The sequence below is a fragment of the Sparus aurata genome, chromosome 1 (genome assembly GCF_900880675.1).
Source record: "Sparus aurata chromosome 1, fSpaAur1.1, whole genome shotgun sequence".
Classification (NCBI taxonomy): Eukaryota; Metazoa; Chordata; class Actinopteri; order Spariformes; family Sparidae; genus Sparus; species Sparus aurata.
Genome location: NC_044187.1, coordinates 6,478,410 through 6,621,836, shown reverse-complemented (window position 1 = coordinate 6,621,836; position 143,427 = coordinate 6,478,410). Strand labels below are relative to the sequence as shown.

Here is a 143,427-nt window from a genome sequence, read left to right as displayed (position 1 = left end):
ATGATACTTTATTGATCTCCAGGGTAAAATAAACATGTAACAAAAGCACAAGAGTCAGACTGAGAGGTCAGGAAAAACAACCCAATCGCACAAATATATACAAATAATGTCTGTACTGTTTGTCTCTTTAGGTACGATTTTCATTTGTATATTGTAGCAACACTGTGCTAATGGTCTGATTAGGTTAATGAAAGATGAACACTTGTTAGGGTTTGGAAAAGATCATATTTGGAAATGTACGGATGTTAATAAATGAAGTGGTTTCATGCTTACAAAAGCTCAAACACTACCACATTACCCTCCATTTCCGGATATGACACTCAGCTCATAAACAGGCGATATGAACATAACATGACACGTATTGTAGAGATGTCGATATACTACGTACAACATACATTTCAGGATTTGCAGAAACCCAACATGACAACATTTTATGCTAGTGACTGAGCTGCAGGGAAACAGATAAAGAATTTCGAACATTAAAAGTAATAATAATACAAAAAATAATGTGATGTAACATTACCTTGCTACTGAGAAATCAGTGATCTAGTAGTGATTGTTTAAAGCTGCATATAAAGAAAAGGACGGTAATACATGAGGAAACAGCAGAGAGTTCTGATAACACTCTGTTTGAAGTGTGCCTCTAAAAAAAGAACCTCAGTTTGCAGAGATCTTTGTCGTACTCCTCTGTCCCAACAAGTCTCAGGACACACTACTGTAGATGTGAACACACAAAACAGAGGCAGGGCTAAGTGGTCGAGGCAAAAGGGTGTATTGGGATCAGGACTGTCACAATATAAGATTTTAACAACACAATTATCGCGGCCAAAATAACAATGTTATCACAATATCTCTAGAGAATTTGGAAACAATAATGCTCAGTCAAATTCATCTTTAACTTTGTTTACTGTGTGTTTTGTCTGTATTCTGGCAAATTAATTACACTTACAATACGAGTGTAGGGAGGTGGAGAGAGAGAGCCTCTTACCATAACTGTCCTGATGTGTACAAAAACAACAATTACACTCAACCAGCAGGTGCATTATCATCACCTACCACGACAAAGTGGGAAAGGAAAAAAAGAGAAAGAGGCAATGTATTATTTACAAGCTGCTATCATATTGTAATATTAACACTAAAAGTATTTCATTTTTAAATATATCCTGATTTAGTCAATATCGTTATATCACAACTCTTCTAATTGGGGTTCGGTCTTAGACTCCTACAGTTTGGTCTGAGAGTAACTCACAAAGTATTTAATCCCTATCATGAGCTCCAACACCTGAGAGGCATCACATCACCTGTTGTACAACTACTTCAGGTGTGTTATGGAGGCTGCAGAAGAAGAACAGTTGTCAGAGACTAATTCAATGATAAAATATAAAAGTTCACTGAATATTGAACTTTCATTCATCAGGTTTCTGTAAAAAGCATGTTAGAAGTTATATTTACAATTAAACGGATAATAAAGTCATAAAATACTTCACACATTCTTCCACTAAGCTGAACACTGGTGTATGTTTAGTTCATAAATCTGAACGTCTCTAAGATATATAATTGTCTCTGTTGCATATTCCTGCTTTAATACAAATGTTATGAAGAAACAGAAATATCAGACTAAAAATGCAGGTCAGCAGGTTTTGTTGACGGTGCTGTACAACACAGCTGGATCCTCTGCAGCTCCCTGACCTCTGGCTCTGAGAAGGAGAAAAGAGATTGCATGAAATAAAACAATTCTCATCCCAACCGTGATAATAATGAAGACAGATCAGATGTATTTTTTAAAGTTGAGTCATTTTAATGTTGCACAGTGTTTCTGTATGAAGAGCCGCTCACCTCGGGGCGGTACTGGCACTGTTATATCTGACAGCAGCGTACTCGACTTCCTGTTGCTCCACGTGTCTTCCAGGCTGAGCTGGTCTGATGTTGGAGTACAGATTATCTGCCTGGTTGTTGGAGAAGTGGACGCTGGTGTAATGAACGTCCTCCTGCTCCTCCGGCTGTCCCTGCTCAGGTAGACATAAACAGAATTACTTTCAGCTACATATTTTATATGAGTCTTTCATTTGAACAGTGCATTCTTACAGAGGATTGAAACCAGGATGAAAACAGCTGAAGCAGAAGCAGCTGTGGTAATAATGGAACTAATATCCCTGTTGTCAAAAGTGCAACATGAAGTCATCCTCTGTCAGATGAGTTTTCTAGAAGCCCTTAAAGACACTGAGTGACTCAGCAGTATGAATAAACAGGAGCCAGACTGGGTTTTATGTCTTCTACAGTTAAATACAGAACTATCCTCACCTGTTCCCTGTCGTCTGGTCTCTCTTCAGCCTCAGTAGATTCCCTGGGAGCCCTCTTTTTCCTGGTTAGAAGAGTTAATTAAAACATAAACACCTGAATGTTTTAATTCCATTTTGCAGTAATTGAACATTCAGTGATTCAGTAGAACAGAACTGCTCACCTGATCCACAGGAAGACAGAGAGGGATATGATAGCCAGGAGAACGACAGTGATTGTTCCAGCAGCCACTGATTTCCCTGATACTAAGAAATGGTGATTAAAAGAAAACAGACAGTTAATCAGAGTGTTACAGCATGTTTTGTTCCGTTGGTCCAATAGAGTGATAAAATAAGATAAAACAAGGTAAAAACAAAGATATTCTGGATAACAGTGCATGTCTGCGTGTTAAATCAGTTAATGTCCTGCTCAGTATATGTGGACTATCTGTCAGGCTGTGGACACATGTAGTATAGTACATGACATAGAGATCAGGTTGAAACATAAACTCCACAGTGCTCTCTGCCAGACAAACAATGTAACGCATATATTTAAAAAGTTTGTGTGATTGTGTGTGTGTTAGGGCAACTTGTTCCTGTTCCATTTTTAAGAGTAAGCTGTGGTAAATGACATCACACAAATGTGTTTCAAATGTGTTCTAAATACTGGGGAACTGGAAAAGAAAATGATGTCAATTCCGATCTCCAGTGAATTCATAGCACCAACTGATGATGCTGGTTCTGTAATTTAACTGTGTGGGGAACGAAATGTTTCCTCTTCCAACAATTCTCAAAACATGGCCATGTAATGAAATGAAGACAGCAATTTTGTTTCCATCAAAATATTCGTGGCAACACAAACTAGTATATAAGTACTACAGATCATTTCTCAGAGACAGAGTTGATAACAGGACTCTGGACACATTACATGTTGGATGTGTATTTATGTGTGGCAGCATCTGAAACTTTAGAGGTGGTTTTCTGGATCAATGAACATCTGTGCAGATCTGGAAACAGTTTGTAAATCAAACATCATTTCATCATCTACTGTAGCTGCTCAGTGAACAACAGCAGCAGACTGTGAAGGTGAAACAGGCAGAGCTGGAGAAAGTGCACCATCAGCAAAACACCTGACTGGGTAATAAAGTTTTTAAACCTTGTCATAAGTTGATTTAAATCAGCTGCGTTTCACTCACATGTCACATCTATAGAGATGTATTCAGACGTCCTCCTCCCCAGCTCGTTCTCAGCTGTACAGTAATACTCTCCATAGTCAGAGGACTGGAAGGAGCTCAAGACAAGCTGTGGTTCTTTACTGAGAGGATGAGGGTCTGGATCTCCATTCTCCTTGTACCAGGTGTATTTAGCTGCTGGGTTAGCATCACTGCTACAGGTCAGAGTCACTGAACTGCCCTCCACTATCTCAGCAGAGGGACTCACTGACACAGAGGGAAGCTTTGGAGCATCTGGAGGAGAACAAATAAAAACATTTCATTAAATTTTAATATGTGTGTTGACAAAGGAGGTCCATGTTGGAAATAGACAGAAATCAGAAATACCAAACTAATTAATCTTACTTCAACCTAATCACCATAAATCCAAATGAACATAAAGATCACAGACAAAATGTTTCATAGTTCATCAGTGATCAAGGAAATTATCCTGGTTCAGTGTCTTTGGACACTTTCATGTTTACTGATGAACTCTAGTAGGTCAGTTAGATAAAGTTCTGCATACTAACATTCAAAACACAAGTAAGAATAATATCTTATAACTCCTCACATCTGAACAATCATGTGACTAGATTCTGTTTACTCTTGTGGACGGACCAGACTTAAAAAAAGTCCTTGAATAAATTGAAGATACAGACGGATCTGTGATCTGTTATTTTGTGGCTTAATTTGGAGTGAAGACACATAAAATGAATATTTATTCAACAAGTCTAGAATCTTAGTGCAGCTGTTTGGTTGTCAATCACTTCTGTACAACAAATCACCAAATACCACTGAGTTACATCAACATGTTAAAGTCTCCATTAGATGGAACAGAAAGTAAACTCACACACTGGAGGAGACTGGAACTTCTCATAACCTTTGACAGCACAGGTGTACTCGTCTGCGTGACCAACGACATCTGGATAGTAATACCTGTTATTTTCAGGTACTTTCTCTCCATTCTTGAACCAGATGAAGGAAGTTTGACCATCACAACTGCTGACACACGACAGGTAAGTATTTGAATGTTGTCGATGCACCTGCAGCTTGAGAGGCTCTGTAAATATGTGGTAATGAACAATGTTAATTATGTTAATAAATACATACATAAGATGTTTACAATCATTTACAGTGATTTCAAGAAATTAAACACTTTGAACTAAATTTAAAAATAATCAGTAAAAAAATATTACCTGTGACTGACAAAGTGACTCCAGGTAAACCAGTATATTTCCCACCTTCTTGTTCTATAATGAATCTGAACTTGTACTCAGCTGAGTCGCTCTCTCTCAGGTCTGTGATTCTCAGAGTGCAGTTGTTGTTAACACAGATATACTGCACACGACCTGAATACTGTGGGTCTGTTCTTAAATCCGTATAAACACCATTACTCTCTTTTGTGAACCAGAATCTATTTTCAACTCTTTTTACAGTGGATGGGTATGTGTAGGTGCAGCTCATGTCCACTGTTGATCCTTTTAAGGCACAGATCTCAGTAGAGCTGTAAGTCACTCCCCAGTCATCCTGACCCTGTATCACTGTAACACAGAGAACATCAGAAAACACAATGACACTGAATAACTTCAGTTAACAATCAGTTAATAAGACAGAAGTGATCAAATTACCAATATGATGTGGAGGAAAGGTAACATGGACGTGCTTCAAAATCCTCGATTATCAGACTAATTACTGTCATCAACAGTTCTTAATCATGCGTCAACAAAAAGTCCTCCAGACAGAAAATTAATAAAATATTTTACACACTTTTCTGAAATGTTGAAGAAAAGTTGTACAAAATACTCGTGTTACTCCACCCACATGTTAACATCCCTTTAATAGGCACTTTCTAACTAATGCTTTAAATAAATAACACTTTGTGACTTTTGTATGTTATTTCTGAATGACACCAGGATGAACACAAACAAAGGAAGAGTGGAAGATGTGAACATGCTTTCTACAGTTAAACTCAGTGTGCACCCAGTCTGAAGGTGCAGTGAAGTGAACAGGAATGTATTGAACCTGTGACCTTTAATGCAGTTTACTGACCAGGATAAGAGGAGAAATATTATTTATTAGAGTCTGTGCTGTTCTTGGTCAGTTCTCTCTGTTCACTCTGTGGTCAGGATGCTGCTGAGTGTGAAAACTACAAAAATAAAAGCAGAACACTGAGGTGTCAAACTGCTTCAAGCAGCTATGATGTAAAGATAAGCTGTCTGGCATTTTTACGGTTCTGAAACAGATTTCTGGTGAGATGCAAAGTCTGGGGGAGATACGCAAAGCGACGTCATCAATGGAGGAGAAATTGTCAACTATCGTGGCGAGAATCAGCGACGTGGAAGGGAGACTCGGGTTCCTGGAGGATGCAGAAACTGAGCGGAAGGCTAATCCGCCGGCCACTGGATCCGAACTTGAAGCTCTTCGTGACAGGATAGACGACATGGAAGACCGGAGCAGGAGTAATAATCTGTGTTTTGTCGGCTTTCCCGAAGGCTGTGAAGCTGGGGACACAATCGCATTCCTGGAGAAATCGTTGCCTGAAATGTTGGATATTACTACTCCGTCGCGGGGCTGGTTTGTTGAACGTGCTCACAGACTCGGTCCCCGGACCGCGGCTGCCCGGAGTAATCTTAATGGTCGGACTTTGATTGCAAAGTTTATGCGATCGGGGCACAGAGACCGCATCCTACGTACATCCCAAGCGAAATTCGGTGGGAAGGAAAACGAGTCATGATTTTCCCGGGACTTCTCCAGGGGAACCGTAACCAAATGCAATGCCTTCAGGGAGTGCAAAAAGATGCTTCACCAACACTAGTGATTAATTTTACACTCGTAGAGGGGCACCACCTCCATTGTTTGATTTACTGAAATAGGCTGGAGGGAACTATTCCAAACATCTAACTGTACAAGTTTGACTTGGACAGCTAGAGTATCAATTTCAAATCAATTTATTCAATCTCAATATTCTGAAGCAGTGAATTCTTTGCACGTATCCATTGGTTCTCCACATTAAAATTAAGTTCCAGACAAAGACAAATGATTATATATGTTTACTGACTAAATAATTCGGGGTAACATAAATTAACTGACAATTTTAGACGAACAACAGATAACAGAAAAGGTAAAGACTGTAATAAGAAATAAATAAATTATGTAAAATTATTAAAGGGTCGGGTTTTTATATATTAAATATTACGGGAGTAATCTTTTAACACTAACGAGACCCTAACCTCAGCTTTCTTAAGTTTATAAGATAGAAGTCAGAACTTTAGACAGAAGTCAGAACCTGAGACAGAAGTCAGGACTTTAGACACCACTCATTCTCACGTGTGTGGATATAGCTGTATGAAGACGTTCAGCCTGTTTTGTCTGGGCGTCAGGAGGCACTGAAGCTTGTTCTCTCTGAGAGTTCTGGGTTGGACAACGGCACGGCACGTCGGTCCAGTAGCCAGAGGGAAGGCCGGTACTCTGTTGAGGAACTCTTGGTCCGAAGGCCCAGCGGGGTTTCCCGCCTTGGGAGCGCTGGGGCAGAGTCAATCTCGGCTGGGAGCACACAAAGTCTTTTTTGTTGGAGACTCCTTGCACGGCTTCTGAGGCAGACGATGGACTGCAACGTTCTTCATCAGATGATCACAGTCTTGAAAAAGACTTCTTCCTGATGTCTCAAGGTGGTTCTCAAGTTCTGATCCTTTCACTAATTCAACTTCTTCTGGATCAGGCGGTGATACTTTAACGTTATATTAAAATCAAATCAAAAATCAAAAAGAAAAGAATTTGTTCTATTGAAACTTGGTTAAAGTAGAGCACTTAAAGTAGAGATTCAATTTGCTTGTCTTAGAGCTTGTTGCAAAAATAAAAGTAAAGATTACTTTAAAGATAGAAATAAAAATGAAAAGCAAAGAGGTGAAGAGAAGAGAAGAGAAGAGAGAAGAAGAAGAAGACAGAGAAGTGGCCCAAAGTCATGACCGAAGTCCGGACCCAAGGTCAGACCGAAGGATGAGAAACAGAGAGGAGAGAGACTCAGAGAAGAGGTGACTTAAAGTCCTGACCGAAGTCAGGACCCAAAAGGGAATATGAGCATGCGTGAGCGATATGCAGAGCATCTTCTCTGTTTTCATGAGCTTACAAAAAGGCAGATTGAACAGGGGTGGAGCTGGCTGACAATGCTCCTTCTGTGTTCGGAGCTTCGACCCACAACACTTTAATCTAACTAAACTATATTGCCTTAATGTTTCAAAATCGTGTTTTAACTTCCCAAAAACTTTATCATCTTAAAAGACGAATTTTTGTCTTCGTTAAAATATGTAACATGGTTATGATCCAAGATTGAAAGAATTAAAAACATGATTAAAGCATAAAACAATAGTATACAACATAAACAATAAAGCATACAATACACAGTAGGACCAAGGACTTATACATATTCCTTGTAGTTCTATCTTAACAAACATATCAGACATTTAACTGGTAAATAACACAAGCATTACACACAAAAAGGATCATGGTATGCAAGTCTGTGCCCATCGCAAAGGTGGGGACTGGTTTCTTTCAAACCCCAAATTCATTAAGTAATAAACTTCATTTGGGCTTGACAATAACATGGGAAAGATCTACTGTATGACTTTCGTGGCTATTTGGGAATCTGATAAAATTAAGAAGATGAAATTGTAGTTAATAGTATTCAGAACATATAAAAATGTGGATGAGTATAGGATTGGAATGCAGCAATGATTGAAATGTCACAGACAAGGTCGTAAAACGCTTGGCCTGTGGGGGGGGGGGGGGGAGAACTGGGTCATTTTTACCCCAACCAACATCTACCCCCACTTCCTGTCATCTGATGTGGAGAGAGAAAGGATTCTATTGTCCTTAGTCGTTAATTAGTAATAGAAAGTCTCCAATGATCTGTTTATAGCAAGAGAGCAACACATCGTCCTACACTGTAGGGTGAAGAGAATACGTGCTGGATATGGTTTGGCCTGAGGAAGAAGGAGTTCATCTTCTTTGTGAGGGGGGAGAAGAAGCAAATATTCAGTCAAACAGATAGGCTTTGTTTGTTAAGTTAATCTTGTCTTGTGGTTGAGAGGTGAGTGGTCAGAGGATGGGGAAAGGAAGCAGAGCCTCGTGATGGAGACTTAGGGCTGGTGTTCCTACACCAGCCATGCTCAGAATCGACACAAAAGAGGGACCGCGCCGCTTTGTGAACCCGACGACAGCCATGGATTTCATCAGGAACGTGCTACACTCATCATCCGGAGCCGCTGACTGATCATTCATTTCTGTACGGACGTGGCTTTTTTTTCTTTTCCAGCGTGAGGAACGGACAACTTTTGTTAAAGGGGTATGATCGAACTTTTTCTTTTCTTTACTTTCTCTTCTCCTGCCCACACACCTTACGCTCATCGGCTGATTAACTGACAACGAGGTAAAAATTCAGTCACACGTTAAAGGTGCCGCAGTTTTCATAAAGACGCTGCTGATGGGCTTGGTTGGTCAGAGTTACTTTACTGACAGATCACGGACCTGAAGGGTTTTAAGATGCGCTGTGTTCAGAGTTTTGCGCAGTTTTTATTTTGTAGTGTAAGAGTTATGTTCATAAAGTTTTGTTCTTACAGAGCTCACCCAAGGCATCGGGGAGACCGGGTATGGTTGAAACACGGGGATGGTTGTAACATCACCAATTCCACCAATCAGGGATAAGATACGAGTCATGTGACTGTTTCAGTCTCAGGTAGAAACATAAACTCCACAGTGCCTTCTGCCAGACAAACAGTGTAACGCATATATTTAAAAAGTTTGTGTGATTGTGTGTGTGTTAGGGCAACTTGTTCCTGTTCCATTTTTAAGAGTAAGCTGTGGTAAATGACATCACACAAATGTGTTTCAAATGTGTTCTAAATACTGGGGAACTGGAAAAGAAAATGATATCAATTCCGATCTCCAGTGAATTCATGGCACCAACTGATGACGCTGGTTCTGTAATTTAACTGTGTGGGGAACGAAACGTTTCCTCTTCCAACAATTCTAAAAACATGGCCATGTAATGAAATGAAGACAGCAATTTTGTTTCCATCAAAATGTTCATGGCAACACAAACTAGTATATAAGTACTACAGATCATTTCTCAGAGACAGAGTTGATAACAGGACTCTGGACACATTAGATGTTGGATGTGTATTTATGTGTGGGAGCATCTGAAACTTTAGAAGTGGTTTTCTGGATCAATGAACATCTGTGCAGATCTGGAAACAGTTTGTGAATCAAACATCATTTCATCATCTACTGTAGCTGCTCAGTGAACAACAGCAGCAGACTGTGAAGGTGAAACAGGCAGAGCTGGAGAAAGTGCACCATCAGCAAAACACCTGACTGGGTAATAACGTTTTTAAACCTTGTCATAAGTTGATTTAAATCAGCTGCGTTTCACTCACATGTCACATCTATAGAGATGTATTCAGACGTCCTCCCCAGCTCGTTCTCAGCTGTACAGTAATACTCTCCAGAGTCAGAGGACTGGATGGAGCTCAAGACAAGCTGTGGTTCTTTACTGAGAGGATGAAGATCTGGATCTCCATTCTTCTTGTACCAGGTGTATTTAGCTGCTGGGTTAGCATCACTGCTACAGGTCAGAGTCACTGAACTGCCCTCCACTATCTCAGCAGAGGGACTCACTGACACAGAGGGAAGCTTTGGAGCATCTGGAGGAGAACAAATAAAAACATTTCATTCAATTTTAATATGTGTGTTGACAAAGGAGGTCCATGTTGGAAATAGACAGAAATCAGAAATACCAAACTAATTAATCTTACTTCAACCTAATCACCATAAATCCAAATGAACATAAAGATCACAGACAAAATGTTTCATAGTTCATCAGTGAACAAGGAAATTATCCTGGTTCAGTGTCTTTGGACACTTTCATGTTTACTGATGAACTCCAGTAGGTCAGTTAGATAAAGTTCTGCATACTAACATTCAAAACACAAGTAAGAATAATATCTTATAACTCCTCACATCTGAACAATCATGTGACTAGATTCTGTTTACTCTTGTGGACGGACCAGACTTAAAAAAAGTCCTTGAATAAATTGAAGATACAGACGGATCTGTGATCTGTTATTTTGTGGCTTAATTTGGAGTGAAGACACATAAAATGAATATTTATTCAACAAGTCTAGAATCTTAGTGCAGCTGTTTGGTTGTCAATCACTTCTGTACAACAAATCACCAAATACCACTGAGTTACATCAACATGTTAAAGTCTCCATTAGATGGAACAGAAAGTAAACTCACACACTGGAGGAGACGGGAACTTCTCATAACCTTTGACAGCACAGGTGTACTCGTCTGCGTGACCAACGACATCTGGATAGTCATACCTGTTATTTTCAGGTACTTTCTCTCCATTCTTGAACCAGATGAAGGAAGTTTGACCATCACAACTGCTGACACACGACAGGTAAGTATTTGAATGTTGTCGATGCACCTGCAGCTTGAGAGGCTCTGTAAATATGTGGTAATGAACAATGTTAATTATGTTAATAAATACATACATAAGATGTTTACAATCATTTACAGTGATGTCAAGAAATTAAACACTTTGAACTAAATTTAAAAATAATCAGTGAAAAATATTACCTGTGACTGACAAAGTGACTCCAGGTAAACCAGTATATTTCCCACCTTCTTGTTCTATAATGAATCTGAACTTGTACTCAGCTGAGTCGCTCTCTCTCAGGTCTGTGATTCTCAGAGTGCAGTTGTTGTTAACACAGATATACTGCACACGACCTGAATACTGTGGGTCTGTTCTTAAATCCGTATAAACACCATTACTCTCTTTTGTGAACCAGAATCTATTTTCAACTCTCTTTACAGTGGATGGGTATGTGTAGGTGCAGCTCATGTCCACTGTTGATCCTTTTAAGGCACAGATCTCAGTAGAGCTGTAAGTCACTCCCCAGTCATCCTGACCCTGTATCACTGTAACACAGAGAACATCAGAAAACACAATGACACTGAATAACTTCAGTTAACAATCAGTTAATAAGACAGAAGTGATCAAACTACCAATATGATGTGGAGGAAAGGTAACATGGACGTGCTTCAAAATCCTCGATTATCAGACTAATTACTGTCATCAACAGTTCTTAATCATGCGTCAACAAAAAGTCCTCCAGACAGAAAATTAATAAAAATATTTTACACACTTTTCTGAAATGTTGAAGAAAAGTTGTACAAAATACTCGTGTTACTCCACCCACATGTTAACATCCCTTTAATAGGCACTTTCTAACCAATGCTTTAAATAAATAACACTTTGTGACTTTTGTATGTTATTTCTGAATGACACCAGGATGAACACAAACAAAGGAAGAGTGGAAGATGTGAACATGCTTTCTACAGTTAAACTCAGTGTGCACCCAGTCTGAAGGTGCAGTGAAGTGAACAGGAATGTATTGAACCTGTGACCTTTAATGCAGTTTACTGACCAGGATAAGAGGAGAAATATTATTGATTAGAGTCTGTGCTGTTCTTGGTCAGTTCTCTCTCTTCACTCTGTGATCAGGATGCTGCTGAGTGTGAAAACTACAAAAATAAAAGCAGAACACTGAGGTGTCAAACTGCTTCAAGCAGCTATGATGTAAAGATAAGCTGTCTGGCATTTTTACGGTTCTGAAACAGATTTCTGGTGAGATGCAAAGTCTGGGGGAGATACGCAAAGTGACGTCATCAATGGAGGAGAAATTGTCAACTATCGTGGCGAGAATCAGCGACGTGGAAGGGAGACTCGGGTTCCTGGAGGATGCAGAAACCGAGCTGAAGGCTAATCCGCCAGCCACTGGATCAGAACTTGAAGCTCTTCGTGACAGGATAGACGACATGGAAGACCGGAGCAGGCGTAATAATCTGCGTTTTGTCGGCTTTCCCGAAGGCTGTGAAGCTGGGGACACAATCGCATTCCTGGAGAAATCGTTGCCTGAAATGTTGGATATTACTACTCCGTCGCGGGGCTGGTTTGTTGAACGCGCTCACAGACTCGGTCCCCGGACCGCGGCTGCCCGGAGCAACGTAAATGGTCGGACTTTGATTGCAAAGTTTATGCGATCGGGCACAGAGACCGCATCCTACGTGCATCCCAAGAGAAAGGTGAAATTCAGTGGGAAGGAAAACGAGTCATGATTTTCCCGGACTTCTCCAGGGGAACCGTAACCAAACACGATGCCTTCAGGGAGTGCAAAAAGATGCTTCACCAACGTGGGGTGAAGTTTGGTCTACAGTACCCAGCCACGGTCAGAATCGACACAAAAGAGGGACTGCGCCGCTTTGTGAACCCGACGACAGCCATGGATTTCATCAGGAACGAGCTACACTCATCATCCAGAGCCGCTGACTGATCATTCATTTCTGTACGGACGTGGCTTTTATTTCTTTTCCAATGTGAGGAACGGACAACTTTTGTTAAAGGGGTATGATTGAACTTTTTCTTTTCTTTACTTTCTCTTCTCCTGCCCACACACCTTACGCTCATCGGCTGATTAACTGACAACAAGGTAAAAATTCAGTCACACGTTAAAGGTGCCGCAGTTTTCATAAAGACGCTGCTGATGGGCTTGGTTGGTCAGAGTTACTTTACTGACAGATCACGGACCTGAAGGGTTTTAAGATGCGCTATGTTCAGAGTTTTGTGCAGTTTTTATTTTGTAGTGTAAGAGTTATGTTCATAAAGTTTTGTTCTTACAGAGCTCACCCAAGGCATCGGGGAGACCGGGTATGGTTGAAACACGGGGATGGTTGTAACGTCACAAGTTCCACCAATCAGGGATAAGATACGAGTCATGTGACTGTTTCAGTCTCAGGTAGAAACATAAACTCCACAGTGCCTTCTGCCAGACAAACAGTGTAACGCATATATTTAAAAAGTTTGTGTGATTGTGTGTGTGTTAGGGCAACTTGTTCCTGTTCCATTTTTAAGAGTAAGCTGTGGTAAATGACATCACACAAATGTGTTTCAAATGTGTTCTAAATACTGGGGAACTGGAAAAGAAAATGATGTCAATTCCGATCTCCAGTGAATTCATGGCACCAACTGATGATGCTGGTTCTGTAATTTAACTGTGTGGGGAACGAAACGTTTTCTCTTCCAACAATTCTAAAAACATGGCCACGTAATGAAATGAAGACAGCAATTTTGTTTCCATCAAAATATTCGTGGCAATACAAACTAGTATATAAGTACTACAGATCATTTCTCAGAGACAGAGTTGATAACAGGACTCTGGACACATTAGATGTTGGATGTGTATTTATGTGTGGGAGCATCTGAAACTTTAGAAGTGGTTTTCTGGATCAATGAACATCTGTGCAGATCTGGAAACAGTTTGTGAATCAAACATCATTTCATCATCTACTGTAGCTGCTCAGTGAACAACAGCAGCAGACTGTGAAGGTGAAACAGGCAGAGCTGGAGAAAGTGCACCATCAGCAAAACACCTGACTGGGTAATAACGTTTTTAAACCTTGTCATAAGTTGATTTAAATCAGCTGCGTTTCACTCACATGTCACATCTATAGAGATGTATTCAGACGTCCTCCCCAGCTCGTTCTCAGCTGTACAGTAATACTCTCCAGAGTCAGAGGACTGGATGGAGCTCAAGACAAGCTGTGGTTCTTTACTGAGAGGATGAAGATCTGGATCTCCATTCTTCTTGTACCAGGTGTATTAGCTGCTGGGTTAGCATCACTGCTACAGGTCAGAGTCACTGAACTGCCCTCCACTATCTCAGCAGAGGGACTCACTGACACAGAGGGAAGCTTTGGAGCATCTGGAGGAGAACAAATAAAAACATTTCATTCAATTTTAATATGTGTGTTGACAAAGGAGGTCCATGTTGGAAATAGACAGAAATCAGAAATACCAAACTAATTAATCTTACTTCAACCTAATCACCATAAATCCAAATGAACATAAAGATCACAGACAAAATGTTTCATAGTTCATCAGTGAACAAGGAAATTATCCTGGTTCAGTGTCTTTGGACACTTTCACGTTTACTGATGAACTCCAGTAGGTCAGGAAGATAAAGTTCTGCATACTAACATTCAAAACACAAGTAAGAATAATATCTTATAACTCCTCACATCTGAACAATCATGTGACTAGATTCTGTTTACTCTTGTGGACGGACCAGACTTAAAAAAGTCCTTGAATAAATTGAAGATACAGACGGATCTGTGATCTGTTATTTTGTGGCTTAATTTGGAGTGAAGACACATAAAATGAATATTTATTCAACAAGTCTAGAATCTTAGTGCAGCTGTTTGGTTGTCAATCACTTCTGTACAACAAATCACCAAATACCACTGAGTTACATCAACATGTTAAAGTCTCCATTAGATGGAACAGAAAGTAAACTCACACACTGGAGGAGACGGGAACTTCTCATAACCTTTGACAGCACAGGTGTACTCGTCTGCGTGACCAACGACATCTGGATAGTAATACCTGTTATTTTCAGGTACTTTCTCTCCATTCTTGAACCAGATGAAGGAAGTTTGACCATCGCAACTGCTGACACACGACAGGTAAGTATTTGAATGTTGTCGATGCACCTGCAGCTTGAGAGGCTCTGTAAATATGTGGTAATGAACAATGTTAATTATGTTCATAAATACATACATAAGAAGTTTACAAACATTTACAGTGATTTCAAGAAATTAAACACTTTGAACTAAATTTAAAAATAATCAGTCAAAAATATTACCTGTGACTGACAAAGTGACTCCAGGTAAACCAGTATATTTCCCACCTTCTTGTTCTATAATGAATCTGAACTTGTACTCAGCTGAGTCGCTCTCTCTCAGGTCTGTGATTCTCAGAGTGCAGTTGTTGTTAACACAGTTAGACTGCACACGACCTGAATACTGTGGGTCTGTTCTTAAATCCGTATAAACACCATTACTCTCTTTTGTGAACCAGAATCTATTTTCAACTCTTTTTACAGTGGATGGGTATGTGTAGGTGCAGCTCATGTCCACTGTTGATCCTTTTAAGGCACAGATCTCAGTAGAGCTGTAAGTCACTCCCCAGTCATCCTGACCCTGTATCACTGTAACACAGAGAACATCAGAAAACACAATGACACTGAATAACTTCAGTTAACAATCAGTTAATAAGACAGAAGTGATCAAACTACCAATATGATGTGGAGGAAAGGTAACATGGACGTGCTTCAAAATCCTCGATTATCAGACTAATTACTGTCATCAACAGTTCTTAATCATGCGTCAACAAAAAGTCCTCCAGACAGAAAATTTATAAAAATATTTTACACACTTTTCTGAAATGTTGAAGAAAAGTTGTACAAAATACTCATGTTACTCCACCCACATGTTAACTTCCCTTTAATAGGCACTTTCTAACTAATGCTTTAAATAAATAACACTTTGTGACTTTTGTATGTTATTTCTGAATGACACCAGGATGAACACAAACAAAGGAAGAGTGGAAGATGTGAACATGCTTTCTACAGTTAAACTCAGTGTGCACCCAGTCTGAAGGTGCAGTGAAGTGAACAGGAATGTATTGAACCTGTGACCTTTAATGCAGTTTACTGACCAGGATAAGAGGAGAAATATTATTTATTAGAGTCTGTGCTGTTCTTGGTCAGTTCTCTCTGTTCACTCTGTGGTCAGGATGCTGCTGAGTGTGAAAACTACAAAAATAAAAGCAGAACACTGAGGTGTCAAACTGCTTCAAGCAGCTATGATGTAAAGATAAGCTGTCTGGCATTTTTACGGTTCTGAAACAGATTTCTGGTGAGATGCAAAGTCTGGGGGAGATACGCAAAGCAACGTCATCAATGGAGGAGAAATTGTCAACTATCGTGGCGAGAATCAGCGACGTGGAAGGGAGACTCGGGTTCCTGGAGGATGCAGAAACCGAGCGGAAGGCTAACCCGCCAGCCACTGGATCCGAACTTGAAGCTCTTCGTGACAGGATAGACGACATGGAAGACCGGAGCAGGCGTAATAATCTGCGTTTTGTCGGCTTTCCCGAAGGCTGTGAAGCTGGGGACACAATCGCATTCCTGGAGAAATCGTTGCCTGAAATGTTGGATATTACTACTCCGCCGCGAGGCTGGTTTGTTGAACGCGCTCACAGACTCGGTCCCCGGACCGCGGCTGCCCGGAGCAATGTTAATGGTCGGACTTTGATTGCAAAGTTTATGTGATCGGGGCACAGAGACCGCATCCTACGTGCATCCCAAGAGAAAGGCGAAATTCGGTGGGAAGGAAAACGAGTCATGATTTTCCCCGACTTCTCCAGGGGAACCGTAACCAAACGCGATGCCTTCAGGGAGTGCAAAAAGATGCTTCACCAACGTGGGGTGACGTTTGCTCTACAGTACCCAGCCACGCTCAGAATCGACACAAAAGAGGGAACGCGCTGCTTTGTGAACCCGACGACAGCCATGGATTTCATCAGGAACGAGCTACACTCATCATCCGGAGCCGCTGACTGATCATTCATTTCTGTACGGACGTGGCTTTTTTTTCTTTTCCAGCGTGAGGAACGGACAACTTTTGTTAAAGGGGTATGATCGAACTTTTTCTTTTCTTTACTTTCTCTTCTCCTGCCCACACACCTTACGCTCATCGGCTGATTAACTGACAACGAGGTAAAAATTCAGTCACACGTTAAAGGTGCCGCAGTTTTCATAAAGACGCTGCTGATGGGCTTGGTTGGTCAGAGTTACTTTACTGACAGATCACGGACCTGAAGGGTTTTAAGATGCGCTGTGTTCAGAGTTTTGCGCAGTTTTTATTTTGTAGTGTAAGAGTTATGTTCATAAAGTTTTGTTCTTACAGAGCTCACGCAAGGTATCGGGGAGACCGGGTATGGTTGAAACACGGGGATGGTTGTAACATCACCAATTCCACAAATCAGGGATAAGAAAGATACGAGTCATGTGACTGTTTCAGTCTCAGGTAGAAACATAAACTCCACAGTGCCTTCTGCCAGACAAACAGTGTAACGCATATATTTAAAAAGTTTGTGTGATTGTGTGTGTGTTAGGGCAACTTGTTCCTGTTCCATTTTTAAGAGTAAGCTGTGGTAAATGACATCACACAAATGTGTTTCAAATGTGTTCTAAATACTGGGGAACTGGAAAAGAAAATGATATCAATTCCGATCTCCAGTGAATTCATGGCACCAACTGATGATGCTGGTTCTGTAATTTAACTGTGTGGGGAACGAAACGTTTTCTCTTCCAACAATTCTAAAAACATGGCCATGTAATGAAATGAAGACAGCAATTTGGTTTCCATCAAAATATTCGTGGCAACACAAACTAGTATATAAGTACTACAGATCATTTCTCAGAGACAGAGTTGATAACAGGACTCTGGACACATTACATGTTGGATGTGTATTTATGTGTGGCAGCATCTGAAACTTTAGAGGTGGTTTTCTGGATCAATAAACATCTGTGCAGATCTGGAAACAGTTTGTGAATCAAACATCATTTCATCATCTACTGTAGCTGCTCAGTGAACAACAGCAGCAGACTGTGAAGGTGAAACAGGCAGAGCTGGAGAAAGTGCACCATCAGCAAAACACATGACTGGGTGATAAAGTTTTAAAAAGTCATTAGTTGATTTAAATCAGCTGAGTTTTACTCACATGTCACATCTATAGAGATGTATTCAGACGTCCTCCCCAGCTCGTTCTCAGCTGTACAGTAATACTCTCCAGAGTCAGAGGACTGGATGGAGCTGAAGACAAGCTGTGGTTCTTTACTGAGAGGATGAAGGTCTGGATCTCCATTCTTCTTGTACCAGGTGTAATTAGCTGCTGGGTTAGCATCACTGCTACAGGTCAGAGTCACTGAACTGCCCTCCACTATCTCAGCAGAGGGACTCACTGACACAGAGGGAAGCTTTGGAGCATCTGGAGGAGAACAAATAAAAACATTCCATTCAATTTTAATATGTGTGTTGACAAAGGAGGTCCATGTTGGAAATAGAGAGAAATCAGAAATACCAAACTAATTGATCTTACTTCAACCTAATCAACATAAATCCAAATGAACATAAAGATCACAGACAAAATGTTTCACAGTTCATCAGTGATCAAGGAAATTATCCGGGTTCAGTGTCTTTGGACACTTTCATGTTTACTGATGAACTCTAGTAGGTCAGTTAGATAAAGTTCTGCATACTAACATTCAAAACACAAGTAAGAATAATATCTTATAACTCCTCACATCTGAACAATCATGTGACTAAATTCTGTTTACTCTTGTGTACGGACCAGACTTAAAAAAAGTCCTTGAATAAATTGAAGATACAGACGGATCTGTGATCTGTTATTTTGTGGCTTAATTTGGAGTGAAGACACATAAAATGAATATTTATCTAACAAGTCTAGAATCTTAGTGCAGCTGTTTGGTTGTCAATCACTTCTGTACAACAAATCACCAAATACCACTGAGTTACATGAACATGTTAAAGTCTCCATTAGATAGAACAGAAAGTAAACTCACACACTGGAGGAGACGGGAACTTCTCATAACCTTTGACAGCACAGGTGTACTCGTCTGCATGACCACTGTCACCTGGATAGTAGCACCTGTTATTTTCATGTATTTTCTCTCCATTCTTGAACCAGATGAAGGAAGTTTGACCATCACAACTGCTGACACACGACAGGTGAGTGGTTGAATTTGGTCGATGCACCTGCAGCTTGAGAGGCTCTGTAAATATGTGGTAATGAACAACAATGTTAATTATGTTCATAAATACATACATAAGAAGTTTACAAACATTTACAGTGATTTCAAGAAATTAAACACTTTGAACTACATTTAAAAATAATCAGTCAAAAATATTACCTGTGACTGACAAAGTGACTCCAGGTAAACCAGTATATTTCCCACCTTCTTGTTCTATAACGAATCTGAACTTGTACTCAGCTGAGTCGCTCTCTCTCAGGTCTGTGATTCTCTGAGTGCAGTTGTTGTTAACACAGATATACTGCACACGACCTGAATACTGTGGGTCTGTTCTTAAATCCGTATAAACACCATTACTCTCTTTTGTGAACCAGAATCCGTTCTCAACTCTCTTTACAGTGGATGGGTATCTGTAGGTGCAGCTCATGTCCACTGTTGATCCTTGTAAGGCACAGATCTTAGTAGAGCTGTAAGTCACTCCCCAGCCATCCTGACCCTGAATCACTGTAACACAGAGAACATCAGAAAACACAATGACACTGAATAACTTCAGTTATTGAAGCTTAATTGGCGAAGTTTCAGGAGCAGGACCACACCTCAACAGCGCCAACTTCCGCATTTCTATAAATAACCACCTGACCCTCTCCTCTGCTTCGCTCTCGTATTCTGCACCCCTCCCCCCCCACCCCATTTCTCTCTGCCTGTTTCTTCTTTCTCTCCTCTCCTTCGTAGATCCATGAGGGGGTCCGTCGCTGCCCGGGAGCGGCGGCGGATTCTCTACAAGAATCCCCACAACGCACTCGAAGAACTCAAAAGAACCAAGATCTTCGACACTTCGTTTTCCTTTGTCACTAATAAATCCTTAAACGCATCTCGTTGACGGTGTGGTCCTTGCTAGTGAAACAATCAGTTAATAAGACAAAAGGTGATCAAACTACCAATATGATGTGGAGGAAAGGTAACATGGACGTGCTTCCAAATCCTCGATTATCAGACTAATTACTGTCATCAACAGTTCTTATTCATGCGTCAACAAAAAGTCGTCCACACAGAAAATTAATTAAAATATTTTACACACTTTTCTGAAATGTTGAAGAAAAGTTGTACAAAATACTCGTGTTACTCCACCCACATGTTAACTTCCCTTTGATAGGCATTCTAACTAATGCTTTAAATAAATAACACTTTGTGACTTTTATATGTTATTTCTGAATGACACCAGGATGAACAATCGCATTCCTGGAGAAATCGTTAAACGCGCTCACAGACTCGGTCCCCGGACCGCGGCTGCCCGGAGCAACGTTAATGGTCGGACTTTGATTGCAAAGACGCTGCTGACGGGCTTGGTTGGTCAGAGTTACTTTACTGACAGATCACGGGTTTTTAACCAGAAGGGTTTTAAGATGCGCTATGTTCAGAGTTTTGCGCAGTTTTTATTTTGTAGTGTAAGAGTTATGTTCATAAAGTTTTGTTCTTACAAAGCTCACCCAAGGCATCGGGGAGACCGGGTATGGTTGAAACACGGGGATGGTTGTAACATCACCAATTCCACCAATCAGGGATAAGATACGACTCATGTGACTGTTTCAGTCTCCTCAGACGTCCTTTACGATCACACATGGTGATTTTCAACACGTTTGCACCATTTTCCCCAGACTTAGGAAAAAAAATCAAGTTCTGAGGTTAGAAAGTAACTTTTTTGGGGGGGTTATTTTTTTTTTCCAGTGCTTTTCCCGTTGTAGATCACCTTGTATGAGTTATATCAGGTCAAACTACACTTTCTCTAGTAAAGAATGGTGTAGCTCCATGCTAATACAGCTAGCTAAACAATGGATGAGAGGGGTGGGGTAGGTTGTAACAAGTGTTTTGAACGTGTTACAACCGTCCCCTTACATACAAATATGATTTTTTTGTGATTTTAATAATTCTGCAGAATAGAGATTAAGATAGAAGAGAATAGAATATAATACCTTAAATTGTAGTACAATGACATTAAAGCAATGAGATTATAAGCATCTCCTTTCAGTGCATGCACAAATAGTAAATTTAAATAGCTAATATAAAAATACACAGAGGTCTCAGGTAAGGTGTTCACAGTTCTGCAGCATGATGAATAAATACATATCCATGATTGGATGATCAGGAATTGATATAAGGATGGATTAACTTTGTTCCGTGTTACCAAACGCCATGTTCTCAAAAATTCTTCTGTGGTACACTGCAATCCTGGTTTGTCCAATTTTATTCGTCACAATTGTGAATTGTTTTAAAAACATTATGTTTATGTTTGAAACATCATATTTATGTTATGTTTATGCAATAAATTGTCATATCAAATGGAGTTCCATTGTTTTTTCTGCATTTTGTCTACCTGTTACAACCTACCCCGATAGGTGTTACAACCTACCCCACTACTGGGGTAGGTTGTAACACCTATCGGGCATACCCGGTCTCCCCTATCACAGTCCTGGTATCAGTGACATATTTGTCATACTACTATGTCTACGGCTGATAGTAACTTGCGCCTAGCCACATGGAATGTGAATGGTCTGGGGAATGCCAAAAAGAGGAATAAGATACTTCATAGTCTGAAATCAGTCAGATATGATATTGTGTTTCTACATGAGTGCCACTTGTCTCTGAAAGATGCAAATAAATTGTGTAAAGGTTGGGTGGGGAAGGTTTTTTGTAGTGCTGGCACAAGTCAAAGTAGAGGTGTCATAACGATAGTAAATAAACATTTACAATTTAAATGCTTAAAAGAAATTAAGGACATAGAGGGGAGGATACTTATTATCCTGGCTGATATATAGGGGAGAACACTGATACTAGCAAACACCTACGCCCCTAATAATGATGCTCCTGGATTCTTTGCCAATCTGGAATGTAAATTGATGGATATGGGCAGCTACCCAATCATATGGGCAGGGGACATGAACATGGTAATGGACGCAGTCCTTGACAGGAGTAGCCCCAGCAAAGCTAAGCCACCTAAGTCGCTTAGTGTAGTTAAGAAATTGTGCTCTGCCCTGGGTCTTGTGGATGTATGGCGGCTGTTTAACCCTGCAGGAAGGGATTATACATTTTTCTCAGCAATGCACAGCGTGTTCACAAGGATTGATTATTTCTTTGTTTCTAAAGAAATGCTTCCATTTACAGTATCGTGCACTATTGGGAGCATATTAGTATCCGACCATGCTATGGTATCGCTTAATTTGGTTCCTGTTGACAATGTAAAAAAATCTACTAGATGGAGATTCAACTCTTCTCTCCTGCAAGAGGATGCCTTCAAAGCAATGTTAAAAACTCAAATTGTACTTTTTATTCAAACAAATGTTCCTTCCTCCCCGTCAGCAGGTACAACCTGGGAAGCCTTCAAAGCATTCATAAGGGGCCATGTAATTCAGTTTTCATCCCATAAGAAGAGACAGAATATGAGAGCAATGGGCGATCTGGAGAAAAAAGTGGAAGAGGCTGAGCAACAATTGAAGCAGAACTTCCCCCCACAGAAATTGAGAGAGCTCACAAAACTGAAATATGAGTATAATCATATACTTTCACAAAAGGTGGAATTTGGACTCTTTAGAGTCAGGCAAAAATATTTTGAATCTGGGGATAAGGCAGGGAAGCTATTAGCACGTTATATTAAGCAACAAGAGTCCATGGCCACAATAACCGCTGTTCAGTCAGAGGGAGGAGCTCTCCTGACAAAGTCAGCTGATATAAATGAAACATTTAAAAAATTCTACATGAAACTGTATACATCATCAGCTTCCGATACACAAGATGAAATTATCAAATTCTTGGAGGGGCTGGACCTCCCTACACTGAATCCTGATCAGCGAGATGGTCTGGATGCCCCAGTTACAGCCAGTGAAATATTGGAGGTCATTAGGACTTTAAAAGTAGGCAAAGCACCAGGACCTGATGGTCTCACCGCTGAATTTTTCAAATGTTTTCCGGAGGAGGTCACTCCACTATTGCTGCAAATGTATAATGAAGCCTTTAGCCTGGGAACACTGCCCCCTACCTTGTGTCAGGCCCTGATAACCCTTATATTGAAAAAAGGCAAGGAACCTACTGACTGTAAAAGCTATCGGCCGATCTCTCTGATATCACTCGATATCAAAATACTTTCTAAAATCCTTACAAATCGCCTTAATAGAGTCATTTCCACCCTAATACACCCTGACCAAGTAGGATTTATTTGCAATAGATTCGCCTCTGACAATATTCGGCGTTTGATAAATGTAATGTGGACAGTCAGAAACAATAACTCACCAATAGCAGCTGTTTCCCTTGATGCAGAAAAAGCTTTCGATTGTGTAGAATGGCGCTATCTTTTTCAGATGCTGGAGACTTTGGGCTTTGGACAGACATTTCTGAAGTGGGTGAAACTATTATACAATGCACCTCAGGCTGCTGTTCAAACTAATGGGGTGGCCTCCTCTTAATTCAGACTCGACTGTGGGACCCAGCAGGGTTCACTGCTTTCCCCTCTATTATTTTGCCTAGCAATAGAACCCCTAGCTGCGGCAATTCGTAAGGACCCTGATATTCCTGGTATTACGATTAGAGGCTATACACATAAACTTTTGCTTTATGCTGATGATACTCTAGTCTTCATCACAAACCAAGAAAGAAATCTATAAAGTCATTCTCAGCTTTTCTGGCTATCAGGTGAATTGGACAGTCGGAGGCCCTCCCACTGACTTCATATTGCCCTAAATCGTTATTTCAAGCCGGCTCTTTCCAGTGGCCTCTCAAGGGAATTTAATATTTAGGAATACTTATTCCCAGACAACTTAGTTATATAGTGAAATGTAATTTGGACCCGCTCCTAGAAAAAATCAACACAGATATGCAAAGGTGGTCTCCGATTTATCTCTCTCTGTGGGGCAAGGTTAATATCATCAAGATGAACTGCGATCCCAAAATAAATTATACTCTTCAGTCTCTTCCCCTGGATATCCCTACCAAGTACTTTAAACAATTTGATGTACTTTGTAAAAAGTTTTTTTGGAATGGCAAAAAGCCTAGAATGAATCTGAGAAAACTACAAAAACCGATAGCAAAAGGTGGTTTGGGTCTCCCAAATATGCTGTTTTATTACTATGCCTTTAGCTTAAGACACCCGGCACATTGGGTGCTTCCCCCAGAAAGAGCTCCTCTATGGTACTTAATAGAACTGTCAATCTGCACATCGTTTCCCCCATTGTTGTTCTTGACTGCCAGAATGCCACCAAATGCTCGATCTCATCCCATCATAACACATTTACAGGAAATCTGGAGGAAGGTAGCCCGTATTATTAAAATAAACAGGTATTTAACTATGTCTTCTGGGATTTGGGACAATCCTAAACTCCTAATTGGCAAATCTTCGGTAATTTGGAAAGAGTGGGTGAATAAAGGGATTCTTACTCTGAGTCATTTATATGAAGGAGGCATACTTAAGTCCTTTGGCAACCTGGTTGAGCAGTTCGATCTGGCTAATAATCGATTTTGGAGGTACCTCCAATTAAGACATCTTCTGGTTAGCATCTTTGGCTCACCACAAGCCTCTCCCCAGGGCCTGGACCTTTTAAATTCAGTTTTACGCATTGCAGAGGCAGGGCATGAGGCTTCCCAATTTTATTCTATGCTTATAAACACTTCTGGCCATAATATCACCACAGCTCTAAAAGCAACGTGGGAAAAAGATTTGGGCATCTCTATTGGAGAACAGGACTGGGACAAAATTATTGTTATTACTAAACATGTCTCCAGAGACATCAGAATAAAACTAATACAGTTCAAAATTCTCCACCGATATTACTAGTACCCTAGCAGGTTATTTAGACTAAGGCTGAAGACTCCTCTGATTGCTGGAGATGTAATGGGCTGTTAGAGGACCTAGTTCATGCACTGTGATTATGCCCAAAGGTACAAGCTTTTTGGACCAAGATCCATAAGTATATCTCAGAAATAGCGGGGACAGACTACAAACTGTCCTGAACTCTACATACTAGGGAACCCTAAAGTTATCAACCACATGGTAAAACCTTTTATTTAGCTAACTGGGTCCAGACAAGCATCATGATTGGCAAACCGATAATAATGAGAAAGTGGAAAGATGCTGTAGGTCCATTATTTCAGGAATGGGTCTCAGAGCTGGGTAAGGTGGCGGCATTTGAGAAAATATCATACAGTCTGTTGAATGAGGTAGAGAAGTACAATGAAAAATGGGGAAAGTTTCTGCAATTTCATTCATTACATGCAATCTAATGGACTAATTCCCAGACTCTTTTCCTACCCTACTGTCGTTAAGTTATATTCCATCTATCTGGGCCAATTCTGTCTCAATAAATTATCTGTACTTGCGACGTATGTGTGTGTATATGTGATTGCACACACAGGTGTGTGTGTGTGTGTGTGTATGTATATTATTATTTTTTAATCTATTTTTCTTTCAAACCTGTCACATTTTTGGTTTCACTATATAGGTAGGATGAAGGTGGTGAGGGCCCTTCAGAAGTAATCATACAGACATTATATTATGGACACTATTCTATTATTTAATGATCGTGATTCCTCATGTGACAATGGTACAATGGACACTGGACATACTTCTATGCTGAAGTCTTACTTCAGATACACCAACGCTGACTTGGGCCTCTTGTTTTGTTTTGCTGTTGTTGTTGCTGTTGCTGTTGGGTCATCTGGCAGCCTCTTCAATTTGCTTCATACTTGGAAGCCATTTTTATTTGTATTGTATAACAAAATAATAAAATATAAGTCTCAAAAAAAGATAAGCTGTCTGCATATAGCATGGAAACATCACACTGAGGTCAGACAGCACTAACAGAACTAGCAGGGAGTGGTGCAGATGTACGATCATATACAAGAAGTACGGTCAGTTTTTGGTGTTTTACTGTGAGAACAATATCCCTCCAAAAACCTTCACTGTGATAAAAGTAGCTGCAGATACAAACTAATCGTCCTCCACATGAGCTGCTGCTTCTGCAGCCAGGGTCGACTTTAGAACACATTAAACAGGATGAGAAGGGAAAAGTTCTGAAAACCCAAAATATTCTCAGTTTACAGCGTGTAAAAGTGCTGAGCACACAGCTACTTCATGCAAAAGTCCAGATTCCCCCTTTAAATGCAGTAAATGTAACTGTACCTGACACAGAGAGAAGGAAGACGACAAATCCACTCACTGCTGCAGTAAAACTCATATCTGCTCCTCTGATCTCTCTGTGAGGTTTCAGAGACAATAAAACATGTCAGCAGATAAAATAATGATGCACACAGGAGGTTTACAGTATCAGTCACATCTACAAACAATTCTACTTACAATGAAGACGGACGTCGTCTTGAGAGAAGCCGTTCCTCAGTTGTCAGTGAGCAGAAGTGAGATATTACACTCTTAAACCACTAGATGTACTTCCTCTTTAGGTCATTAACATACGTGTGAAGTGTGAGCCAACACCCAAATTGTACTAAAGTTGTGTTGTCTTGCAAAGTATACATTCAATGCTAAATGCAGTATGGGATGCATTAACCCTTGTATTATGTTCGTCTCTCCCCCCTTACTTTGGTGTTCCCGGTCAAATTTGACCGGTCAGGTTTAACTGCTCTTACATTACCACAAAAAACATAATTAGAACATAATCATTTACCAAATGTTATTTAACACCCTTTAATGCTGTAAACAATGTTTCCAACTAGTTGTGAACATGTATAACTGCAGTGAATATACAAAGAATAGACACTGAAAATTATAATAATAATCAAAACGGAGACCAAATTCTCAGAACATCAGAAAAAATCAACATGAATAGTCATCTGTGTGTGTGTGTGTGTGTGTGTGTGTGTCATAAGGAGTGGCATTGTACAATCAGGTTGGAGTGTGCCTTGCAAACATAGGCATCACATTTGTAGCTAACTTGTTTTATTTATACTCTCTTGGAGGTCTACCTGGTCCAACTCTCTCCATGTGTCCCCAAACACACACTTCCCCCCCAGGTTTGTCATGTCCAGTATAATTCCCTCCATGGACTCTGGTAAAAAGAGTTGGAAGCTGGACTTGATGTCATCCACACGAGATTTTACGTATCGTGTTGGCCATGACGTCATCCTTACAATGTTTTCCACTCTTGCTCTGCCTCCTCTGTCCTGGGAGGAAGAATACCAGAGCAAGTTGCCACCCTTGGACTGGAATGTCACCTCAGGTGCCTCTTCTCCATGTGCCTCTTCCTCTGGAGCCTCTTCATCTGTTGACTGGTCAGTCTCATAAAGGTCTGGATCAAAATCAGGATGGATGTTGTCTTCCATTACTGACACATCTTCGTCTATCTCCAGTTAAACTTCGATCTCGTCTTCATCTGATTCAAAAAATCGGTCCAGAGCCTCTATGACAGTAAATTTCCTACTCAAAGTCACAAAGTCAAATCACAGAAAGGCACAAATAAAGTTTTATATAGGTTGTCTATGAGAAGATAGTCTATTCTGTAAAGTGTGGTTCACGTGTAGGGATGGGCGCATAAGCATGGGAAAGAGATCGGTTCCTATAACAAACACCTAACTGTTGAGTTTGAAATGTGTAAATCGGTATATATTGGGCCTTTAAACAGGTACGATACATTGTTAGGTCTGGAGAGTGTGTGTGGCTCCCAGGTGGGCATATAAGCACGAGAAGGAGACAGTTTCCCATAAATGATATCTAATTCTTCAGTCTGGAATGTGTGTGTGTGTGTGTGTGTGTGTGTGTGTTGTGTGGGTGTGTTGTGTGTGTGTGTGTGTGAGAGTGGGACGATGTTTGTGGTTGTGGATGTAGATGTGTGGGGGTACATGGGGATGTTTTCCATGCAAGGAATGAACATAATCTAATATTACCCATTCATTTCATATGCCGGGAACACCATGGGTGTTACAAAATTGATTAGATGACTCAAAATTTGTTGAAAGTGCTGATCAGAAATTTTATATGTTCAAATGCCTAGTGTGGAGGATATCATAAAGCCTTGAGACAATCAGAAGAAAAATAAAAGGTTTAGGATCTTATGAAGTTGTAAATTGGTCAGATTTGACCGGAACATCATAGGAGGGTTAAGCTACATTCTTAATTTTGATTGTAAATATTTACAGCTGCCCTCTACAGTTCATCTCTCTGTGCTCTGAGGCAGGATGTCACACAGTCTGCAGGTGTAGTGAAGGAACAGGAATGCATTGTACCTGTGAACCACGAGGCAGTTTGACTGAAGAGGATGAAGAGCAGAGGGTTCATTATAAGAGAGGATGGAGAATGACATGTTGTTGCTGTTTCCTGGTTTGTTTCTTCTCTGTTCACTCTGCAGTCAGGTTGCTGCTGTGTGCAGAGAAAAGCAGAACACTGAGCCGAGAGAAACTCCCACATCTGTTAGTGTTAACAAGACATGAACATGTGACACACATAGTTCAAGAAGACTGGTAGGATCTGATGAGGACACACGTGTTTTTATGTAAATTGGGTGAACTGACCCTTTAAAGCCGACAGAGGAGGAAGCACTCATAGTGATGAAGCCTGAATGTGCCACACTTAAACTTCCCCACTAGAGGGCAGTGAACCTTCAGAGATACTGAATCAGGAGCCTGAAACAACATTTTATCCTCCATCACTGAATGTTACATTACGTTCAGATTTACTTGGTTGTCACATTTTAGGACTAAGCAGTTCAGGAGTCCATAGTTTAATATATAACTACTAAATCAACTCTTTGAGGTCAGTAAAACCAGAAACTACTCAAATGTACTAAATACTGGACATCTTCGAATTGAAATGAAGAGTTGATCAGTTGAGCAGTTTTGGAGTTTTGGAATAAGAGAGGTACAGTTTGTGTGATGTTGAGAGCTGAGAACGGGTAGTTCGTTTTTGTGAGGCTAAATAAAACATCGACTTCAGAGTTATTCCTCGTCTCGGAAACTTCTGTGAAACATTATACTGGTGTCAGAAGTGACTTTGGATGGAAGAAGGCATCCTGTCAGGCTGGTTCAGCGTTGCTCTCAAGTTAGCCTGTTAGCTGACGCTAGCCATCACGAGTCATGGATGGCAGACAAGGAAAGAAAGTGAAGGACGAGGTGAGGACGGACGAGGGGGACGGCGGTTGCTTGCGGGTGGTCGGAGGACATGACCAGTGAGTTCAGACAGCGAAGGGATCGTTTGAGAGATGCCACGGTGAAAATGGCTAAGGAGGCCGGCCTGACCCCTTCATCGGTGATTCGCGCCACTCCTCGCAGCACCAGAAGTGATCAACGGGCAGAGGACGGAGGGAGACGTGATGGTGCTCTACACCCGGTTGTTGTCTCAGCTGTCAAGATCCCCAAGTACTCCAGTACGTCAGAGCTGCAAGGTCCGGGCATTTTGGAGTTAGAAAAATTCTCTGCTGCCTCTGCCAGAGTTTCTACTGTGGTCAGTTCAGGATTTTTGCAGCTGCTGTGACCTCTGCACAGCCTGAAAGGGTCCCTCTGGCTCTAGTTTCCAGTTTGGGGGCCGATGGAGAGAGTGACAGTGGATGTAGTGGGCTTTACCTCGCTCGGACAATGGTAACCGCTACGTTCTCTCTGCCATAGACTACTTCACAAAGTGGCTCGAGGCCTACGCTCTGCCAGATCAGGAGTCGAAGACCATGGTGGATGTCCTGGTGGAGGGCATGTTCAGCCGTTTTGAGCTGCCAGAGACCATAAACTCCGACCAGGGGAGAAATTTTTAGTCCCAGGTGTTTGCCACCATGTGTGAACATCTGAGAGCACACAAGACCTGCACCACTCCTTTGCAGCCCCAGAGTGACGGGTTAGTGGAAAGGTTTTACTGCACCTTGGGTCAGCAACTGGCTATTCTCACTGCACAACACCAGCGAGACTGGGATGACCATCTGCCACTGGTGCTCATGGCTTGTCATTCCACATCCTTCACCCCTGCTCTCCACATGCTGGGGAGAGAGCTCTGCAACCCAGCAATGGTGTCGTTTGGCTGGCCCCCAGATTTTGTGGACACACCCTCAGGTCCGGAGTATGCCAGGAAGCTTCAGGACCGCCTGGAGTCAGCACACAGTTTTGCGCGGGAGCAGCAGCAGTGTGCCGGTGTGAGACTAAAAATTGAACTATGATGTGAGGGCTCAAGGGAGACACTTTCTGCCTGGAGAGCTGGTTTGGGTCCACAGCCCTCGGCGTAGGAAGGGCCGGTGTCCTAAGGTGACACTTCATAGAGACAGACTGGCTCCCTATAGAGGGGGCTCTTCCTCACCTGCACAGAGGACATCAGGAGTCCCTGAGCAGACTGCTCCCACACGCTCACCCCAGTCTCCTTTACTTATTACATTTATTTATATAAAGATACTGTGTTGTTGACATGCCAAACATTTATAGAACCAGAGACTTTGGACATGCTGTATATCTGCAGTGTAATGTCAGGTATATATGATTCATACTAATATATATGATATTTTATTCAACCTATGTATACATTTGCACGTTATCAGCACATTGAGGTGCTGTATTGGAGAGGAACTTGCATGAGGTGATCTAGTTGTAGTTTCAAACTGCCGCCACTAGATTTTAGCCAAGAGACAGACACTGATAGATTGCTCTTTTTTTTTCTTTTTTTTTTTTTTTTACCAGTTTCAATATCATGATTGGTTTTATTTATCATCATCACATGACTTCCTGCAGCCCTTATTAATGTGGTACATCTTTTAAGTTATGATGTCATGGCAGTTTCGATGTCTCATCTTGCACTTCTGTCCTTCACTGTTGAGAGGAGTAAAAAAAACGTCCTTTTAGATACCGAATAGTGCCGACACCTCCAGCGAGAAAGACATGAAGTATAATCTTCTCTTTCAGTGGAGTTAGTGAGGTGTTGTAGTGTGGATGGAACCGGTTTGGAACCAGAACTGGTCTCTCACTCTACATCATGAAGTTGAGAAAGTCTGCATAGCAACAATCGAGCCATTTTTTTGGCATCTGATTCACAATGCTGACTAAAAGTGTGAAGAGGAAGGAAGTCTGTATCATAACCAGCTGCTTCTGGTCTTCTGCTCACAGTACTGACAACACAGGGAACGCTGCCGCTCAAGACAACTTCTTTCTACATTATCAGCAAAAGTGTTTGATTCGACGATATCTGGAGTAAATGACTTTTGGATCTGAAGCCACACAGAGACGAGAGGAGTGGTAATGAGTTCAACAGCAGCAGCAGGTGGATTTGTTGTCTTCCTTCTCTCTATGCCAGGTAACGTATATCTACATTTACCCTGCAGGACTGTTAGCCTTCAGTGGGTTTTAGAAAATGTTTAAAATATAATTAAAATAAATCTCAAGATGACCATTTTCCAAGTGTGTGTCTTTACTTAAGCCCTATTTTTCTAAAGCTTTGCATATTTAGCACTCGTAGTTTCATACTGGTGGTAACGAAAGACCTCCTCTTAATACAGGAAACATCTCTCGGTCTCCTTTAACATGGATTATGAAGATTAATTGTTGTTTCATCAAAGACAATACAGGCAGTAGATGCTGGTTGTTTGTCAGTACATTACACCATGTTCAACTCAGTGTTCTGGGTGGAGCTTTTCTCCCGATTGACACTGAGACGCAGTCAAACAACACCTGCTAATATTGTGTATGTGCATGAATAATAAACAAAAAATATAGATTTTCAAGGGGTGGCAACCCTCGGACACCATGGTGGACATCGGGGGACTCCTGAGGCAGTTTTGGGGTAGCAACGGGCCCAAAGGGCAGCAGCTGCAGCTGTGGCAGAGGCAAAGCTGCGGGTGTGGGAGGAGTTCGGCGAGGCCATGGAGAAGGACTTTCGGGCGGCGCCAAAGCGCTTTTGGAAAACTGTCCGCTACCTCAGGAGGGGGAAGCGGGGAACCATCCAAGCTGTGTACAGCAAGGATGGGGCCTTGTTGACCTCAACTGAGGAGGTCATAGGGCAGTGGAAGGAGTACTTTGGTGACCTCCTGAATCCCACTCAGCCACCCTCTGTAATGGAGACAGAGCTGTAGGATGATGTGGTATCATCGCCGATTTCCCTGGGTGAAGTCACTGTGGTAGTCAAACAACTCCACAGTGGCAAAGCCCCAGGGATCTATGAGATACCACCAGAAATGCTGAAGGCTCTGGGTGTTGAGGGGCTGTCTTGGCTGACACGCCTCTTCAACAAAGTGGCAAACAGGTGTGGTGGTCCCTCTCTTTAAGAAGGGGGACCAGAGGGTGTGTGCCAATTACAGAGGTATCACACTATACAGCCTGCCTGGGAAAGTCTACTCCATGTGCTGGAAAGGAGGGTCCGGCCGATTGTTGAACCTCAGATTGAAGAGGAACAATGCGGATTCCGTCCTGGTCGTGGAACAACGGACCAGCTCTTTACTCTGGCAGGGGTCTTGGAGGGGGCCTGGGAGTACAATCTCCCAGTCCACATGTGTTTTGTGGATCTGGAGAAGGCGTACGTCCAGGTCCCCTGGGATGTTCTGTGGGAGGTGCTGCAGGAGTATGGGGTGAGGGGGTCCCTTCTCAGGGCCATCCAATCCCTATATTCTCAAAGCGAGAGCTGCGTGCGCATACTCGGAAGTAAGTCGGACTTGTTCCAAGTGGGTGTTGGCCTCCGCCAGGGCAGTGCCTTTGTCCCCAATCCTGTTTGTGATTTACACGGACAGGATTACGAGGCGCAGTTGTGGTGTGGAGGGGTTACAGGTCGGTGACCTTAAGATCGCATCACTGCTTTTTGCAGATGATTTGGCTTTGATGGCATCATCAGTTGTAGATCTACAACGCTCACTGGATCAGTTCGCAGCTGAGTGTGAAGCGGCAGGGATGAGGATCAGCACCTCTAAATCTGAGGCCATGGTTCTCAGTAGGAAACTGGTGGATTGGCTACTCCAGGTGGGGAATGTGTCCTTGCCCCAAGTGAAGGAGTTCAAGTACCTCAGGGTTTTGTTCACGAGTGAAGGGATGATGGGGCGTGAGATTGACTGGAGAGTCGGAGCAGCGGGTGCGGTGTTGCATGCACCGCACTGTACAATTGTGACAAAAAGGGAGCTAAGCCGGAAAGCAAAGCTCTCGATCTACCGGTCAATCTTAGTCCCTACCCTCACCTATGGTCATGAGCAATGGGTCATGACCAAAAGAATGAGATCGCCGGTACAAGCGGCCGAAATGGGTTTTCTTCGCAGGGTGGCTGGGGTCTCCCTTAGAGATAAGGTGAGAAGCTCAGCCATCCGGGAAGGACTCGGAGTAGAGCCGCTGCTCCTTTGTGTGGAGAGGATCTTATATATAGATCTTATTGCCTTTATTCATTATGATTTGTGAAATGTTGTGAGCTCCTTACAGGCAGTGCTCCCGATTCTTATCTTTAGTGTCGGACAAGCTTTTCACGAGATTTCATATTTTAAGCCAACATTTATATTTCAAAAGGGTTTTTATCAACTTGCTACAGAGACATTAAAACCAGAGGTAAATCACCATGGTCCTCATTTTGGGAGCCAGGATGTTAGCTGCCAAGCTAGCTGGCTGGCGAGTTGTAGTTTCCTGCAGAGGCTTCTTCAGTTCTAACTGAGTAGTGGGGAGTCGCAGGGTTTTAAACCCTGTGAGGGCATTAACCCTTCGTTGAGGTCGTATGTGAGTCGTTTGAGTCAACTGATGTTAATTTGATAATGGTTCAAAAATGATAAACGCCTGAGTTGTACAATCTTGTCTCATTTTCTCACAGTGGGATGATGTGACAGTGAAAGCTTGGGATTAGTTCAGCTCTACATTAAGATGCTTCACAAAATATCAAAAATCTGTTGTTTGACGTAATTAATCTAGTTTCTGTTGTCCTCTTGTGTTACAGTGATACAGGGTCAGAATGGCTGGGGAGTGACTTACAGCTCTACTCAGATCTGTGCCTTAAAAGGATCAACAGTGGAAATAAGATGCACCTACACATACCCATCAACAGAAAATGCAGTTAGAGTTGAACAAGTGATCTGGTTCACTGAAGGAACCCCCCGTGGTCCCTTTGATCTGAGAAGGGAATCACGTTATGCGGGTCGTGTGCAGTATATCTGTGTTAACAACAACTGCACTCTGAGAATCACAGACCTGAGAGAGAGCGACTCAGCTGAGTACAAGTTCAGATTCATAACAAACCGAACAGGTTGGAGTTATACTGGTTCACCTGGAGTCACGTTGAGGGTCACAGGTAACATTTATATTTGTTATATTTCTTTTCTGCAAACCACAAATTCCTTATGTTGCAACTCAACAGCAACTCAATTGAATGTTCTGGTTCAGTTTAGGCTCGAAAACCCACTTGGTCAGGGTCACAAAAAGATCATGTTTGCGGACCACAAACACAAGAGTTCTCCTTAAAGTCTCCAGTGGTTTGTTGAAACACAGTCATGAACTGTGGTCACTGGCTTGGTAGCCTTCTCGCATTAACTCCACCATCATCCCTTCCACCTCTAGTGGAGTGTGAGGTCATAATCTTGTAATGTGACAGAAAATAGGCACGTTTTGTAGCGAGGACAATATGGTGCATAGGCTTATAACAGCTCTGATGGCTGAGTGAAGACAGGTTAATGTGAGTGAAAGCTAAGTAAAGGTGTATTTAGACTAGATTCTCTTCATCAGATATTGTTTCCAAGAGGCTGAACAGAACATCGATGCGTATATACTGTGAATGTGATTCTGTATTAACATGTGTATGAATACAAATCTAATTTCTGTTCCTTCCACACAAATCCAGGTCTACAGGTGCAGGTGAACGGAGTCCGACAGGGTTTTATCAAGACTATGCTAAAGTGTCAAAGTCACTGTGTACCTGACATTTCTTCTTACATCTGGTACAAGAATGGACAGAAAATTCAGGAAGGAAAATCTTCATATTCAGGCAACATTTATCCCACAGACAGCTACTCCTGTGCTCTTAAAGGACGCGAGGATTTTCCTTCTCCTCCAGTGTGTGAGTTAACGACTGCGCTGACACGTTTCATCTATTGCACAATTACGGCATTTTAAAAATGATTGATCCCACTTCCCCTTTCTATATAAACACCAGCTGTTCAGCACTGAGCTCTGCAGAATCACTTCTCTTTCAGTGTTACAGCTGTGAAGGATGTCACCTTCTTGTTCTTTCATCTGTTTTATCTTTCAGGTGTTGATGGACAATCCTGCAACAGAGTGACTCACATTGACAGAAGCATCTGTGCATTCAAAGGCTCATCAGTGGACATTTCTTGCACTTACAGCAGTTATCAAACTATCAGATCTAAATTCTGGTTCAGTCCTGAACGTTCTCATCAGTGGCAGAGTCCTTCACAGCCTGAGGACCTTAGTGAAGACTCCCAGTTTGCAGGTCGTGTTCAGGTCCTTGAATCAGAGAGAGGACGCTCCACTCTGAGAATCACTGACCTGACAGAGAGTGATTCAGCTCAGTATCACTTCAAATTCACAACAGAAGGTTTTGAATGGAACAGTAGTTTACCTGCTACAACTCTGACTGTCACAGGTACTGATGAACACACACTGATGTCATCTATACTGTATATACATATGCATGTTAGGGTTAGTCACAGGATCTTTATTCATATTTAATAGTTTGATCTGAGCATGTGTTCAGATACCGCTTTCTCAAAAATGATGTAGGCGTTTACTTTGGTCTGAAATTATCCTTGTATATAGAGGCGGCTGTAGCTCAATGAGTGGAGCCAGCGTCTTGTTATCCAAAGGTTGCTGGTTTGATACCCATGGTCTGCATGTCGAAGTGTCCAAAGTGTCCAAACTGTTCGTGATGTGCTAATTGGCACCTTGCATGGCAGCCACCACCATCAATGTACAAATGTGTGTATGAATTACTGTAAGTCGCTTTGGACAAAACCTGGTACTCATGTAAATATATACAATTCAACTGAGGAAAAGTACAAAACTAATGTGAACAGTATTTGCAGTTTTAATATCGTGTGTGTACGTCTGATCGTAGTATCTATCAAAGAACAAATCTATCCTTTCTTTCTTTCTTTCTTTCTTTCTTTCTTTCTTTCTTTCTTTCTCCCCAGATCCAGATGTGCAGGTGCTAGTGAGGCCTTCAGATTCTTCCAGGGTAGAGCTGCAGTGTCACAGCAGTTGTCTGCCTGATCGTTCCTCCTACATCTGGTACATGAGTGGACAGCTTTTTTGGAGGACAACTTCTTCTTTTTTCCCAGTCTACACTGATCCAGTCAACAGTTATTCCTGTGCCTTCGGAGGACATGAGGATCTCCCCTCTCCTTCAGTCTGTGAGTTTACTCCTCAATCTTTCACTGACACATCTCTGATGTTACCTGTCTTCATCACATGATAAGAAAGTAGAAGAGCTTACAGTTCAAGATGTAACAGCCTGATAAATGACTGTGTATTTAGTCCTTCTGGTTCAATTATTTTTATCTTTCAGGTGTCGATGGTCAGTCCTGCGTCAGAGTGATTTACACTGACAGAAGCATCTGTGCCTCCAAAGGCTCATCAGTCAACATTTCTTGTGCTTATGGCAGTTACAATTTTGATGTTGGATCTAAATTCTGGTTCAGTTCTGAACGTTCTCATCAGTGGCAGAGTCCTTCACACTCCCAGTTTGCAGGTCGTGTTCAGGTCCTTGAATCAGAGAGAGGACGCTCCACTCTGAGAATCACTGACCTGACAGAGAGTGATTCAGCTCAGTATCACTTCAAATTCACAACACAATGGTTTGAGTGGAGGAGTTTTTTACCTGGTACAACTCTGACTGTCACAGGTACTGATGAACACACACTGATATTTACAGAACTTTGCTTAAAATCTTTTGTACCTCTTTCTTATAAGGTTTCTAATCCCTTAAAGGGATTATAGGCTCTAACTAAAGGCTGTAGCCTTATTAAATATTATTATCATTTACAAATGCTTTGTAAATTAGTGAATCAGCATTAAAACCAATAATTTTTTGTCCAGCTCTGCAGGTGCAGGTGAGCAGAATAACAGTCCACCAGTCTGATACTGAGGCAGAGCTGAAGTGTCACAGCAGCTGCAGTCCAGCTGGTCGTCTTTCCTACGTCTGGTTCAAGAACAGACAGAAAGTCATGAAGGAGGAAAGTTCTGTGTATAAAGACAGATTTGATCCTGGAGACAGTGTCTCCTGTGCTTTGAAGGGACATGAGATTTACGCCTCCCCCTTAGTATGTGAGTGTACTCTGATTTCTATCAAAAGTAACAATCTGGGCTGCTCACAAAGAAATCAACCCTCTGTTCCTCACTTTGCTTCTAATATTTGCTTCTCCAGCTATTAAACAAATCAATGTTTTCTCCTCCAGATGCTCTGAGGGTCCCCTCTGTGTTGGTGAATCCCCTGGGTGATATCATGGAGGGCAGTTCAGTGACTCTGACCTGTAGCAGTGATGCTAGCCCAGCAGCTAAATACACCTGGTACAAGAAGAATGGAGATCCAGACCTTCATCCTCTCAGTAAAGAACCACAGCTTGTCTTCAGCTCCATCCAGTCCTCTGACTCTGGAGAGTATTACTGTACAGCTGAGAACGAGCTGGGGAGGAGGATGTCTGAATACTTCTCAATTGATGTGAAATGTAGGTAATAATCATGATTGAAAGCTCTGTCTGCTTCACATCCACAGTCTGATGCTATAGTTTATTAAGAAGCTCCAGTGGTTGCTCATCAAGATCATTCAGTATTCACAATGTGTGGCTGATTTTATAGTTAACTTGTTAAATCATCTCCTCCAGATGCTCCAAAGCTTCCCTCTGTGTCAGTAAGTCCCTCTGCTGAGATAGTGGAGGGCAGTTCAGTGACTCTGACCTGTAGCAGTGATGCTAACCCAGCAGCTAAATACACCTGGTACAAGGAGAAACAAGAAGTGATTCAAGGACAAGAAGGAAGTTATCATTTCTCCTCCATCAGCTCTGAGAAAAGAGGGAACTACTCCTGCAAGTCTGAGAACCAACACGGCAGTTTAGGCTCTGAGTCTGTTTTAATTGATGTCCAGTGTGAGTATGAAACATTGGTGCTTCTGTTGGTCCAATGATGGATATACAAGAAGGGATTAGTGGGCTGATTTGTGCCGTTGGAGAAGTGAATTCATGATAGAGACAGAGGGACACAGAGGAAGTCTTTGTACATTTAAGTTGACACTGTCCTCGTACACAACCTCGTTACATAATGAAATGTCTCCTCCAGATGCTCCAAAGCTTCCCTCTGTGTCAGTGAGTCCCTCTGCTGAGATAGTGGAGGGCAGTTCAGTGAATCTGACCTGTAGCAGTGATGCTAACCCAGCAGCTAACTACACCTGGTACAAGGAGAATGAAGACTCACCAAAAGCATCAGGACAGATCTTCACCATCACTGACTTCAGAGCTGAACACAGTGGGAATTATTACTGTGAGGTCCAGAACAGAAGAGGAAGAAATGAAACCACCGTACATCTGACTGTGGCAAGTGAGTTTCCATTCACTCACACAAACACTGCAGCAGATGCACAATAATGCAGGTGGTGGGAACCTCCTGATATAACCTTGTTGTGAAACTCTTCAGGAAAAAAACTGCACAGGGCCACGGGTAATGTGACGTAATCACAGAGTTCATGTGTGATCTTAATCTCGACAAATGACAATATTTAGCCAAACACAGAGGTGGTGTTACAAGTAAAATCAAGTGTGAATCTGCATCTCTAATATTTTGAGGTCATACTTTATCTATATACACGTTTTTGACGAGTGATGATCTTGACTCAGCAGATAAACATGGATTGTTTCATGTTGTCGCTCTCAGCTGATTCACTGTCAGCGTTGTTGTTTCATCACCACTAACTAGGAACATGGAGGTCAACAGCTGGAACAACAACAGCTCTCATCCTGGCTGTCATACTCCTCTCTGTCGTCCTCTGGATCAGGTAAGCGGTTCCCTTTCGCCAAATCAAATTACATTGAATTATAAACACTGTAGTCAGCAAAGTAATCTGGAAAAACTGGTGAAAAAACATTGGAGGTTAAAAGAGTGATCACAACCTAAACATCAGTTAATTTTGTCGTTGTGTGGTAGGCCAAAGTTAAAAAAGGAAGTCAGTCTCTGATCTGTGATGGGTGTTTATGTTCAGTTTGGGTGATAGTTCCAAATTTAGGTAACCTGGACGTTAAAATAGTCATTAATTTCTTCTTTAATTCTCCCAACCAGAAAAAAGAAGGCGTCTAAACAATCCTCTGAGTCCGGAGAGAGAGCAGACACCAGGGAACAGGTGAGGAAGAGGAGTGAAACAAGTCTGTTCAGACGGCCTCCACATCCAAAAGCTTTCTTACTTTTAGCATTTTACTTGTCTGGGTTACTTTTGTGTCAGGAGTCTGATGCATCTCTCAGCTGTTTGAACTGATTTCACCATTAAAGAATATAACATAGGCTACTGACAGTTAATGTGTCTAAATTTACAAATGCAGTAAACCGTAAATAATAAATAACACTCCTTTGAGTTCCCAGACTCCCTTAAGAAATCACTACATTTGAAGACTTGCTGTATTAGAGGAAACTGCATACTTTGTGAAAGGCTGTTTTTAACTAATTCTTAACAATTTCGTCCCTCTTGTTAATTCGGCAAATGTTAAACATGAAGATATATCTTTCCTAGTGAAAAAAAACATTGTTTTCCGTTTGTTCCAGCGACGTAGGTGTGTATTTGCATATAGAGCAGGAAAGTGAGATCTGATCACAAGAGATTACTGGAGACACATTCAATGCCACATGTGAGCTGATGGTCTTAAAGCTATGTACATTTAATTGTATACTACCAAACCAGAACAACCTCTGGCTTGCGCTGCCTTTCTACAACAAACAACCTTCTGGTTACATGTGCATTAATGTTTTAAACTGCAGTTATCTTGCTTGCGCAGTCTCTACCTAATCAGAGACGGCTGTGTAACCATCAGGATGACCTTCACTACGCCAGCGTCCAGTTTACCAGGAAGCCCACAAATTCTCTCGACTCCAGCGTCCATCCAGCCCCGCTTGACAGACACGAGGAGGAAGAAGACGCAAGTGTTGAGTACGCCGCCGTCAAATTTAATCGTGGCGGTAACGACCCGAGGTGAGCAGGAACATTATCGAACTACCACCAAGTGGATTTATGCCAAGCATTGCTTTAAAGAGGGTTAAGCTCCTAAGAAGCTACAACACAGTACAATGTCACTGCGACCTCACAATATGTAAGGTTGCAGTGACCTTCGACCTCCAAAATATAATCAGTTCACGCTCAAGTCCAAGTTTAGGTTTGAAGAAAAAAAACCCTCAGTGCATTCCTGAAATATTAAGATTAAGATTTGAGGTCACACTGACCTTTGAAAAGTAATCAGTTCATCCTCAAGTCAGAGTGGAAATTTGTGCAAAGTTTAAAGAAAAGTGAACATGAACAGTCTGGACGGACAACCCAGAAATATAACGTGCTATCATCAGCGTAGAGGCGTAACGAACCAAAAACTGGTTCTCACAGGGGCTTTTGTGTTTTTTTTACTGGCCACCATCGGCATAAGAGAGATGCCACAAAATCTTACACACTGGTCTTTTAATAATAACACTTTTATTCAAATAATTTCATAAATGTTGCATTGTCACTCTCTTTGGCCATGTGCATAATTTTAATATCTGATCCGCAGAAGTCCCTAACTCATTTTTCTCTTTGAAAAGCAGCAATGAGAAGTCCGCCGAGGAGGATTCAGATCCACTGTACAGCACAATCAACAAACTGTGCTGAACCCAAAGAGCCTCAGCACCCTGGTATTTATATGAAGTAGTTGATTTATTTATGTAACGAGCCATATAAGATATGTTTTTTAGGACAGACCTGTCAAAGAGACGTACATTAGTAACAGTACAGTAAGACAAGTGTAAATCTAATGGAACAATTAGAAAAGTTCGGCTCAATACTTTTAGTATGGGGCTACAGAACACCTGCTTCTTGTACGGTAAAGAAATGAGATTTGACACGTTTGATTAAACTTGTTCAGTCTTACAAGACAGCCGGCACTGCAACCATTTGACTATTGTGTTTCGTTTTCCTGTGTCACAGTAACCTTGAAGAGGCAGTTTGGTGTATTTAGTTCTTCCTCATTCTTATTTTCATCATAGTAGCATAAAACCTCATGTTTCTATAAATAACTCCACTTTCAGTTCTTCTTTCCACAACGAAAACACATCTTGTTTTCTGTCTGTACTCTACAGGCTGCAGGCGTTCACAGACAGTTCATACGCGGCGTCATCCAGGCTCTTGCATTTAGCTTCCAGGGTGGAGTTGCTGGAGCACTCTGCAGACGAGGGCCAGCGCTCCACCCAGGTGTCCTTCCCCAACATGTAGATGTATCTGAGAGAGAGCGAGCGAGGAGGGGAGAAAAGTCAGGACGGGTTAATTCAGTTTGTTCAAACAGATCAGAAGGTTTGTTTATGCACCTTATCTCAAAAGGGCTGGAATGTGTTTAATTGTTTTATAACTCATAGCTCATTCGATGCCAGTCCACCAAGAATTCAGAACTTACCACTTTATGTTGTGGACTTATAAATATTCTATTATTGAGAGATGTTTACGTAGATCTGTGGTGCTCAACTATTTCACACAAGACCAAATAACGTCTAGATGTAATAGAACTATATCAACACTACACAGAATTACATTTGGTCGCAAAAAGTGGATTTTTGTAAATGGAAGATTTTTCATTCAGTAAAATAAATTATTTATTGTTCTTAAAGGGGCACTATGTAGTTTTGGAGAAGAAAATGTTCAGTGTAAAAAACTGGCATAAAAAGATTATATCTTAAATACACTGAAAAAAGCGTATATATATATATATATATATATATATTTCTTTCATTCAAAAAAACAATAAACAGTAAATCATGTAAACAAACTTGTATTTAAGGGGTTCAGATCCTGAAAATGAATGAATATTTGGTCGTTATTATCAGGACTGATGTTGGTTGAAAGATGTAACCCAGTGAAAGTTGAATCATTATAAAAATATATAGTATTTTTGATGGCAGTTTTTATACATGGAACATTACATAACGTACAACATAGTATAACATTTGGAAAACACTGTTCTATAGAATAACAAACTCATTTTTGTATAACTCAGAAGCCACAACTATCTTTTGTACTGCAATAAACCAACATTATTGTGTGTGTTTCTGTTTTCCTTTGCTTTCCCTACTTGTTGGTGTCGCTGTCAATGTTCCACTGGTCCTCTTTGGGTCCGATGATGAGGTACTGGGAGCCCTGTTCCAGTTTGAGTCCATCTCTGCAGTTTCCGTGAGACATGAAAAACCTTGTCTGGCCCGCTTCAACTCCGGCCTCCACACCTGATGGTCGGAGGAAGGGGTTCAGATAACATGTAGCTGATACAGAGCCTCAAAGCTAACAAGTGTGAATCAATTTTGACCACATGCTTGGCTGGTTGTTTAGAAATTGTGCACTGTGAGGCCTTAGGTATCTTTTGTTATGAACAGACAATCTTTAGTTTTAAACAAGAGCGGTTGAAAAGACTCACCCAGCTTGATAACTTGTGTGATCTCCATTTCGTATTTGTCGTAATAACTCTGGCTGACATTCAGCACCTTCACCTGGAAAACTGAAGCATGGGAAAAAGTTTTTTGTGCAAGTATGTGATTACTGTTGCAGTGATGACACCTTCAGATTTGTTGGTGATGTTTTTGCTTCAGAGAGGATGAATCCTGATGTTCCTGTCGTGGCCCTGACCTTTCTTCAATGCCTTCTGTTGTTTCTTTTTATGACATAAACATTTCCCATTTCTGTTTATATTTTCCTGAACAGATTTCTGAATCATTTCTGGATCCAGTTCGTCATTTTTGTGTGATATTGAAGTTACTATTGATCTTTTTCTCTGCATACTGTTCCACACATTGCAAGTAATTCCTCTTAATGTTATCCTCTTACTTATTTGTCTGTGATCAATCAAGATAACATAGCGAAGCTGACGTTTTCTGTATCAGTACATACATGTTCAGCTGTGTGTGTGTGATGAAGTTGCCGGTGAATCGTACCGTGGTGTAAAGTCGCGCAGGCAAACGTCTCTCTGTCTTTGTTGGGGAAGTTTTCACTGTCGGTTTTGGAGACACAGCAGTCACCTGGAGATTAGAAGTGAACGAATAATACATTTTAAAAACCCAGACACCATCAACACACACGTGGACTCGCGCTGTGCTGCAGACACACTTTACCATGCGCGCAGCGGCAGACGTTGTCCCTGCAGATCTTTGTGAGCTCTTCTTTGTCCTCACTGGGAGTGTAGGTACGACTGCAGCGGTGATCTGTGAGCAGAGACACAGTATGACACCTGTCACCGCCATGTTTTTTTTATAAACCTACAGTTCCCAGATCTATGATTGCTGCCATTTAATTCTAAAACACAAATGTATCTAAATGGATATCTATAAGCCAGTGGCAGTTCTAGACCAGTTTTAATAGGGGGGCCAGGTTAGGGCCGGCTTTTTTGTTAGGGGGCACATACAACCCGGAAAAAAAAGATAAATCCCTCATTCAGACAAAACAGTGTTTACAATTTCAGCAATATTCATTGGGTAGTAAACTGCTGAGACCCTTTTTTTCTGCCTTTCCCTTCAAAACAAAATCATTGCAAGAAATTTGTCATTGTATTATTGATGCAGACTCCTTGTCGGGGGGCCCACAGGGGGGTCCAGGAGTTACGGGGGCACTGGCCCCTGTTGGCCCCCCCCCCAGAACCGCCCCTGCTATAAGCTAATAAAAGCTGTAATATGATGTTCAGGACGTGCTCTCAGACCTGGGTTGTAATACTCGTAGACGGTGACTGAGGACGGCTGGAGGAGGCCGACTTTGAAGTTCTGCTGAAGCCTGAAGATCAGAATCTCTGGCACTTTGTGAGACACCTGAGAGGAGGACAGGGGGAGGATAATTCAGTGTGATGGAGCCAAAGTATGACCTACTGTTCCTAGAAGCTTAATCCACAGAGTTGTCTGTGTAAAACAAACCCCCCCGGTGTAAAATAGGTAAATCCGCCTGCTGTCTACAGGGTTTTACCTTGAACAGGTGGATGATCAGAGAGCCTCTGTCACTCAGGTTGTCAACAATCTGGAAGTTATTGATGTAACGGTCCACTGAGTTGGACAACTGGACGAAAACACACAGAATCAGAGTTAGACGTCATCATCCTAAGCTTTTATTTGGTTGGATGATAGTCCTCCTCCACATTCTCTTGTGGCCTTAAATAAAATAGTGGGGATACACTCGACAAAAGCAGGCTAAACATTAAACTGGATCCTCTCTATCCTGGTGAACTTTCTGATTTTGTTCATCAGCACTAGTTGTAGAGGCTGATTACCATCTCCAGGTCTGAGTTTTCTGGGGTGAAGCCAGTGGGCAGACTGATATCCAGAACAACCATCCTGACATCTCTGGGTCCCAACGACCTGTGGGATAGAAAGAGACCAGCACTGATACATTCAACTAAACCTGAGAGGATGTCAACACAAAGACAGACTCCAGCTTGGCTGACACTCATCAGACATGAACGATGGACCACGACGAGATGCATCATCCGTCAATTAGCATCTAAACTGAGCTTGAAATTAAAGTTACTGTGTTCGGTCTTTTGTTCCCTTTAAAAAACATACATGTCAGACAGTAACTGACCTCACTTTGATGGTGATCTGGTAGGATTTTTCTACATCTGCCGGAGGCTTTTCTGTCAGGAAAAGGAGAACAAACATTATTCCATGTACAGAGGCTAGAGGTCACATCATAATATCGCAACATGTCAAATAAAGCGTGAAAACTTGACTCACCGCTGGATTCTTCAATGGTGACGCTGAGCTCAAAGTGGTTGCAGGGAATTTTCTCATCAACCTCGTGCAGCTGGTTGTAGTAGGTCACAACCTTTAGTCATTGTTACAGGAGGGGACACCAAGGAGAGAGACAACAGAAACTAAATAAAAGCTTTGTGTAGGAAAATAATCCACTTACAAACCTAATCCTGCTGTGTTCATGTGTTTTGTTTAAATGTTGTTAAACTTGTTTTGTGTGTGGACTGCTGGTCCTTTTGTGGGAAAGTGTGCCCCCTTGTGTTGTAACTAAAAGTCACATGGAAAGCTTCAGCAGTCAGTGAAGGATGGAGGTTGACTGACAATAGTTAGGTTGGCTTTAAACAACTCTAACAAACATTAATTAATGAATACTCTGATCACCTTTTTACTAAGTACTCCTCTGGATCACAAGTCTGCACAGAAGGATTTTACTTTGTGATTCTTGGAGACAAATAGAGTCATCAAACTAAAATTATTCTGCCTCCTTCTGGTTAGTTTGTGAGTAACTCTACTGTTGAGATGGGTGCACAGGAATGTTAATAACTAGAAAGGCGGCAAAACAGCAAACAAATTATGTAGACAGCTGGCTAAAACGGAAATGATAAGACAATATGTACTATATATATATCTATATCTATATCTATATATATATATATATATATATATATATATATATATATATATATATATATATATATATATATATATGTTGATCATAGATGTGATGGTACCTCTAATATCCCCTGTCCGTTCCCTCGGGCCACCACTTCCAAATCAAGATTAGCAGGTAACTACAGAACAAAAACACCAGAGAAGAAGACATTTTCAAATCCAGTAACACTTAAAAAAATGATTTTACATTCAGTTTCACGTCTCTCTCACCCGGGAGGTGCGTGCGACGTAGGCGGTCTGGGGATTGAAATGGTAGCGGATTTCCTTGCGTCCTGTCATTCTGACGTCCACGTCCAGACTGAGTTGATTAGAAGGATTGTGAATCAGGTACTCTGACAGTGCCTGGAGCACCACCATGGTGGACTGGGAGAGGACAGACACATCAGAAGTGTGACTTTGTGGCAGGAGACCATCACACATTATGACACCAATAAATTAAATATTGAATAATTTAAATATGATACATTTTATGCGTCAATTCAAAAGTAAGACTGGACGACTTTGATTTTACAAAACTTGAGGACCTGCAGACATCCTGTTATTTAATTGACAGGTCTTTGTTTTCCTCTGTCTTCCTTTGCAGTATTCACATATTGTGCATGCAACAGACAGGGAGGTGAGTAATTTGTTGGATTTGTACATCACAGCTCCGAGAGTCGCCCTGCTGTTACCTGAGTGGAGCCGAAGCCGCCACCTCTCCTCCGCTGGCCATTTAGCCATTTAAATGGCGCTGCAGCTGCCTCCATTTGTCCCAACTTAACCAGAGCCAGCAGGGCGTAGCCGGTCGCCTCCAGCGTGAACAAGGTGTTGTGACTGTCGGGCCAGTGGCTGCGACCTGGAGGACAGAGACGGAGGGAGGTAAAGGTAAATTAAACGTCTGCTAACTTACTCTGCTCACTCTGAATAAGATCGTCTGCAATGTGACTGAACAGACAAAACCTGAATGTAATGAACCGATAAAGGCTTTAAAGGTTTTCAAGGGACAGTGAGAAACTAGACATCTTCGCAGGTAAGATTTTCTGTGCGCTCTAAATGAAACAGGGTTGAGTTTCCGTGATACCTGCAACTGACGCTCTCAGCAGATAATCTGTCGGGTTGTACTGTTGGGGGTTCCCCATCAGAGCCAGCGCGTACGCGGCGATGGCCACAGTGTAAGGTCTCCTCGGCTTCACCAGAGCTCTCTTCAGGTAATCAGCCGTCGTACGCATAACCAACTACAGCAGACACACATGAGAGACAATTCATACAAGCACAACTACTGATAATACCTCGTGAGTGAAGTAACAAAGAGGAATCACATCGCGGTGTATTTAACACGTCCAACTCTGCAGATCGTTTCCTTGTGTGATTTACCTCCACATCCACATTTGGATCAGCGCAGCGGATCCCGGCCTGCTTGGCCTCAGCGAGTGCTATGAGGACGAAGGCCGTCAGCGTCGTCTCTGGGTCGTCACCACGGAGGCCGCCCTGGAGACACACACACACACAGAAAAAGAGCTTTTTTATCAAAGTCTTGAAAAGAAAAAAACCAAAGCACCATTTCACTCCAATACCTATTCATCAATGTTTTCAAAAGTGTGCTATTTTCTCTTTTTTTTTTTTGAGGATTTGTCCAGAATTCTGGCTCGCTGTCTTTTCTAGGAGTGATTTCTTTCTGTATGACGGTGCACTCTCTATCCTAACTTAAAAGAATTCACAATTAATATTTATCTACAAGATCGATAGGATAGGAAATAAGACAGAGCCACCACCAAGCAACAAAAATCCACTCAAAAAAACTCATTATCATTATCATGGAGCCATTTTCAGTCCCCACCTTATTCAGTTATCAAGAAGAAGAATGCTTTAACAGTCTTTTAGTTTGAAGCTCTAGAAATGTTTTGTGGACTGTGAAATTTCACCCAACTTTCCAATCGAAACCGGGATGGAAGAGGATGGTTTTTCTTTAACAATGAGAACGATGACAAAATAAATAAGTAATCAGTGTATACAGCACCTACATACAGTGGGTGTTTGATTGTGGATGTTTATATCATCGCATTTAAATTAATTAACAAGAGAACAGGAAAGAAAGGCCAAGCGAAGGAAGCAGGTGATAAAAGGTGTGTTTTAAGTGTGTGTGTGTGTGTCTCACAGTCATGGTCGTGCTGTAAACGGGGTTTTCTTCTATGAACTTCCCCGGAACTTGCCGGTGTTTGTTCTTCACCAGGTACAGCAGAGGGTCACACACTTGCATCTTGTTGATGCCGGTGATGGAGTTAGCCATGGAGAAAACTTTCACCACGTACGCTGTGATCCTGATGTACAGAGGGAGAGACTGTCATCAGCCCACATCCGCTCACTTTTAAACACACTATATCCAACTTTCTATTAAGGTATTCAATACTAGCGTGTATATAAGCCTCTCAAATATTCAATTGGCTATCGGTTTGTTTGGAAATAAGGTCATGGGATTTAGAGATAAATAACAGAAAATGGAAAATGTTGACAGTACCATGTACTTGCACCCTCCCTCCTGTATGGGGGGTAAGAGCCATCACTCTTTCTGTAGGCCAGCTGGTTCTCATAACCTAAAAAGACAAAACAACATGAAGAAATCAAAGATGGGATGTGTCAATCCACTCATCATAAAACCAAAATATCCATCAGCCACCCGCCTGTCCACCAACGAGGCACTTCATCCATCAACCATCCTGATCATCCTCATTCACACATCCATCAGTGTATCCAACTATCCATCTATCCCTTTGTTTATTTATTCATCCATCCATCATTCATGTGTGTATCTATTCAACATCCATCCATCCATCAATGTGTCCATCCAACCACAACTCCATCCATTTTTGTATCCAACAATCTATCTATCCTTCCATTAAACCACCCATCAATGTGTCCATCCATCCCTCCACCCATCAATGTGTCCATCCATCCCTCCATCCATCCATGTGTCCATCCATCCCTCCAATCCTTGTATCCAACAATCTATTCTCGTCTATCCATCCTCCATCCATCCGTCCATCCATCCGACCATCCATCCATCCATCCATCCATCCATCCATCCATCCATCCATCCATCCATCCATCCGACCATCCATCCATCCATCCATCCATCCATCCCCACAGATTTAGATCAGTCTGTCCATCATTAGTTAAACCACCAATGCATATTTACACATATACAACAGCAAAACATTGTATCCCCTCATAAAAAGCCCATCAATCTCCCAATTTCTGCTTTGTCTTCACATTTTTGGAAATCCTTCAACCATCCATCCACGTATCCATGTGTTTTTTCCTTCTGTCTCACCTCTCCTGATGTAACGGAGAGCCTCAGCCTTGCGCTCCACCCCAACACTCTCCCAGTTGTTGGTCCTCTCCAGGTAGAGGTAGGCGATGAGTGGCAGAGTGATGCTGGCCAGGTTCTGCTCCACACAGCCGCCGGGCATCCGGATCAGAGAGGCCAGAGAGTCCTCACTGATCGAGTTATCAATACTGTCGGCCAACACGTTGCCTGGAGGGGAGAGGAGGAGTCAAGAGTCCATTCTTTGAGGTTCATTAATAATCTTTATCACCACTATGTTAGCGGCTGACCTCTGATGTTGATGAATGTCTCCGGCATAGAGTTCGGCACAACTGACTCCAGTTCGATTTTGCCCAAACGAATCGTCTGCGTTCCTGTGGTGGACAGAAAAACGAGATGCAAAATTATACTTCATAAATATCACAGACCTGAAGAGGGGCCCATTCCTTGCATAGACACAAGAACCTTAGAGGACCAGAATTAAGAAAAAAAATGGCGTGCATCATGTGTATCCGTCTTTCAATAGCCTGCTGTGTCTGTAATCTTATTGATATATTAACCAATACGGAAAATCCATGATTCAAAATAACTCCAAAAACTGGAGCATTCAGAAATATGCGCCACCTTTTCTTTAAGCAAAATAAAAAATAAACCATTAAAGAAATGATGCACGACTGGACTCCTCTTACCTCCCTCTGCAGATGGGTTCAACACTTGACTCCAGGTTTCTGTCTTCTGCACTCCATCCAGCTGTTTGGGTTAAGAGCACAGTTATGATAAAGGAAGATCCTTACTCAAGTAAACCTGTGTCATCTCTAAATTACCTTCTTAATTTGTTCCATATTCGTTTGTGTCTGTTTATAAAGCATTTTTTAAAGAATCCAGATTATCAACTTTCACTCTGTTCACTTAAAATTCTGATGTAGTGGACAAACTTTCAAATTAACACCACCCCCCATCTTCATCATCAAGGGTGACTCACCACCACCCGTAGAAATTTCTGGACGCGGTCTCCTCCCATCATGTCTCTGCCGACCACCATCACCTCCAGAGGAAGTTTCCCCACCGCCAGCGGAACGATGGTGTAAGGCACCATGACGGACGCACCGGCCCGCAGCGTCACTTCCTGTGTGTGTCTGTCCTTGAAGGCAACGCTGCACATGTTTTCTGTCTTCATCAGCACCACCCTCACCTGAACAGAAACCAGTCACAACAGAACCACTGATGCCCAGGATTTACTGACTGCATCACATTTTATTGTACCTGTCCGCTGGTCCAACACTTTAGTCTAGTCAATTTGATTTCAATTTAAAAATTTTAACTTCTTTCCTATTAAAAATGCAATTAACTGCTTCACTACAATCTATAGGCCTTTTTAGATAGAAAAGGCGACACATTTGCTCCAAAGTAAGGGCAACAATGTGCCGGCCTGTCTTTCCAAAACCGAGGCATAATATTCCTCCTTTTCCAAAAGCCGCCTCTGAGGTAGGCGTAAATATGTGACGTGACGTGAAGCTCAAAGTTGTGCTGTGAATGGTGACATAGAATTTGTCTTCAAAATAAGAGCTTTACATTGCACCCCATTGGAGTTTAGAACTGGGTTCTTAGTGGGAGGCTTTTAATTTGAAAGTAGCGGCCGTTCTTATACTTTCCGACACAACAACAAGCTAACACAACCAAACAGCTACAGAGACCGAGGAGACGCTAGCATCTCCTGGATCTCAGCGGCTGTCCAGTTGCTCATCTTAATGTCTGTGGATGAAGTGATGGACTGACTGCTGTGATCAGCTGTTTCCTGGTTTTGAAACTCCAAGGCTGTGGGTCGCACAACAGTGCAGGTCATCGACACCTCCGCCCACCTCAGGCATGGGCCGCCACATTGCCGCCTCGTTTTTAGATCGCAGGCAAGGCGGAAATAAGTGTACCCTCCGAGGTGGAAAATTGGCGGACCAAACAGACCCCCAATTTGCCGCCCTCTGTCTAAAAACGCGGACCGAGCCGCCAAAAGGACAGGCAAATTGGCGCCTTGGTGCTCTGTCTAAAAAAGGCTTATATTTAGTTAATTCGCAGACTAGATAGGATTAAAATGTTTCTGGGTTCCATATCGCAGGGAACTGGACGTGTTTGAGTTTCTTGAAGACGTTTCACCTCACATCCAAGAGTATTCTTCAGTTCTAACTAACTGGAGGGGAGTTGCAAGGTTTTAAACTCTGTGTGGGAGTGTCCTTCCAGAGTTGTTATGGACATGCCTGAGCACTGAGTTTCAGAGTCGTCGGGGCCCATTGTGGGTCTTTGTCTTAACCGGCCTTCATGCGGGTTGGGCTAATGTGGCTGTGTAGTGTTGATGTGATGGTTCTTACATGCAGGTCTTCGTAGCCGTAGTTATGGACCACAGCTTTGATCTGGACCTGTTCGTTCCTCGCCACTGAGTACGGCAGCTTCAGATCCACGAAGAAATGCTTCCAGGCTCTAACGTTGTACGGCTCGGCAACACAGAAACCTAAACAACATTCAGAGGCACGTTAGTGATGGGTCTGCTGCAAGAGTACATGTTGCAATCTGTATGAGTAACCTTGACTACCACCTACACCTCCTCTACCTCCTACCTGTGTGAGGTGACGCACTGATGGCCAGAACTCCCCACTCTGTGATGCTGTCAGGTAAGGCATTGTCCACCCTCTGAGAGGCCAGCCTGTGGATCAGAATCATGTCTGTGTAATCACCAACAGGAAGGTCCAAATCACAAAATCAAACACATTTTAATACAGCTGATTGTTGATGTTGTTCTCAAACTGACGTCCATTCTGGTCCAGACACTGCTGACAACGTGAAGCAATGGAATCGCACACATCACGAAACAATTCCCTTGGTATTTGCGTGCATTCATGTTCAATGGCTGCTCTCAATTCAGAGATTGTTGCAGGTCTCATAGCGTAGACTTTGTCTTTTAGGTATCCCCATAAAAAAAAAGTCTAGTGGTTTGAGGTCTGGTGAACGCGGAGTATTCAACGAAACCCCTCCATCCAATCCACCTGTTTGGCAAGATCGCAACAATGAAGGATCTAACATCGCGATGGTAGTGTGGGGGCACGCCATCTTGCTGACAATAAAACTCCTTATCTTCTCTAATACTTGGCATGACAGACTGTTGCGGCAATTGAGTTATCAGCTGCTAAGACTTTCCCAATCTTTTTTTGCCTCTGTCCCAACTTGTTTGAAACTTAAGTAGATATCTACAAAAATCAATGACATTGCTGAGATAACACATGTTATGTTTATTTTCTTAAAATTGGGGCTGTTAATGTTTGGGTTAAACACACACACACACACACACACACACACACACACACAGGAGTTTATGTGCACACAGACACTGTTGTACAGGAAAGAGTAACAAAGGTCGATGCTGTGTTCAGGTAATATGGGAAACAGAGTCAACATGTTGATTCTGAGGCGTTCTATCAGCTGTTATCACTGACCAAACAAAACGTGATGCAACACAGGGGATTCACAGAGCTGCTGAATGATTTGTCTGACATGATCAAACAGCTTTGGATCATCCGTCATCCATTTTTTAAGCATGGTGTATCAATTTGGAGAAGACTTTTGGGGTCATAGTCACAGGTTAAATCCAGCATTTTGAAATGTGTGTCAACAGGCTGTAGTTAACTATTTAAATTTCCAGATACTGGACAAACAAGATAATCAAACTGACACTCAAACACAGTTATCACCACCTTTGCCTCACAGCAGAATCCTTAAAATTGGAAAACCTTGTAAAAACACTGGTTCTCAACCTTTTTCGGCCCAACTAGTATTCTGTGTTATCTCCTCAGGATCTTATTTTAATGCCAGATTTGATTTAACCGGACGGTTGGAAATGTATTATCATTAGTTTCTCAGGGAAAAAAAAGAACTGCCGAACAAGAAGCATTCTGATTCATTTTTCTATCAGAAAACAAGAACAGCTTTACAAGCAAAGTGTGCTTCTGGATGCTATTAGCTAAGTTGCTTTCACAGGAAGTCCGGCAACCAAATATTTATAATTTATATAATTTGTAAACATGGTGATAACGCAGCATTCACAGAGTCTCACCAGGAAAGATTCAGGCTTTCAAGAGGAAACAACTCTCAATAACTTCCCCGGTGAATACCAGAGAGACTCACCCGTCTTTGTCTACCTGGCTGGGCAGGTTAACATCCATCCACAGCCAGGACTCGTAGAACTTGGAGCGCAGATACACTTGAGTCTCATCCAGGTACTCTTCCTCCTCCTCCTCCTCATAATCCTCCTCCTCGTACTCCACAAACGGTGACGACGACATAACTCTTATATCTCTTTCTGGCATTCCGGCCATTCCCTTTGAATAGAGCACTGGTTCTTCAAATTCCCGAGAAGCCACTCTGGCTGCCAGTCCCACACCTATTTGAAGACATTTAGAACAAATTAGCAGGTCTTGATCTCTCACTCATATCAATCTAGAAGCTGTCAATTAAACAATCAAAGGTGCCCTGTGGAGTTTAATTTATGTATCCATGTTGTGTGACATACTGTTTGTGTTGAATGCATTTCCTTCCTCATTCTGTGGGAATATTTTGTGCTGACAGTGTTAAAGCCAACGTAAAGCAGCAACATGGCATCACCTGACATGTTGTTCCTCAAACATCATATTTAATGTTGCTCAAGGACCTTCATTGCAATTAACCAATCACACCTTTGCAGTGTTAAGGCTTTGTGACCTTAGAAAAAGATTAGGGGGCAGTTATCCCTTCTAACACTTGCTTAATGTTGTGAAAGGATCTATTTTCATCCCATATCATGTTTTCCTTACCATGACCAAGTACTCGTGTTGGCTGAACCTGATTAAACAGTAATAGAAAGCCCAAAAAACATCTAAAACAGGAACTAATAGGTGAAGCTAGAGTGACTAGTTTAGCCTCATGGTCGTTTGCCTCCCCGCACCAGACAAATTGCTGTTACTGAGCAATACGTTCAGTTTATCCCCGAGTCATAGCGGACATTTGTAAGAAGTTTACCAAGTCCTTCGAGGCATTCTTGACAACAATGGGACGGATGGAGCTGAGCATCAGGGAGTCCTTTTTGAACGTATTTGAGTTGTTCTTTACATCAAAGTTGTGTGTCGATTGTGCGCCTGACATTTGTGTGCGTGTGGTCGAGAGATGGTAAGGGTAAGTAATGGAGCTAGCAGGAGGCTAACGGTGAATAAATGCTAAACTCTTCAACACCTGAACCTCGTTTCAGTGTCTTGCTCACCACCTGCTGTTTAAAGTGAAGCTGGCCGGCCACCGACTTAGCGAAAAAACATCAACCCAGAATCCTACTAAATAAAAATCAGACAGTAGTGTTGAGTAACAGTAATTACGGGGGACAAAGTCCCTGGATGATCCCAGTGGTATCCAGCGGAATGGAAAGGTGGGCATGGGCGGAGCAGTGGTGGTGGGTGGTGGAGTCGTGGGTGGTGGAGTCGTGGGTGGTGGGGTGGTGGGAATCTCGGTGTTGAACTCTTGGTTCCTGTAGGTGGCGCAGCAGTAGCGGAAGGCCCTCATGCACTCCCAGCCCTCTGTGATGTAGAGGGAGCGTCGAGTGCAGGAGTACGGCATGGGAACCTCCCTGAGGCCGTCCTTACAGCAGCGACTCAGGAGCTTCTCCTTGTAATGACTCTCTGGTGGCAGAAAGAGGGACGTGAGGAAACCAGTCGTCAGTGCTGGTGGTAACATTGAATGAATGTTTTTTATTTCAACAATATTGATGAAATGACTTGTTGTACCTGCCCAGCACTAAACGTGTGACAAAGTTAGGGACTTGGTGATGAATAAAGTGGATAATTTAGCAGCTAAACAGTCAGATATTATCCTCAAAAAGTTGCTTGAGACCTGGTTGACAGAAACACAACTCCAATGGGAGTCTTTTGTTGCTGTGTGTAAAAATAAATGTTATGCTAATCTAAGAGAAGTAGCTCTTAGAAACTGATCAGATCACTGTTGATCTGATCATTGGGATCAGATCAACAGTGGACGAGCACCATGAAAACCAGAGCCAGTCTGTAAATCGGACTCTTACTGATGCTAGGAAAACTTTATCTCTCCAAATAATTCACTGGGAAATTAATCTAACTGATTGATGGCTGCAAAATTAATGCCAGTCAACCTCAGTTGAACATCTTTCAGCTCAAGTCTTCGGTCAGAAGTAAAACTTGTTCCAGACCAGACGAGAGTGATGCAAGGACACTCACCCAGCTGGGCTTTACGCTGCAGCAGTTCAGCAGAGCGCCTCCTTCTGGCGCTGGCTCGACACTTGAGCTCTGAGGAGAAGAGAGGGGAGAAAAAAACATATTTACTCGGATGTACAATCAGTTTATGGATCATTGTGTCTCAATCACTCGTAAATCTTATTGGAAAATGTTATATTGCTGGGTGATGGATGCTAATTTGTGCTGCAAATTTGTGTTTCTGCCCTGTTTAGCCCTTGGCTCTATATTTTCTCCCACTTTAAACCCCACATATTACTGAATTGCCTCTTAGAAACTGAGTCCTCCATGCATAATGTAGCATGAACCTGTAGTAACCATACAAACATGCCTTTTATTTTCCAAAATAAAAGCCTGAAAATGCAATAACAGCTGTTTAATATTCAATATTGTGAGAAATGTTGCATGTGACAGCATATACGGCAATATTCAATAATATTGTATGTAGTGTTGGCCCAGACTCTTGAGCACCGAGGGCAGCTTCAATTCAGGACAAGCTTAATACACTGCAACATACATTATTGGACGCAGACTGACTTATTTACAGATTGTGTGAGAAATCCACTCGCAGCAGCTCCAGTGTTGCTTCACTTTGAACAAACTTACAGTACAAACACGGCCTTCAGCAGCTGCAGACAGCACACCAGAAAAACTAGCACAAACAGACTATTAATGCCGTTTTTTTCCAATATCTAACCTACTTTTATTTATTTCAAGAATAAAGGTCTCAAAAAGTTCATAATAACATATAGTAATATAATAATAATTATAATAAGAAGAAGAAATGTCATTTATATAACGCCTTTCAAGGTACCAAAGGACACTTAACAAAGAGGAACAAACAAAACAAAGAATAAATGGAGCGCGTGTCGGTCAGCACGGAGGGAACAGCTGCACTGCAGTCAGCACTGCAGGGAGTAGCACCGTCCAAACAAACAAACTTGCGTCTGGAGGCTCCATGCACACAGCGGGGGCAAAGCAGGAGACCCAGAGGTCCAATCCCACCAATGCAGCCTGGGGTGAAGTGGCAGCAGAGGTCCAGGAGCTCCTGCGCCGAACGCCTGAAGACTTGCATTATCTCTGCGGTGCAGCGACCATCCAACATCGCCGCAAGCCGGAGGAGGTAAAAAGCAGCAAAGGAGAGCAACAAAAGAGCAAGGCGGTGAATAACCCCGATGTGGTGAAGGGAGGACCGACGGAGCAATGATCAGCGGAGAAGGTGAGTCCATGGAGCCAGTTGTTCAGGTGTGCAGCCTTGAAAGTTGGTAGCACAGCCCCAGAGCTTGTAGGGACAACTTGGCTCTTTTTTTCAACAGAAGATTGAGAAGCGGCGATATTCACGCCAGCGTCCTCTCGCGTCCGGGTTGCCATGGAAATGAAAAATATGTCTATATCTCCCCCATAAAAATGATTGAAAAACTACTTTGCAACAGGACATTGGACTTTCTCACAAACAAACCCGAGATAGTTTGGATCGGCGGTCACACCTCCTCCACTCTAGTGTTTAACAGCGGACGCCCACAGGGCTGTGTGTTCAGCCCCCTCCTGTTCACAGTGTGTACCTATGACTGCACGGAAACATGGAGAGACTCCAATCTTGTGCTCAACATCAGCGAAACCAGGGAGATGATTGTTATTAGAATAAAAAAGGAGGAAGAGACACCTGTTTCTGGGGACCAACATCATAGAGAATCACAAACAGCTACATTTCTGAGGGAAACTGGTAGCTACCTTGTCTGCTCGGGGTTTTGAAACTGGCGCTGGAGGCGTAGAGCAATCCTGCGCCTGAGAACACCGCTCCGGCATCGCGGCCTCCGCCTCGTGTGCAGCCGATGTCTCCTTGTTCCACCACGTCCCAAATCTGAATAAAAGACATTTCGACAGTGCTCAGATTCTACATTTTGCTGTGAACTGTTCTTGCTTCATCCAGCACCAAGTCTCTGTTCAGTGAAACATTCTTTCTGCTTGATTGGTAAAAACACACACCTTCCTCTGTGTAAGTCTGTCCGCTTTGAGTAGATACACAGCGTTGTCCACAGCCACCAGGCTGACCTTCGCTCCTGGATCCCCTCTGACCTGAAAGCTAAAGCTCTTCCCCGGAGAGTAGTCTCGACGTATACCGTCCACCGGCCCGACTTTCAGCTGTTAGAGAGAACGAAAAAAGGTGCATCGACCCAACGATGAACAAAAGTCATATCCTCTCCTGACATTGTTAGAGTTGATGTAATAAAGACGGCAATCTGTTCTACAGCTGGGCTTCCAGCCTGACTCCCTGAAATAAACTCTGACCCCTGACACTCAGCTGATCTCACCCCTCCAGTGCAGGAATCGACTACGTCCACCCAGATGGAGTCCGGAACCACCTCCTCCCTGCTGCTCCAGTGAATATTGTAGAAGGCCACGATACGGAACGACGGCATCATCTCTGGGGTGACCGTCAGTCCGATGCTGGTGATCAGCTGACCGCTCACATCCACACGCTGAGCTTCAATGATTTTGCCTTTATTCAGCACCTGAGAGAGTTTCAGGGGGAAAAACTAATTATCAGTACTTCACTTTTTTTTTTCTTTGACTTTGTGTTGAAATTGCGCTGCAGCGTTCTTGTCTCACCAGGTAGGTGATCTGTTTAACTAAATCTCTGTGTGCCGGTTCTGAAGTGACAATGCTCAGGTCCATAGACAGTCTGTCTCCGACGGACACCCTGTTGGTCCTCGTAGAGATGTACAGGTAGTTCTGTCGGCGCTGGTTAAAGGGGACGTAAGGCTGAACTGTGATCTGTTGTTTGGCCTGCTGATCTGGTCTCAGGTCAGCTTGTGTGGTCTCAGCCTGGAAAACGGAGAAGATTCAAAAACAAATGACCACATCACTCAAATAAGAACTGGTAGTCAATCAAAAGCCCGAACTTCAAATTCAACAATGGCACACAGGTTTTGGTTACCGTCCAATTCAAATGTCAATAAGCTGACTAAGATATAAGGGTTCAGGTATGTCTATGGACACAGCAGACACAATTAGGCCATAGCCACAGGTCTCAGCTTGCTACACTCAAAATTTGAAGTCAAAAGACTAAAAAATGATTTTTCACTATTTTTTATCTAAAGGCATGTCTGTGCGTTTTGCTTGGGTCCTTTCTTTCCAAGAGCGCCTACTGAGATTCAAAGGCTTATAACTTGAGAACCCCTTTACCTAGAAACATAATCTTGGTCTCAAATGAAAGCTAAGACCCTGGGGTTTCTTACTTGTTCGACATTTGTAGCTAGTTTTGGGTGAAATGACATGGATATTCCCATTCTATGGACTCTTGGCGAACTATGAAAAGAAAATTGTGGCATGACGTTGTAGCTGTGGAAAAAGGGAACACTCCGAAGGTATGTAGGCATTCTCGCTTCTTGTGGTAGAGGGCTCTTTCTAATGTTGTGTCATGGTGAGTTTAGAAGGCTATTACATGGTCTGGAAGTAACTTTTTTCCTTTGTTTTTACGAAGGGTGTTCGTTTAGTGAGGGGTGTTCCTATGTTGGAACACTGTTCCTTAAAGGGTTAAGGAGTATTTAGGGTAAAGTTGGGAACAGTTTTGTCTTAATAATTCCAAAGATGGGTGTCCTCTTGTCCAACAACCACACGGGTCCTGAGGAGACCAAATATGTGACACTGAACTTTGGAAAAATGTCTCTGAAGTTATGCAGAACACTTTTTTTTTGGTGTAATGGTGCATCCATTGTTGCTGGCACCTACATTACCCACAATACATCTTAGGACATCACTGGAGGCAAAATTCATCAGATTAAATGCAGAACAGAACCAGTGCAGTCTGTTCAGTTCTCACAACATTAGACACCGACTCGGTGAGAGAAATGGGCCGTCATACTAACAGTGATGACTTGTGCCTGATGAGTTTTTGGCATGTTGATGCTGGCTCGGGTCGTGCCGGAGGAGACGAGCAGGGGCGTGTCCAGGAGATTCAGCTTGACCTGGACATTGCGAGCCATGGAGCCGTCATGGTGGCTCACCTGAATCTGGACAGGACGGGGGGAAAAATTCTCTCAGAGACATGATGGATGATGGAGTTGAAGACACGGAGGATCCAGGTTATAGTTTCACTAAACACTGAGGATGGGCCTTACTGTGAAGTCGAAGGGCAGACCGGGCTTGAAGTACTTTGTCGTGTCTCTGAAGGACAAGACGTAAGGAGACTCCACAATTTTGATGCCAGTCTTCTCGGCTTCAACCAAATCACTGCCTGAACAGGAGGAGAAAGAAAAACAGGGTCATTTCATGAATCTTACCGCTGATGTTTGGATTTTTTGATGCCATGTCACTCTGGAAACATTTTAAATGGATCTTTTACAGTTCGTGAAGGGAAATTCCAGATTGTTTTCCTCTTATGGGGTAAAAATATATATTTTTGAAAGCAGTGTCTTGTTGTTTGTACCAGTGATTTAATCCGGGGTCTTTGGAATTGCTTGCTGTCAGATATCTAACGCAGTCTGACATCAGATCTCTCAGCTTCAAGCTCGTGTCCCACATTTCCCAAAAGCTGACACACTGGACAGAATCAATGTTTTTGAGTTTGTTCAGAGTGCGAAGGTCATGTGATACACAGACTACACAGACTTCAAAAGTGGGATTGTTTGCATGAACCATCAATCTGTTCTGTACAGAGGGGGAAAAAAAAAAGCTGATAGTCTGATTACAGCATTTTTTTAAGATTCTGGTCTTAAAGGCTAAAAGGAACAAGGCAAACACAATCGACTGAGTCTCAGCGAGATGTTTTTAGATCATGTGACTGCTTCTTGTAGAGTCTGAGCACATGAAAGGTGATCAAACTGTTTCAAAGTGCAGTGAAGATGACCGATGGACCGAGGTCTTACCGGTGCTGGTGAGCACTGAGGCCTTGACGTAAATGGAACTCCCGACCAGAGACCTGATGTTTGGGTAAGCTTTCTTGATCTCGTCCATGCTCAGTGTGACGACTCCACCATCCAGCTGCAGGAGAACAACGACACGGAGTATTTTTCAAAAGCGTTTGACAGAAATTGTTGCATCCGATTCAAAGAATTAGCAACCAAAATGCATAATCTTGACGACAAAGTCCTGGCTGAAGGTCCAATTACAAGCTGTAACTGGAGCTTTCAGCACTGCCAAGTTGCTAAAATGTTTCTCGCTAAGCTCTAATGTACTAATAGTCAGTGAGACGTTAAGTTTTTCCATCCTGTGCGGAACAAATCTGTCCATTGACTCTCGTTAAAAGTTGTTCGTGTGTTGTTCGCTCCTCTTCACTACAACGGAGGGGAGGTTACAGGGTTAGTTAACCACCAGGTGGCAGCAGAGAGCGAGTGGCTTGTCGGGGCAGCCTGGACTATCGTTATAAAAACAAAACTACCTGAGGAACCGTAAATTCTATTATTGCACAGAATATATGAGTTCAAGCATTCATCCAATGCCCCGCACACTTTCACGGGCGTTCCCCTTCAAATGCACAAACTCGCAAGCGGATGAAAATCTCACGACAGCACCGATGCATCCAAGAAAAGAGCCGGTAATGTTTTTAAATTGAGCGACTTACATCCGACACCTGCTTCACTGAAGACAACCGGATCATGTCTTGGTTGATCTTCACTCCGAACACCACGTAGGCCGTCCCCTGCACTGGCTCCCCGTACAGGTAGCTGAAACACAACCAGCGGGTTTCGTTCATGAGAAAAAGAACAAGACCCTCATCTGATATCCTCCAGACAGGGTTTACGTATTCATGTGTACGTTCATGTGATTTCAGTAGGAGGATCAGTTTCCCAGACTTCTTCAGAGATTAGTTTGGGGTTAGAAATTGGTTTTAGAGTTCAGACGCCTCATTTATAAAATGGATTTATGATCAATTTTGATCTCGTGTTGTCCGGCTTCAATCTCTTCTACCATTGCTGTGATCTTGTCTTCCACATTGTTTGATATAAACCTTTGGTACATGGCTCTTACTGACTAAACTCGGAAGGTTAGGTTAGAACTGGGTTCAACTAAGTGCAGGCTGAGTAGAGAGTCAGTCGCCAACAGGAGCAGCGGCTAAAGTTCAATCAATGGTAAAGTGGTTTAATGCATGTGTGAGTGTGTTAGACCGACTTGGCTGAGATCTCTACGGCCAGTTCGCTGTCATCCAAGTTGAGAAATGACTTCCTGGGCGATAACGTGACATTGAAGCCAGGAAGCACTGAAACACAACAAGCCATGAAAGATATAGCATCAGGTGGTAGACACTTGGAGAGACTCTTAACTCAACTAACAGAAAGCACGGTTTAACCGGACCTACCGTACTTCTTCACCTCGAACTGGGCGGTGAACGTGTTCTGCTGCCAGTGGTCGTACTTTGCGATCACTTTCCACATTCCTTCACTGCCACAGAGATGAGGTCACGTCAGAGATGGCATTTAAAAACAGAGGGTTCAGGTCAGCAGTCAGAAAGGGTGAGAAAAATAAGTCTGAAGTCTTACTTGACCATTTCAGAGAGAGGAAACGTGTCTCCAAAGACGCCGTTATTAGCTCGAGTCCTGTCGATCTGCTTCACCACCACACCTTCTGGATTCTGAAACACACACAGCACAACATCACTGAGGCTAACAACCTTTAATTTAACAGGATGTCACATAAATATCAGCAAATATTCATAGGTTATGTGTTCAAGGGTGGTCTCGTTTACCTGGATATCTATTGTGATGGACGTCTCGAAGGCCTTAAAGAACGGAGACGATGTGAAGGCTCTGAACCGAACTGGAGGGAGGACAGAGAGACAGGGCGAGAAACTGAACCTCTACATGTGGTCTGTTACATTAACGCACCACTATCTTATGTTTGCATCAACGTCGGAAGTTCTCACCGGTATCTCCGGGGTTATAGATGGGTTTGTCCGTCTGGATGAAGATGTATCCGGAGTGAAAGGACACCATCAGCACCGTCTCCTCAGAGTGGAGGCCGCCGAAGTCCACCCTCAGATACACAAACTTGTTCTTCTTCTCGTCGCGATTCAGGCGATCTGAGGGAAGCTGGGATGATACAGGAGGGTTTTCAGACTCATCATGATAACGGAGCATCTCTTCTTTCTGTTCTGTGTTTCAGCACTGCGTCAGATTGAATTTGTACACATGTGGCAGCAAATTGGATCCTGAGTTCGACCCCAAATTCGATGTCGTATTTAAAAGATGTGTCAGAAATTGCCGCGCTTATAAAAACATCTAAAACCAGACAGTAGTTGTTGTCTTGTTCACTTCATATAAAACCATCAGTATTAAACTGAGACGTCGTGTCACCTGTATGGCTTTAAGAGCCTGGAATCCATTTTCCAGGTTGAGTGTGACGGAGTCCTGGAGGAGCACGGTGGACTTGCTGAAGTCCTGGATGGTGATGGACGCGGCGACGGGGGTGGACACACCATCTGCCTGCAGGTAGATGTTCTCCTGGCTGTCGGTCCTCAGCAGGTCCGGAGCCAGCAGAGTGAACCTGCAGGAAAACCCAGAGACACGACACAACTTCATTTGGTCCATCTGTCAGAAAAAACTGTAGTCTCTATGAAGTTTACAGGAGTATTCTATATAATTGGGCACAAATGAGGAAAATACAGACAATGCCATGTCCAATTAATCGATTTATATCAATGAATGGGAGAGTCAAAGCGTTTGATTAGAGATACGAGTAGAAAAAACACCAAATAAAACGTTTAAATAAATATCTGAGTCGACACCACAGTACTAATATTAATGCTTTAGATATTATAAAAATATCAGAAGAAAATTATATTCTTGGACATAAAAATTCACAGAAAATACATCTAAACAGTTGAATTGATGAAATAAATTAATAAATGAATTTGTCTGAGTTCTGAGACAATTTGTGGTATGTGGTCAAAATCTTCAAGTTGAGGAGGAACTCGTCATCTCTGAGCCTTCATGCTGCTACAATAACTCTAGTACTACATGTTCTGTACCACCACTAACAACACAAAAACAATACATGTCATATTAAATACAAATGGTCGACTGAAAAGTAAGTAAAAGGCAAGTAAAGTCGGATAATTTATGAGCAGTGAGAAGTCAGAGGAGAATAAAAAAGAAAAAGAAAACCTACAGTACAGCTCAGATAAGACATGAATTAAAACTTCTGAAGCCTTTAATTAGCAGCAGTTTGACTCTTTTATTAGTGTTTGTACGATCCGGCACACAGCTGTACCTCGGTGACGGACTGACTGTGTCCCTCAGGTCTAGTTCTCTGCGAAAAAAGAAACAGTGCATGGATTCAGGTCACAGTTCAGTGCTGATGAAATAAACAACATGTGGTATTTCAGGTCATTCAGCTGCAGTTTGGTGTCGTGTAAAAATGAGCAACAGGAAAGAGGGGAAAGTTAACGACACTCGTTTATGTTTTAATCTGTGTTCATCAGTGTATCCCATAATATGTCCTGCAGTTTAATAGGCTAAAACCAAAGAAAATAAACAATTATTCTGAGTTTCAGTGGATAAAGTGTCTTGTGGGAAGATGTTGGACTATAACACATGCGTATAATTGATATATAATTGTTGTTCATATATGTTTTAATGCGACTTTTCATTATGTTACACAGCAAAAAAAAAAAAGAAACCTGCAAACATTCATTAATGGAAAGCTGCATTAAGAAAAGTTCACCTTAAATTTCACTTTTTAAACTGTATCAGTGTCCAGATTTGATTACTTACTCGTGCAATCTCCAATATTTGTCAATCGATGTGAATCTGAGGAGCAGATTAAAACAAATGATGACTTCCGCTGTCAGAAACGAAGGCTTGAAACTGTGCGTATTATTGCAGACACACATACCTGTTAAAGGGTCTGCGGGACCTATAAAGGACAAAACATCATTAGTAGATTAAAAACATCAAAGATATAAACTGTCCTGATGGCAGCAGAAAACAGAAACGTACCTCCTCGAAAAAGTGTCAATCTGTCCACTTGTGTTGCTGAAAAGCACGAGAAATAAAACGCTGTGAAGCGTCCACGGACCCATGTTGACTGACCGGGAGCTTCAATGGACTGTGGCTGCAGGAGAGACGGACAACTTCTATATCGGACCCTGAACGCCCCTCCTGTAACTAAACACACTGTACAGTCAACAGGAGGAGGAGGAGCAGCTTCGGTTTCTGATCAATGACGACACACAAAAACCACTGCAGGCCTGTCGGGAAGCTTTCACACTCCAACTACTCCTCAAACTACGAGGGGGGCACAAAAAATCAGCATTAAAACGTGGTTTGAGTAAAATCCTTCCATTCACGCTGGCATACTGAATACTGAAGGATTGGCAGAGATTTCTGAATGTTTGTTTAAGAAACAGAGCGGTCCAAAAGTCTGTGGACACACAGAAAATCTAATGGAAATAACAAGACAGTTAGAGGATTCAGGAAAAGTGAAAGTGTCAGAAATGGAATTGAGAGATCATCTCAGTGTCAAATCATGGCGACTCTAAAGGTTTCTGAGGCCGCAACTGGATTGGAATCAGTCATTTCCAAAGCATGATCAGGCTGATCCAGTGATCAGGTGACTACATCATCAGAGGACCAAGACACTCAGCGGAGTTACCTGAGAGACAGAAAACATCCAGCAAAAACCACACATGTCCAATCGTCCTCAATCCTTGCTGTTTTTAAAATGTTTGATAAAACTGAAGGAGGAAGTGTTCCTTTATGAGTTGAGACAATTCTCCCACTTCTAAAGCCAAACAATCCAAAATTAAAAGTGCTTCTGACTTTATCAAAGATAGAAGAGAAAGGTAAAAGAATGATCGATGAATGGAACGCCGTCTTGTAGTCGTCATCAAGGACGAGCTGCAGTTTCTGAATCACTTCTCATGAGGTAAATCAAGTCTTAAACACCTGAGATGGGAAAAAGACTTTCAGAATTTCATAGAGGACGGCTGGAAAAAGTCCTACTTACTATTGATCCAAGTTAGAGATGTATGGCAGTAACAGAGGGGGGCATGTAAGGAAACACACAGTTTTATTTACGTTTTACACAACTTCTGTCTTGACTGACTTCTGTGATTCTGCACCACTCGGTTCCCACGATGTGTAATATTCAGGCAACAAACTCAACAACAGTTAAACAGTATTTTACACTTTTGCATTTTATTCTACTAAGTGACAGACAGGTTTGTCAGCTGAACACACATGTGTGAGTCAGATTACAACTTAAGATGTGTCAGTAGTGTTTGCACAAAGGATTAATCATTACCAGGTCGTACGATGCGTCACTGTTCTCCAAATCCATGAATCCAAAGTTTCACTTCTGATTTTGAAGTCACGTTTCCATTCAATTTGTAATTTATAGACTCTTCTGCCACGGTAAGACTCACAAGTCACGATGTGTAAAGATCAACACATCGTCGGTTTCTTCGTTAAAAAGGATGCTACTGGAATCAGGTGTGATATTCTTCTCCATATGATCACATTTAAATAATTTATTTACAATGTAATGAAAACGTTTTTACTGTTGAACACAAAAATAGAAGGAAGATGGCAGAAACAACATGAGTTTCCTCACCTGCAAAACATCGGCATCGTTTTTGTTTTTCTTCACTCGGCGAGTGTGGAAAGAAAAAAAAAAGTAAAAATCTCGCCTTTGATTTTTACAACTGAATACTCATTTTAATTGGTTTCTACTTAGAACTGAAGATGTAACACTCCTAACAGGTTCGCTCATCAGTATAACACATTCATGACGTTACATTCTGCAAAGAACAAAGCTTCAAATTAAAATTCACACATTTCTGAAATCAGAATATTTCCACTGTGAGCAGACAGGCGAGTTAACCACTACAGCTTACAGCAGATCTCTTTTCACTCTCACAAAATGACAAATTGACCTCCATTCACTGAAAACAGACAGTCCCATTTATCTTCACCCAGCCTCATTGTCCTGAGTCTGAGTCTGAGTCGCTGTAGTCGGCCACAAGAGATGTGACGGCTCCTAAACTTCTGTCCGGCTCCTTCTCTTTCTCTTTCCCAGAGTCCTTTCCGTTTGTCAGTCCTTCCTCTGTAGTTCTGACATGTGTCTCCACGGAGCCACTGTCATGTGTCCCTGTTACCTCCTGGTCCACCTGTGTTGGTGATAAACGTTGGTCTTCCTCCTTCTGAGAGACCTTAGAAAAATCTCCATTACACGTGTTGGTTTCAGGAAGCGACCGTCTGCGAGTGATGGTGGCACAGGGCTCAGGTTTGACTCCCGGTCCTCCTGTGCGTTTGCGGATCAGGGTGCTTGGTGAGGAGCTCAGCGCTTTGGCCACCGCTGCTTCTTTCCCCTGCAGGCCGAGCTTCTGCAGCAGACTGCCTGCAGCGCCTCCTGGTGAGGCTGAGGGGGCGCTGAACCAAGACCGAGTGGAGATCTCTTTCCTCTTGCTGTGCTGCTTGTCATCGTAGGCTTAATTGACGAGGGGAATAATGAGAGAGAACCATGATATTAGAATTCAAACTTATTCCAGTATTTAAAACATAAATTCCTACTTATAAACTCTGGGTACATCCAGTCCACCCGACTTAATGAGGGAGCATTTGTCTGACATCACACAAAGGCAGCACTCATGGGGAGGGTAAGTACAGTAGTTGTTTTAGGCGAGTGACTGGAATATTTAGATACATTGTCGAGCATAAAAGTGCCATAAAATAAAACATATGATGACGTTTGTTACCTCCTGTTTTGTTTATACACTTGCCAAAGAGATATAATGTTGTGACGGCTTACAGTCAGGCGCCTGGAAGGTGAGCAGCGCCGCCAGTCTCTTGTCCTCCTCCTTCTCTGGCAGCAGTGGGATGGACAGGTTGGTCCTCATCCTCACCGCGTTGTCCGTCTCCTCCTGCTCAGCTATAACTTTCTTCTCCGTCTGCACAGCCATTCAAAGCAGAGACGGCAGGTCAGTGGCACAATGCAAATACAATCTCACAGCAGGGTTATAACTGAATGTGGTTTAGCTGCTTCATGTGCGGCTGGGAGTCATTTTCTCATTATCACAAAGACAGACAGTGATGCTGCAGTCGTCTTAACAACATTTGGAGAATATGATCCTGATGATGAACACTTAACTGCATTAACACAGCAGTTACTAACACACACGGTTACTGTCTTACCCTGAACTTCCTGCGGAGGCTGCTGTTGAGCTGGAAGTCGTCCTTCCAGGTGGACTGGTATTCCTGGATCTCCGACAGAGAGGGCAGAGCCTTCTTAAGCTTCTCCTTGTCTTTCCCGCCGTGGTCAAGTTTGAACATGGCATCAGTCTCCAGTTTCTCCTTCTCTGTCCGCTCTGTCAGGTGGCAAAAAAACAAGTTAAACAATATTAACCCCGAACCGAAAAGCCTCAAGGCAGCGACGACATAATGACGTCTTCAGTTTGAGATGTGCATGATCCAAAGAAAAACCTTAAATGTCTTTGTTATATAGCTGTTTTGAGCTGCAATGATGCCAATATTTTTTCTGATCTGCAGCCTAAATCGTGTACAGAACTGAGCAAGTCATTTATCTTTTGATTGACACCGAACACAAATCCTTTACCTGTGGTGAGGATCTGCTCGTTATCAGCCATGTCCCAGCGTTCCTCCTTCCTGTTCGCTCCAGTTACTATCACATAGTCGCAGGTCGCCGGGTCGGTCTGCATCTCGATGTAGTTGACGCACAGGTGACACTTCATCCTAAACCTGGTTGAGGAGACAGAAAAATATGCAAACATTTTACGTTTCACCTTTTCATTGAGGATCATGATGATTCTCTTTTGTTTAGAGACATATGTAAAGTTCACATCAGCAGTAAGCCAGGCTGTCTGTGATTACCTGTAGATTGGCGTGGTGTAGTAGTTCCCCACTTTCTTCTTCTCAGCATTGTAACGGACGCCTGTGCAAGAAGTACAGTGATGTTATAAAATAAAACAACACTACAAGGGTCTGAAAATAACTAAATGGGTCGTGTTGTTCTTCAAACTTACCCATGCCGATGTGATTTTTGCAGCCGTCACACCAGATGTTGTAGGGCATCTCAAACCTTAATGGACAAAAGCAGTCACATACCAAAACATGTGTTCATCTTTCAGGGTCTTATTTGTTTTACAGTACTAATTTTACATGTCCCCATGTGTATTAGATCTATGAGAAGCTCACACTCAGATTAATCATTTCTGTTTGTGTGTGTACTGACCTGATGATGAGGATGCCCTGGGACAGTTTCCTGGCCCTCTCCCGCAGAGCGTGAGTTCCATGGTAGCCATTGAGGGATCCATGCTAAAGTGAAAAAAAATATGTAAATGTGGCTCAGCATCTGGACGCAACGGGTAAACTAAATATGACTGAAACACACGCTGGTCTGTGTGATCATACACACCTTGGCCGGATCAAAATCTGGAGGGTAGTATTTGTTTGTTCCTTTTCTTTCACCCTGTCAAGAAAACAGTACAATAATGAAAACTGAGTATGTGAACATATTTCCTTCTGATTTTTTGTATCTTGACCCACAAGGGTAAATTCTGCATATTATGGCTCACCATGGTGACAGCTGGATCTCTGCACCAGTAATGGATTCACCCTTCACAAGAGGAAAACAAAGTTAGGGCGCATGTAACCGACACATATACACTCAGCTGCCAGTTTATTAAGTCCACCTAGATAAAGCTATGGTCGGAAGATAAACTGATTCCATAACACAGACGTAATTCTACACAACCACCTCTCTGTGTAATACAATACAGATTAGGAGCAAGACAAACAAACATACAGCTGTATTGAAAACCTCTCTAAAACATGTTTGACAGAAAATTGAACATTAAAACCTTCATAAAAGTAACGTTTGGATTTATAGTAGGACTGTTTTAGACTTTGATAGTTTTGGCTGGATAAATAACATAATTTTAAACGTTTGCTAACATTAGCTAGCTTGTTGATAGCAGCTAGCCTAGCTTCTGAGGAAAATGGCCAATAAGCAACTTTTTTTTTTTTTTTTTTAAGATTGGTGAAAACTACAAACAAGACTATATTTGAAAAATGTAGCCAGATAAGTTATGAATCAGTACGGATCTGAAGCTAACTAGTACAGACCAATGACGTTATAAACAGGTACAGACCTTCACCAAACTTCATTTAAAAAGTGTAAACACACAACGTTATGTAGTGTAAACAACTAGCTAGCTTTATATGTCTGGACAGCTAACATTAGGTCACTGCATGTCTGACAGATGAGTGAGCAAGCGGTATATGTCGACGGGGAAACGCTTAACTTTCACTGTTTCACAGGGTAAATAAAAACATTATATTGGCAGATTTCTGCACAGAGTTTGGTGCAACGTTCCCCCATTAAGCTAGCTAACGTTAGCATGAGCTAAGTAGCTAACGTTGACTGTGTAACGTCAGCGCCCGCTTCGGTCAAATATGAACGACGTGTCGCTAAATGATGACGGCAAACAAAACCATTGTTTATTTTCTTTAAATGTGCTGCTGTCATATTTACACCAGAGTTCAAACTTTAACACGAATACTTACAACTGTTCGTGTAGCAGCAGAAACAGCTAGCAACCAAACACCAGAGGGGCTGATGGGTAACGGAAGTGGCGTCACGGCGCAGAGGATTCTGGGAAGCGCCGGTGTCAAGAAGGAAAACGTGCTCAGCGCACAGCACAGAGAGATATTTCTGTTTTTTAAAGCTGTTTTTCGTCCATGCCGCCAAAATGAAAACGGAGCCGCACAAACGTTACATCTGCTCGTTTCCGGACTGCCCGGCGGTTTATAACAAACAGTGGAAACTGGACGCGCACTTGTGTAAACACACCGGGCTGAAGCCGTTCACATGTGACCGCGATGGCTGCGGGAAGTCGTTCTGCAGCAGCTACCACTTGGCCCGACACGATCTCAGCCACAGCGGCGTGAAGCCCTTCCGGTGCACCGTGGACGGCTGTCAGGAGTCCTTCACCACCAACACGAACCGGGTCAGACACATGGGCCGCGTTCACACCCAGGAGCAGAAGAAGTACGTGTGTAAACATGAGGGCTGCGGCCTGGAGTTCAGGAAGAACAAGCAGCTCAAGTCCCACATGTGTGAGCAGCACACCCAGCTGCCCCCCTACCAGTGCACCTATGAAGGCTGCCAGATGAGATTCACCTTCCCCAGCAAACTGAAGCGACACGAGAAGGTGCACAGAGGTTACCCCTGCAAGGAGGAGGGCTGCAGCTTCACTGGGAAGACCTGGACAGAGTATCTGAAGCACAGGAAGGAGCAGCACAGGCTCGTCCTGCAGTGTGACCAGTGCAGCAAGGTGTTCAGGGACTCCTGGTTCCTGCAGCAGCACCAGCGAGTCCACGCTGACACCAGGGTGGTCCACAAGTGCCCGAGGAGCGACTGCGACAGGTCCTTCACCACGCTCTTCAACCTGGAGAGCCACATCAGCTCCTTCCACGAGGAGCTGCGGCCCTTCGCCTGCAGCCACGCGGGCTGCGGGAAGATGTTCGCCATGAGGCAGAGCCTCCAGCGCCACAGCATCGTCCACGACCCGGAGAGGAAGAAGCTGATGAAGCCCCGAGCCAAAAGATCTCTCGCCTCCAGGCTGAGTGGCCACAAAGACACGAAGAAAGCGGTTTGTAAAAAGGTCAGAGAGCCTGAACCCACACAGAGGAAGCCGGATCCACCTGGTTCTGTGGAGCTGGTGTCGCTCCTGCAGGACACGTCTCTGCTGTGCGGTCCTGCTGCAGACATACATGGACTGACTGCTGCTCTGACTGCACCGCTGACCGTCTAGAGTCAGATGAAGGACTTTACAGCAACACCTGGAGGACAGCAGGCACTTTATAAGAGCATCTTTGAAGTATTATCATTTCTAACTTTACAAATATTCAGTCCTCAATATTTATTCATCAGCAAAACGCATCAGGGGTTTCTTTATTCTGGACAAGAGAGGTGGTTTGGTTGTTTCAGGCTGGAACTTAAAGGAGCCAGCAGCCAGCTGAGTCGATGCGTTACCGGCTTTATTTCAGGTATTTCTGTAAACGAGAAGAAGGAAGAAGAAGAAAGTCACTTCTGTTTAGCGTTTCGTCCTCCTGTGTGTCATCAGCTGCACTTTTCTCTCTGTGTGTTCAAATGTAATTTTTGTTTTTGCCACTTCCGAAGCCATTAAATCGTCCAGATCCTCCTCGTGCCACTTGTATTTAAGAAAATATATTTTTCCATGTGTTCGTAAAAATGTCAGAAAATATAATGTCGCAGAAAGACTGTTTGTAAAACAATAAAACCCCAGCGGTTGTCTCTCTGAATCGACCTCGTGTCTGATGTGTTTATTACTGCACTTATTACCCAGAAAAAACTTTTATATCACTTAAATTCTGTCTGTGTAGGAGTTTAAACCCCCAAACTGTAAAATCTGTCTGTTTTTAAAGTTCTCTGTTGGAGAATATTTCACTGCTGCTTGTTTTTTAGACATTTATACAGAATATACAACCATTTTCTGACCTGCGTACACACACACGTGCATAGAACTGTCATTTTAACATGAACACTGCTTCAGTTTGTGTTCTGCTGTGAAACCCATTGATTAGTTTTTTACAGTTTATATTGGAGTTGCAACAATTAGTCGATCCAAAGTGAACTTATTTCCAAATTAATTTATAATTTTAGTCAATATTTCCAGCAGAAAGGTCGAACGTTTGCTGCTCGGCTGTCATTCTTGGGTTTGAGGCTGTTTGGATGGAAGAAGCAACATGAAGAGCGTCTGTGGCTCAGGGGTAGAGGCAGTCTGTTATTGAAAGGTCGCTGGTTTGATTCCCCTGGTCTGCATGCTGAAGTGTCCTTGGGCAAGACATTGAACCCCAGACTGCTCCTGATGAGTTGTTTTGGCACCTTGCAGTGAATGAATGAAATACTGTCAGTCGCTTCGGACAAAAGCGTAGATGTAAGACGTCGCTTTTCATTAACTAAAGTCAAAGATGAACCAATAATGAAAATAATCATTAGACGCAGCCTCAGTTTATATCTTCATCTTAGTCTTTAAAAATGGCAGCTGCAAATAACCAGCCAGTGTGTGTGTGTGTGTGTGTGTGTGTGTGTGTGTGTGTCATATCAGTGAACTCTTAACTGTGCTGAGCCAAGATTGATCGATACCTAATTTCCCTTTGGGGATTAATATATATAATACTCTATATATATATATACTCAATAAATGCCTGAGTAGCTATAAAATAAAATACTGAGGTGTGCCTGTTACACTCCACTGTGACAGCACAGTTACACCATGTGGCCAGAAGTAAGTGGACACCCTGGTCTACTTAGTGTTGTGCACTTTTGTTTGTTTTTTCATTCAGGAAATTGTTTTATACCAATTTGGTGTTGACAGTGTTGTCAATAGAACCTGTGAGTCATATTTCAGAATCAGAATTCCGTTATTAGTCCCACAAACAGGAACATTTGTGTGACAGTTCAAATCACAATAAACAATAATAGTTAAAAAATAAATAATTTAATATAAAGAAATAGAAATAGACTTGTATATATATATATACTATGTACAAATATATATAGTGTAATTATAGACAGTGTGGCAGTGTATTGTTTTTAATAAATAATAAATATGGGTATAACAAAATGAGAAATGTGTTATGTGTAGAGTTTATATTGCACAGTGAGGTCTACTGGGAGCAGTGCTGATTGTAGAGTCTAACATATCTGATTAAAAGTAGTGATATCCTATTAAAATATACACTTATTAAAAGTCAAAGTCATCCATAAAGATAGCACCTGAGTCTCACAGTATCTTGTAACAAACAAGTCAAATGTACGAGAAAATTATCAAAATAAATGTTTAGTTCCAGTTTTACTGGAGGAAAAAAAATCTGTCAATAAAAAATAATTAATCTAAAATTCTAATTTAAATGTGCTACTTTAGCTCTGATGCTACACGCGATCTGCAACTAAAGTTATCAAATAAATGCAGAGGAGTAAAAGTATAATATTTGGCGTCATGGGAGTATAAAGTAGGACAGAATGGAAATACACAAGCGAGATATAAATACCCAACATTATTATAACAACAAGTAGAGTACTTGAGTAATAGTTCTCAGTTACAGTCCATCACATCGACCTCATCCAGCAGCGGCATGTTCAACAGCCACATACGACACTTTGTTTGGGTGTCCGCATACTTTTGGTGACTTCATGTCATCGCGGCCGCTGATGTCACCAACCTGCACATCTTCAACCAAAGAAGGTGTGTCAGAGAAAAGAACCTGCGGATTCTTGTGCCGTGATGACACGCGTTGGAGAATCTCAGCAGATTTACAGCGTAAACAGCAGCCGCTCCGTGCGAGTTTGAGATTCCGGGGCTAAATCCTCCTCCCGATATTTCCCGTTACAGGAAGGCTGCTCCCCACATTCCTGCCCCGCTCAGCTCAGACGAGCCCTACATGGACTGACTGTCTGACCAGCTCATCCAGGAATGCACGGCAGAACTCCATCCCATGAATATTCTTACAGTCTGAGTGTAACATGTAGTGTCTTCAAATCATTTCCTCCTTTAAAAAAAGCTTCCTACGTGACTGGTGGAGCGATACAACCTGAATTCTTCATCGCGCTGAACAAATGCTCAGATTTACAGTAACACTACCATCATTATACACATCTTGGTCGAAAAGCATTAAATTCTGGATTGAGATTTTGCTACAAAGCGACACAAATACAGACGTTTCTCCTGTTTTCTTTCATAAACTCGTGCTTGTCTCATTTATTTGTATCATTTCTGCTTATTTTTAGCCGTTGAATCTCACGGTTATTCCACACTTCAAATTGTTAATGTATAAATATAGTTCACGCTCTATTTTTACGGCTACATACAGTGACGATACTAGACCAGTTTTAATAGGGGGGCCAGGTTGGGGCCGGCTTTTTTCCCGGGAAAAAAAGACAAATCCTTCATTCAGACACGAGATAACCTATATGACCATTTGTATCATATTTGATACGCAAGTTTCTGAGACCTCTATCTTGTCAACATAATCAATACTTTCCTAAAAAACCTGCTGTATATCACCTGATACATGTATTCTGCCCACTAGTGGATTATCATTCTCACACTTTTGGCGGGAAAATCTTTGCTAATTTTCAAGAAGTTACGGTAGGAATAACATTTATATTGTTACTCATTTTTTCAAGTAAATATGTTATGTATTGAATCAATGCATAATTACTCAATGATTCATTCTTTATATTACAGTTAAACTGTGTTAAAAATGTGTGTATCAAATTCGATACTGCAGGTAATTATCCCTGAATGGTCATGTCACATTTTTGTAATGTAATCTACATCAATCTTACCACAATACAACCACACGCTATTTTGCAATCACCTCTCACATGCCTGCTGAGGAGGTGTAAGGTGCATCTTTGCCTGAACAAGGACCGAAACTGTTTTTGTGCCGACCACAAAGTGAGAGAAAAAGGCTGTGAAAAGTTTTATGTATAACAAAACAATGAGAGAAACTGCCTAAGATGTTCTATATTTTCAAATTATTATTTGCACAACTTGATTTGTATCTAAAATCAACATTGTTGTGAGCAAAAAGTTGCCCAAAACACCCAATGTATCAAATGTGATACAAAAAATATCTCATAAACAAAATGATATATTTCGTTAAAAGGTTTTATAAATATCCCTGTTCCAAAAAATTTGAATTTTCTGACAATGTTTTGATGGGTCAGGCTTTAACAGTGTTTACAATTTCAACATTTTTAATTGGCTAGTAAACCTTATTCGCCCTTCAGTACAAAATAACTGCAAGAAATCTGTCGTTGTGTTATTGATGCAGACTCTCTGTCGGGGGGCCACAGGGGGGTCTGGACTCAGAGGTACAGGGGCACTGGTCCCTGTTGGCCCCCCCCCAGAACCGCCACTGGCTCCATATCAGTCCGGGCGTTGACTCAGGCTACATTTAGCTGTTCAGTCTGGATTCATGCCGAGCCTCTGCTGGTTCAAAGGTACCTGCAGATAAACCCGAACATGTTATCTCTAAATGTAAGATCTTCAACAGACAACAGTTCTCTCAGACATCATAAAATGTTTTTTCTTTCATCCTATAAATTCTCCCAAGTGGAGGATTAGTTTTCATGTTATTCTAATGGAAGGTGCAGACGTACAGAAAGCTGTACAGCATGGAAAATATAGATTTTTGACGGGCGTCTGATTCATGACGCAACATAATAAATGTGCTGAACGTGCAGGAATGCACTGAAGCAGACGGAGCACCAGGAGGAGGAATATTCCCCTTAAACATCGGAGATGCTTTGAAACGGATTTAAAAGTAGACCAGTACAAACCGGACCATTGTGACATTTATATAGCTGAAATTAGGACCACAAGTGTCAGGGATATAGTGATAAACATTTAACTAATTGTACAATAAATACAGGCATTAATACATTCGTTTACAAATGAATTACAGGACCTTCTTTCACAGTGTTAGCTGAAGGGAACACGTCTTTTTGTGCTGCAGTGCATCACATGATGATGCAGTTACACAGTTTGTCCACCACAAAAACAAATGCCAGGCTCTGAGGCCAGTTTTCATAGTCCTGTAATTAATTTCTAAAGTAATGTTTTAATGCCTCTATTTATTGTACAATTACTTAAATGCTTTATTACTATTTCCCTGACACTTGTCTTCCTCCACAGTGTCTGTCTGTCTGTCTGTGACCCTCAGTCGCACTCCTTCACTACACAATACTTTATTAGTAAAAAAAAGATGGGGAACGTTAATATTTGAAAGGAGTTTTTGCCTTGACAGATGAAAGAATGTGTGTGAGTTTCACTTAATTTCCTCAGAAAATACATAAATACATCCTAAATTGTACCTTCTGAGCGACAGGAGTTGCTGAACGCTCACTGCTGTAGATTGGGATTGTCGAGGGAACGACAGCAAGTTAAGAAAGCTGTTAGTTTGTTCTCCTCCAGACATTTAGGCTGAAATTTAACGTGGGAGCTTCTGAGGGTCGGCGGCGCTCTTGCTGCTTGAAGTCTAAACAGCCGAGAGTGCGAGTCTGTTTGCTTCTAGAGTTAAATATACTTTTCCTACTGATCTGATCGAAAACACAACCAGGCTCGTAAAATCAGTTGGACTCATTTAATGCTACATCACAGACAGACAGACACCAAAGCAGTCTGTTTTCATGAGGATGTTCAGGAGTCTCACAGCCTGAGGACAGAAGCTGCTCTGTCGTCTGATGCTGTGTTTCTTTTTGTATTTCAGTATTCTTTGAGCTCACCTCGCCACTGTCACTGATGCTCTCTAGATGGATGGATCACCCAGTCCTGTAAACTGGATGACAGGAAAACAGGATTCAGTTCAGGAGACTGTTTGGGTGTATTCATGGTGATTTTGCGTCTCTGTGGAGAGTTTGTGCATCATTGAGGAGGTTTTGAGTGTCATTGTTGGTAGCATGACTGAAAAACCTCACAAATTGCATGTGTACATATTAGTATAAGCTGAAATGACCAAATATCCATCTTAAAGAGACATTCCGGTGTAAGTTTAATCCATGGTCTAAATCACTGTGAAACTGTGTTAGACTTCCTCTCGAGAGATCAAGTTAGCAGACCGCTAATTTACGGAGTTTTATCAACCTCAGAAACGACCGCACGACAACAATACACTGCAGTAAATGGATCCAAATATAAACCGCCACCAAAAAGCCACAAATAATGCTCAGAACAGCACCAAACTTCAGCAACAGTACAAATAGGGTCTCAGCACATAGTCCGGGGCATCTAACATTTGATATAGTTGCCGGATTTGTCGGAATAGATAAACAAATCTAAAATCACCCGAGAAGCCTTCCTTGTTGTGGGGAAGCCCTGTGAGTCGATTACCGAGTGCAGTAGAGTCCCGCAGTAATGATCATCATTGAGCTGCGAGACCCTATTTGTACTGTTGCTGAAGTTTGGTGCTGTTCTGAGCATTATTTGTGGCTTTTTGGTGGCGGTTTATATTTGGATCCATTTACTGCAGTGTATTGTTGTCGTGCGGTCGTTTCTGAGGTTGATAAAACTCCGTAAATTAGCGGTCTGCTAACTTGATCTCTCGAGAGGGAGTCTAACACAGTTTCACGGTGATTTAAACCATGGATTAAACTTACACCGGAATATCCCTTTAAAGTACCCTATTTAGTCTGTGATATCAACAGGCGACTGTGGCACATTTTTAAGGAACAGTTTTCAGATCAGGCCACTCAATAAAGCGTTTAGTGTATTTGCATAAACCAATGCCACGTTCTTCTCATTCCTGCCTCCTGACAGCCCAGAATTCCAGACTGGTTATTCAGGCCGTTATCCAAAGGGGATCGCTCTATCTCCACTGTATTTCTCCCGCCACCTCCTCCGTTTTCCTTCTGTCTCATCGTCTCTCACTTGGCCTTCATCCTCCCCGTCTCTCTTTGAGCAGGGGAAGGAATGTGTCAGCCCTCTTTGCCCTTTTCGTGTTCTTGTTGCTGCTCAATTTACCGGGAAATAGACGCTCTCTGCGTGAGAATCGCTCCACATGCTCGTAGAGAGATAAGTGAAGCCGAGCTCTCGTTGTTTACCTCAGTTGACACACGCTCGACCTGGATTCTCTCCATTCTTGTCGTGACGGCGACACATCTGCATGAAATACATGGCAACACTTTTATTCTGGCGACTGTGCCGGGTCGTAATTTGTGAGGCAGTTACTCCAAACACATGATGTCAAACAATAAATGGGACCCAGACGAACAGAGAAAGGCACATTTTTACATTTAGAACAGGAAAAGGTGAGCAGAACATGAACGTGAGTCAAAAACAAATCTAAATAAAAGCTACATAATTAGAGAAAAGTAAGTCAAACAATTTTGCAATTTGGGCTGCAATTAACACAGTAATCAAAACTTGTCTGACAACTGGCTTCACTTAGTTATTGTCGTGTATATTACTGATGAAGATTTTAATTGTAATTTTGTTATAGCTTAATTAATCACCTATAACAACACTTTCCAGTGTGATTCCCATTTTATTTTACTTTTTTTTTGTGTAAGTTGTGTTGAAGCAATAAAAGAAAGCAGGATCATAAACATACTTAAGTATAAATAGACTATATACAAGTATTTGGGGTCAAAATAACTCAGACGTTTTCGAGTGGACCAGACTGTAAGTGAGGAAGAGCTCAGTCAAAAATACGCGGCCATTTTATCATTTTAATATTCAGATTTATCGCCGTCTCAAAGTCCTGATCCTCGAAAGAATTACTGGAATTCCTGGCAGTAAATTTCCCGCAGCGTTATTAGTTCAAGATTTAAGGGTTGATTCCTTTGTAATTCATATCAACAGAGCTATAATACATGAGAAATGGGTCTGTTTAAATACAATAAATAAACGTAAAAATCTCATTGGACACACTCCCCCGCGTCTAAATCTGAGTGAAGCCAGGAGTCAGACATTAACACAGTGCAGTCGAGGGAACGTGCTTTGTTTTGATTACTGTATTGATTGTAGTTTGTATTTCTTCACATCCATATTGTTTGACTCGCTCCTGTTTACTCCACTTTCAGCTTTAGTTCATTATTTTTGGAATTAATTGAATTAAGCAGCTAATAATGTACCTTCATCTGTTTGTTTAGGTCCCATTTATTGTTTGATATCACGGACATGTTCAAATCTGAGTACCACAACAACATTTCTCCATATGTCATATCACATTCTTATCACATGTGTGTGAGATGACCTTGTTGGTGCCATTACAGCTGGGCAAGATGGCTGCCGGGCCAGAGACCACTGTTCAGGACAACGTTCCAACATTTGTAATTGTCAAAACTCTGGATGAGACATCAAAACACTTTCAGCCTTGCAACAAAACTGGATATTTTTGATGGTACTTACCGCTGGGCGAGGTGGCTGCTGGGCCAGAGACCACTGCTCCAGACTGTTGCTGTGTCTCAGTTCAGGGTCTGCATCCTTCACAGGAGCATTTAAAGGCCAATTACGTCACTACACAGCGCGAAGGCTGTCCCAATCTTTTCCCTCTTTTTGGAGGATGCACCGCTACTATCCTTCGTTGCCTCACATATCCAAAGATTCTTTGCGCGCCCAAAAAGAAAGAAAGAAAATGGCAACATCACATGGTGTAGATCGTCACTTTTGCCGGCCTGGGTGGCAGAAATCATGACGTAAGTGTAAAACATCTGGTGACGCAACCAGGAAACGGTCCAAAGGCTAGACCGTCACATTTAACAACGGCTGACGAGGTTAACAAGGTCTCTCTGAAGGACTCGCCCTCGAAGACCGCAAAGGAAGGGTCCTTCGAAGGATGCAGACCCTGAACTGAGACACAGCATCTATGTCACATCTGTATGCGTGAAACCACTGGAGACTTTAGAATGTGATATCAGGCTGTTTTCTAGCCTCGTTTATGGCGACAGAACTGAATATTTTTGATGAGACGTTGAGATATTTACAACTGGACAGCTGCCAAGCCAGAGACCGTTATGTTTAATAAGGCTTTTCAACATGTGTAAGCGTGAAACCGCTGGCTATTTACAGTCATTGAGAGGTCGGGCCATTTTCCAGTCTTAGGTGTGACCTGAAAAACAAAAGAACCAAAGAAGACACGTAAAGATTCAACCTATCAGTGGTTTGCAGAAGTGTACACTGCCAGAGAGAGGCAGGTCAGACAGATACAGAACTAACTACACATGTTTTGGTTCATCTTTTGATTTTCACAGCGGTTGCTAAATAAGCTGCACTTTGGTGTTGGACCTGCTCCTGGATTGGAAGAACCAGGGTCCAAATGCACCCTTCCTGCAAACTCCAGATTCCATCCACTGCCTGTTTGGGCCCTGTGAACCATTACATAATGCATATTCTACATATTCTACATGTCAGCCGCACATTGCTGATGAAATCCCTCAATTTATGGACCAGCTCAGGACCAGTCACCCATTGTGGAATGTCTGCTGAAACAGGCCCCGTTTTGTTCTAATTATAACCTGACTTCCATTTCTTCTTCGTTTTTTTTTAACCATTTAAAGTTTTCCTTTTGGCTTTTTCCCGAATCGACCCTCAAACGCAACATTTACGGTAAGAAAAGCGACGAATAAATACATCAGAGGCCTTTTTTAAGACATTCCACACTGACTCGTCTTGCCCTTTTGTTGTAATCTTTCACCGCACTACTCACTGAACATTTCCAACGTCGTTTTGGTATTGATAAAGGTCCGTCTATGAATTGATCTCTTGGCTGCCACTCCACTTCCGTATCTGTCTAGCTACCAATCTGCTGATTCATTTATGACACATTCTTCTCAGCATCATCAATGTGACACCACTGTCCAGCTTTTAAGAAACCCCAAAACCTCTGGGAATCCATACTGCCAGGGGCCAACATCCACTGGAAAAACATCTGGGGAAAACTCAACAATAAGCCAGTGATTTACACCAATTAGATAATCCAACAGGACAAATTCTGGGTCAAACGCCCATCTGCCCTCCTACGCTCCCTGTCAGGCTCAGGTGAACGGGATAGTCTGTTGGCAAGTAACGGGTTAGTGTCTGTCTCGCCCCTACACCTCCTCACCTCATCCCTTCACCCCCCTTCATCTCCGAGGGCTATATATTGGAGGTTGTGACTCGTCTGCATCTTAAGCATCACTCGCAGACATACAAACACACGTGTCTGGTTCACTTTGAGCGACGGTTCAGACGAACAGCAGACTCTAGCCATGAGGTCCCTGTTGAAGCTGGCTGTGATTCTGTTTTGCGTCCAGAGAGGAGAGAGCCACTGGCTGAGGGCACTGATTGGTAAGTAGTGGCTGAAGGGAAGGTCGTGACCTATGACCTTTGGGATGAAATCTCATTTTTGTTGTTATTTGAAAGATGTGTTCAGTGTTGTGTCTAGACTTAGATATTTATCACTTTAAATTCTGTTTTTCTGCTTCTGAGAAGTTGTTCATTTTCTTATTCCAAGATTATAGAAACTTAGTGTGTAAAGTTTGACATTATCTGCATTTTGCTGTCAATTTTAAGAGTTTAATAGATTTTTTTAACAACAATATGGACATCAGATGTTTAGATAACCCTTTCTGCCTTTTCCAGGTGAAAAACACGAGGCAGCGTCTCCACACACGTCACCAAACGATGCCAAGAGAAACAGAGTTCCAGCTGCAGAAGACGGCCCGACAGAAGGTTCTGGATTCGGACCATCACCCGACCCCATCATCCCAGTCCGGTCCCGTCGCTCCACTCTAGAGTCCGATTGCAGCCTGCGCTCCATCCTGCTGCAGGTTCGAGACCTGGGGCTGGGCTACGACTCAGACGAGACCGTCCTCTTCAAGTACTGCAGTGGGACGTGTCCACGCGTCCGCTCCAACCACGACCTCACCCTCACCAACCTGCTGCTGAGCGGGGTGCTCCCTCAACCGGCACCCGGGGAGCTGTGGCCCAACGCGCCCTGCTGCAGGCCCACCCACCACGAAGACATGGCCTTCCTCGATAACTCGCACCGCTGGCACAAGGTGGAGAAGCTGTCAGCCGCCGGCTGCAGCTGTGTGGGCTAGACGGCCGAGGGAAGGGGTGGGCGATGATTGTGAGGACGAGCGCGTTGGCAGGTTCTCGTGTAAAGACTGTAAAAGAAGAGTTTCTATCCAAACTGACGCACCGGCGAGGAAGCTGAAACCTGTTCTTATTAAGTAACTTATGTCAAAATCAATGAGCACAAAACGAAGCTATTTTCCTTTTCACTGTTGGGTGAAAACCTCATGAATCCTGTTTTGTTGATTTAAATGTTTTGACTTTAGCAAATGATCTCATGAGCTTAAACACGATTAGGATTTTATTACTTTAGGTATTTAAGAGCTTTGGGGGGGGAAAGAAAAAAAATCAGGTTTCCATATTTATAGTTCATGAACAGTTTGCATTCTGGAAAAGATGCGTTTGCAAGTTCCAACATAAAGAAATGTAAAGTTTTAATGTATGCATGGTTTTTCAAGAAATGTACATTGCCAACATTTATTCCGGCGACTAGGTTGCAGCTTGCAAGACCTTCTAATTTCTAGTTTTTGTTGTTAGCAAAAAAACGATGCAGGAAATTAGAAATGAGATCTTCAAATGTAAGTACTTTGCTACAAATGAAAGCATTGCATTTGTCCGAAACTGCGCAGAGACGCAGAGATTTGAACACAAACTACTTGACTATTTTTTTAAGCTGACATGATGTATTTATTTGAACTCTTCAGTGCAATTTTGGGGTTAATCAGTAAAAACGGATCATTTGTACGAGGCTGCGTAGATTCACTTTGTGGTTCGACGAACACAGCCGAGTTAAGTTCTCTGCATTTATTCATCTACAGACGAGCGACAGTTTCAGAAAATGTATTTATGTAAGATAAGTTATTTATTTATTTGCTGCCATTCTTTTTGTCATGCTGGTTAACTTATTTTGTACTGTGCCTGTCTTTGTGTTCATTGTGTGTATATTTCTGAATAAAGACAAACTTCTACAGAACTGAGCAGCGTCGCGTTGGAAGAAAAATACATGACGTGGTGAAACTTTTACAAGAAAACATTTATTAAAGGGTTTTGTACAAAAATATATGTTTTGCACACGTACAAAAATCCTAAAACACACAACTTTTACTGTTTTGATTCACTCATTAACTAAAATTAGATTCCCATCCAGATCATGAACTCTGTACAGCTGTAAATTATAATGAAACATCGTATTTTGGACTTTAAATTATCTGTGTCGGCTGGTATGTTCAGCATTTGCCTTCCTAAATCTCAGTAAGCTAACAGTCACAACTACAGACTGATGATCAAGCGGACAAGTCAGCTGTACATCAACAGCTGCTGTGTATCTGTGTGTGTCAGGACCAAACGTCCGACTCTCTGCTCACACACACAATAAATACATTTGGGATGCCGTTTCACAGATTGTTTGTATTGTAATCACAGAAAAATAGAAAAGTGGATCCTCTCTGCATGCAACCGTGACTCGGCTACTTTCACCGTCTCTACGTGGCCCCCCCGTCCTCCTCCGCCTCCTCCGGCTCGGCCCCCCACACCTGGACACGGCCCTCCATGGCTGTGGCGAGGCAGGTCTCTGTGGGGTGGAAGGACAGCGACTGGACGACGGCTTTGCCGACAGGCAGTTTCAAGGTTAGAGATCCCTGGAGGTCAGAAAAACAGAAATCATCATCATCCTCCTGCGTTCCTGTGCTGGTGGGAGGAGATCCAGAGGCTACACACCGCTGGTCTGTGGAGTATTCCCTCTTTTCGTCTGTGTTCAAAGTGAACCCCATCATGTTAAGCACACTATGAACAAGGATGTAAGCAGACACTTACTTCCACCAGGTCCCAGCAGTAGACGTGTCCGTCCTCAGAGCAGCTCAGGACGTGAGTGTCTTTACTGGACAGGCAGCAGTCCAGCTTATAGCCCTTCATCTTGTGTCCTTTATACCTGAGTGAAACAAACAGACAAACATCAACAATATGAGTATTAATGTGCAGAATTTTGTCAATTAGTGTTCAGCAAACTGCAGGGCCAATCCATAAACCCCAACATTTTCAATCTTGTAATGTTCATTCTTGACTGCAGTAATGTTTCCAGATTTTGTCGTTCATTTCTTTTGGGCTTTGCCCCAAAATATTGAGAGTTTCAGAGATTTTAAACCCACATTTCTTTCATGGTGCGTCCAAAATGTGCTGCTTTTCCTGCTGCAATAAGACACAGCTCACAGACCAGTTGGAATGAACATTTCTTTAGATTAATATTTCAAGCGGAGGTAAAGGGGTATTTGTGTTGTTTTTTAATTTTCATCATTATAATTTGTGGAAAAATTATAATACCAGCAGGCAAAATTGTAAATATGATTGTGTAAGTGATGAAACTGTAATAAAAACCAAGAAAAAAATGATTTCACCTGTTCAAAGTAAATCACTTAATAAGGTCATTAAAATCATTACACTGTTTTTCTGCATCACTCATTTTCAGAATCCAATTTTCAGATGTTTTACAATATTAAAAAAACACTTCCCAACATTTTTACAATACAAATGTTAAAGTAATACAGTGTGTTTTTTTCTTATGGATAAAAGCTGCTTCATTGATTAGCTGACAGGTGAGTGAAGACATGATGAGAGCGCTGTAATTCACTCACTCTCCCAGCATCTCTCCTGTGCTTTTGTCCAGCAGCCTGACTGTTGAATCCAGAGTGGAGCTCAGAGTGCACTGACCATCCTGACTGAAACACACACACGTGATGGGACCTACAACACACACACACACACACACACACACACACACACACACACACACAAACATATACACAAGTTACAGCGCTCTGCATTTTCACTGTTACCAACAATACCAGTGTTGCATTTCCGTGTTCCATAAATGTTGAGAAAAATCTTTCCTACAACAACAACCAGTCGTTCTGCTTCTTGACATTATGAAAATCATTACTAACTGCTGATGAAGTCAACATGCAGCTGTCCCATTCTCAGGTCGTAGCGCCGCACTCTGCCGTCCACCGACCTACAACACAAGACGATCGTATTCACACAATGAAATCTAAAAAAAAAATCACACCTGCGTCTAACTGATAAAACTGAAGTAAAGGAAAGATAAACCAGGGGAGACGGTAATTAGATCATCATGTAAACAGATTATTTAATGCATGAAAGAAGTCACTGGCTCTTTATTTTGTCCCGTCCAAATCTAAGCAGCTACAGTCTGAGTGGGCAGTAACAAAGGCGATGGATTAATTTGTGATCAATACAATCGCGAGATCAACTCCAACCTGCAGATCTCTTAGGTTTCATGACAAAAAATGTCTAGATTGCTGACTGACCCGGTGAGCAGCTCGTGCTGTACGACCTTCAGGCTGCTGATACCGTCCGACGCCTCGTCTAGAACCTGGATGGGTTCAAATCTTCTGGACCTGGTGTCCCAGCACCGAACGGTCCCATCTATGGAGCCTGAAGGAGGAGAAAACACACACACCCCGGTCAAATTTAAATCAATATACACACTTTAACACACAATGACTATTAAATAATATTGTGCATTAAAGGCATTTTACATGAGTGAAGACTCACCAGACAGGATGACAGTTGCCTCCTCGTTGAACTGGACACAGTTGACTTTCTGTGAGAAGAAAATATGAAAGTGAGAACAAAAGAAAGCATGGAGACACAAGAAAATATGAGGAGCGAAATTACACAGGTGCAGCAACAAATAAAGAAACCAGCAGAACTGACCCCGGCGTGACCTCTGAGTTTGCGTGTGACCTGTCCTGTAGCGACGTCCCACAGGATCACCGTCTTATCAGAGCTGCAGGAGCACAGCTGGCTGTTGTCATAGGAACTGTTGGAACAGGAGAGAAACACACACTTCTTTCTCAACACTCCACTTCTTTATATTAACCTTCCTGACACATCAGAGGAGGCTGTGACAATTCTCTCACCTGTCAGCATCCAGGACCTCGTATCCGTGGCCGCTGTACGTCTTCAGCGGGGTCCCTCGGCTCACGCTCCACAGCTTCAGAGATTTGTCGCTGCCACAAGACAGCAGGTAGTTCCCATCGGCTGAGCGAGCAGGGAGACATGAGATAGAGGCGGCCATGAGAAACACTATTTCATGGATGACTCAGCAGGACTCAACACTTACTTCTGAAAGCATCAACTATTGGTAGTAACTTTCAGTCACCTTACATTTAAGTAATTATTATACGATGCAATTATATGTCAGCTAAGTAATGAAGAAGTGGCATCAAGTGTTATTAGAAGGTAAAAACACACATAATGTTGCTTTAAGTTAACTGGATTTCTGATTGTTTTTGTGTCTTAAACCAGATTTCTACTCATACAAACACCTCAGCAGTGTCAAAGACAGGATGATAAATATGTGGTCTCTGCCTCACCGTTGAAGCGAACAGCCCTGACAGCTGCTTGCTGACAGTCGATGGTCCTGAGCAGATGTTGAGGGAGCTGTGGAGCCTGAGGTCTGGGCTGAGGGAACGACATGACCGAACCTGTGTGGTAAATACACAAACACGACAGCCACGCTTACAACCTCCTCTTCATTACAGCTCTCTGTGATCTGGTTTTACACGCTGCTTGAATGTGGCTCAACAAAGCGTGTAGTTCTGGGGAGGAAATCCAAACTCAGAATCTTAATATTTACAGGTGAATGAACGAGCAGTTCTCAGGGGAAAATAAATGTCTGCCAAACACTGTTTGAAGCTAGAAAAAGGTGGCAGGGTCCGCCACATGTATAAAAAAAGTAAAAGATATCTAAACTGTGTTTTCTTTTAAGATCACTCTGTTTATTCAGTCATGAAAACAAAGAGAGTTTATCTATTTAATTTCTTTAAGCACAAACAAATAGTCACTAAAGATCTTTCTCCTCTGATTTAAATGTCTTTCCTAAAACTACAAAGTGCACCTGTAAGTAACTTACTGCTACACAAACTCTAAGCTCGGCTACTACTTTTACATGTCACACGAGATGAATGCACTTCATTAGCTTTCTCACAGGAAACTCATTACATGACTGAGGATAAAAGGGGATTTATAGCATATATTTTGTTCTAATACCAGCATAAACACTTGATTATTTAGACACAACTAGCGTGTTTTACTGAACAGCACACAGTTTATTGCAGTAATATATAGCTTTAGCTATAGCTAACTGTTACTGTTAATTATTTACTACTTATTTCAGCTTTTTAGCGCTACTTACTTAGTTTTACCAGAGCTCAGTTTGTTGAGAGTACCATGATGATAATCCTGGGGCTATTAGCATTATAATTATAAGAAAATGTTTATGGTTTATCCCCAATAACCATCAACAACTTCTTCCATTCATTTTACAAAACATGTTAGCTAGTACGCGCAATGCACGCTGGGATAACCTACACCTGTCAAAATAAGAGCTCAAACGCTCTCCTACCGTTTCATCTGCGGCTTCGGATTACTCTGTGCTTTTATTTTGGAAATCGCCGGATTTAGCTTCCTCCCTTTTACTCCATCCATGACGAGGCCGATCAGCTGTCCGTCGGTCGCCGGAGTTTAAATTTCTGAACTGTAAATTAATATATCGGAACATATGATGTCTTCCAACAACATGGCGGACCCGAGGAGACAAAACAAGATTTTAAGGTGAGTGTTTCACACAGAAGAACGCGTGTTCCGGACGGAATTAGCGGTCCATATTAGCTTGGTAGTTAGCTAGCAGCTAACTAGCTAACACCAGTCATGAGTACAGCGTGAAGAGATTAACGTCACCGATTAGCCAGTTGATTTAGCTGCGGGGTTTATAAACTACCAAACACACAGCACATAATTGTAGCTGCTTAATGTTACTGTCAGCTGTCAGTCGTACAGTGGTCACTAATATTAAAGCAGGTGAGTGTTTCCCACCTGTGTTGGTATTTGTCCTTGTTTCTGTCATGAAAGTTAGTTATTCTTGAGTCGTTGTGAGAGACTTTAGCACACTTAGAAAGACAGATATGATTCATGTTGCTGGCCCTGGAGCTGAAACCCTCACATGAACAGAGACAACTGTACTTAATCAGGTATCTTAACAATGTGTGGCCAAAACTATGTGGACACTTTTATAGTACTTTAGTTTGAGGGCTCTCCTAATCTCCTCCTAGTCCTCAACCCCATCCAGCATCTTTGGAACATGATCAGTGACTGTTTGCTTGACTTCATCGTCCAACATCTCTAATGCTGCTGAGGCTAAATAGCAGCACATCCCTGTATATGAATGTCCACGTTGTTCTGTGGTGAAACAGCTGATCTTGCCTAAAAAGTGAAATGCTGTGACGTTCTGCGTTGGTGGTGTTTGCAGGTACAAGCCGCCCAGCACAGAGAGCAACCCCACACTGGAGGACCCCACGCCTGACTACATGAACCTGCTCGGCATGATCTTCAGCATGTGTGGACTGATGCTCAAGGTGACCTACGACACACACAAACACACACATTTATCCTCTGACTCCCCCCGCTGCCTCGTCCTTTGCCTCTGTGTGTGTGTGTCTGCGTTGTTTGTGTGTCCACAACAAAAGGGGAGTTGCCCCTGAATGGTGGACCTTGATCCGGCCCAGGCGTTCCATTTAGAAGATTAAAGGTAAACTCACCTTTCAGATGAAAGGATGGAGGGCAGCTTTTGACTTTCAGCACTGAGGACACAATAAAGAAAACAAAGAGGGCTGTCCCTGAAGCAGGCTCATGTGGCCTCCCTGTCCAATAGAGGAGAATTGGTTTAATTGATTGTCTTTGCTTTAGCATAGAACGGCTTTCACTTGTTGTTGTAAAATGTGTTTTCTTTCCTTAAATGGATAGCATAAATCATTTCCTTATACTTTATGAATCCTTTTACAAAGACATTCAGTTATTTATCTTGTGTACAAAGGCCTGAAACACACACACACACACACACACACACAAACAGGGCTGACCCGTTTGCTCACCCAGTACACCAGAACACACTCTGTATAGACCGGTCCAAGACGGTCTTGAACCAGCGACCCTCCAGTCACCAAGTGAAGCTACTGCTGCCCCCCAAATGATAATTTTACTGGGAGTGGACAAAATAATGGGAACACTTAACAACTTTTGTGACTGTCAGGCACATACAGAGGAGAATCAGGGCAGGGGCGGTTCTAGGGGGGGGGCCAACAGGGGCCAGTGCCCCCGTAACTCTGAGTCTGGACCCCCCTGTGGCCCCCCTGACAGGGAGTCTGCATTACTAATACTATGACAGATTTCTTGAAATGATTTTGTACTGAAGGGAAAGGCAGGAATAAAGTGTCTCAGCAGTTTACTACCCAATCAAAATTGCTGAAATTGTAAACACTGTTTTGCCTGAATGAGGGATTTATCCTTTTTTCCGGGTTGTATGTGCCCCCTTACAAAAAAGCCGGCCCCGACCTGGCCCCCCTATTAAAACTGGTCTAGAACCGCCACTGAATCAGGGCCACCTTTGACCTTCAGAAGTGTATTTGGGATATCACCACTTTATGGACAGGATATGAGCAGTTTCACAGTGACAACGCACAATTGAAGGTCATCATGTGCTTATTAATCTGTGTCATTGCCCCTCATCTCCCCTTGTGCTTCTATCTGACGTTGTGTCTCCAAACAAATGTCTGTTACCTCTCAGAACATCTGATGTAACCTTTTGTAATTTGTCTGTTGTGTGTTGCAGCTGAAGTGGTGTGCCTGGATCGCGGTCTACTGCTCTTTCATCAGCTTCGCAAACTCCAGAAGCTCGGAGGACACTAAACAGATGATGAGCAGCTTCATGTGAGTGCAGACCAACATCCCCAACGAGCGATGTGTTCAAAAATAACAGGACTGCGTTCTGTGAGGAAAACGAAGGACTCCATGTCCTTGTGGAAAGCTTTGCAGTGTCCTGATATTGAGTTCTTCCGTTGTGTCTCGCCCAAGGCTCCCACTGCATTCAGCAGAGAAGCGTGCTCAGTCCAAAACGTACATTTGTGCAAACTGTGAGAATCTTTAGTGTCTCATTGATTATGGCTGTGTCCCTCTTCTCTGCTGCGGCTCAGAGTCATGGAGAGGGCTAATGAAGGAACTGTGTGCTTACATCAGAGTCTTGAATTATGCTGCTTTAAAGCTGGAGGTTAGACTCGCTCCTGTCTGCCACCGAGACTCCAGATGAGCCAAGTCTAATGTCCAAAAGCTTTTAACTGTCTGACCTCCAGCGGTGGTACATTTCCATTTGCTTATAAAAGCGGTCTACAGGAGGGCACCTGTCCAGGCCTCGCAGACGCATTTGCAATAAGGGGAAAAACCTTCTGGTCCATCGTCTAGATGAGGTTGTGTTAGAGACGAGCTAACGCAAAATGTTTGGCTCAGCAAATAATGTCAGACGATGAACTTAACGCGGCAGCCCCGCGTGCGAGCAGACGCTGGTTCAAGGCCAGTTTCAGGACATCTGTCAGTAACCGAGATCTCATGTAAGTATCTCTGTGTTATTAGACAAAGGTGAGCGGCTGTGCAGGGTGGAAGAGCTGCGGAGGACACGCAGGTCGCTGGTATTATCAGCTGAACCTGCTTTCACGCACACGAACACGGCTCAGGGAAACATTCTTCATACCTGCATCAGTGCTAATCAGACCTGATCTGTTTCATAATTTGTCAACTTGTCAGCAAAATATCTCGTTAAATAATTGAAAGACAGCTGGAGCGTGTTTTTGCTTTACAGGCAGTAATTAAAAAATTACTTTCTTTCCCCTTTAATTCACACAAACTAATGTGCCCAAGGACCGAAACAAATGCAGACAAGAAAGAAAAATTACACATTAGCAGAATCGTTCATCCAGACCTCAATACATGCAAAATGCAGAAGTGTCAGCCGTTTATTTTCATTCTCCAGACTTGATTCTTATATTCTTTACTCTTTGAAATAGGGCTGCTAAAGTGGATGCGCCTGTAGAGAGATTTACACAATAAGTAAAACACCGTGAGCTGGATAATTTAGCTTCACCAGTACACATGAATAGTCTAATACTAGAGCATATAACAATAATAAAATGTATTTATCTCGCCATTGGCAGGTAGCTAGGCTACTTACATGTTTAAAGTGGTACATCATGTTCGTCGTGGAGGAGTGATAGGTGAAGTTTTTCTTGCAAAGTTTGCATGTCACCTTCTTGGGGTCATCCTTCTTCTTTTCAAAATGATCCCATATTTTAGACGTCTTTCCCGACATGGTTGGCTATTAATTGTTAACTGTCTAACCGCGATGTCGAAGGGACCTGCCGTGTTTAAAAAATAAACACTGACAGTGAGTGAGTGTCACGACTTCCTGTATCTGGCCCTTCAAATTAAAAGCCCTCCAGCCTTTAATACACAGGCCAGCCGCCAGTCACATAGATTTTGACTTAATTTTGACAAGACACGGCTCCAAATGTTTTTTGTTTTTTTTCCTGCGACCAATTGACCAATAAAATTTTGGTCGGCTAAGGAGTTTTTGGTCGATTATTTGGGGGCAGCCTTACTTTGAAATGATGTCCAAACATGCCTACAGGGAACTTTTAACTGCTTCTGAAATTGTCTCCATTTAATTTTGATCCTTCTTCATGACCATTACTGCTGGTCAGCGTGTCGGATTCAGACGCATCTTGTTTGGATAAGTCGGAAAATATGAACTTTTCTTTATGATGGAGTGGTTAGGATCAGCCTGAGGGGAGGAGCTGCTCTGTATTCTGGTCGTACGTTGCAGCGGTACGCCATCTTTTATCCACAGTTGCTGCCAGAATCAACCAAAGTTACTTGTTGAATCTTTAACTGGAGCAACATAACGATGACGTTTCCTCTTTGCCGTCTGCAGGCTTTCCATCTCAGCCGTCGTGATGTCATACCTCCAGAACCCACAGCCGATGTCGCCGCCATGGTAACCACCCGCCAATCACAGAAGAGCGCGGAAGTAGACTGCGGTCGCTGGAGTTGTTGACCAAACAGCTGATTGGACCTCCTGGCTGTTTGTGGGAATAATGAACAGACAGGAAGTAAGATAATGTGATTTGAAAGAGACGAAGAGAGAAAGCAGACGCGGGACGGATGGACGGCGAGGAGGAGGAAGCTCTGTCGAGATGAGGAGATCACATGTTTCTTTCTGACGGCGTTCTCACATCGTTCTCTTTTTAACCTTTTCTAAGTTTGTTTGTCGATGAAAACTGAAATTTCACTGTTCGAGCGATCTGACCTGTTGCAGGATTTCGTAAAATAAAGTTGTACGGTTTTAAAAAGGAACTGCTTGCTTTTATTTAAAGACGAGATGTTGATCCCACGCTCATGTCACGTTACTTATGTGTCTGTAACTTAATTACTGGTCATGTCAACAAACAGAAGAACAGTGAAGAGAGAGCCAAAAAGGGAGACAACATTTACTTGTATCTGGAAGAGACTGATAATATACGCAGATAGGCCACATCATTAAAAGGACCGGCTGGTGAAGTGAATCACGTTGATCGTCTTGATATTAAAGGGATATTCCGGTGTAAGTTTAATCCATGGTCTGAATCACCGCGAAACTGTGTTAGACTCCCTCTCGAGAGATCAAGTTAGCAGACCGCTAATTGACGGAGTTTTATCAACCTCAGAAACGACCGCACGACAACAATACACTGCAGCAAATGGATCCAAATATAAACCGCCACCAAAAAGCCACAAATAATGCTCAGAACAGCACCAAACTTCAGCAACAGTACAAATAGGGTCTCAGCACATAGTCCGGGGCATCTAACCTCCGCTAGCTTAGCTGGATTTCTATTGTGAAGCTAAAAACAGATTTCAACTCTCCTCCATCAGCTTCCGGGTCGGGGAAGTCCCAACGCGACGATTACCGAGTGCAGTTAGAAATGCTCAATTCTGTTCTTTTCCCTGTCCGCTCTCGATAATAACTGTTATAAATTGGCAGGTAAGACACATATGAACTTTGATTGCTTTTCCATGGAGTCATAATCACACATTTTCATCCATGAGCCGCGGAACTCTACTGCACTCGGTAATCGACTCGTCGGGACTTCCCGCCAACAGGAAGCTGCTGCAGAAGAGTGGTAAATTTAGTCAGCTTTTCAGTAGAAATCCAGCTAAGCTAGCGGAGGTTAGATGCCCCGGACTATGTGCTGAGACCCTATTTGTACTGTTGCTGAAGTTTGGTGCTGTTCTGAGCATTATTTGTGGCTTTTTGGTGGCGGTTTATATTTGGATCCATTTACTGCAGTGTATTGTTGTCGTGCGGTCGTTTCTGAGGTTGATAAAACTCTGTAAATTAGCGGTCTGCTAACTTGATCTCTCGAGAGGGAGTCTAACACAGTTTCACGGTGTGTTAGACCATGGATTAAACTTACACCGGGAATATCCCTTTAAGCAGTGTTCTGCTGGGAGACAGTAAGTCTTTATATTCCTACAGATGCTACTTGACATAAACAACCCTTCCGAACACCATCACAGACCACCATGTACACCAGCTCATGGCACCTGCACTGTCCAATGACAGTTCAGGAAATGCCCGAGGAACGCGACAGAGTTTAAGGCGTCGACATAAAAAAGTAAAGAAAGAGTTAAGAAAGAAGGAAAGGTCTTTTGTTTACCCTTCCTTGCATCGTCCCGGCCTCCAAATTCCCCAGATCCTTTCTGATCTAGACAACTGTGGGAGGTCCTCCTTGATGTGTGGACACAGGGGGTTGCGAGTTGGAGCTCCCATAGATCAGACTTTTGGCACATCCAACAGAAAAAGAGAGATAAAGAAAAAAAGGAATCTGGGGAACTGGACAGGTCAATACCTTGAGGTCTTCGTCACGTTCCTTTAACTGTCCCTGATCAGTTTTTTCCTGTGTGACTGTGTTCTGTGTCGGGAGTTGTACCTGATCTACAACAGAGTCAAGATGGCGTCCACATGAATACCAGGAACCAAGGTTTCCCAGGAGAACACTGCGATCAACGTGATTCACTTCACGGGTCACTAATTTCAATGTTGTTGATGATTCAGTGTGTGTTATCAGATTGTGTGTCACTTACAGTAAACTATCAGATTCTACAGAGGAAGTTTGTATCAGATATGAAATAACAGTCGCTCACAGGAAGAACTGATTTCATTACTTAGATGCTTCTGTCCAAAGTGACGTACATTCATTCATACATTCACACACCGACCAGCACATCAGGAGCAGTTTGGGGTTCAGTATCTTGCACAAGGACACTTCGACATGCAGACCAGGGGAACTGAACCAGCGACCTTCAGATAACAAGACGCTAGCTCCACTCCCCGAGTCACAGACGGCGTTTTCTTGAACAGGATTCTTCCATATTAGAGTTTTTATTAGAGTGTGTTCAGGTGTTCAATGGTGCACACACACACACACACACACGCACACACACACACACACACCTCATCCAGTAAAGGGCACTCTGCTCTTTCTTCCTCTCCAACACATGCAGAACCAGAACAGCATTAACAACCTGTGTGTGTGTGTGTGTGTGTGTGTGTGTTTGTGTGTGTGTGCGTGTGTGCGTGCTGGTGACAGTCAGGTGGAGTCAGCTGGATGTGAGACTGATTTAGAGGCCACATAACTCACGTCCCTCTCTCTGCTGGTCCTGGTCCTGCTGCAGCTCACACTGTTCTGGCTCGCAGCCATCTCTGGATTTCCTCCTGACTTCCTCCAGACTCTCTCGCTCCTCACACAGATCCCCTCGATGCCGTTGTTGCGGGCGTTTTGGATTCTGTGTGCAGTCACAACGCTGCTGTTTGTTGTCGATTGCTATCAGAGGGAGAGGATATTGAATTTGTCCGAGTCAGCAGCTATCGTCCACATTGATCGCTGGGCTGCGTAATTTGGATATTAAAAACTGTCACAGTTTGCTGGATGCAGATGTGAAGTTCAGCGGGTGACGGGCTGGAGGCGACTTTTTAATTAAATCCAATATCTGTATTCTGCTGAGCTGGAAGTGACCAATGAGAGCAGAGAAGAGAGAGAGAGAGACTTCCTCCTTCTGACTGTGAGACACTAGAGGGCACCACAGCATCACAGATGAGCAAATCAGGACTCTCTGGTTTCCACTAATGAGATGATTCATTGATGGAAGTCATTAAAACTCCACTTGAATAATTTCCGTTTCCTATAAATGTTTAAACGGTCCTGATAATTATTTTACTCATTTCTTTTTCTCGGTGATGGAGGACGGACGGCAGGTGTTCTCCAGTTTTAACCCCTAAAACCAGACGCCACTTTTTCTTTTTGGTCTGTTTTCTGATCAGGTGTGTTATGTTAAGTAAAGTGTATTATGCAAATCACAGGGAGAATGTCAACTATACAGTATTTAAAAGATTGTAACTCCAGATAGTTCTTTATTGAATGGGGTTGAAGTGTTTAGATCAGGCTCATTTCCTGCCTCACACGCTGGCTGTGGCTGCAGAACACATTCCTCTGACATGCACATCGTCTCTTTGCTCTCGTGACGCCGTCTCCCGGTCGCGTCTTCAGTTAAAATAACCCTGACCTAACCTTTTGTAAACTTCATCACAGCCTACACTACAGCTTGGAACAGTCACGTTCACCCAGAAATGAAGATTCAGTATTCATCTGCTCATCCTCACGCCGATGAAACGTTTTGTTGTCCACAGAACGTTTCTGGAGCTTCACAGCAAAAAAAAACAGCATTGCAGCTTTCTTCTAAAGAGCTGATGTAGCTGGAGATTTGTTTTAAAATGTAGAGAAACAACAACATAAATGGCTTCACACAGTTAATCTGGAATAATCCAAGTCTCTGGAAGCCCAGAGATCCCAAAATGATTCGAAAAAAATCTAATCTAACCTCTTTTGTAAGGTGAAATCTTGCTGCTCGCTGTAGCTGCTAGTCTTAAAGCATATGGGTGAACTTTTCCTTTTAACAAATTGATTGATTAATTCCCCCTATATTATGGATTATAAACTCTACGTTTATCTAGAAAATTACAAAAAAAAAGCATTTTATTGACATGATACTTCAGCTGGACACAGAACAGCAGTCCTGTGATTAACAGGGCTCCAGAGTGAAAATCTTCAAGGTTAAAGCATCAACAACGACTAACTCAAGCGACCATTCATCCTGTTCTCTCTTTAGGTGGGACACAACCAACTGGACAGGTTGCTCCAGAGCTGAGGCAGGAGTTTAACCTTCAGCCTGTCAGTGTCTCTGCTGTAACTGTCTGTCAGTATTACTGTAACACCGTCGGTGATCTGGAGTGTTTACTGTACGAGATCCCATCTGCACTGTGGCTCCGAAACACTGCAGCCTGTGTCAGTTATGTGTGTGTGTGTGTGTGTGTGTGTGTGTGTGTGTGTACTTCTGCCTGTGTGTGTGTGTGTTTGTGTGTTTGTTCATGTTTCCTGATCCCCAGTGAGTCTCTGCGGTATAACAGCCAGGTTGTTTCTCTGTCCTTAAATGAGGTTAAACTGTGTTGCACCTCTGCAATGTTTGAATCCCCAGTGTGTGTGTGTGTGTGTGTGTGTGTGTGTGTGTGCGCGTGTGTGTGTTTGTGAGAAAGAAGGTGTATGTATGACTACAGGCTTTAATTTTCAGGAGCAAGGTGTTATTATTGGATGCGAACACCGCTGCTGTTGGTGGGAAGATGCTGAGTCGGACATCCTCCGTCGTGAGGCTTTTTCCCCAGACACACACACACACACACACGCATACACACACACACACACACACATGCAATAGAGATACACAACATGATACACAAAGACTTAAGCCGCAGAGAAACGTACAGAAACGCTAACACACGCACACATTCAGATGTCGGTGAGCATCAGCAGCGTTGGTGGTGTCACAGCAGGAACACAGTGACATCGGTCCTGCAGCTTCATCCTGCTGGATTAAAATGATCTCAATATTTCTCTATCGAACCTCTTAAACTCCTTTTCTGTCTCTCTTAAAGACACACAGCTGAGAAAGGAGGAGAGAGGGGGAAGCCTGAACGAACAGTCGGTCCACTTTGTCTCCATTATCTGCTCACTTCCACGTCGACGGAGGTCGGGGGAAGTTTTGGCTCTTCTTCTGCTTCTTCTGCTTCTTCTTCTGGAGCTTCACATCAAAACAATTTAAAAAACAGCTGGATGAAAAATGAAAACATGAAATGACTCCATACAGCTTGTGTAGGTTCTGCTCTAAACACTCCCGTGGTGCTCCAGAAACTCCCATTCTGTACCGCTAGCTGCACAGCTAACTGAGCTAACTAGCTAACGACAGCTACACTTGGCAGCAGTTAGAGGTGACTCTTAGTTTTGGGGAAGACGTTTTGAGATTGTCATTGACTAAACAAACAAACTCTCTTTCTTTTCACAAGTGAATAAACTGAATAAACAAACTGACCTTAAAGAACTACACAATCTCATACTGTCTTACTTTGTATTTATGTGGCGGACCCTGCCACCTGACCAGCTTCAAACAGTGTTCTGTTTTTTCAGCTTGTTTATTGTCATATGGAAATCATAAATATGTCTGAGTTTGTGTTATTACCTCATTAATATTGTAGATAATACAATTCTGAGTTTTATTTTCTCGTCCAAAAACAGCTTTTATTTCATTTTATTTCATTTTGTTTATATATATGTGGCGGACCCTGCCACCTTTCTAGCTTCAAACAGAGTTCTTTGACCTTCTTTATTATTTTTCTCTGAGAGCAGCTCGTTTATTAGTTATGGAAATAATAAATATGTCCGAGTTTGTGTCGTTACCTCATTAATGTTGTAGATAATACAATTCTAAGATTTAATTTCTCGTCAAAAAAACTACACAGTGCCCCTTTTAAGGACAGAACAACTTCATACTGCTTTTATTTTATTTTATTTCATTTCGTTTATATAAATGTGGCGGACCCTGCCACCTTTCCAGCTTCAAACAAAGGTCTATGACCTTATTTAATATTTTCCTCTGAGAACAGCTCGTTTATTCACTTACGTAAATAATAAATATGTGTGTATATATGAGTTTGTGTTATTACCTCATTAATACTGTAAATATTAAAATTCTTTAACGCCATCACTTGTTAATGGTAACCAGCAGGAATGTATTATACTTTGTGCATTAATTAATAGATGAAATCATAATGAGGGATGCATCAGTGCATGATTCGTACCTTTTATTATAAATCGGTGCCTGTAACTCTGAATATGAGCTCATGTTGAGTAAGTCTGCGTGCTCATCAGCAAAAGTACTGTGTGTACTTTTTTTTTTGCAGACACTGACAAACAGCTACAACCTCTGAATGAAGCTCATCTGACAGAGATGTGTGAGGGTGACACGAAAGGAGAGAGGGAGACCTAAAGATGGAGGAGGAGGAGGAGGAGGAGGAGGAGAGGTGGAGGTAGAGAGACAGATGAGGAGGGTGGATGCTGGAGGGGGAGGACAGAGAGAGAGAGAGAGAGGGAGAGAGAGAGAGAGAGAGAGTCCGGAGTGGTGGATGAGGAGCAGCAGCACACAAACGTCCTCTACAGAACCACCGAGCAGCGGACCTCCACAGCAGACTGGACCCACTGACTGATCTCAGCTCAGTGCCGCCGAACACAACACCGGATCTTCGCCTCACATCGCGGTGACATTCATTGCCCGGCGGACATCTCTTGGGTCGGGATGTTCTGGATGTGAAACATGGAGTTTTCCTCCCCTCCGCTGCTGGATACGCTACCGCTCCGTGTCCGCTCCTCCAGTCCTCCCCGCGCCGCCGACCGGTCTGCAGCCGCCTCCGCCCGACAGGTGAGCAGGTCGGGGACAGCGGAGAGCCGGTGGGCGGGTCTGGAGTCCCCGGAGCCCGCAGGCTTGGTACCAGCCGGACAGCAGAGCACCTGACAGACAGGTGAGCTGAGCTGCACGCAGCAGAGGGATCCATTCACTCAAACTTTGCTCATTTCATTGATCATTTGCAAGAAAAATATAAATAAATAAATAAATATAATGTGTTTTTGGGCTGCAGCTGCAGTAGAACACATAAATCTGTGGATGAGCCATTCTGATATATTGATCAGTTGTCTGATAGGTAAAATGTCACAAAATGGTGAAAAATGTTAATTAGCTTTTCCCAAAAAGCCAGACAGGACGTCCTGTGATGTCTCGTTTTCTCCACAACCCAAATGTATTCAGTTTATTGTCACAGAAGAGGAAAGAAACCAGAAAATATCCACATTTAAGAACCTGAATCAGATCATTTTTTAATTTTTCATTCATAAAAAATACGAGACAAGCTGAATAAATGAAAACTGTTGTAGATGAGACAAATCAATTAATCGTTGAGGTTTAATAGTAGTGGTCACTCGTGAGTATAGAACAGTATGTGACCTTCAAACTTCTGTGTGTCCTTCACGTTGGCACCAGAACCACTAGGGGGCGCCACTCAGAGTCAAATCAGTCGAGCACGGACCTCCACTTGTCCTTCGTCACCATCCAATCTTTGTCTCTGTGCCCGAAAATAACATTTTCTCACCAATACGAGAAACCTCTCCTCAAGAAGTGTGCAGAGATACGGACGAAATAAAAGCAGACTACGGACAGAAGGCGCCGTATTCAACGTTAAGCGTAAATGAGCCCTAAATTGTCTGAATGTGCAATGAAACTTCAAACTTTGCCTTGAAGTGGAAACAGACAACTAACATTTTTAATTTCCCCTCACGTTTCCCGATGGTATTATTGTTCGTGCCGCTGTTGCACCAACGTGGCGACCGATAGCAGCCTGGCTACAGTCAGAAGCAAGAAACACGAATCCAGATTTGACCTCCAAATCCCGACCTCAGTGCTACGAAATTGTTGTATTGATACGTACGCAGGTTTTATCACTCGCTGATCGGGTTGAAAGAACGACGGTGGTGATACGAAACACAAATCAGTCGGGGAACATTCTTTGACACAACACCGGAGCTCTTCATCGAGTGAATGCTCGTCCGTTAACTCTTGTTTTACTTCGGTTTCTATCACTCTCCTTCTTCACCTTTGTTGCCTCCTCGTCTGTCTTTTGCAGCGTAGAGTTTCCTGAGGATGGTGACCAGGGACGATAATGTAATGCTGTAATGTGGACATTAAACCCATTACTTTGTAAATTAATAATTCTATAAAAATGTTGTCTAATTCCAGTGTTTTCAGACAATTTTACAAAAGACAAACACAAAACATTTGTGATATCATTTGGTATTTTGTCATTCTGAATAATTAATAAATGGACAATTGTTAATTTAATGTCATTTTTGGATAAACAAACTGAAGTTTGGTTGACGAACAGGCAAATAATCCAAATGGGCAGCGGTCCTGCATTTCAAACGCTTTGTTTTCTGTGATTTTTGGTCCGTCTTTGCTTCGGTTCTCCAAATAATGATCCGTCAATCATCACAAATGACACATTTGGCCGATCGACAGCTTCTCAAAGTTGGATCAGATACGACAGATCTGCAATTGGCTAAAAGTTAGTGAGTAGTCGGTGATGAATATACAACAAAGTCCTTTTAGACAAAGACTTACCACTTGGTAGCCATCTTGGCGAAGCCCCCAGATCGTCATTTTGGCACCAAGCTGCCGTCTAAATGAAATGGAGACTTCACCTTAACCAGGACATAAAACCTGTGTTTATATAATAACTTTCCAAATCTGATGAAAAACCCATTGAAGGGTTTGTCAACTTTCCCCTGAGATAAGATTTAAAACACTTTCAGTGCGTTTACATGCACAGCTTAGTCGGATTACAGCCATAGTTCGACTATGCTGCTCAACCAGACAACTGCAATTATCCGAGTATACATGCCGGTGAGAAAATCGGATTATTGGGCCGGAGCATGTCGTACCCCGGTACACTAGGTGGCGCTGTACCCATTTCAACTAGTGGTAACAGAGACACCTCCGGCTGACCTCTTTACGTCACCAGCTGCCTCGGCATTCAAGAAAGATGGCGTACGAAGAGCGAGACGAAGCTTCATCTTTGTACACTTCGTATATGGTGTACATGATAATTACACAAACTAGATGCACAATGGCGCTCTTTCTTGCAGTGATTTCGGAGGAAAGACGCCGCCGCCGTCCGTCTACTTACGGCTTACGGCCCCGGGGAAGAAATCTCGCGCCTGCGCAGAACGCAAAATCCAATCCGATCTGATGGAACATACACATGCAGGAGTAATGCGACTATCAATCGAATAATCTGGGTGCTTTAATTCGACGATGAGAAATCCGATCCGGTCCGATTTTAGTCAGACTAAGGTGTATACATGCATCTTAAAGATCCGATCATAGTCGGACTAACCCAGTAATTCGGTTTTCTTGAGTGTCATGTAAACGCACTGAGTGTTGCACTTCTGCTACAAATACAGACGACAACAACGACAAGATTAGCTGATACGTTCCCCGGATCATCTGCTGTGATGCTCAGCTTACGTCACGACACCTCCATCTCTGATCTCTGACGTTACAGACCTTTCAATTAGAAAATGCTTTAAGTGGTTTAAGCGTCTCCTCTCTTATAAAGTCTCTGCTGCACGAGAACACTTGCTAATATTAAGCAGTAAAATGTTCAGAAATCAATGAAGAATCGATCCTTGATTGTGTTTGATGGATTTTCAAGTTTAGAAATTCGACATTTAATCACAGACGATCGGTGAGTCTTTCTAAAATGCGAAACATCGCTAAAAAATTCAGAATACATGAACACTGGACAGCTGGTGTTTGAGATACTGCAGTCTGACTTTTAACGTCCTCCAACAATCCAACAATTGTAAACTGCGAGGACGAGATTCGATTTGTGGCCAGTTTCATCCGAATTTGCAGCGTAGGAGTAAAAAACCTAATTAGCCTTTCAAATGTGCCTAATGATAATTAATTTGGGTGATTCTGGAGTCATTAAAAGGTTTAGGTCTGATAGTTTAACTCCTCGTCTCCCATCTGGCTGATTACTGAGATTTCACATCATACGACTTGACGTTTGAGTGACGGACGAGGCTGGAACACAGAACAGCGAGCCTCTCAGGCCCCGGAGCTGCTTCATCTCAATGTAATAATAACTGTGTTTGCCTTTGCTCAGTCACTGTTGATAAAGGACCTACAGAGGATGGACAGCGGTTTATTTACCGTAGCCCGCTCAGACGGAGACCTTTGGACTCTTTATTAGTTCCCTGTTCAGCGGATCGGGGATAATGAAGCGTGTTCCACCTCTGAAAGTCTTTGTGAGTCGCCTTTAAAGCGGGAAAACAGCTGAATGTTTAAATAGGAAACACAAACACAAGAGCAGCAGGTCGTTAGAGATCAATTCTGTACTCAAGTAAAGAACATTTTCACTTGAGCAGCCTGTAAATACAATCCTGACATACACGATCACCACATGTCAGCAAACTGATTCCAGGTTGAACATCCAGCAGACTTCAGGATCAATACCATCAGGAGTCCTTTCTTTCCTTTCTTCTTCAGAAAAACAGCCGTATGTCCGCACAAGAAGCTTTTTATGACCCATGTTTACGTTTATTGTTTGTTGGCGACCTTTTAGTAGCTGTTGAAACTGTGATGGAGCAAAGAAGGAAGTCAGGTGACAAAGTACGAGGAGTAAAAACTTACGTATACTTAACTAACTGACTTATTCTAACCAGAACCTGAACCGGGATCTTCTCCTAACCCTAACCTATTATTCTGGTACCTGGCTGGATGCTGGTTCTGGATACAATACAGAGAAGCTGCAGTAAATATCTTTTTGAAGTGACTGGTTGAAGGTATAAGCTGGCTTTATACCTCCGGATCCAGACGAAATTCGTCTGTCCGTACCAAACGTTCTCTCCGCTACTGACCTACATACCTCCGTCTGGTTTCAGCGTTTTTATGGACATAACGCAACTTATCCTCTAGAGGGCGGTGTCGTGTCATAAATGACTGAGCGGTTGACACGGTTGCTGTTTGTCGCGATGACCCGGTACTGTGGCATCGTATAAATGTATGTACCTTCTCACCAACTCACGTCTTCTCCTCCAAATTTTGCGCCATTTTTAAATGTCCAATGTTGTACTCTTTTCTTCTTCTTCGTTGAATTTCCGACAACTACTCTCTTCTTTGTTGATTTTCGCATCGGAGCGACTTCTGACTCTATACTGCCGCCCCGATTTCCGGTGGTATTGCTCCGTTTCGTCCGGAGCACTCCGGATTCGTAAGTTCAGAGGCAACGGATCCACTGGATGAAACGGACAACAGGGTCCGTATCCGTTTTTACCGTCGGGTATAAATGGGCCTATAGACGTTCCTTTCCGTTGTCCGTTTAATGTTCAGAATCAGAAATCCTTTAATGTCCCACAGACGGGGAAATTTGTTTGTCAAAGCAGCAACAGAATATTACAAGAACAGAAACAATAGCAAAAATAAGCAATAAAATTAAAAAGGGAGGAGATAGAATAGACATATATACATATTTACATGATGTAGTGCAAAATTAACAGCAGTTTTTTGTTTAGTTTTTTTAATACGTAGATTTTAAATACAGATGATAACACAATATTTATAAAACTGTGTAACTCTCATGAACAGTCCGCTTCATTCAGCAGAGTTTGGCCTCCACTTTATAACAAAGCTACGAATGTGAGTAGAAGAACAACAGCAGGCTCAAACTGCGTCCTCACGAGAAGGACAAACACAAACTGCTTTAAAAAACTTGAGTTTGGTTAATTTTTTCACCTCCAGCCTATTTTCATTCTTCTAAATCAATCCCGGCGTCTCTGTTTCCACTCCAGTCTGCAGTTAACATGGAGGATGAGGAGGATCGTAAGAAAGGATGATATTTGGGTCGAGATCGGCAGCTGTCAGGAGTAAAAAATTAAGTATACTGTCCACCAACAATACACAAGGCTGGTAAACGATAACTTACCTCAGCGAATGTCAATGACGTTAATCAGAAGCAGCTCGTCCCCTCCACACCAGCTGTAAACCTGGACTATGTATAAAATCTGTGAGGACGAGGTGTGGGTGAGCTTGATTATGCGGCTCGAATTAGTTACAGCAGAAGCACCAAAAACGACTGCAGCCACGTAACCGCTGCCTGAATTAACCTCCCAGCATCATAACGTTTCCAGATAAGACGTTGCGTAAGGTTGGTCTTACCTTCCTCAGCCGCTGTGGGCGGACACAGGGGAGCGTTTGAACTTCTTCAGATCCTCCAGCGGCTCGCTGTGCAGGTCTGAAAAACACTGAACATTGATTTGATGACTCCCGGCTCACTAAGAGTTTTGGACAGAAAGTCCTTAAAGGGAGAACAGATGCAGAAATGATAATTCTGTGCACTTGTTGACTCGATGACTGACCCCTAACTAAAACTCAATATTTCTGACGGGACGGGGGTCGGACTGACTCGTCTCCGACTGCAGCTGAGGAATGAAACAAGCCTCCACTCTTCTCCTGAAGGAGTCAAGGTCACGATAACACACTGAGGCTATTATTGGACACATTCAGCTACAACTGGAGTTATGTAAAATCTCTATAAACAGACCTCTCGAAAGCACTACTCTGCTCTCGTGGCCAAAAGTAGTCTCTGTTCCTTTTACTAGTTTGGCCTGAAGCTGACATCGACGTAACATCACCAGATCTGAACGTTGTTGAATCTTCACAGGGCGCAGGTTTTCCTCCTGCTCCGACACCCGTCGTAGAAACTGACCAGAGTCGTTATGACAGCTGTGTTTACCAACCGCCATCTCACACCTGCACTCTTACCTGTTGCTTCTGGGTCATCTCTCTCTTCTCTGACCCGTCTCCATCTCATTCGCCCACCGGTCCAACCATCGGGGTTCTCCGTCCCTCTCTATTTATAAAACTTTATAACTCTCATGCAGTGGCGTGCACAGACTTTTTGAAGGGCAGGGGCGAAAAGAAGGGCACTTTAGCGCACGTTTTAGCTCCCAAGAGGGCACTTCAGCGCATGTTTTGGCTCCCAAGAGGGCAGTTTATCATGTTTTGACCAGCCAAGGGGGCAGTTTAGTGTATTTTGCCAACCAAAAGGGCACTTTGACACGCTTTTTTGGCTCCCAGGAGGGCACTTTAGTGCACGTTTTGGCTCCCAAGAGGGCACTTCAGCGCATGTTTTGGCTCCCAAGAGGGCAGTTTATCATGTTTTGACCAGCCTAGGGGGCAGTTTAGTGTGTTTTGCCAACCAAAAGGGCACTTTGACAGGCTTTTTGGCTCCTTAGAGGGCACTTTAGCACACGTTTTGGCTCCCTGGAGGGCACTTTAGCGCGCGTTTTTCAACAATTGAGCCACTGCCCCCCCCCCCCTTGCGCACATCACTGCTCTCATGAACAGTCTGCTGAATCGAATCTTCACAGGGCGCAGGTTTTCCTCCTGCTCCGACACCCGTCGTAGAAACTGACCAGAGTCGTTATGACAGCTGTGTTTACCAACCGCCATCTCACACCTGCACTCTTACCTGTTGCTTCTGGGTCATCTCTCTCCCCCCTGACCCGTCTCCATCTCATTCGCCCATCGGTCCAACCCTCGGCGTTCTCCGTCCCTCTCGTTTGTCGGCTTCAAACTCCCGCCGACGAGAGAGAGAGAGAGAGCTTTATCGGCATGAGACAAAACAGCGGCGCTTGTCAGAGCGTGTAGCTGTCAAACTGAACCAACAATAAGCAGAGGCTGCCAAAGATGAGGAGCCAACAATGTCCAGCAACCGGGACAAACGGAGATAAACAAGACACACAAAGACGATAAAAAAGCGATGGACAGTGCAGATAGTGGGTGTGGTGCGTCCAGTCGCGTCATCTGACAGGATGTGATGGAGTCAGTGCCATGGTGGCCTGTATTAAATGTGAGTGATGTGACAACTGATAGCAGAGGCTTGTTTCTATACTCAGTGACGTCCGCAGCACAATGTGGATGTTTTGCTCTGGACAGACGAAGCCGTGGATGGTTTGAACCGGTCTCAACCACCGCCAGGAGCTAAGAAACTTCACACCATCACACCTTTTCGTTTGGGGTTGTAGTAGCCGTGGACACCGGCCAAAAAACACCAGCTGACGTTTGTCTTTTTTGTCTGTAACGTGAATGTGTTCAATCAGCATTTAGTCCCGCGTCAATTGGACTCTGCACTAGTCGCGGTTATTTATCGCCTCCAGCTGCGATTTAAACACACCCGGGTGAGCTCGCTAATTTACTCCACCGTCAGGCTTTCCTTCTCCCGCCATTCACTAACTTTTCTGCCTAAACAAACTAAACAAACAGTCTTTGTCTTCATGACTGAATAAACAAACTGACCTTAAACGAAAACACAACTTCATATTGTTGTATTTTGTTTATATGCGGCGGACCCTGCCAAATTTCTAGTTTCAAACAGTGTTCTGAGGACCTTATTTTCCTCTGAGAGCAGCTTGTTTATTCACTGATGGAGACAGTTTGTGTTATTAACTCATTAATATGATAGATTTCATCTCCAAAACAACATTATGCCCCTTTAAGGTCGCCGACTTGTTAATATCTAACATCGAAGTAAGTCAGTGTCGAGTTTTGAGAGAGAAAAAAGCAAAAGATATTTAAAAAGTTTGTGTACTTTAGTGTCTCAGTCTAGTTTCCTCACTACTTTTCTCTTGAATCGATTTTCTAAAACTTTTCTATTAGAACATTTCCTCTCATATTATCAGATAACATTTATTACCCTCAGATTAGAGAAACAACAGAAGATGCATCTTCAGCGTTGGTCACAAAAGCTTTTACCGCTCAGATATTTATACCACGCTTCATTTTCCCGTCTCTGAGTACAGAAGTTTGGTGGACAGTCATTAGCTGTGTCCCAGTTCAGGGGCTGCGTCCTTCCACGGACGCTTTTGAAGGCCGATTATGTCACGATGTTGTGTGAAGGCTCCTTCAATGTTCCTTCTTTTCCCCTCTTTTATTTGGAGGACGCACCGCTACAAAATTCTTTGCGCGCCGCTGCTCAGTCCCGGAAAAAATAATTGCAATGGCGAAATCAAGTGCGGCAGATTTAATAATGATAATAATAATAACATTACTGTGGTCTTAAATAACAGGTTTACCTCTCCATGGAGCTCTCTTAACTGGAAATATACGTACCAGCCGCCGCTTCTCCTCTTCCTCCACAATCAGCAGGATTAAAAAGACAATCAAAAATTGCTCTAGGTAAAATATTTTTACTTTCGACTCGTCTTTCTATTCTGACTTTCACGGCCTGAGTGGCAGAAACTGTGACGTAATGGCAGGAAATGCTCCGAGGGTTAGACCGTCCCATTTAACAGTTCACGCTGCCTTCGAAGGTCTCTACGAAGGAGGCGACTTCGAAGGCCGCAGCCCCTGGATTGGGACACAGCGATCGTCTCACTGTGCATCAACATGAGACAACCACAGAAACAACATCCAGCTCCTTATAAACTCCGCTTGGACTCAAATCGCAGGAAAACATTTATTAATGAGTAGATCTGGGTGATACGGGCCTGAAATTACAGCTATTTATGATGCAATAATGGGGATATGATGACGAAGTGGGTAAATGCAAGTGTTAAACAAGTAGAAAACATCTGGTAAGTTGAGAAAATGTCATCACTTGTAGCCTTTAAAAGCAAGAAAAAAACACCATTTATGTTCTATCAATATAACGAAATCCAAAATCTAAGATATATATGAGATAATAAATAGTCAAAGCCTGTTTCATGTTGTTTCAAGGAAACATGTTCAAATGTTAACCACTGTTTTCAGATAGAATCTGATCCTGGTCACAGAGCACTAACCCACCACAGAGGGAGTTCACTATACACCTACAGAGAAACAGAAAACGTATCACACAAACAAAACATTCACAAAAGTGTCCAGTTATCACTAATTAATTAGCAGACGTCCATCCGGCCGCTGTAGAAAAACACCTTTTGTCAGCGACGGTCTACTATACTTCCTGCTGTCCTCAAAGACACAGAGGAGGAGATTTTAAACATCCTTCTCACACTCTTCTGACTCTCGAACACAAAGCAGGTGAGTGACAAGGCAAAAAGAAAAAATGCTTGAAAGGACTTCGTGTGACATCCTAATGGGTTGTGTGAACGTGGCAGAGGCGAATTCACACGAATAACATTGATGGAAATACATTTTAAGACATTATCAGGTTTCTTTGTTTGCCTCCCAGTAATTATCACTGACAAGCCGGCAGGTGGAACAACAGAAAGTGAGTTTTTATAACGACAGCTGTCGTCTGGAAAAATCCAAAATGCGAGGAGTGAAAAGTAACGCAACAAAAAGGCAACGAGGAGAATTCAGACATCTTCAACACCCAAACAAAGGACAAAACAAGAAGTCAGACTCAGGAACACATGCTGGACGATTATTATCCTCACTACAATTAAATCTAAATGCGGCAGTGGTCGACCCACACAGGTGATTACACCTTCACCTGCGTGATCACACCTCTGCTCAGGACTCATTCACAATCCTGTTTGTGTTGATACGTCACAACATTTTGATCACGATGTCTGTGGAGGACTGAAACCGACAAAATCACAGATAAATAAAGAACACAAAATAATTGGCTCAATAAATAAATAAACTAAATGCTATTAAATTATTTCATATAATGTAACATGAATTTATATTTCTGCTTAAATTAGCTTAAAATGTATTTACTTTTGTATGAATCCTCATTATTTATTTACTCTCCCATCTCATTTTGCATTTTATTGATCCATTTGTCAATTTTGAAGTTTATTTATTTACGTTTTTATTTTTGTATTTCTTTTCCCTTTGCATTTTTCCAAATATAAGAAAAAAATACATAAATATGCAAGAAATAAATTAATACATTAATTTAAAAAAGTGCTATTTTTATGCATTTTATTGATCCATTTGTCAATTTTTAAGTTTATTTATTTCAATATTTTGCTCTTTTTTTTTTGACGTTGCATTTTTCAAAATATTAGAAATAATTACATACATAGATATTCAAGAAATAAATTAATGAATGAATTAAAAATTAATAAACAAATATATCTTATTTTTTTTTTTTAATTATGTTACATTTACAAGTGCTATTTTTGGTGCATTTATTGGCATATTTACTTATTTATTGAGACATTTAATTAAAAGAAATGTTCTGGTAGTTTCAGTCTTCCATAAAAGCCTCACATTTGTGGAAACGCTGGTGAGAATGCCTTTGTCTCCCCAATAAACACTGTCATAATTAACGTATCGCCAATTTGGAAAAAACGAACATGATGGTGGAAGCTACAAATGTCCTCCGCCTCGACTCCACCCTGAAGCAGCAGAGGGACACAGTGGCAGTAAACAAGGTGTCACCTCGCTGGACAAGACAAATAAAAGCGATTCCCCGGGCAACATGAAACAACAAACTGAAAAGAACATCACGTCATATCCATGAAACACATAACAGAGAGAAATAAAGCCGGAACGCTCAAAACACGGCAAAATCCTGAAGGTGTAACGGAGGCGGCGACGTCAAACGCAGCATAGACGTGACACGGCCCCTGACGATCAGCTCCGTGATGCGTTCAAAGAACTGGTGAGGCCCGAATGTACGTCACTGCTACAAGGCTGTTTTCTCCCGCTCCTCCTCGTCCACCTGCCACGAGTCGTTTGGAAAAAGTCAAGTGTGCTAAACAAGGACGAGCCGGCCGGGACGTCCGACCGTGGGAGGGGGGGTGTGAACCTTTCTCTGCCACAGAGCCGAGACGACCAGAGTCACTCCAGGATCTTCGCTGTCTCGCTCTCTTTCTGTCTAACACCACTGGAGACACCCAGGGGCTGCGGCTGTCTTCCACCTCCCATCAGCCAGCAGAGCGGCTACCTGACATTTAATCTCAGCCCGTTCCTCTGGAGAGGCTCGGTGGGCGCGCTTGTTTGACAGCGAGGATGTTCGCCGGGTCTAATGCGGTGTTACTGTTAGACAGGCTGACAACGCCACAACTCTGCAGCGAGGCCGTGTGATGCTACAAGGCCAATTTATTTCACTTTTACTTTTATTTTCATATAGTATTTTATTCGTAGTCCCAAGTTCGCAGTGTTTAGTTCTTGTGTTGCTGTACAAAAGTGCAAACCAGAGGAAAACTACTTGGTGAGGGTTAACATCATCATCAGAAATATCTTCTACTTTGCCGTACTAACACTCACAGTTGAATTTCCGTCAGCATGCCAACCAATCAGTCGATGTCGCTGAGTTAGCTGACCGCTGAGTGAGTTGCTCTGTTTGTCCGGTGACTCGTCTTTCTCCAAACATCCAGAATATTTCCACACTGTTGAGCTGAGTAAGTATCCGCGTTGTTTGAATTTTAAGGTTCGATCTGCGCTAAGATAGAAAAAAAGTAACGCCGCAAGCATCTCAAGGGGAATTTCAAAATAAAAGTGCAACTTTAAGATGATAAAATCAAAGTATTGTTTTGGATCGATGGATCATTTCACCCCTTTTGATCGAAAGCCTGTGAAAGAACCGCTAACCTTGCTGATTAATCTTACACAGCTACAACCTGATATGTCCTGAGCTCATCACGTTGTATCCTGCAAAAAGCTTTGTACTAAAAACACGTCACGTCTTTCTTCCACTTGCTTCAGAGGAAGCGATGGTGCTCATACCACTTTTGTCCACAGGGGCCGCCAGAATCAACAAGAAATAAAAGTTCCTCGCAGACGCTTTAAGTATAAACTAGGGCTGTCAAACGATTATTTTTTTTAATCGCGATTAATCGCATTTTGACCATAGTTAACTCGCGATTATTCCGATTATTATTATTATTTCTGTTCTAAATGTACCTTAATGTATTTTGTTCATGTTCTTAATCCTTTTAACAACATAAGAAAGGGCAAATATGCTTGCTTTATGAAAATGTTTATTCAACACTTAAAATCATGCACTTCAAATAAAAGGCTCAAAAGATATCCCCTCACCCTAAATGGGATCAAAACATGGTGATGTCTGCTTTTGGCGGTGGGCTCTCTGCATCAGCCATGTGTTTGGCTTGCAAATGATATCTGAGACTCTACGTACTTCAGTGGTAACTCATTTCATGTCGACAGTACGTGCAGATAACTTTTGTCCTATGGACCGAACCATCTGGCAGTGTTTTGAAAGTGAATTTGCCGTTCATAAGTCCTTTCTCCATTTACTTTCACTTTCGCTTTTCAGTCCACCGTGTTTTTCCCGAACGCCAACCCTGCTTCTTCTTCTTCTGATTCCCTTTCTTATTCTTCTGCCGCCCTCCTGGATCAAGACTACAGGTGCCACCGACGGCCGTAAATCAAACAATGCACGTTTTTTTTTTAATACCGAGCATTAATCGTGCGTTAAAAAAATTAACGGCGTTAAAAGGATGTTGCGTTAACGCGTGATTAACGCGTTAACTTTGACAGCCCTTGTCTAAACTCAAAATGCAGGTGTTTAACTTGTGTGGTATCCTCTTGAATTTAATTTAGTCATATCTTTGTACATGTACACTTTTACGCTCGTGGTTGCGTTGTCCTCTGTTGACACGTCGCTCCGTGTGATGCCGGCAGGTCTGTCCACTCAGGCTGTGACGTAAATCAAACGTGGTTGTCATGGTGTGTACCGCGGCTCAGCGGAGTAAACAACATCCTCTGTTCTGGCTTTCATGCAGCAGTTGGGATGAAAGCAGGAGTGAGTCAGTGTGTGTGTCGTGGCACCCTTGGGTGAAACCCAAAGTAAATACTTCCACTGCGAAACACAGGCGGGGGGTTCAGAAGTGCACTGAGGCGGACGGCAGCCTGTCTTTGTGTTTTGGTGAAAAGAAGAGGCACCTAGCTACCAAATCTACTTTGTCTGCCTTTGTGGTGGCTGTCTGTCTCTGTTTGCCCATCACTAACTCAGATTTATAAGCTCCAGTAATACCCCCGTCTCCTCCGCCGCCCCATCATTTTGGCCACCTCTCTCAGAATAATGGGTCTCAGCATGTTGCCAGCTGATTTTATTCATGTCCTGAGCTTGTGTGGTGACTCACTGAGACAGTTCGCAATTTAATAGTGCTTTCCCCGAGCCAAAATCACTTGATCTCCATTTGCTAATTAGACGCTGCTTTTTGTTTTTTTTTTCCCTTTTTACGGCAGAGCGACGGTGGGGTGATCTTCTCTCGTTGACGTATTTGGACTGACGATGGGGGACGTCATAGCGTTCGCCGTCTGAATTACAACACAACAAGTGTGATGGTCTTTTTTGCTGAGATGTTTCCATTTTATAACTTCAGTGACACGCGCCTTTATTACATGTGTTGGTAAACTCTGCATGTATGGTTGTGGTCCTAATCTTAAACCTCCAGCTGCCTATAGTCCAGCGGGGAGGTTAAAGAAGTCTGGACAACACACACATAAACACACACACACACACACACACACACACACACACTATCAGTGTGCACTGGTCTTTTCACAGTTCAGTGGTCCAAGAAAAAACACTCTCACACATCATTTAGCTCGGTGCGTTTCCTCCTCGACGTCCCCGCCTGGGACATTCCTGCAGACATGAGATGTACACTTTGCGCCACAAATGACGTAACTTACCCACCTGCTGAGGCTGACATGCAGATGTCCCAGGACGCCATGTCAGGGGCTTTGTTCATGCTATTTATTACGTGATACGTTACAGGAACAACATGCAGGGTTTGGTAGCTGATGGATGTAACTTTTCGACAGCAGCGAGAGGCAACCGAAGCTGCGACGAGGATGGCAAACGTCCAGACTCCTCCTTGTGATATCGCTTCACCTTGGCGAGGTTATTGAAAATGTCATCAGCCGATAATTTATTACATCCTTCCGCAAAAATGCAGAATACTATATTTCCACAGAAGCACGAGGCTTCTGCGGACTGACACAGGCGGGACGGCAGGATCCGGCGTAGCGGCGGCTATTTTTACACGGACAATGTTTCCTAATTCTGATTGAGGAAAAATCGGGATGGGATTAATAGGATCTGGTGTTTACGTGCAACAAAGAAGAATTTAATTGGAAAAGCTGTGTGACGTGCAGAAAGTGATGCCGGAGTTTGTATTAAAAACAGACCAGTTCATCTTTGATCGGAGGAGAAAGTCATTATGCGTTTACGTCATGGTAACGGTCATGTGCAGACTCAATAAACTGATCAGTTTGTGACAAGGTTTAAACTTGTCCTCGAAAACCGATTTAGATTTTGTTCGGTTTGGGTTGTTGTTTATTCTGTTTGGGCTTTAAAACTGATTATATCTGGATTATAACTCCATGTAAAAGCAGGTAGTGGTTGTCGTTGGATAAAGGTGACCAGCTGTTGCGACTAACATCATCTTGGATTCGTATCGGCTCACAAGAAGCACATTTTTCCGAGTCACGGAGATATTCTGTGCTGACACGTTGACCTCAGTGGTTTGGTGTTTCCCTCAGTTGACACTTCTGGCCGCGCTGAATCAAACTGATTTGTTTCCGTTGTCAGTTTGAGTGCGAGGCCTGGGCGATGCTGTCTGTCATGACAGTTTCATACGAGTCGATATAGATAATTATTGATCATTTTTATCGACCTGTCGCTGCCAAACCAGCGAGCCCACCTCTTAGTGTGTGTCTGCTGAGGAAAACACACCAGTGACACTATTTCTAATAGTTTATCTGCGTGCTTTCTCTGCCAGATGTGCTCGTGGCACGTCAAGAAAATAGAACAGATCCCAAAAAACGATCGCTACAGACTGCGAACCAGCTGAGAGCTCCGGGCCAGCAGGGCTGTCAAACAGCGGACGGCAGTTGGAGTCACAGTACTGGATATTTTTAAAAGACGCCGTGTTTGTGGCTTCCGAAACCAGCTTCTTTAAACAGGAAATCGGACCATTGTCGTGTGTGATCGTGTCCTTATACGCTGACGGCAGCGTTGTGACGAGAGAGAAAGAAAAATGAAACCTCAACAGACAGATTCTGGCGATCGGGTTGTGAGATAATGAGGGACTTTTAATGCCGTGCTGCGCTGAGTCAAACCGAGACGAGCAGAGCCAGCACATGTGTACAGAGAAGCTCCCCAGATAGACCATGTAGACCGGACTCGCTTTGGTTCTGCTGAGCTGAGCTCCAAGCCCACTCAAACTGCACTGGGAACCGCAATTCTGGCAACTGTCTAAATTAAATGATTTAAAATCTTGTGTTTGCTGTATCCAATTTAACACATCCGTGAAGTCCTGCATACGAATGAGCAGCCGCGTCTCCGGGCAGCCGTTTAGCTTTCAGCTGTTTTAAAAACAGTACGAGGGCAGAAAACCAATCGGGAGGATTTTTCGGGTTCAGTCGGAGCTGATGTGAGAGATGAAAACATCGTGGCTTGTTAGCATTCACCTGCTTCTTGATGGATGCAGCAGCCAGAGAGCTGTGACCTGAGAGGTCAGAGCGTTTGGGGGAGGCTGACAGGCAGAAAGAGGTCAGCGGCAGTCAGACGGTCGGAACACCAGGAGACCAGGAGCTGCTGAGAGGAAGGCTGGACCACTTTTATACCTGCAGAACGAGCGACTGATCCAGAGGCAGCCTGTTCTCTGAGTGACACGATTTGTTATTCATTTTTACGCCTTTTCTGTGGAGAACGGGGCTCGCAGCCTTTTCACGCCCTCCACCCAGTCGCAGCACAGCTCGGCGCCCCACACAAAACTCCTCCAACAGCCCGCAGAGTCTCACATTTTACCTGCAAGACTTGCAGACTTTTAATGCCTCTTTTCATCATCTGTGATCTGTGATTAAAATATTTGACTTCGACCCAGTCAGAGACAGTCGGCTTTACGATCTGTACAGTGAGCGACATCCTCTTTTGTCCTTGAGAAAAAGTTGAGGAAAAAAAATCTTTTAACAGGAAAAAAAAGGAAGAGCCACAGAGGTGGAAGATCCCTCCACCTGGACGGACATACAAGGAGTAGATTTCAGAACAACAAAATCATCAGTTTACAATTTGCATTGACAGAATATCTGATACAATTTGTATGATGTATGTAAAGTGTGTGGATCCAGGAGGACGACTGAGCAGGACGAGGCATCGCCAAGTGGTCCCAGATTCACACGACCTCCTCTCCACCGCGGTGACCTGGACGAGATAATTACCCATGCAAATGAAAAGATCGAGGCTTCAGGTTTTACAGTAGCAGACATATAGGAGATAAAGTAAAACAGAGAAGAGCAATGATCCAGCAGAGTCCAGGGTATGACGATCCAGATCCTTCATTATGTGAGGCAGCGGGAGCCACGAGAGACAGAGAGAGATGCTCCCATGGGTCCGCGGTCCATCAGCATGAGTCCTGTTCATAGTTCATAGTAATAAGTATTGTGCACGACAGAACGTCTCTCCTGATTGGCTGCTGACAGCGCTGTCAGCCGCCGGCACATTCAATCACGCAGGACGACAGTAGACGAGGTCGTACCCGCATGTGGTTTCTAAAGGAGTGGAGCTGCTGAGAGCTGAGAGCCGACAGAAAAACAGTCACGGTGCTCTGCGTCGTTTTGTTCTCACCCTTTATTATTTCAGTCAGTTTTGCAGTTTTGTAATCCGGTCACCACCTCCATCAGGGCGGAGGAGCGAGATCTTTGCAGACGTGCAGCTCTGCTAAACAGATCTGTGCGATATGGACGTGTGTGTCCACACAAAAATAATTTAGGACCAAATCAGAAGATTATTGTGTGTCTCCTCTCTGTGCATGACGCAGCTGAAATAAATCTCTGTTCGACCCACACGACTGCTGCTCTTCTTTACCAAACAAAGGACCGCAAGCTTTAAGATTTCTGACAGAGGGGAGTACGACTGTAATGGCTGCTAGCATGTAGCCTAAGTAGCTAACGTAGGCAACCAGCCATGCCGCAGGTATGAAACCCTGAAATCAGTTCACATTTCTGCACTTTTCATTCCTCTGATTTCAACGTCAGCAGGTTTATTTAGTGCGTTTTTGGGGGGAAAATAATAAATAGGGTTTATGTTTAGTTACAAATTATTCTCTTACTTTACAACATGCACATTAATCAGTTTATAATAATGTGTGTATAGTCTGGTGTAGCAGAAGCTTCATGGTTGTGACTGTGATGTAGCTCGTTTATTGCGTATAACGATAGATTTTTACTTCCGGTCGTTTCATTTGCAATCAAAAACATAAACATGAAAATGTGTGAGTTTATTTTCAGTGATAATCCAAAATCCAATTGAAAGATCTCATTGGCTTCCTGTTGAGGGAACCAGGGCGATGCTAACTTCCGGTTAGCCTACAGAAATACATCATCCCTGCAGCGCCCCGTTGTGAGGCTGTCCTAGTTGGTGTGCGTCGGCCAATAATGACACAATAACAAACTCTTCTTTCTTAGAAAAACTGAAATTATGTCCATTTTCCAACATTCGTCTCTTGGGCGATTTGGAGCCATTTGTTGAGTCCCTGTGGTCCCACAGTCCTGCACCGCTGGTGCTAATCAGTCCTCATTGTTGGCTGTGTGGGCGATTCAGCTGGAGGCTGTCGCACTGTAATTAACTTGAGTTTGGACCACCAGAAATTCATGATAGGAGCTGTTGTATTGTCGTCATTATCTGGCAGAACGGAGGAGAACGCACGCTACAACAAACATCATTAAGTTTGTGTTTGACTTTTATCTCGCTTGTTGTAAACGCATTGTTAGAATCGGTTTTGTCACATTTATGAGCCGATATCTACTAATAGGATTCAACAAACACATCGGGGGCTATTATGTCGTAAAGACGGGGGCTGTGCACTTAAACGCAGCTGTCACATAAAAACACCCTCTCTTGACCTTACATGTGCAAGAAAACAACTTGACCAGTCAGCTCTACCTCTGCTGAGTTCCCACTGCTTCACTGTACTGATGAAGAGGTGTTTTTCAGAGTGAATTTAGAGAAATGATGACAGCTGGGTAGCAGCTCAGGACCGCTTCAGGGGAAGGGAAAAGGTTTTACTCATCCACTTTCTCTGGCCAGGTTTTCCCAGCGCTGCCCAGGGATTCACTTCAGCGACCTTCCAATCAAAATCCTGCTTCTGTGACACTGAGGCATCGCTCCCCCGTTTCACTCTGTCCGTCTCAAATGCACCAAACATACGCTGCCTTTTCTGAAGCATCGGTGTTTATGCACACATTGCAGTAACGCTACCTTTATTTATGTCCCCCCGACTCAGCGGGAGAGGACGGGACTGCAGGAAACACCCGGAGAAAAATAACTTAAATCACAATAAGAAATTCAGGATGAGTCATGTTCAATTTAGTGAGCCGAGTCCGGCCGTTCATCTCCCACTGTTGTTTTTTATTAGTGTCCACTGGAAACTAAAGGCTCTGACGTCAGTGATGTTTCAGGAGCCAGCACGATGAATACATTTGTTCAGTTTAGTGTGTGATTGCAGCTCCTTCCCCAATTACCAACTGAGAGTCATAATTGTGTGGCTTGAGCGCAGATTGTAGAACAAAGAACTGAAAACAGCATTTGTTTCAAACTATGCAACAATGTTTGAAGTAATTTCACCTGTTATCACAATGTATTTTAGATTTTTCTTATTTTATTTTACAGCAAAATGTCAGAGAGAGAAAAGGTAAGATGACAAAGCATAAAGGGCGACATAACGTCATGTAGTTATTTTAAAAGAGATCTATTCAGTGGTGTGCACAGACTTTTTGAAGGGCGGGGGCGAAAATACAGCACGTTCTTGCGACTGAAGAGGGCACTTTAGCGCACGTTTTAGCCCCGAGAGGGCACTTTAGCGCACGTTTTGGCCCCCGAGAGGGCAGTTTCGCGCACATTTTGGCTCCCAAGAGGGCAGTTTTTCATGTTTTAACCAGCCAAGAGGGCAGTTCAGTGTGTTTTGCCAACCAAGAGGGCACTTTAGCGCGCATTTTGGCTCCCAATAGGGCACTTTAGCGCGCGTTTTGGCACCCAAGAGGGCACTTAAGCGCACGATTTGGCTCCCAAGGTGGGTTTATCATGTTTTAACCAGCCAAGGGGGCAGTTTAGTGTGTTTTTCCTACCAAGAGGGCACTTTAGCGCACATTTTTCAACAATTGGGCCACGAGGGGGGGTGACCGCCCCCCCCCGTGCACACCACTGGATCTATTATGCTTTTTCATGTTTTCCTTTCATTCGGTGGTTTATAAATGTTCTTGTGCATGTAAAATATCTTAAAAGTAAAAAAAGTCCACACCTACAGAAACCACGTCGTGAATCCCGCCTTTAGTTTCATGACTTCTTGACATGACTTCCTCCTTTGCGCCTGTCTTTACTACAAGAGGTCACCACCTGACGATTAATATACAAACCCGTCGTTATAAGCTGCCTATACGTCCGGCTGTTACGTATTTTAATGTGATTCGTTTAATGTGATTCTGGCTTTTTAAAGTTTTTTTTTTATGTCACTTGACAATTTTTCTCTGACATAAGTACCTAAAATGACACCAACATTCAAAAGAAGGATTGAGTTAACACCATTTGGCTGGAACAACAGCTGAAAACCCCCAAATTTGCAACCTTGGCTGCAAAGATACCCCTGCTGGAGTGGTTAGTAGTTCCCCAGATGGATGAGTGATATCCCCGGTTGTAGCAGCAGCGAGTGGCTGCGAGGCAGGACGTCACTGGTGCTCTGCTGCGCATATCTGCAGCGTGTAGAGCTGTCGTAGTACGCTGCTCAGCCAGACGTCCTGAAGCCTCGCCGTCCCCTCTGCTGTCAGAGAGACACAAAGAGCGAGAGCGAGAAAGGATTCTGCTTCATGTGCACGGCTCTGCCTCGTCTTTCTCTCTCAGCAAATACTCATTCTTCCTCTCATCTGTCGTGTCCCCTAATCTCTCCCGCTCTTTCACTCCCACCCTGCTGCTTTCTGCTGCCTCTGTACATTTTATTAAAGGCCTCAGTGCATCATGCCTTCAGAGTAAATGCTGCTTACATGTTTCCCGTTAACCCTACGCCCCAAATGTCTCGCTGTCTTCCTCTTTTTTTTTTTCTCCCCTCATCTGTCCACCCCGCTCACCGTCCTCAGTCTTCTCTATCCGTCCATCAACGTCTCCGTCACCTCTCTGAGTTCGCTCTGTAGTTTTGCCCTTGCTATGTGTTTTGTAACGGTCCCGAGTTTGTGCGCTCTCCGCTGCTACCGCTAATAAAACCAGACCTGCGTTATTCAAGCCCTGCGGCTCACACACACACACACACACACACACACACACACTCTCTCAATCACCCAACAAAGTCCTTACCATAGCAGTATGTCTCATCATTGTACCTGCAGTGTGTGAGCGTAAATCTGTGTGTGTGCGCCTGTCGCTGTGAATTAGTTTTCGCTTTACACCATGTCAGGGAGAAATAATGTGTAATGCACGCTCAGCAGATAACTGGTGAGGAAAAATGCCGTTTGCAATACGCCCTGCACACACACATACACACACCATCACACCATCACACACACACACGTAGACCGGCAGCAGTTAGTTTACGTAGTTAAATTGAAATGCCAGGTTAGTGTCATTAGTCCTTGCAGGCGTTTAATTAAGAGTGTTTCCCTCTTTTATCTTCCTGTCCACCCCTCTTTTCTCTCCCTCCCTCTCATTGTTGTTTGTCCTCTGGACTTTTATTGAATGTCTGGTTTATTAACGTCTCCATGTGGATTCATATTCTTCACCTTTCTCACTCTTTTTCTTTTTCTTCTTAACCAGGGGCAAAACAAATTCTGGCTTATATCTCACGTAGAAAGCTGAGAAAACGCAAATGTGAACGAGCTGCCTGGAAAAAAAAAACAACAAGCCTTCATCCAAATATTGGTTGAAAGCTGCTGACTTGCTTTCCGAACACTACATCAAGTTATCACTGCAGACGACTCAAGAAACGGGAGATAAAGGAACCTCGGTGTTGACAGAAGAAGATCCCTCGCACCGCTCTTACTCAGCATCACCATTTATTAATTTCCCCAACGTTTCACTCCCTCCAGAACTCAAACTCAAGAGTGCTGAGAAAAAGGTCAAGAGGGACCGAGACGTCGGTGGAATTAATAAATTGTGATGCTGAGCAAGAGCGGCGCGGGAGAGATCCTCTTTTTCTCAAGGCTGGAGTGACGCGTGCAGCCGCCTGCATTTGACGCTCCTTGATTAAGACAGAGGAACCTGGAATGGTGTAAATCAGCGTTACGCCGCGCGGTAACGTCGATTTACTGCTGGTGTCACAACCGTCCCCTCACAGACCGCTGATGACATTTTATTGATTCCTCTGCGTACTGTCACGGTCCTGTCGCTTTAGTTTTATTGTTTTCTGGGTTTGTGTCGTGTTCTGTTTTCCTTCCTGTTTCCTTGTCCTCCACACCTGTCTTGTATCTGTTTAATCAGCCCCGCCCTGTTACCTGCTGTGTATCTCCCTCGTTAGTCCTTCCCTCCCTGCAGTGTTTCAGCCCCTTATTGTTCCCAGTGTTTCTCCACCTGCACCTCATCCCCTCGTTAGATCAGTTTGCGTGTTTTGTTCAGTCGCTGTGGACTCACCTGTTCAGGTTTCTGTGACATCTGCATGGTCTTGCTGTTCCTCTTGTTATCTAAAACCTGGATAAACTTCATCCAGTGATCCAAATGCAAGAGACGGCAGATCGGTTGCAGAGCGTTTACTCAAACTAAACCACGGGAACAGGACGGGTGACCAGCAGGATCAGGTAAACAGATGACTCGACAAAGGCTGAACTAATGACTGGGTTTAAATACAAACTAACGAGGGGAGAGGCACAGGTGGAGAGAGGCGGAGAAACACAGGTGAGGGGAATAAGGGGAGGAAACAACGAGCGGTGGGGAGGGAGCTGATTGGCCGGGACGAACACTGGGAACAGAGCTGGACTGGTGACGTTAAAGCAGGTCTGGTGTGGGTGAGAACACAAATAAAAGCAGACAGAAAAGACATAATTGCGACATCGAGGAAGAAGAAGCTGTGTTTCCTACATTGACTCCCACCTTCCTACAGAGTCTCTTTGTGGCTGCTGTGGCTGATCGCTGCATGAAGTGTTCATGCTGATCCGATTATTGGTTTCAGTGAGTGACTTAAATCTCTCCTCTCTCCGTCTCCTCCTCCAGCTCCATGCTGTCCCCCCTCTGCCAGGACCATGGCGGCTCGGTGGTGTGGCCCCAGACCTCATCCTGCTCCTCCTCCTCTCAGGGCGTCCACCGGCCGCTACGCTGCCCCCCTCCCCCGATCAGCGGCAGCAGCGTGGGCCCCAACCCCACCTACTATCACGCCGTCTACGACGTCCGGGTCGACCAGTACAGAGACGTGCCCTTTCTCGGTGGAGGCGGCGGCTATGGGGTCCGCTCCGGCCGGGGCTCCTTGTCCCTGGTCACCAGCAGCAACGACCCCACGGTGCCGCTCATCCGCAGGAGGGGAGGACTGGTGGACCACCGCGATGTCATCCTGGCTCACCAGGCACACAAGCGGCACAACACGCCGCAGGCCAGGAGGAAACAGTGGGAGTGAGTACAGACCACTTTTTTACTACCTGAAATAGCAGTGTGGGAGTCTCCTGGACATGTTATAGGTTTACATTCTGCCATTTAAGTTCTTTTAGCCACGTGAAAGAACTTCACTTTCAGCGCTCACCAGGACTATAATCTGAAGAAAAATGCTTAAAGGGATATTCCGGTGTAAATTTAATCCATGGTCTAAATCACCGTGAAACTGTGTTAGACTCCCTCTCGAGAGATCAAGTTAGCAGACCGCTAATTTACGGAGTTTTATCAACCTCAGAAACGACCGCACGACAACAATACACTGCAGTAAATGGATCCAAATATAAACTGCCACCAAAAAGCCACAAATAATGCTCAGAACAGCACCAAACCTCAGCAACAGTACAAATAGGGTCTCAGCACATAGTCCGGGGCGTCTAACCTCCGCTAGCTTAGCTGGATTTCTATTGTGAAGCTAAAAACAGATTTCAACTCTCCTCCATCAGCTTCCGGGTCGGGGAAGTCCCGACGCGACGATTACCGAGTGCGGTTAGAAATGCTCAATTCCGTTCTTTTTCCCTGTCCGCTCTCGATAATAACTGTTATAAACTGGCAGGTAAGACACATATGAACTTTGATTGCTTTTCCATGGAGTCATAATCATACATTTTCATCCATGAGCCGCGGAACTCTACTGCACTCGGTAATCGACTCGTCGGGACTTCCCGTCAACAGGAAGCTGCTGCAGAAGAGTGGTAAATTTAGTCAGCTTTTCAGTAGAAATCCAGCTAAGCTAGCGGAGGTTAGATGCCCCGGACTATGTGCTGAGACCCTATTTGTACTGTTGCTGAAGTTTGGTGCTGTTCCGAGCATTATTTGTGGCTTTTTGGTGGCGGTTTATATTTGGATCCATTTACTGCAGTGTATTGTTGTCATGCGGTCGTTTCTGAGGTCGATAAAACTCTTTCTTCCTCCTACACTTTTATTACACACAGTTTCAAGCTCTTTCAGTGACATGATGCCATCAGCTCACCCGACACAGCGTGTAAACATATAGTTATTCACAGTCCGTCTGCAGCTGCACCAAATCATTTGAATCGTCGTGGATCTCCACCGTGCGCTCGTGTCGCCGCTACAACACCATTCCCGTCTGAAAACTGTTTAAATCTGTCTTCTCCTCCACTTCTCTGTCTGTCTGTCACTCACTGAGGAGAACCAGGCGTGACAGTGCAGCAGACTAAAGAAACAGGTTATGATCACCAAAAGGGTAAAAATGTCATAAACTGGGAGAAATTGAGAATTCAGGAGGATTGTGGTGCCAGGAGAGGGGAATGAAATAAAACTGGGAGGGCTGGCACTCGTGGAAAACAATTTCAAATTCACCTCCATGCACCTGAACGCTGTAGATTTATAGGCCGTGACTATTTCATGAACTGCTGTGATACAGAACCGGGAGGGAAAACTGGGGACAGGTGGCATATGGGAGGTTTTATCAGAGCTTGTTTGTTGAAAACAGCTGCTGCTGCTGCTGCTGGAAACTCTGGGTGATGAACGAAAAACAGTAAATGTGCAGTAAAAACACAAAAACTGTCAGCTGAAAGCGCCTAAAATGCCCAGAAGGATATAAATACAGCGGAGGGGTTTTAAAACTGAAGTGAAGTTGGTAAACTGCAGCTGGAGAAACGATGTGTAATCAACATTGATGGAAGTTTTTATCATCAGATCAGCTTGTGTCAGAGCACCAGGGAGAGCTTTACCTCCACCTCTCCATCTATACGTTCATCCCTCGTCTCCACCCTCTCCAGTTGTTTCCTGTACAGACACTTATTCATTATCCTGCACGCTTCACATCTTACGTGTGCAAAAACTCCTTCAGCTTATCTGTTAGCTACCAAACACATCCCCCCCCTGCACAGGTTACCTAGAGACAGCGCAGGAACCATAAAACATAATTACTATTGTTCAACGCTAATTGCAGTAATCATATCTGGGATCTAGCGGTCCTAACAAGGTCCCGGTTTATCCAATCTGTAATTAGCAAATACAGGGTGTGGACGAAGTCTCGGTGGACAAATACTTCTACTTGATAAGCGAGAGCTGCGAGGGAGAATCATGTTCGGCTGCACGTCAGGTAGAAGCTTCAGAAAGCTGATTTAAATTTACATCAATCAAGTGTTTATGCCAAAAATTCTCATGTTTTGACATTTGGTAAACCACCATCCAAGGATCAGATGTAGGGGACAAGTCAGCGCCAAAACAGTTTGTGTTGTTAGAGAGAACAAAGACGAACAGATGGACGGATAAAAAAAACCCCCAAAAAACTTCATTCCCGGTTCACACGACAGGATTACAGCCATGATTACCATTTGCAAACAGTTTTTCTTGTGGATCCGCGACAAAAAGCCTCCAGATCAGAGGCAAACTGGCGCTCGGCGGCTGAACGCGAGTTGTTCAAAAAGACACGATATCCGGGGGAAGTCTGCAGAGAAGACGTCTGCAAGACATCAAGCAGGCTGAATGTCTGTTCGTGTCAGGGAGATGCGAGATCAGACGCTTGCTTCTCGTCATCGTTCTGAAACCAGTCTCATCGTGACTCTTTTGGTAGGAGGGTTGCAGAGATTGGGTTGGGGGTGAAGACGCTGGATGTTTTATCCCCAACTCTGGGTCGAGCTCTTGACTGTTGGTGGCCACCACATACAACCACAACACGAGCAGCCAGCTACACGTTTTCATTGCACAAATATGTATTTTCAGGTAATCGTTGCTGCCTGTGATTCCCAGTACACAAACAACAAGGACTGCTTGTTTCTCGTGCGTGTTTTCATGACAAATTGTAGCGTTATTGTGACTTCCCTACTGACTCGTAGGGAAGTCCTCCTGGTGAAAGACCTTTTTAAGATTCACGTTATTTGGCCAACGCCTTCATTATCGGCGGTTCGTCATCGATTCCAATCCAAGGGTCAAAAACAGACTCAACTTTCCAACCGTGGGTTCATCAGAAGGCGATTTGGCCGCTTCAGAATCGGAAGCTATGAGATTTATTCAAAAATCAATACATCGTGTCCAGATAGTGCGAGGGCTATAAGTACAGAGGGGATTCAAACAAGTGAGAACATCAATAGCTTTGTGTCTTCATTGATTGATCGCACATCTCGGAAAGACGGCTCAGACAGGGAATGTTTTCTTTAATAACACGAGGCGTGTCTGTAGATTTAACAAGTACATACTGTCCAGATCGTTGCCAGCTCGGCAGGAAAAAGCCTCGAAACAGCATTTAAGAATTCAGTTTGGTTTAAAGCACCGTGTATTTTCTCAGCTCCGACTATTGATAGTGATTATCTGGGCGCCACCGACGAAAACGCCACCTTTCAAAACTTGAAATGAACTCTTTCAACAGTGACTCACAGAAGACGGAGCGTCTGCAGTCGGTTCTGACTAACACACCTTCAAACAGAGAAGAGGAGGAAGTAATCAGTGAAATGAAAAGTGAGAACATGCAGACTGTTCCCTCGCGAGGCCACCGATCCCTCTTTAAGTTACCTGAGTTGAATCGATGACCAGCCTTCTGACGAAACAAGGCCTTTTCCCCGCCACCGGCCGACTCCTGAGCTCTGCGACCGAGAGACTTTTCCATCGCCTCGTTCTGTATGACGGACGAACCAGCGGAGAGACTGGCAGGCAGACAGCTGCTGACCCAGTTGCAGATCAGACCAGGTGTGTCAGCGCAGCCTGGAGGGGCGGCGGCTGATTTTTATTAGACATGACAGGTTAAAACCCCACTTACCCTGTCACGCGGTGGATCCACAGATGGAGGAGATTGACGATAGGTTAGAAGGATTTTTATTACCCTCCGGTCCCGTGTGACTGTCTGCCTCGCCACTCCCTCTCTTTTAATGCCCCCCCCCCGGTCTCAGAGGTAGTCCACGCCGAACACAGTCGATCACACCCAAATGGCAGATACAAGCGACGGGACCGGCGACTGCCGCGGCGGCTCATCCGTCCTTCGCCATTACTCCCGTCTAATTGTGATTGAGAGCATGTTTACGGCTTTCGGCTGGATCACCTGTCTCTGCCCGCTCTGGCACCACGTTCAGTTCAATGAGTTCGTTATTGGCAGGACACAGAGATTCCATATGTTGCCAAGAAAAAGAAGCTCAAATCAATCAAATAACAAAAGAACATGAAGAGGGAATGAAGAAGAGACACAGGCGTTGACGTCCTGCTAATATAAATGATCGCAAATAGTTCAAGTTGATAGTAATTGCAGTGGAGCTGCGGTGGTTTCTGTCGTGTCGGCGGTAATGTGAGCTTTTATATTTCAGAGCTGGCATTTCAGTGCAGATTCTGCAGAAATATATCACATTGTTTTCACCACTTTATAAAGTAATTCAAGAAAAAAGACTTAGAGTTAGGAGTATTTGCATCAGATGTGGTAAAAGTACACGTGTTCTTTACACAAGTAGAAGCAAAGATACTACAGAAGTACTCATTCAACTCAAGTAATCGAGTACAGGCTCTGACATGTACTCAGAGTATCAGAGTAAAAAGTCTCCCTCTGAAGGACATTTGTGGTCAAAGCTAACTGAAGCTCACGTCATATTAATAGAATTCAAAGACTATTAAAGTTAAAGGTAGAACTCAGTAGGATTTGTTCCCAGCTGTTCCTGAACGCACCACAAAGACAGTTGATTGTCGAGTCTCATTCCCAGGACGTCAAACAGACACATGTTGGGTTGGTAAAGTGTCCCGAGCAGCAACAAAGAGAGAAAATCAGAAACTCTCTGCAGATACGAGACACTAACACGCCTTTTCTCCACATTCCAGCCTGTTGACGTCTTCTTACGTCTGAAATCAGTCTGGTGATGTCGGGAAAGGCGGTGCGCGTGACGCCAAATAGAATCAATAATTCCCCTCAAATGAAATCAAACTAAAGCAACAAGACTGTTTTTAAAATGTAAGTTCAGATATTTATGTTCAGTATTTGCACTTCATTGCTTCTTACCTCAGATTTGCAGAAATGAACTCCGCTCTTTTCTGGGACACATCTTGTGGACTCGACCGTGTTGATTGTATTTGTTGTTGTGGAAGTGAGGATCCTTTAAGGTCAAACGAGACGCTCTCCTTCCTCGTCATGCTCGTATTACTTTAACCTCTCCTCCGTCACCAGCGTTCAGTTACTGTAGATGTGTTTTTTTAAGGCGGTGACATTCCTAAAGGTCGCAGTAAGATGAGACGGTTTTTGGTTCAGAGCTCAAGAGGCAGAAACGGGTCCAGACGGGTCAGAGGGAGGAGCTGACCTCATGGGCTCATGGTGAAGCCAGAGATGGTGTTTTTGTCTTTTTGGGACGATAAATGAGCCAAAAACAAGCGAAGAACCTCATTATTCATGGTTAAATCTGTAATTTCTCAGTAAGTATTGTGACGTAGAAGTGAACGAACATCAATCTTTTTTTGTTTTGGGTTCATCTGATGCCACTGGAGTGAGACAGGCAAAAAATTAAAAATCCGTCCAGCAGGGAGAAATGACTACAACCCTTTTTATATTTGAGCGATGACTCACCGAACCCTCATCATTAAAAAAAAAACGAAAAAGGCTTCCCATGGATAGAAACATAATTAACAAACAAACTGAACAGCAGTCACAATTACGACGCTGACGCTGAACCGACTCAACAGGAGGACTCCATTTTCACTCACTTCATAAGCAAAGACACCTGGTGGAGGAGGAGGTGGAGGAGGTGGAGGAGGTGGTGTGGTTCACATCAATCCTGGCTAATCAAATCTGCAGCTCCTGCCTCGTACAGACAGCACACCTGCTGTCACACCGACAGCTCAGTGACGGAGGATAGAAGCTTCTGCTGGTAACGAACCGGCTGCAGCACATGAAGAAATGCAGTAATCTACTTCACCTAAGTCGAGCTTCGTTTATTACATTTAGTTTTATTATTATGTTTTCTATCTGTGGTGGTTCTGCAGCGACGGTTTGGACCGGTTACATTCACACATGGCGATACAGTTACAGTATTGTTACTTTGCAGGGAGATCCGTTGGCAGAAATTATATTCACGTTTATCTTTTCATAGCGTATAATTACGAAGGAGTATTAGGGCCAGCCCAAAAAAAGAAAAAATCCAGCACAAGGAAAAAAAAGCAGGCAAAAAAAAAAATCTGTTACAAACAAAAAGTCAGGCAAAAAATAATAAAAATCCAGCACAAGGAAAAAAAAAAAAAGTCAGGCAAAGAAACAAAAAACAAAGCCATGCTTTCTAAATTAATTTATTTTTATGCCTGACTTCATTTTTTTTTTTTTTTGCCTGACTTTTTTTTTTTTTCCTTGTGCTGGATTTTTTTTTTTTTTGCCTGACTTTTGTTTTTTTCTTGTGCCGGATTTAATTTTTTTTCTGCTTTTTCTCTTTTTTTGGGCTGGCCCTAATACTCCTTCGTAATTATACGCTATGAAAAGATAAATGTGAATATAATTTCTGCCAACGGATCTCCCTGCAAAGTAACAATACTGTAACTGTATCTCCATGTGTGAATGTAACCGGTCCAAACCATCGCTACCCTAATACTTGTGGCCCTAATACTCCTTCGTATATAATAGGTGAAAACTAACAAATTGTTGTGTTTTCGTTACCTTTAGAATGACGTTTTATATCCACAGAGGGAGCTGGTCTTTTTTCTGTAGAGTTTGAAGTGTTTCTACAGGAGCCCAGAATGGACAAACCAAGTACTGACTCTAGAGAAGGACATTTCATGTAGCGGGAGGGCGAGACGAGCGACATTAGACAAATTCCTCTCCCACTATCCTGCAGTAATGAGGCGCAGCTTCGTTGACATTATCAGCTGTTTGTGCTGATTTCCAGTCAGGTGTCATTAGACCACTGCAGAGGAGGAGGAGGACATCTCAAATGGTACAGTTTTATAATCCTCGAGTTTGTTTTCACGGCCGTCACCACCTTTTTTTTGGAGCCATAAGTGACCATATTTGTACGAGAGGGTGGAGCTGAGGAGGACCTGTCAATCACTAAGTAGCCACGCCCCTAAAGCATAGCTAGAAAACTAAATAAATGAAAGAAACATGATTAATTATCTTCTATCGACCCTCTTCTTTCCTTCCTCCTCTCTGTCTTTTATAGCACCTACTCCGTCCGTCTCCGTCCTCCTCGCTCTCCTCAGCAGCCATCTGCAGTGCCCTCACGCTACAGCTACAACTTCTCGCCAAAAGCTATCAATGCCACAAACCACTCTGTGTGTGTGTGTGTGTGTGTGTGTGTGTGTGTGTGTGTGCACTCATTTTCATTCATTCCAGGTGCATAAAACATACCATAGATAGTTTTTGTCCCCTTTATAACCAGAGACGAGCGTCAGGCCGGGCGAAGTCAAAGTGTAGCTGTTCAGAGACGGTCAGCTCGTGTTTGCTCGAAAAAAGACTTTTGTTCTGTTTTGTTTGTCATTAACAGACTTACTGTGAGCGTTGTTACTGATGTTGTGACGATACATTCCAGTATAGGTCATGGAAGAATGCAAGACGCTGTCAGGCAATGCTTCACTTTTGACCAACACGTGGAAACAAAAGTGCAAAATCTCACAGATGGTGAGAGACGGCGTCCCCCCCCGACCGTCATCTCCTTCAGCTCGATCGCCGTCACAAAGTTTATTTTGAGCACAGCGACGTCTGAAGCTGCACTGAAGTCTGTCCGACAAACACACGCAGTCAGTCAGATGGTCAGACGGGTTCGGGTTCTGCCTCACGCTGATGTTCTGGATCTGTGTGTCGTCGCTCTGAGCTGCATGATTCAGTTTTAGTGACGGTCTGTAATCCCTGAATATCAGAAGTCTGTTCACATCTGATCAGATATGTAACAATAAGTGTTGGATTCTTGATTAATTGCAGAATTTGAATAACTGGACGTCACGTTTTTATTTATTTGCAGAATATATTTCTTTTTTTTTGTCTTTTCTTTCTGCAACAGAAACATGTTCCAACCTTTTTATGAAAGTCAGCTCCATCATTTCTATAATTCCCTGAGCTGAGCAGTTTTCTATCAGAGTCTTTTAAAATCAATCAAGTTATGAGGCGACGATGCAATTTTTGTCTTTCTTTTCTTCCTTTCCTTTTTTCTTTGGTTGTTAGTTGCAGGGGATCATGGGAACCTGCACTTCCATTACAAGAAGTGCAGGTTAAATTATTTGTGAGCTGGTTTCTACTTGTGACTAAAGAATAAATATTGTATGACACAGAAATGACTTTAAATGAAAAACTACGTTCAGATGCTGGATGGACTCAAAACAACTTAAATGTCATTAATATTCTCTGTGATCCCGTGTGAATCTGATACTCAGCACGTCAACGAGTCGATTCTTTGCGGTAATCGTGACTGTGTTTCGGCTCTCCATTAAGCTATAATAAACACATGAAACCAAATACTTTGTGAAGCCACGTGTCAGCAACCAAACGAAAGTCTGTTGGTCTTCTAAAAACAGTCAGTAGATATCTCCTCACCCTGATGCTGACGGAAAGTCAGATGAAGTAGATAAAAGGGGATAAAATAATGAAGTCTGGGTGTTTGAATTTTCATTTTTGGGTGAACTGTTCCTTTATTGCACGTTTTGTAACCTCGTCCCTCCTGCAGTCGCTCTCTCCCTCGTCTGATTCGTCACAATTAGCACCATGACCTCGGAGGAAACATTCTCTGCGTCAACATTCTGAGTGTGAAACGTTTCAGAGACGCGGCCGTGCAAGGAGACGTACTCTAACAAAGTTCGGGGGGAAAGGAAAGCGTCCTCCGTCTCCCCCGTCGGTGTCTGTCGGCCCGTCTGTCCCTCAGCGGCTGTCCCTCTGTTCTCTCTGCTGTGTTGCATTAGTGTCGGCATCAGTCAGTTTGTTCTGCTGGCTGGGCGACGCCACTCTGCTGCCAGCTGCACTTCTGACTGGAGAGTGCACATCATTCATTTTAATATTTATCCTCCTTCTCCCTCCCTCTCTCTCTACTTCCCATTCACCCATCACTCCTCCCCTCCTCTCTTACGTCTTCCACTCTTTCCTCTTTCTTCTCGTTCATTCATTTGTCCCTCATCAACCTTGCCTCCCTCCTCTGAACACAGTACCGACGTGATGCCTCGAGGGAATTTCTTGGGTTGGGTTAAAATATTAACGGCGTAGAATTTTGGTGCTCAAAGTTCCTTTTTTTGTCCACAACTCAAGAATTCATCCGATAATTGTGACAAGAATTTACACAAATGCCTAACAGGATGTAATTAACTGTTAAAGTTAAAGGTAGAATCAGTAGGATTTGCCCCAGCTGTTCCTGAACGCACCACAAAGACGTCGAGTAGACACATTTTTGCAGCAACAAAGACAGAAAACAACAAACTCTCTGCAGATACGAGACACGATCACGTCTCCCTTCTCTGTCTGTTTCCGCCTTGTTTCGTCTCGCTACGTCTGCCAGGCGAGATGTGCACCGATGACTACGTTTGGAAGGCAGCACGCATGATGCAATGTGAAGACAATCCCCTCAGCAGTGGCGTGCACAGACTTTTTGAAGGGCAGGGGCGAAAAGAAGGGCACTTGAGCGTGTGTTTTGGCTCCCAAGAGGTCACTTTAGCGTGTGTTTTGGCTCCCAAGAGGGCACTTTAGCGCATGTTTTGGATCCAAAGAGGGCACATTAGCACGCATTTTGGCTCCCAAGAGGGCACTTTAGCGTGTGTTTTGGCTCCCAAGAGGGCACTTTAGTGCATGTTTTGGCTCCCAAGAGGGCAATTTAGCGCGTTTTGGCTCCCAAGAGGGCACTTTAGCGCGTGTTTTGGCTCCCAAGAGGGCACATTAGCACACGTTTTGGCTCCCAAGAGGGCACTTTAGCGCGTGTTTTGGCTCCCAAGAGAGCACTTTAGCTTGTGTTTTGGCTTCCAAGAGGGCACTTTAGCGTGTGTTTTGGCTCCCAAGAGGGCAGTTTAGCGCATGTTTTGGATCCCAAGAGGGCACATTAGCACGCGTTTTGGCTCCCAAGAGGGCACTTTAGCGTGTGTTTTGGCTTCCAAGAGGGCACTTTAGCGCATGTTTTGGATCCCAAGAGGGCACATTAGCACGCGTTTTGGCTCCCAAGAGGGCACTTTAGCGTGTGTTTTGGCTCCCAAGAGGGCACTTTAGTGCATGTTTTGGCTCCCAAGAGGGCAATTTAGCGCGTTTTGGCTCCCAAGAGGGACACTTTAGCGTGTGTTTTGGCTCCCAAGAGGGCACATTAGCACACGTTTTGGCTTCCAAGAGGGCACTTTAGCGCGTGTTTTGGCTCCCAAGAGGGCACTTCAGTGCACGTTTTTCAACAATTGGGCCACCAGGGGGGACGAATGCATCAAATTAAAGTGAGGCGCCTGTTTTGGAAAATGTGAGGAGGAGAAAGTCAAAAAAGGTGAAAATAAACAGTCAAGTAAAATCTACTTAATGCCATCAAAGTTTTCAGTCTGTTCAGCTGCCGGTCTGAGGGACGGTAACTCGCACAGCAGCAGAACGTTTGTGTTTTTCAGAAACACACAAACGAACGCCGTTGTTGAATATTTTTGGAGCAAACGCACAAAATTGCAGTCGTGTGTCTGCGGAGGACGGTGTCACATTGTGAGGCTGCTTCTACGGGAGCCTTCATCTCTCCGCCATTTATCCCTTTCATCCAAATCCTCAGTGACTCATCCTACTTCCTCCCCTTTGTTTCACCTCGACCTACACACACACACACACACACACACACACACACACTGGCAGGTCAGTTTGATCAAAGGTCCGATGGTTCTTTGACTGACAACTACTCAGAACGACACACACACACACACACACACACACACACACTCAGGACCAGAGCAGTGTGTGTCCTCGTGTAGGAAGCTGCTGCCCTCTTGTGTCGACGCTGATCAGCGATCTCGTTATCTGTGTTTGATTTTATGTGTTCGAGACCATAAATCAGAGTCCCCTCTCTCCGCCTGTGTGTGTCTGTGTGTGTCTGTGTGTGTGTGTTGGTAACAGCAAGGTGATACAGGACTCTATGCGTCACGCTGACACACACTGTGACGCAGTTTAGCTCCGTGCCCACACACACGCACACACACACACACACACACTGGACTTGATTTACAGTAATGTTCGGGCTTCATGGCTCCAGGATGTTTCTTCTGTTTCTTTTGTTGTTGATGTTGTGAGAGCATTTTATTATTTTCTTAACTTTTATTACTTTTCTCTCTGTTACAAGTGACAAGTGTGTATTTATGAACACATGAAGAGCTGATTCTGGAACACAAACTTGATTTATTACTTGATATTTGGTTGGTCACCCTGTGTTTATCCAAGATTCTCACATTTTGCAAACTTTTCCTTCGATATCTTCTTCTTACTGTACATCTCAAAACCAGCCTGAGCATCCAGGTTGAGAACACGCCGTCCTTGTGCTTCAGAGGACGTCGCTGCGATTAGAGAAACTGGACTAAAAAGTGGGAACGATGGAGCGAGGGAGAAGCAGGAGATGAGTGAAGGTGAATACAGAAACAATCAAGACGTAGACGAGATGTACTCTGGGAGAAAAGAAGACAGGAGGAGGAGCTCAAATATGAGCTTAAGGTGATAAAGAATAAAGAAGTGATGCAGAGAGCAGATTGAGGACGGAACATCATCTGTCTGTGGAACAACTGGTTTTATGTAGGTGACGGCAACAGAAAGTCTCTGCAGGACTTTGTGAGACCACCAGGTGGCAGCAGACACAAACACATGCAAGTCCAAACCAGCGAGGACACTTCGAGCAGCTCCTGCATTAAAGACCAACACTTTCAGGTCCAATGTGAAGGATTTAGAGAGATTGAAGGCCAGGAATGGAATATGTAAATATTATAAGTCCCTTCAGAGCGAATCAGACCGGTCCGGTTCGTCCTGAAGGGACTTATTTTCCCGATAGTGACCGCTTTTCTATACATTATCCCGCTTATTACACGGTTACTTGCCAACACGAAACAAAACTTCACACAGTGTGTCTTTTTACAATTTGTTACCGTTCATAGTGTTTTTCAGCAGAGAAATATAGTTCGCCAAACCGACGCCGTTTCTCTTCTCCCTCTTCGCTGCTTTCCTCTCTTTTTCTTTTCTTGACCGGTGACGACAACTCACTGTATTTTCCAAGAATATTAAAGTTAATGTGAAACTCATCCATACTAGTAACCTAGGAGTACATTTTTTACGATACGAAGTAGACTACAGATCAGCTGACGTCGCTTAGTGACCGAAGACGCTGGGGTGAAAAGTGACCGGACTACTTGCGGAGCAAAGATTTTGGAGCGCGGAGTGATACGAAATACGTGAATCAGAGGCAAAAAGGCCACTTTCCTTGATGACGGTCAAATATGCTGAGCAGCGGTCAATTATATGAAAATAATTGACCGCCGAACGTTGGAGAGGCTAATTCGAGTGAATGGAGCATTCTACAGCATTAAGAAGAGCCGTGTAATAAGATATTGATAATTATGTTCATTGGTGTATTATAACCTGCAGGTCGTCTTCCACACAGTCGGACGTGTTTCACAGCTGCCCAGAGCTGACGAACCAAACGATGTTCAGGTTTAACAGCCGCAGTCGGGCTGAGACGAGAGGCGTTCACCGCTAGATGCCACCAAATCATACGCATTGGACCTTTAAATGAGAGCACAGAGGTGATTTTCAACAACCTTACGCACCAAAATGAAAAGGACTCATTGTTTTTTACATTAAACACAAGGAAACACTCAATTCAACATAATTTTACAATCACAGAAGACAACAATGATGGTAGAACATAACGTACATTTATGTTAGTAATACATTTACAACAAGCTACTGCTAACGTGAGTCGTTCAAAAACGTTCTTTTTAGTAAACTCTGTGTACACAAACAATGTTCTCAATGCTCGTGTTCATGTGTAGAGACCCTGGTGATACTACGAGCAAAGTTTCATGTTGTGTCGAGCCTTCTTAGTGTTTTCAAATATAGAGATTTTGATGCTATTGTAAAAGTGCGATGAGTTTAACCCAAAAACGGCAATACTGTTAATCTTAAAAGTGCCTCTGTCATCGTAATTATGCTTTTAAACTAAGGTCTGACTCATATACATTCACAAAAAAAGCCTAGGTTGCATTTTGGCGAGAGTTTCACGTTAACTGAAGACACTCGCCTGATTTTCTCATAATGAATAACAGCAGATGCTTCATTTTAATTACTTCATATCAGTTTTATAAATTACTTTATTACAACAATATAACAAATCTCATCACATCTATTACAGAACAACACACATATAATATACAGCCTGCATTCAACACAGATGATCAATAAAGTCTCATATTAATCAATGATAAGACAACATCAGATATTTGGTGATTGTATCATTATAATAACTTATTGAACGCGTGTTGTCGATTAAAACGTACAATATTTGTCTCTGAACGGTCACTAAGACGAATAAAGCAGCAGGAAATAGGAAAAAACTATTGAACTAAAGTCCTCAAAACTCCACTAAACTAAACTTTACACCAGTGTGTGTGTGTGTGTGTGTGTGTGTGTGTGTGTCAGTTGCTTCACCTGTCTGCAGTACCTCATGTGACCACAGCGTGTCAGTAGAGGACTGCTCGGATGAATCGGTCATGACACCGAACACACAGCCATCTCTCCCACACTGCCACCATCACACAGACCAGCAGCGTCCTCATGTTATACTGGTACACACATGTAACCAGCAACAACACACACTCTTTATAAAGGACCTTGTTTAAAGCCCACAACATGCTGTGAGTCCAGTTTTCTGCAGACTTTGCAGCACTTAAATATCACAGAGAGAGTTTGCTGTTACTTCTACAGTTTCTTCCTTTAAACCGATCACATAAATCACACATGCAAACCAAACATCTGAAGTATGAGATGTAAATATATGTGTGAGGGGGCTGAATCTGAGAAACAACAGCCTGTGAAGCATTAAAAGCCTGGCTGCTCAGCCAGATTCCTCTCCTGGATAAATAGAAGGTTTTTTAGAAATCATTGATTCGTCCTTTATTTTAATGAGCAGGAATCCACCGGGAGCCGCTGCTGTCTTCTCCGAGGAGCGAGCTGCGCGCAAAGGCAGCGGGTTTGAACAAATATCCTCTTCCTGAACCACGCGTGGGGAAATGCATGTACTTCATGCATTAACACACACCGTCATGCTGTATTAAAACACTTTAACCCTTAAAGGGATATTCCGGTGTAAATTTAATCCATGGTCTAAATCACCGTGAAACTGTGTTAGACTCCCTCTCGAGAGATCAAGTTAGCAGACCGCTAATTTACGGAGTTTTATCAACCTCAGAAACGACCGCACGACAACAATACACTGCAGTAAATGGATCCAAATATAAACCCGCCACCAAAAAGCCACAAATAATGCTCAGAACAGCACCAAACTTCAGCAACAGTACAAATAGGGTCTCAGCACATAGTCCGGGGCATCTAACCTCCGCTAGCTTAGCTGGATTTCTATTGTGAAGCTAAAAACAGATTTCAACTCTCCTCCATCAGCTTCCGGGTCGGGGAAGTCCCGACGCGACGATTACCGAGTGCGATTAGAAATGCTCAATTCCGTTCTTTTCCCTGTCCGCTCTCGATAATAACTGTTATAAACTGGCAGGTAAGACACATATGAACTTTGATTGCTTTTCCATGGAGTCATAATCATACATTTTCATCCATGAGCCGCGGAACTCTACTGCACTCGGTAATCGACTCGTCGGGACTTCCCGTCAACAGGAAGCTGCTGCAGAGAGAGGTAAATTTAGTCAGCTTTCAAGTAGAAATCCAGCTAAGCTAGCGGAGGTTAGATGCCCCGGACTATGTGCTGAGACCCTATTTGTACTGTTGCTGAAGTTTGGTGCAGTTCTGAGCATTATTTGTGGCTTTTTGGTGGCGGTTTGTATTTGGATCCATTTACTGCAGTGTATTGTTGTCGTGCGGTCGTTTCTGAGGTTGATAAAACTCTGTAAATTAGCGGTCTGCTAATTTGATCTCTCGAGAGGGAGTCTAACACAGTTTCACGGTGATTTAGACCATGGATTAAACTTACACCGGAATATCCCTTTAAAGTTCCACTAAACGTGGGTCATCAGGGAAACATCACAGGTTTCCTCTCGTGTTTCTGTCCATCACTGTGATTCTTCTGGTGACGTGTATTGAGCAGAATGCTACAGAACTAAAAAAAATCCCACTTCCACATTATCTGCTGTTCCAGTGGACGGGCTGTAACTCAGACTGTGAGCTCAGAGGTGGAGGATTTTGGGTCGTAGCCCAGCGTAAGGCGTTTTTTTTTGTTTAGTTTTTTTGGCTGCTGCTCCATCTACACCATTTCTAATAGACCCCGTTCACATTTTGGCTCGTGCGAGCAGGTTTGCATCTCCAGCGTTTTTCTCCTCCCCCCCCTCCCTCGATGTCGGGAGTCGAGATGTACTTTGGAAAATTAAAGCGCAACACATTAAACGCTGGATGTATTTATTCTGCTGCCTCGGTCAGAGTCGAACAGAACAGAAACCTCGCAGGTGATTTTTGTGGACGTCTCGTGATGACAGCAGAACCTTTGGACGCGTTTGGTTTTGTTGTGTCAGCCCCGCAGCAGCAGAGAGGTCCAACACAGTCAGCCTATCAATTAGCTAATAGTCTTAGTCACAGTTATCTTCCTGTAATGACACAGCCGTTTCTCCTTTCGGGGCCGGAGAGACGGCCTCGTCGGGTGGTGGGTGTGTTTTAGGGGTTGGGCTGCACAGCATGGCGGTAATGGCAGTGGTGGAGATTTTTGGACAAGCCGGTTTTTCTCCCACACGTTGCAAAGAAAAGAATCAGCAGAGTCCAATTCGCCAGTAAGATGTTTGAGACGTTAGTAAGACGTTTCCTGTTTGTCCCGGTCCTTTGATTAACCTCTGAAACAACATGTGAGTGTTTTGTCTCTTAGCTGGTGAGTTTGAACATGATAGTAATATTGGCGTTCTTCAATCTTAGCGGCAAAGATCGTTAAATAATCGGGTCAAACGTAAAATGTAAAGCGTTCTGTAAAAGAACGACTATCCCTTCTCTCCATTCCCCTCTTTCCTCGTGTGTGTACCTGTTTTAAACTCAGATTTAAGGTAAAAACAGAGAACATGTAAGAAATTCACAGCATGGAAGGGACAACAGGGTGTTAAAGCAGCATGATGCGAGATTGTTATTTTTGTGATTTGGCGTACCTACAGCTGTACTTACAGTCGAAAAACCATCCAGACAACAACTTTGCTTTCCACGACCAAACATCTTATCACAAGTCAGTTAATGTTACTCACTAGTCCCACATCGTCAAGTCCTGCTTGGCGTCTGTCAGTGCGTTTACATGACACTCAAGAAAACCGAATTACTGCGTTAGTCCGACTATGATCGGATTTTTAAGATGCATGTATACACCTTAGTCTGACTAAAATCGGACCGGATCGGATTTCTCATAGCTGAATTACACCATGTAGATTATTCGGTTGAAAGTCGCATTACTCCTGCATGTAAACGTTTCCAGCGGATCGGATCGGATTTTGCGTTCTGCGCAGGTGCGAGATTTTTCCCTGGGGCCGTGAGCCGGAAGTAGACGGACGGCGACGGCGGTGGCGTCTTTCCTCCGAAATCACCGCAAGAAAGAGTGCCAGAGTGCGCCTAGTTTGTGTAATTATCATGTACACCATATACGAAGTGTACAAAGATGTAGCTTCGTCTCGCTCTTCGTACGCCATCTTTCTTGAATGCCGAGGCAGCTGGTGACGTAAAGAGGTCAGCCGGAGGTGCGCCGTTAACACTAGTTGACATGGGTACAGCGCCACCTAGCGTACCGGGGTATGACATGCTTTCGGCCAGTAATTCGATTTTCTCACCGGCATGTATACTCGGATAATTGCAGTTGTCCGATTGAGCAGCGTAGTCGAACTATGGCTGTAATCTGACTAAGCTGTGCATGTAAACGCACTGAGTGTTATTTTGCGAAGCTCTCGCAAAAACTCAAAACCAGTGAGTGTTGTGATGTTTACTTTTCTCCAGCATTTTGCTTCCTCCATCAATCCTTCTTGGCTCCACAGTGAATCCATCCAACGGTCAAAAATATAAAGAATGTCTACCTGAGCTTAACAGCTAATAGCAGCAGCTAACCCTCTCTCATCCAGTGTCGCTGATACACAGTAGATGGTATTCTCTCCATTACAAGTCATGATTTTGAAGCTGCTGATGTTTCTTTGACTTTCTGTCAGACACTACTGGGTTCATGTTTGCAGTGTTGGATGCTAAAGGCAGTCTGACATTGTGCAGTCCTTGTGACGAGTGATGTTTTTTGTTTGACTCGAGAGGAGCTCATTCATCGCGAAGAAACACAAACGCAGTCGCTTCGTTTCACACGTTTAACAAATGAGTGATGCCGTCATGACTCCGGTGAGCACAACCTAAAAAAAAAAAAAAAAAAGATACACTGGGATGAACGACAAGCCGGTTGATGATGCAAAGTTATGATGAGTCATAGGTGTTTAAACTCTCCGTTCCCTGCAGAGGAAACCAGTCAGTGTTTTATGAAGGGAATAATGAATGAGTGAACTCCCTCCTGATTGGTCGGAGGGCGACTGCATCATTTGCGGCGGATGACATTCTGTTTTTCTTAAGAGCTCTTTACGCTCTCGCTCTCTCTCTCTCTCTCCGGCTGTCACTCAAGGGTCGCCAGCTCTTTGCGATTGGCCGGCTGCCAGCCACTCCCGGTGAGCGAGGGGCGCCGCCTCACCCCTCATGCCTCAGCTTTTTTTTCTCAATGAAACCTTTTACACTGGGGACATTTATGGCACACACACACACTCTCTCGCATTACACTTGTGTGATATATTGACTAAGTAAATGAGTTTAAACTTTAAATGGCTCTTAAGCCCATTAAAGCTGCACTCAGCAGACTTTTATGTCAAAACCCACCTGTCGTCTTACTTAAAATGAATTAATGCTGCAGCACAGCTTCGCCCACTCTAACCCATAACAATGAACCCCACCAGTGAGGAGGGTCCGTCCTCTCCAGCTCCGTCTATAAACACTAAGAAACATGTTTATTGGTGCACAGATACATGAATAAATGGATTTTGGAGGCTGTTGTTTTCCCAGTTTGAGCGACATGATGTGTGACAAACATGTCTGGATGTTAAGAAATGAGCTGAGACTGTATTTTTAACAATGAGATGAACTTTTCACAAATGTGTTTATTCGCAGCTCCACTCTGTTCTGTACAACTTGTACAAACTCTCTCTTGTGTCTTCTGTGTTTGCTGTTCTTTTCTTTATTTTGTTTTGTGTTGGTGAAGATCTTTTTTCTCTATTTAGTTTGTGTTCTTTGAATATTTGCTTGGATTTTCGTAGGGAACTTAGTATGGACCAGTCTTAATTTAATACCGATGCCTCGGCCCCAGTCGCCGGGGCAAAATGTTTGAAGTTAAGGTTTCTGCTATCACATTATTAGCCTTCCTTCACATTGAAAGGTGGAGTGGAAGGTGTCGGCATCTAAGCAAATGTCACTGTCGACCCTGTGTGAAGATTTGACCGTTTTTTGAGACCTCAGTCAAGTCGTTTTTGTGCCTAAATCTAACCGGAGAAAAAGAAAACAAACGTGAAGTAGCAACATAGCTAACATTTATTCTTGTGATTGGGTTGGACCTACATAAACAAACGAGACCATCAGAGGTAAGATTGTCTTTTTTATGTAGTTATTGTAATTAATATTAATACCTGTCACTGAAATTAGCCTGATCAGTATCTTTGACCACACGAGGTGGTGGTGCTCACTCCACTGTTGACCACAGGGGGCGCCAGAATCAACAAAAACTGAAAGCTGCTTAGCTGCTTTAAGTCTCAGCGTGTTGGTCTGAGTCCTTTTGAAAAGACAGACAATTGTTCATTTAGGAGCTGTTGCCAAATTCTACATATGTATTGCTTTGTAAACATCTCCTGCAGCTGCTGTACTTCTGTTCTTTCTGTCCAATTTCTGTCTTTCTTTTATTTTCCTTACTTGTTTCCTTGTAGCGACCACGAGGCCCAAATGAATGATGGCATTGTACATTTCTGCAAGCTGTGGATAAGTTGAGTCATTATGTTGCTTTATGTTGCAACTCCGTTACTCTAGGTACATTTTTAAAACACTATGCTGAGACTCTGGTTAGGTTTTGTGCAAAACCTCATGAGGGTTAGGAAAAGTTCACGCTTACAAATGTCGTCTTTGGCCTTACAGTTGTTGTGTCTAGCTGTCAGATCCTTCCTTTGAGATGAGATTTAGTTTAAATGACAAGTGATGGATCGAAGAAATGTCAGTCGGGTACGTATGACGTGTACAAAGTCAAATGTATCTGAGGCTTGTAAATTTATTGTGCTATTTAATATGTGGCAACTGGGCGGAAATGTTTGATTTGAGACCTTCAAGACTTAAAAGAAAAGTTTAGGATGAGGCATCCATTGTCCGAACAGTCACTGCTCGAGGGGCATTGTGGGTAATGTAGGCAACAGGTTTTTACAAGGGAAAAGACATCATTATGTTCGCGATGATGCATTCACACAACACAGTCAGCACGTCCACATAATGTATATATACTAGGAGAGAACAGAGAAAACAGGCTGTTCTCTTCCCCTCCCTCCCTCCCTCCCTACCTCCTCCATATCTCCCCTCCTCCTCTTCCTCCTCCTCCTCGTCCTCTCACTATCTCCCTCTCTGTCCCTGTTCTCCTCCTTTTCACCGTCCTCCACCTCCTTATCTGCCCCTTTTAATCGCTTACCTGCTCCTCTCCTCTCCTCGTCTCCTTTTTGTCATTTCGCTATCTCTCTTCTCTCACTTCCTATCTGACCTTATTTCCTGCCTCCTCTACACCTCCTCCTCCTCCTCCTCGTCCTCCACCGTATCGTCTCTTCACCTTCCTCTCCGCTGCTTTTCATCACATTTTTAGCTCCTCACCTTCTTTGTTTTTGTCCTTGTTTCTCGGCCACTTGTCTCCGCACCCCCGTTACTTTTCTTATCTTCTCTGCCCTCTCTCTGCGTCCTGTTTCCTCTCCTCTTCTCCTTTCCTTCTGTCCTCACATCACCTCCCTCTCTCTCTCTCTCCTGTGGTGCCTTCACTTTCTCCATCCTCTCGTTTCTTTTCCTCTAAAAAGTATTCAAACTGTACATGTGTGCTTTTTTGGCAGAGATGAGTTTATTTTTAGTTTCAGTCTCTTCCAGGCTTTGCTGACTGTGCCTGTAACAACAACCATTAATTTATTTTTCTACCTTTTCTCTTTTTTTTTTCTGTTACCGGTCCCACCATGCGTTTGGTGGAATGCAGGGAAACCACCTGGAGAGATGAAGGCTCAGTCCAGCACACAGAACCAAAAATAGGCGAGCACTCACATTACTCTCCAGCCCACCTGCTCTCGCTTCATCCGAACAGACTCTGGCTGGGAGTTGAACCGCGGCACTTGTTCTTTATGTTCAGCGCTAGAATGGTTATACGTTGCTAACCAGAACCAGAACCAGAACTACCCACTGAGACAAAGAGGGCTGGTTTGTTTGTTTGTTTGGACGTAGGAACCAATAATTGGAGCTTGCTAAGGGCATTAATGTTTCCTCTTTCTGCCGCAAAAATTATATAATCGGTACAAATTATGTTGCACAAATATTCTGGAGTTCAGATGATTACGAACCAGAATAGTTGTTAAATTCGTATTTATTTAAATCAGCTTATTTTTGGAGACGAGTGCAGAGCGGACGAGTTAACTACTATTTCCTTTTTGATTTCACCAGCACCATAAAGTAAAAGATTTTATGTGATTTATGACGTTTGTTGTAGTCATTGAAAAGTTTAGAAAACTCACCGCTGTGTTTTTTGGCTGACAGGAATGTACATTGTCTTGAAAGACCGTGTGGACCGAGCAGACGATTAAATATAATTAGTTTATTCATTAATTTCAATAGAAAAGCTGTTCGTATTGGGTGAATGAGCCGTCACTCAAGATATTGGTACTTTACGTTCCTGCAAACAGATTCAATCAACCACCCAAAGAAGTGGAGAGTTTCTGGAGCGAAGTTAACCGTCAACCTGCAAATGTGAGTTACATAAGCTGCATTTCTCACAGCAGGAACTTTCCCCATAAACTTTTGGAGGAACGTGTTTTAACAGCAGACCCTTCAGGGGCGGGGCTTGCAGCGCTGAACATTTCCGATTGGTCGAGACCTCGCTGTGTCCTATTCCAGCTTCCTTTTTAAAAATAATTGTTGCTGCATACCATTCTGAAATTTTACGACAGAAAGACCGACAGACAAAGTTCAGCCTTCATTGCTGTATAGTCATTCACAAATGTGACGTATGAAAACATCCGCTGCTTTTTCATTCATACGTTCGGTTACTAAGTTGTCTAATGATTGCGGATATTAAGACTGCAGAGAAATTGCAGACAACAACAGGCTGAAGGAACTTTAAAAAGTAGTTCCTGGGACTAAACGTTCTTCTTTGTGAGGGAACGGTGTGTTGGGAGTTAATCAGCGCTGACCAGATTACTTTTTTGGTTTCAGTCAGCGCTCAGCAGAACCTGTTCTGACAGCAGCTTCTTAAACGTGCACAGATGACTCTTCTGCTCCGGGCAGACTTCACTTAAACTCTAATGTCAAGAACAGAAATACTGCACAGAATACTTCCGATCATCGCTGCTCTGACCTACTTTATCCCGGGTGGAACGCTGCATCTGTGGCTGCAAATCAGTTGTTTAATTGCTTATTAACATATAACATATTCCGCCTCAGCACAGGGTTACTCAGTGACACAGAATCAGGGCTGCATGGAAAATCGCTGATTACATGTATGAATAAAATCGTAACTGGGACGAGAGAAGACGCAGGCTGTAGATGGGAGCTGGTTTCAGGGTAGAGCTTCTTAATCTGAAGATAACATCATGCAACACGTGTCTGTGCGTGAGGCTTTAGTTCCTTGTGTGATTTTAAAGATTATAATATGTACAAATTCTGCATTTATAATGTCTGAAACAAGAACATTTGTTATATGTTTTGTTGTGTTGTGTACTTAAAATTGTTCAAAGTGTTTCCAACAATGTTCAAACCCAGAAAAATACTTATTTTTGTTTTGAAATGAAGTGTTGCTTCAACTTCTGGAGTAGAGTCAGCAAGCGAAGT

General features: G+C 43.1%; 6 protein-coding genes and 4 long non-coding RNA genes across 12 annotated transcripts in view; 4 read left to right on the top strand and 6 right to left on the bottom strand.

Moving 5' to 3' along the window:
• The window catches only part of LOC115587716 (uncharacterized), a 2,549-nt gene extending 10 nt beyond the window's left edge, over positions 1-2,539 (bottom strand). The window contains exons 1-4 of one of the 2 annotated variants that reach the window (XR_003985146.1): positions 2,462-2,539; positions 2,302-2,362; positions 1,837-2,009; positions 1-1,697 (exon numbers count right to left, since the gene is read on the bottom strand). The exon at positions 1-1,697 is cut by the window's left edge and continues 10 nt beyond it. This is a non-coding gene — a long non-coding RNA (uncharacterized LOC115587716). The remainder of the gene's footprint in view (positions 1,698-1,836; positions 2,010-2,301; positions 2,363-2,461) is intronic. The other variant, XR_003985145.1, reaches the window with a different exon arrangement.
• Positions 2,540-10,166: 7,627 nt separating this feature from the next.
• On the bottom strand, positions 10,167-11,351 carry LOC115587938 (uncharacterized). Its single transcript, XR_003985242.1, has 3 exons — positions 11,126-11,351; positions 10,781-10,990; positions 10,167-10,185 (listed from the first exon to the last, which is right to left on the bottom strand). It is a non-coding gene; the product is annotated as an uncharacterized LOC115587938 (long non-coding RNA).
• A 27,182-nt stretch (positions 11,352-38,533) lies between these two features.
• On the top strand, positions 38,534-40,554 carry LOC115587805 (uncharacterized). The gene is made up of 4 exons (XR_003985183.1): positions 38,534-38,679; positions 39,055-39,133; positions 39,415-39,475; positions 40,158-40,554. It is a non-coding gene; the product is annotated as an uncharacterized LOC115587805 (long non-coding RNA).
• A 231-nt stretch (positions 40,555-40,785) lies between these two features.
• Positions 40,786-64,386, bottom strand: LOC115587157 (complement C3-like). Its single transcript, XM_030426818.1, has 44 exons — positions 64,254-64,386; positions 64,150-64,170; positions 64,029-64,064; positions 63,526-63,564; positions 62,610-62,799; positions 62,180-62,345; positions 62,003-62,073; positions 61,797-61,888; positions 61,616-61,698; positions 61,429-61,516; positions 60,881-60,983; positions 60,186-60,300; positions 59,439-59,554; positions 59,187-59,330; positions 57,928-58,143; positions 57,630-57,830; positions 57,304-57,459; positions 57,049-57,178; positions 55,303-55,371; positions 54,433-54,732; positions 53,216-53,471; positions 51,655-51,740; positions 51,409-51,548; positions 50,031-50,240; positions 49,738-49,798; positions 49,339-49,422; positions 49,055-49,258; positions 48,242-48,317; positions 47,882-48,044; positions 47,101-47,214; positions 46,808-46,961; positions 46,419-46,582; positions 45,958-46,110; positions 45,807-45,866; positions 45,058-45,148; positions 44,906-44,957; positions 44,595-44,682; positions 44,294-44,383; positions 44,037-44,142; positions 43,456-43,545; positions 43,279-43,362; positions 42,765-42,845; positions 42,429-42,576; positions 40,786-41,584 (listed from the first exon to the last, which is right to left on the bottom strand). Exons 1-44 carry the CDS (start codon positions 64,334-64,336, stop codon positions 41,440-41,442), a joined length of 5,319 nt encoding a protein of 1,772 aa, XP_030282678.1. The 5' UTR covers positions 64,337-64,386; the 3' UTR covers positions 40,786-41,439.
• Positions 64,387-65,429: 1,043 nt separating this feature from the next.
• On the bottom strand, positions 65,430-69,932 carry yju2b (YJU2 splicing factor homolog B). The gene is made up of 10 exons (XM_030427178.1): positions 69,840-69,932; positions 68,849-68,889; positions 68,689-68,742; positions 68,506-68,588; positions 68,297-68,352; positions 68,145-68,205; positions 67,870-68,012; positions 67,449-67,621; positions 67,066-67,204; positions 65,430-66,744 (listed from the first exon to the last, which is right to left on the bottom strand). The coding sequence occupies exons 2-10, from the start codon at positions 68,849-68,851 to the stop codon at positions 66,236-66,238; spliced, it is 1,221 nt and encodes a 406-aa protein (XP_030283038.1). The 5' UTR covers positions 68,852-68,889; positions 69,840-69,932; the 3' UTR covers positions 65,430-66,235.
• A 53-nt stretch (positions 69,933-69,985) lies between these two features.
• Positions 69,986-71,604, top strand: LOC115587364 (transcription factor IIIA-like). Its single transcript, XM_030427201.1, has one exon. It carries the CDS (start codon positions 70,025-70,027, stop codon positions 71,087-71,089), a length of 1,065 nt encoding a protein of 354 aa, XP_030283061.1. The 5' UTR covers positions 69,986-70,024; the 3' UTR covers positions 71,090-71,604.
• Positions 71,605-75,094: 3,490 nt separating this feature from the next.
• Positions 75,095-79,325, bottom strand: LOC115587834 (uncharacterized). Its single transcript, XR_003985195.1, has 4 exons — positions 79,217-79,325; positions 77,908-77,965; positions 76,594-76,646; positions 75,095-75,313 (listed from the first exon to the last, which is right to left on the bottom strand). It is a non-coding gene; the product is annotated as an uncharacterized LOC115587834 (long non-coding RNA).
• A 1,729-nt stretch (positions 79,326-81,054) lies between these two features.
• Positions 81,055-81,888, top strand: LOC115588845 (persephin). The gene is made up of 2 exons (XM_030429596.1): positions 81,055-81,133; positions 81,428-81,888. Exons 1-2 carry the CDS (start codon positions 81,055-81,057, stop codon positions 81,886-81,888), a joined length of 540 nt encoding a protein of 179 aa, XP_030285456.1.
• A 988-nt stretch (positions 81,889-82,876) lies between these two features.
• Positions 82,877-87,238, bottom strand: LOC115587415 (WD repeat domain-containing protein 83). Of its 2 annotated transcripts, none has more exons than XM_030427228.1 (10): positions 87,075-87,238; positions 86,254-86,371; positions 85,798-85,918; positions 85,592-85,697; positions 85,430-85,478; positions 85,183-85,309; positions 84,799-84,866; positions 84,490-84,598; positions 83,675-83,789; positions 82,877-83,499 (listed from the first exon to the last, which is right to left on the bottom strand). In XM_030427228.1, exons 2-10 carry the CDS (start codon positions 86,354-86,356, stop codon positions 83,344-83,346), a joined length of 954 nt encoding a protein of 317 aa, XP_030283088.1. In that variant the 5' UTR covers positions 86,357-86,371; positions 87,075-87,238; the 3' UTR covers positions 82,877-83,343. The 2 variants fall into 2 exon arrangements, with proteins under 2 accessions (XP_030283088.1, XP_030283081.1); XM_030427221.1 differs by having other exon boundaries at positions 86,254-86,364; positions 87,075-87,237.
• Positions 87,239-87,321: 83 nt separating this feature from the next.
• Positions 87,322-92,116, top strand: wdr83os (WD repeat domain 83 opposite strand). Its single transcript, XM_030427513.1, has 4 exons — positions 87,322-87,493; positions 88,188-88,293; positions 89,547-89,644; positions 91,695-92,116. The coding sequence occupies exons 1-4, from the start codon at positions 87,441-87,443 to the stop codon at positions 91,759-91,761; spliced, it is 324 nt and encodes a 107-aa protein (XP_030283373.1). The 5' UTR covers positions 87,322-87,440; the 3' UTR covers positions 91,762-92,116.
• Positions 92,117-143,427: the final 51,311 nt, after the last annotated feature.

Bases quoted from the DNA above. Each gene is read 5' to 3' on its own strand.
- LOC115587157 (XM_030426818.1), bottom strand. From the start codon at position 64,336: ATGGGTCCGTGGACGCTTCACAGCGTTTTATTTCTCGTGCTTTTCAGC. The intron at 64,171-64,253 runs GTACGTTTCTGT...TGTCCTTTATAG, and splicing joins ATTGACACTTTTTCGAGGAG to GTCCCGCAGACCCTTTAACA. The intron at 49,423-49,737 runs GTAAGAGGAGTC...TGTCCACCACAG, and splicing joins GAACCCATCTGCAGAGGGAG to GAACGCAGACGATTCGTTTG.
- yju2b (XM_030427178.1), bottom strand. The intron at 68,589-68,688 runs GTGTGTATGATC...TTTTCACTTTAG, and splicing joins CAGATTTTGATCCGGCCAAG to CATGGATCCCTCAATGGCTA. The intron at 68,013-68,144 runs GTAATCACAGAC...CTCCTCAACCAG, and splicing joins TACACCACGCCAATCTACAG to GTTTAGGATGAAGTGTCACC.
- LOC115587364 (XM_030427201.1), top strand. From the start codon at position 70,025: ATGAAAACGGAGCCGCACAAACGTTACATCTGCTCGTTTCCGGACTGC.
- LOC115588845 (XM_030429596.1), top strand. From the start codon at position 81,055: ATGAGGTCCCTGTTGAAGCTGGCTGTGATTCTGTTTTGCGTCCAGAGA. The intron at 81,134-81,427 runs GTAAGTAGTGGC...TGCCTTTTCCAG, and splicing joins CTGGCTGAGGGCACTGATTG to GTGAAAAACACGAGGCAGCG.
- LOC115587415 (XM_030427228.1), bottom strand. From the start codon at position 86,356: ATGTCGTTCCCTCAGCCCAGACCTCAGGCTCCACAGCTCCCTCAACAT. The intron at 85,919-86,253 runs GTGAGGCAGAGA...CTGCTCGCTCAG, and splicing joins CAGGGCTGTTCGCTTCAACG to CCGATGGGAACTACCTGCTG. The intron at 85,310-85,429 runs GTGAGTCTTCAC...CTCCTCCTTCAG, and splicing joins GGCAACTGTCATCCTGTCTG to GCTCCATAGATGGGACCGTT.
- wdr83os (XM_030427513.1), top strand. From the start codon at position 87,441: ATGATGTCTTCCAACAACATGGCGGACCCGAGGAGACAAAACAAGATT. The intron at 88,294-89,546 runs GTGACCTACGAC...TGTGTGTTGCAG, and splicing joins TGTGTGGACTGATGCTCAAG to CTGAAGTGGTGTGCCTGGAT. The intron at 89,645-91,694 runs GTGAGTGCAGAC...TGCCGTCTGCAG, and splicing joins CAGATGATGAGCAGCTTCAT to GCTTTCCATCTCAGCCGTCG.